This window comes from Oreochromis aureus, linkage group 19, assembly GCF_013358895.1.
Source record: "Oreochromis aureus strain Israel breed Guangdong linkage group 19, ZZ_aureus, whole genome shotgun sequence".
NCBI classification, from domain to species: domain Eukaryota; kingdom Metazoa; phylum Chordata; class Actinopteri; order Cichliformes; family Cichlidae; genus Oreochromis; species Oreochromis aureus.
In genome coordinates, this window is record NC_052960.1 from 17,268,174 (window position 1) to 17,411,365 (window position 143,192).

The 143,192-nt window shown below is 40.3% G+C and overlaps 8 protein-coding genes and 1 non-coding gene across 14 annotated transcripts in view; 5 read left to right on the forward strand and 4 right to left on the reverse strand.

Moving 5' to 3' along the window:
* Positions 1–526: 526 nt before the first annotated feature.
* Positions 527–8,662, forward strand: selenon (selenoprotein N). The gene is made up of 12 exons (XM_031758351.2): positions 527–939; positions 1,632–1,749; positions 3,065–3,195; positions 3,518–3,730; positions 3,831–3,955; positions 5,247–5,384; positions 5,486–5,567; positions 5,897–6,085; positions 6,159–6,264; positions 6,635–6,747; positions 6,877–6,978; positions 7,410–8,662. The coding sequence occupies exons 1-12, from the start codon at positions 751–753 to the stop codon at positions 7,575–7,577; spliced, it is 1,674 nt and encodes a 557-aa protein (XP_031614211.1). The 5' UTR covers positions 527–750; the 3' UTR covers positions 7,578–8,662.
* A 67-nt stretch (positions 8,663–8,729) lies between these two features.
* Positions 8,730–25,870, reverse strand: si:ch211-15d5.11 (nuclear receptor coactivator 7). 3 transcript variants are annotated; one of them, XM_031758337.2, is made up of 16 exons: positions 25,716–25,870; positions 24,287–24,509; positions 22,439–22,635; positions 22,090–22,169; positions 18,707–18,850; positions 18,059–18,229; positions 15,724–15,855; positions 15,449–15,633; positions 14,993–15,366; positions 14,742–14,901; positions 12,815–13,001; positions 12,480–12,596; positions 11,226–11,378; positions 10,163–10,258; positions 9,849–9,922; positions 8,730–9,703 (listed from the first exon to the last, which is right to left on the reverse strand). In XM_031758337.2, the coding sequence occupies exons 2-16, from the start codon at positions 24,385–24,387 to the stop codon at positions 9,568–9,570; spliced, it is 2,307 nt and encodes a 768-aa protein (XP_031614197.1). In that variant the 5' UTR covers positions 24,388–24,509; positions 25,716–25,870; the 3' UTR covers positions 8,730–9,567. The 3 variants fall into 3 exon arrangements, with proteins under 3 accessions (XP_031614197.1, XP_031614195.1, XP_039459288.1); XM_031758335.2 differs by having other exon boundaries at positions 18,059–18,232; XM_039603354.1 differs by lacking the exons at positions 8,730–9,703; positions 9,849–9,922; positions 10,163–10,258 and adding an exon at positions 10,306–10,912 and having other exon boundaries at positions 18,059–18,232.
* Positions 25,871–27,667: 1,797 nt separating this feature from the next.
* On the forward strand, positions 27,668–33,274 carry mtfr1l (mitochondrial fission regulator 1-like). The gene is made up of 8 exons (XM_031758331.2): positions 27,668–27,773; positions 28,587–28,669; positions 28,762–28,869; positions 28,959–29,068; positions 29,456–29,667; positions 30,798–31,173; positions 31,268–31,427; positions 31,564–33,274. The coding sequence occupies exons 2-7, from the start codon at positions 28,655–28,657 to the stop codon at positions 31,383–31,385; spliced, it is 939 nt and encodes a 312-aa protein (XP_031614191.1). The 5' UTR covers positions 27,668–27,773; positions 28,587–28,654; the 3' UTR covers positions 31,386–31,427; positions 31,564–33,274.
* A 5,653-nt stretch (positions 33,275–38,927) lies between these two features.
* On the reverse strand, positions 38,928–39,009 carry trnas-gcu. The gene has a single exon. It is a non-coding gene; the product is annotated as a tRNA-Ser (tRNA).
* Positions 39,010–49,328: 10,319 nt separating this feature from the next.
* On the forward strand, positions 49,329–79,626 carry stac (SH3 and cysteine rich domain). Of its 2 annotated transcripts, XM_039602966.1 has the most exons (13): positions 49,329–49,501; positions 49,653–49,782; positions 50,903–50,935; positions 52,341–52,674; positions 59,621–59,754; positions 66,497–66,578; positions 66,735–66,841; positions 67,605–67,686; positions 68,459–68,526; positions 71,651–71,748; positions 75,175–75,226; positions 75,749–75,886; positions 77,718–79,626. In XM_039602966.1, the coding sequence occupies exons 2-13, from the start codon at positions 49,669–49,671 to the stop codon at positions 77,814–77,816; spliced, it is 1,341 nt and encodes a 446-aa protein (XP_039458900.1). In that variant the 5' UTR covers positions 49,329–49,501; positions 49,653–49,668; the 3' UTR covers positions 77,817–79,626. The 2 variants fall into 2 exon arrangements, with proteins under 2 accessions (XP_039458900.1, XP_031614232.1); XM_031758372.2 differs by lacking the exon at positions 50,903–50,935 and having other exon boundaries at positions 49,329–49,782.
* A 21,244-nt stretch (positions 79,627–100,870) lies between these two features.
* LOC116334800 (antimicrobial peptide NK-lysin) lies at positions 100,871–103,727 on the forward strand. The gene is made up of 4 exons (XM_031758333.2): positions 100,871–100,923; positions 100,998–101,104; positions 101,202–101,294; positions 103,187–103,727. Exons 1-4 carry the CDS (start codon positions 100,881–100,883, stop codon positions 103,364–103,366), a joined length of 423 nt encoding a protein of 140 aa, XP_031614193.1. The 5' UTR covers positions 100,871–100,880; the 3' UTR covers positions 103,367–103,727.
* A 5,387-nt stretch (positions 103,728–109,114) lies between these two features.
* On the reverse strand, positions 109,115–111,397 carry LOC120434675 (tonsoku-like protein). The gene is made up of 6 exons (XM_039602918.1): positions 111,258–111,397; positions 111,038–111,183; positions 110,703–110,753; positions 110,411–110,567; positions 109,460–109,589; positions 109,115–109,251 (listed from the first exon to the last, which is right to left on the reverse strand). Exons 2-5 carry the CDS (start codon positions 111,091–111,093, stop codon positions 109,503–109,505), a joined length of 351 nt encoding a protein of 116 aa, XP_039458852.1. The 5' UTR covers positions 111,094–111,183; positions 111,258–111,397; the 3' UTR covers positions 109,115–109,251; positions 109,460–109,502.
* A 2,549-nt stretch (positions 111,398–113,946) lies between these two features.
* On the reverse strand, positions 113,947–124,665 carry tonsl (tonsoku-like, DNA repair protein). The gene is made up of 28 exons (XM_039603387.1): positions 124,297–124,665; positions 124,102–124,197; positions 123,159–123,301; positions 122,856–123,039; positions 122,643–122,772; positions 122,351–122,522; positions 122,143–122,257; positions 121,908–122,059; positions 121,634–121,786; positions 121,422–121,547; positions 121,111–121,309; positions 120,964–121,019; positions 120,783–120,872; positions 120,285–120,357; positions 120,046–120,209; positions 119,318–119,441; positions 118,981–119,219; positions 118,364–118,850; positions 118,078–118,283; positions 117,461–117,567; positions 117,177–117,333; positions 116,951–117,029; positions 116,555–116,862; positions 115,839–116,010; positions 115,561–115,736; positions 115,403–115,476; positions 115,167–115,300; positions 113,947–114,508 (listed from the first exon to the last, which is right to left on the reverse strand). Exons 1-28 carry the CDS (start codon positions 124,319–124,321, stop codon positions 114,312–114,314), a joined length of 4,338 nt encoding a protein of 1,445 aa, XP_039459321.1. The 5' UTR covers positions 124,322–124,665; the 3' UTR covers positions 113,947–114,311.
* Positions 123,273–143,192, forward strand: part of LOC116334755 (gamma-aminobutyric acid receptor subunit rho-1) — a 20,090-nt gene continuing 170 nt past the window's right edge. Inside the window, exons 1-11 of one of the 3 annotated variants that reach the window (XM_031758282.2) lie at positions 123,273–123,325; positions 128,515–128,724; positions 132,996–133,046; positions 133,134–133,240; positions 134,213–134,280; positions 135,552–135,775; positions 136,475–136,557; positions 137,189–137,329; positions 137,811–137,963; positions 140,213–140,409; positions 142,234–143,192. The exon at positions 142,234–143,192 is cut by the window's right edge and continues 170 nt beyond it. In XM_031758282.2, the coding sequence (XP_031614142.1) occupies positions 128,618–128,724; positions 132,996–133,046; positions 133,134–133,240; positions 134,213–134,280; positions 135,552–135,775; positions 136,475–136,557; positions 137,189–137,329; positions 137,811–137,963; positions 140,213–140,409; positions 142,234–142,536 (1,434 nt within the window). In that variant the 5' untranslated portion in view covers positions 123,273–123,325; positions 128,515–128,617 and the 3' untranslated portion in view covers positions 142,537–143,192. Of the gene's footprint in view, positions 123,326–124,903; positions 125,081–128,514; positions 128,725–132,995; positions 133,047–133,133; positions 133,241–134,212; positions 134,281–135,551; positions 135,776–136,474; positions 136,558–137,188; positions 137,330–137,810; positions 137,964–140,212; positions 140,410–142,233 lie in introns of those variants that run through there. The other 2 variants (XM_039603388.1, XM_039603389.1) reach the window with 2 other exon arrangements.

Here is a 143,192-nt window from a genome sequence, read left to right on the forward strand (position 1 = left end):
ACTGGTTTGATAGTTTTAATCGAGTGCAGACAAATCTAACCATTAAAGAGAAGATAAAAAGAAACAAATGTTAAACCTCTGCTCCTAGATTAACTTACATAAAATAAAGGTAAGTAAAATCAAAATTTTTGGACAGAGTCATTTGGCAGATAAATTTATAATTTAACTCATTATAAAACAGTTGCATTGTTCCTTGGATGAACAACGCAACCCTACGTCTTTAAATACAGCTACTACCAAGTGTACCCAGTAGAAAGATTGTAAAGTTATACTTCCGGTTATTACTTTCAAAATAAATCGTGGCGCTTAGCTTAGTTTAATTGAGTTTTTCTTTTTTGCCAGTAACCAACAACGAATTTGGCATTTTGCTAAAAAATATATTTGAATTCATAAGAAATTGATCATAATATCAACTTTTTTTTAAAAAACAATTGCAACATTACGACACTCTCGCGCTTTTATTTTGAACGCCAAAACACTATACATCCGCTTTACCGTGCCAATTACATGCTAGCTTGACACCTTAACTGCATCCATATGGCTCGAGATTGGATGTGGGAAATAAGAAATCTGTGCTGCTAGCTAACATTGCACAGCTGTTGCCAGCGGGGGTAACGGCCAGAGAAGAAGCGCGATCCTCTCCTGCGGGGCAGAAAAAGTGCCGCTAGACTCGTCACACTTTTTAAAAGAGCAAGTTTACACTGAAAGACGAACATGCCCTCGACTAAATAGCTGTGGTGGAGGTCGAGGATGGCCGCAGACGTAGATAAAAGAATCCCGGAGGAAGAGAAGAAGATTTCGCCGCAGAATGGGAAGCAGAGACCGGGCTCGAGATCCTGGATCTGCAGGGGGATGTGGACTCTGCTGGTCGTCTGTGCTGTTCCTCTGTTCGCTTTTGGGATAAAGTACTACCAAGATGCCCAGCTCCTCAAACGTCATGTGAGACCCAAATCTGTAATTATGTTATATCACAGTTTAACAGTGATCTCGACTTGGTGGGTCTAGCTGTGTTAATAGAAACTTTGCAGTGACCTTCTCGTCCTTTTGAGGACCCATGATTACATTAATATCAGTGCAGGGACATTCTGCTGTTATCTTGCAGTAGTTTTCTCTGTAACAGATGTGTTTCGATTATTTATTTAGCGGACACGCAGTCACCATAAAGCTCCACATCTGCAGTTTTTCCACCCCCATAGTGTTTTATTATAGGGGGGTGGGTCTTTGTCACAGCTGCTAAAACTCACCCTCTTGTCCAAATCCACACTTGTTTGGTCACTGAGGGTCTCCAAGTTGTTCTTGCACCTCCCTCCCCCTCTTCCCTCCATTGTAAGGTCGCTGGTAGGCACGCGTCTGCTTCAGAAAGGGTGGTCTGACTGAAATGCATGCTAGGAATCTGCCTCCTCAGGGATGATCTTTATCCAGGCAGGATGCTCAGTCATTTGGGACAATGTAGCACATTACTTTAAATGTGTCACACATCTGAGGGAAGGTTTTTATAGTTGTAATAATTTAAAATATTTGCATTTCATGTGATGGGGTCTTAATGTCCTAATATTTTTTTATGCTGCATTAAAAAAAAAGCATGTGAAATGACCGTGAAGATCAGTCTAATGGATGTGTCCCTCCAATAGGAAGAGAGTGTTCGGACCCTGGGTGCCGAGGGGCTTTTTCTCTTCTCCTCTTTAGACACCGACCACGACTTCTATCTCAGTCCGGAGGAGTTTAAACCTATTGCAGAGAAGCTCACAGGTGCATCATGTTACCTTTCTTTCTGCTTGTCACTTTTGTCCAATCATTTTCCTTCAGTCTCCTTTGTCACTTATCGTTGTGGTCACAAGCTTACATACACTCATGAGGCATGAATGTCAAAGTAATCTGAGGATTTTACTGATTTCTTTGAATAGTTCTTTTTTTTCAGGGTGGAATGATTGTACAGCATACATCTTTAATGACTTAAAACAAGAACTGGGTGCACAAGTTTGAATTTATTTTGGACTTTCTCTAATCTACAGGGTCGAAACTATACATATAGGCTCATATATATGTATACATTCCTACTAATATTTGGCTAAATGTCCCTTAGCAAGTTGCGCCTCAACCAGATGCTTTTGGTAGCCACTAACAAGCTTCTTTTATAATTCTGGCTGTACTTTTGACCACTCTTCTTAACAGAATTGCTAGAGTTTATTTAAACTGATTGGTTTCCTGGCACAGACACAGCTTTTAGCCACAGTCTTATTGTAAAAAGGATTGAGGTCGGGGCTTTGGGAAGTCCAATCCAGAAGCTTAATGTTAACCTGCTTTATTGATGCCAAAATAAGTTTTGATGTGTGTTTGGGATCATTGGGTTTGAACACACAGTTGTGTCCATTTTTTAACCATCTACCTATTCATGTTAGGTGAAGTTGAAGTATAATGAGGTAGTCCTCCTTCCTCATTATTCCATCCACTTTGTGCAATGTACCAGTACCATTGGCAGCAAAATGGCCCCAGAGCATGATGCTGCCACCACCATGCTTAACAGCCAGTACAGTGGTCTTAGGTTTGATGATATGTAACATACTTCACTGTGGACAGTGACACTGGTGTTCCAGCAGTCTTGTCAAAGTGGTGAGATAACAGAGTAGCTTGTACTTACATACAGTTATTTGAAATGATGATCTTGGAATCTGTAGTTGTTTAGAAATGATGCCAAAAGACCTTCTCAACTTGTGTACATTTACAAGTCTCCTTTGTAAAGCTCAACTTGGCTCCACCGTGTTGGTCAATCCAATGAGTGCTGTCACAAAAAATCTTTTTTCTGCTGTCAAAGAGAAACTACCAGCTGTAGTTAATCATGATCACTAAGGAGAAGTTAATTGGACTTGGCCTTCAAGGTTAAAGACATTACAGAACCTTCGGCACCACTTAGCTATAAAACATGTCTACTTGTTCCGTCCTCGAAAAAGAATAGTTCAAAGAAATAATTAAATGCCCCAAATCATCATGACATTCACGCACATGGGTGTATGTAAACTTGTGACCACAAATGTTTAGCCTCACACTGACTCTGGTTTACTTACAGGGATTACAAACCCAGCGGATTTTGAGGAGGAAGTGATCCATGATCCCAACGGGGAGACTTTAACCTTGGAAGCCAAAATGCAGCCTCTCCTGCTTGACTCCATGACGAAAAGCAAAGATGGTTTCCTTGGAGTAAGACAATACAAAACTCTGCGTGCTTCCTTTATACTGCTGGTTTATTGTTCTCTTTCTCATCGCTGCTCTACAGCGTCTGCAGAGGACTGCTTTAATCAAAATCACAGCACAGAAAATCCCAGAAGGGCCTAAATTATAGTGTGTTGATGCGGTTATTGTTGATAAATGTGCTTGTACATTGTCTGACTGTCTTACTCAGCTCTTTGTGAATGCAGCTCATTCAAAAGGTGCAAGCAGCCTTGAATTGAATCCAGAATGAAACTGCTGAGAATTTGTAATGCTTGTGCTTTCCAAAATTACCTTCCTCCATCTCTTTCAGGTTTCTCACAGCTCTCTGAGCGGGCTGCGGTCTTGGAAGAGCCCAGCAGTGCCTTCTTCGTCCTTCTCCGCAAGCCAGTTTAGGGTGTTCTTGCCCCCGAAGAACAAGATAGAAGTCGGTGACACGTGGTGGGTGATCCCCAGCGAGCTCAACATTTTCACTGGATACCTGCCCAATAACCGTTATCACCCTCCCACACCAAGAGGCAGAGAGGTAGCCTAAGAATCCATCTCTGTTTAGCCTATGGTTAGATTATAACTTGCGATTATTGCACTGTATATAGTGGCTTATGGTTCCTTGGCTCTTGGTGCAGGTCGTCATCCACTCCTTGTTGAGCATGTTCCACCCTCGGCCCTTCATCAAAACCCGCTTTGCTCCGCAGGGCACAGTCGCCTGCATCCGAGCCAGCAACGACTTCTATTATGACATTGTCTTCAGGTGAGGAGGGAGTAAGGAGGATGGCGGTGTTTTTTAATACGTTTGAACTATTAAACTGCAAAATATGTGTATTATGCATTAGTGCTGATTGATGTCTAAAGCACACAGTGAATTTTAATGTTATTATGAGTCACTGTGTTCACTTTATTATTCTGTCAAAAGTTTGGAATTCTGTGTGAATGAATTCCACTTTTAGTTAGTGAGGAAACAAAAGATAGAATTGTTTGTTTTTATGCTCATTCATTACTTTGTAGCTTCCAGCTTTAGTTCCATATGACAGCCACAAACCATCGACAGAGTGAGCCTGGTTCTGTCGGAGGTTTCTTCCTGTTAAAAAGGGATTTTTTCCCCCCTGCTATCGCCAAGTGCTTTCTCACAGGGAGTGGGCTGATTGTTGGGGTTTCCTCTTTATTATTGTAGGGTCTTTACCTTGCAATATAAAGCGCCTTGAGGTGACTGTTGTGGTGATTTGGTGCTATATAAATACAATTGAATTGAAAAAGCACTCTAATTGTAAAATATTTAAAGCAGAAGTTTCAAACTCACTTAAAGGCCATGTTGGGAAATGAGAAAAGCGTGTATGTTGACGTGCTTTAAATAAATATGTAGACTGCTCTACGATCAACTTAGTGGCAGCTTTTATAAGACGAAATTCATTCAGACAAAACAAAATAATGAAGATTTACTACTTGTGATCTTACACATATTTCTACAAATCTCAGAGCCTGTTTCAGGGGCCTGAAAGCAACAACTCAGTACTCATGTGGGAAATTTCAATTAAAAGAAAAACAATTAGTAGTTATAGTTCTTTGACAGTAGCCTTTATGTCATTGCAGATGGTTGTACATGGCATCCCTTACACTTGGTAAATAAAAAAATCAGTCTCCCGCCTCTTGCAAAATTGTCTGCCTCCAGCATCAACTGGCCTTTTCTGTTACTCTGAGCTAGGTGGCTTGCAGGTGCAGTGGAAGGGCACCCTTCTGTTTAACTTGCTGTCTGCGTGAGGTGCATGTTGCTATGGTGACCATTCCCAGAAATGGGCTGGCCAAAATGTACTGAAAACCCAAAGTGATATGTGGGTAGGATTCAGTTAATTCTTGAGTTTGACACCTGTGGTTTGAAGTCTTTGTGATGCTGCTGTAGTGAAATAAAGCCTCTGACAGCTTTGTGAACGTCGAAAATCAAACCACCGTGCAAATGTTATGACCTGACTCCCTGGTTAGTTCTTGTAGGGATTTCCAACAGAGACTTATGTGCTCTCAATTTTGACTCCTTCTGTTCACCCCTACAGGATTCATGCAGAATTCCAGCTCAATGATATTCCAGATTTTCCCTTCTGGTTCACACCAGGCCAGTTCACTGGCAACATTGTCCTCTCTAAAGACGCCTCTCATGTCCGCCTCTTCCATCTCTATGTCCCCAATAACAGGTAAATCCCTCTCACACACACACAGACGGTCACATGTGTTCATATACTCCCCTATCGATAGATTGTTGTGAAGTTTGGGTGCCACCTGTGCTGTGTTACAGGTCTCTGAATGTAGACATGGAGTGGCTCTACGGAGCCAGTGAGAGCAGCAATATGGAGGTGGACATTGGTTACCTGCCACAGGTATGGCTGTATATCTCAACACTAACTGTTCTCATCACCGTGTAGCCGCATTTATATTGTTTTTGTTTTTTTAAGTCTGATTGTCCTAACTTAGTCTTTAAGTTAAGTCACATCTATTTGATTTCCAGTCAAACTGTATTAATGTCACTGTAACTGCCTGTTTTGGGATTAATTTAAAATACATATGGATTAAATACTTATGAATCTGTTCATTTACTCAGATATGAGGGGAATTTCACAGAATGTAAAGGATGAGTCTCAGAAAAGAAACACAAGAGTGTCTGATGTAAAGGGTGTGTAATATTTCTAACGAGAACTTGCGTTTGCAGTTAGAGCTGCAGTCCGCAGGCCCGTCCACTCCCTCAATCATCACTGATGAGCAGGGTAATATCATCGATCGGCGTGACAGCAGCAGTGAGCCCATCCAGTTTGTCTTTGAGGAAATCCACTGGACCTCGGAGATCAGTCAGGAGGAAGCTGCTCGCCGTATGGAGGTCACCTTCTACCCCTTTAAGAAGGTAATTCACTACATTCGAATAAGTTGATGATTGTGTTATTACAGTGTTGGTGTAACACTGTGCTCCTTCCCAGGTGTCCTACCTGCCTTTTTCAGAGGCTTTCGAGCGAGCCGAAGCAGAGCAAAAGCTGGTGCACTCTATTCTGCTGTGGGGAGCTTTAGATGACCAGTCCTGCTGAGGTGAGATCATTACCCTGCTGCTGATCCCACAGAACCGAATGCTCCTCTTTTTAATGTGATGCTTCAAGAGTGCATCACAGTCATTAAATTCCAGCTACTGGGTTTTTAAAGGCATACCAATTAAATACTAGTGTAAAGTGCACTTAAGCCCATTTTTATGCAAAGGCAGGTAAATACAGGTGTTACTAATGATGTACTAATGATGTTAATTAAGGATCTGTGCCAGTTATTCATGTCATTAACAATACCTGTGCTGGTTTATTATAACTCATTGAGTCTGCTGATTTTGACGACCATTACACCTATTTGGAGTTCTACCTTTTTCCTAATATGTTCACCGTATCCTTGTCTCCTACCCACGCTTTTATAGGTTCGGGGCGAACTCTCCGGGAGACAGTCTTGGAAAGTTCGCCCGTCCTTGCCCTCCTCAACCAGAGCTTTATAAGCAGCTGGTCTCTGGTCAAAGAGCTGGAGAACCTGCAGGTGAGCAGCTATAGTGGTGAAAAATCCAGAAAGTTGTGCAATTACTGAAAAATGTGCTTATCCTCCTACTTTTACTTGAAGTACAGCTGTGTTTCCACTTAATAAATATCCTGCTTCCTATTTTCCCAGGCTGATGAGCAAAACCCTGCGTTGAGTGAAAAGGCTCGCTTACACCTTGAAAAGTACAGTTTTCCTGTGGAGATGATGGTGGCTCTGCCCAATGGAACCATTGTAAATATTATTTTTCATAGAATTAAATCGTAGGCACAAGCACACTATTGAGAATATTAGGATAATAAATGTTGGCTATCTGCATTCTCCATGCTGCATTAGCAGTGAAACAACACAGTCAACTGTGAGGCTGATGGCAATGAAATAATAAAAATGAAATACGGTAACATTAGCTTAAGTGGATGCATCATATCCCTATGAGTGCCCACTGACTAGCCGAGCATAATAAAACTGGCACAGATATGGAAGACCCTGCCAAAAATAAAAAGTACTACATTGAAAGTTATTTACAGTTTTATTAGCAGCTACTGCAGAAAGTGTTGTGAAAGTCTTACTTTGAAAATGCCATATTAACGCCTGGCTTGACCAAGTAGAGATGCAGAGAAGAAAGAAGCCTCTAAAGCCTTTTATCATCTTTTATGTGGTTTCAGGTTCACCACATCAATGCCAACTTCTTCTTAGATCAAACTGCCATGAAACCCGAGGAGGAAGAAGCAACTTTCAGCTTCTCCAGCGGCTTCGAAGATCCCTCCACATCCACTTATATCAGCTTCCTGAAAGAGGGCTTGGAGAAAGCCAAGGAGTACCTGGCACAGTAATGTGTTTGAGCTTAACCAGACTGGGCAAATGATCCAAGATTAGGAAAACCTACCAAGCATCTGGTGGCGTTCCTCTTCTGTGTGTGTTGGCAGCTGGAAACGTTTTTGCCTTCTGTACTCTTTGCTACTATTTATTTGGACGACTCTCACGGTTAAAAAAAAAAAAAGTTTTATATAGTATTTGTATTGTGACAAGTAGAAATCCAAAGGCCTTCCACACTGAGCAGGAACAAATACAGTATGTAACACATTTAGACTTGCTCTTTATCCTTGTAGCTGCTGAATAACATAGCTATAAGATATAGATGGAGGCCTACCAAGTCCCAGTTTAGTGTCAGTACCATTCTTTAGTGCATTAGAACCCAGTATAGTATTCAGTATTTCTTCTTTTATGTGGTGGTGTTGCATGTGCAGTATTTATTGACTGACTGAGCTTCTCTGCTGCTGAGCGTACCCAGAGACGGAGCTGCTGGTGTTGTTTCCTCCAGCTGTGTTTCTGCAGTTAGTGAAGGCTTTGCCTGAAAGCTCTCCCCGAGCTGGGTAACGCCTGATGTTCTTGTTGAGGCTGCTGGAGGGAAACACCCTTCTCTGACTCAGGGGACAAAGGCAGCAAGAGGAACTTAGAAACTGGACTGCAGAACGTAAAATGAATGAATCAGACGTTTTCCCATATGGCTTGTGTTTAAAACCAAATGTTACAATCTATTCACAGAACGATATGACCACACCAAAGAACTTCTCTTTTACTGTGTAAGCAGATAAATTTGTTAGGCTGCTTTCCTATTATGGCTCATATTTGTGTAAATCAGGGTGAAAAACAGTTGGATTCTTGAAGTGGAAGACACTTGATTTGTTTCTTTAGTGAGGAGCAAATCATTTCTCTGTCTCTCTTCCCATCGTATAAACAGAACAGTTGGCATCTTCAAGTCCTGATTTCAGAACAGAAGAGCCCAGTGATCTCACACACACACACACACACACACACACACCCATGTAATATCTTGCTGCTTGGAGCCTTTAGAGGGGAAACCCCCCCCCCCAATATTCTTCTGTAACTAGCAGTGCCATTTGATTTTCACTTGTATAACAAAAACATTTTTTAAACAAAAAGAATTGAGTTTTCTTTATAACACACAGACACACAGACACACGTTTAAATTCACATTGTGCTGATTTTTATTAACTCATCTACAGTACTGTAGAGTGTAGTTAACGTAGATTGGTCTATCAGAGTAAGATACAGCTGAATGACATAATTACATGAATCTGAAGTATTGATTTTTGCACGTTCAGAATCCACAAATGAGGCTGTTAAAGTCAGAAGAAGTACAGATGATCTTCTATCCAGAAGGCTTTCTAAAAGCAGAGCTCCAAGTGTTCGGCGTTCGTTTTAGCCGTCTGCGTCACCGATGAATGAAAAGCCATTAAAGTGATGATTAGTGGTTAAGAAAGGGAAGTGGTTGCGAGAGTTTGGGCTGTACACATGCAGTTCAGAAAGCATTAAAGTGGAGACATGCTTTAACTATGAAGGGAGACGTTTACACAATAAATAATGGGATATTGTGAAGTTACCGATTCATATTAACAGCAAAGTGCAGTCTGAGATTTGTAACTTACTCCATTTGTAACTTACTCCATCTAAAAATTAGGATTCAAAGAATCCAGTTTAGTTCTACAGTTCACTGTAGCACAACTTAGTTTGTCTGCCAAACCCACAGGAATGAGTCAGCCATTAAGCAGTCCACCCTCAGAGCCCACTCTGTGACAGTAGGCTGTTAAGGATCAGCTTTATTTCAGTTCACTTTGTTAAAATCCACAGCACTTAATCACATGGATTAATCCAGAAGTTTAAGGTTGATTGTTTTCGTTTATGGATGTTACCATGAAATGAAGGAGCTGCTGCACGTTTCCGCTCAGTGATAAATTCTGTCTCGATTAAAGCCGATCAGCAGCGACGACGTGAAAGAAGCTGAAACGTCGTCCAATCTCCTCAGCTGAATTTCCACACTTCTAACTCCATGACTCTGAAGTCATCTGTTTCTGAAAGGCAGCAGTTATTAAAAGTGTAGCAGGGACTGCTACGGCCCAGGTATAGGTTCTCATCCACCCACAGACCGAAGTGACCACTGTGGAAAAAGAGGGAGGACAGTGGTTAGCGAAAGGAAACCGACCCTTCTTGGCTTGGTTTGAAAATAAGAGCAATATTATTTTTTGTAAGCCACAGAACTATAAAGTATGGAAGAGTGGAAGTCGAGAAAGCTACTTAATTACCTGCCTCCACCAATAGCAAAGCAATCCAAGTCTCCCTTAATAAAAAAGGAATTCTCTCCAGTCCACTTGAAACACTGCAGAGACGTCAGATAATCATGATAAAACTGAATGACAGACTCATTTCTCACATTTATAAACACAGGGAGTATCTCTGTTTTACCTCCATCAATTCATTTTCCCAGGAAGCATCATTCATCACAACTCACATCCATACCTTAAGTCATACCATCCTGTTATTTTGCATTTTAACCGGTTTAGAATATATTTTCTACACTAAAGAAAAAAAAAATCTGGATGGCTCTTTAATTGCTTACCTTGAAGCGAGGATGCAACATGAAGAGAAACGTTTCTCCTGTACCGTAAAACATCTCACTAGGCCTCAAAGGGTGAGAGAGGAAGGCCCCAAATATCTGATTAGGAAAAGTCATAAGAGAAAATTAAAAAACTAAAGACTAAAGATACATATTGTTTATTTGAGACAGAATAGTTCATTTTTACCAGTCGATATATTGGTAAATCGCTAGTATCAGCCAATATTTGCAGATATATTGGTATATTCAATTCAATTCAATTTTATTTAAACAGTGCCAAATCACAACAGCAACGTAGACCCTACAATAATACATACATATATATTCATTTATAACAGCTGATGAATGATAAATTAAAAGATGAGTAAATACGAGAAGGGAGAAACACCATTCAACCATATTATAAGCGTTAATGTTTCAGAGGTGGGCACCCTGCAACCTCCGTACTGTAAATGTGTGTTTGGAACACCACAAACATGACAACCAGAATAACCAGCTGATCTGAGAGTTCGGCAGAGCGTGAAAAAGTAATTCAATTCAACAGTCACCTCAAGGCCTTTTATATTGTAAGGTAAAGACAGTACAATAATACAGAGCCAAGCCCGACAATCAAATATCCCCCATTAGCAAGCACATGGTGACAGTAGGAAGGAAAAACTTCCTTTTAACAGGAAGAAACCTTCAGCAGAACCAGGCTCAGGGAGGCGGGGCCATCTGCCACGACTGGTTGGGGGTGAAAGAAGGAAGACAGGACTGTGGAAGAGAGCGAGCGATTAATAATAACTAAAGATTAAATGCAGAGAGGTGTATAAACACATAGTAAGTGAAAAAAGGTGAGTGAAGAAGAAACAGTGCTTCATGGGAAGCCCTCAGCAGTAACCTATGACTTGTGGCAATAAAGCAAGCACGATCATATTATCTTAACAAGTACTTATAAATACTACACATAAAAAACATTAGGGAAATCTGCTGATAGTCTACTGATTTGTCAGATTTTAAAATCACCAAATATCGGTCATGAAAATCCTAGATTGGTTGGGCTCTAGAGCTGACAGTACATTTTTACCTCATCGAGCGCATCCTTGATGACAATAATAACAGGGGAGTCCGTGCCGCTGAGTTTTCTGTAAAGAGACTTGAGGCTGGCGCCGTGACGTGACGTGCTGTAAGCCAGCTGCCATGTGTAGCCAACTGTCCTGGGAGGAAGCTCCTTACACAGCTGGAAACAGATGAAAGGCGGGAAGTAAAATAAATGAAATGAACATTAAAAAGGGTGACATAGCAATTAAATACTGGAGATACCATCTGTGTGTGCATTCTAGAAAAGGTTAGAAAACTGGCATGTATTCATTTCTGAATACTGAACTACCTGTAATAATAATAGTAATAACAGGCATTGAAGAAGTTATGCTATCTCTTCCTTGTCAACCCCACAAGGTAATTTCCGCTCATGTGGATGTAGCGTTTTCAGTGGGAGAAACATTCTGTCACTCATCCCAGTCACTCCTTCAGCATCTGCTGACTACAGGTTCCCCAGCCTTATACTGTTGACTAACAAAGGTGGGTGAGGTCAGTACCCCCCTGCCCTCGTCAGACCAGTGTTAGTCCCTGGCCATTGATCAGTTTGCACATTAAGGATCATGAAACTGACTTCACGACCCATTGTTAGTCAGTTTCGGTCATTATGCACATGAACAAAAACATCTTTCTGGGAATTCCTTAACTGCATGATTGAGCTTGCATCAAGACATTTCTTGTTAACCTTTAATTAAGCAGAAACACCACAGAATGAGTGACACTACTCTAGGACATCTATATAAAAGCAGTGTGTGAGCCAACTCAGCTTTCTATAAATAGTCCGCTAAAGATACTCGGCCATAAAACACTAAGCAGTAAATCTAACTGTATTATACTGTCGTTTATGAGGTCAAACAGTTCTTTTCTTACATCATTTTAAATAAGATTAACTATTCCTCTTTCAAAGTAATGACACAAAAACCCAATTTATATATATCCTATAATCTGATGAAACCCTTTAAAACTTGGGAGTGCTAAAATGATTTTCAACTGCATATTTAGTTTCATCAGCACATACTTATATTAACTTAAAAAGTCTCAAAAATGTAAAAAAAGGACAGTAATTTCTGTTGTAAGACAAGCTGTTGTTTATCATAAGCCCGGTTTTAATTTCTTTATTATGTCTTTACTTAAAGAACTTTTAACTTCTTGTGTCCCCTTGAATTCTGAAGCTAAACCTAGATGCTCTTACATCATCAGATGATTAAAACTCACATATAAACGCTTGTTTGGTGTCACCAACCTCTCTGACGTGTGAAGCCTCCAAAATCTGGCTGTTCTCAACAATATTACTGAGTCCTTCGGGGTCTCTATCAACGACCAGGAACGGCTTGTCTCTACTCTCCTCCATCAACACCATCTGCAAAAAGACACTTGTATGTTTGAAAAAGCTGTTTTTCTTCTAGAATATTCTAATAAAAACAAGTTTTTCTTTATCAGGAAACAAATGTTTCAACCTGCAGTGCAGGTCACAAACTTACAAACATGTTATTCTCCATTATCGGCATAAAAGTCCGACTGACCTCATCTCTCATCGTCTGCTATCCTGTGAGACCCAAACAATAATAATCCACTCACTTCCCAGTCGTCCCCTGAGTGTCTCTGAAGCAGCTTGTCCTCATCCTCCTCCTCTTCCTCCTCCTCCTCGTCTTCAATGAGTACGAATTCCTCTTCATCACGGTCTCCCTCCCTGTCCTCCTTTCCTCCCTCAAGCATACACAGGTCTGGTCGGCAGTGTTTTAAGTAGGCGTACAGCTCGTCGGAGCTACAGCAGGGAGGAGAAGGCACTCGCTCAGAAATGTTGAATCGACAAACAACACGACAGCTGCACCAACACAGTGAGAGCGTGACACCCGGGTGTGGTTTTCTGCTCAGCTGCAGGCGGAGAGGTGGGGAACGCTGGTTCAGCAAGCGGTGCCGGCTTTTGCTCGTTTATGTGGCTTTCAATTATCCTTTTACTGCCGCAGATTTTCTGGTTGCATTGTTTTCCTGAGATTCAGCTTTCTCAGAACAGAGTCAGTGCTTCAGTGAAGATCGCTCAGTTAAAGAGTCACTGTTTGGACTGCATGGATGTTACATTTGAATAGCCGTGTGAGAAGTATTCACAATCATTTACTTGAAAGTAGTGATGCCACAGCATATAAGAATATTAGAAAGAAAAACAGCAGTAGGGTCGAATTTAGTGTTGTTACATTGTTTCTATTTTACTGCATCACTATTACTGATGCTGACTCATGCACAGCTAATTGGAACTACTCCATACTATAGATGAGAAGGGTAAATGTAGCCGTGAAACAAAAACACTAGAATTTATGAAATGTTATAGAGTAGAAATCTAGAGTTGACTAAAACCATTTTACAGATTCAGGTACTGGCACCGAGTCTGACCAACATCGTTTTATTATTGGATGCCACAGTGGCCCTTATTATGCACACACAATTGGCTGCTGACAGACTGACTCTATTTTTCTGAAGACAAAGTAATGTTTATGTGTCCATTGTTCGCTGAGTGGCAAAAGATAAGCGTACAAAGTAAGCATTTAACTGACCAAGGAGCATTTAACAAAGTAAGCACTGTACTCGTTAGCATGAGTACAGTGCTGTAAAAAAGTACTTTTTCCTGATTTCTTATTTTTTTGCAAATTTGTCACACTTGAATGTTTCATATTATCAAACAAATTTTAATATTAGGGGTTCTTCTGACCTCCTAAATAAGCCTCCAAGGTATGCTGGCCACTCCTGGGAAAGTTCACCACTGTTCCAAGATTTCTCAGTCTGTCCATAATGACTCTTGCTGGAGTCCCAATGCCTTGAAAAAGACCCTTTGCAGAGTAATAGATCTCAATGACTTGGTGTTTTTAGATTGCACCATAATCTGTTGCTTTTGAGGTCTATTAGCCCACTTCAACTTTGCCACACAGGTTCTATTTAAGTGATTTCTTTATTCAACAGGTCTATTAGTAATGAAGCCTGTGTGTGGCTATGAAATTGAACTCAGTTTTCCAAGAAGTCTGGTTGATCACAGTATTCATGACTTAATAAGTGGAGGGCTTTACTTTTCACACAGGGTGTTCACAGCACTGTAGATGGATGACAACATAGCCAGTGAAAATAGTTGGCATGTCCTCTCTAGCTCAGAAGATTTTATATTATGTTAATAAAAGTTGATCAGTGCTATATCAGTATCTGGAAATATGACATTGATACCTGTGGGGAAATTGATGGGCAAGACTGTGGGAGCTGGAGAATTTGCTAAAGCACAAAGACGAGGACTTGTGAAATAGAATGACGACAGGGTGGAATATTTAAACATTTTTTGTTCTCTGGCTGAAGGCGCTCCTCTGAATAACCTGGATTATCGAGCACAGCGGCGTGGGCTCGAGATTTAACTAAGAGCTTTCATTATAAAGTGCAGTTGTAAAGATTAGGAGTCTTGAAAAAAATCTCCTGATTTGCATGACAAGAAATGCAGTTTTTCTTTAAATCTTTGAAGCGCTTTGGTTACCTTTCCTGTGACAGTGCAAGCCAGGTATCCCTTTTAGGTAAGGTTTTGGCTGGTCCCAGGTGAAGACCTCCGACACCCTTTTTCTTTCCTGCCGATGGCTGAACCCGCAGCCTCACAAACATCAGACCCCCAGGGCTACTCGCTGATGACCTCTGAGGTGCTGTGAAGGAAACAAAGAGCAAAGATGGCCTCACGTCAAAGGAAAAACGCATCTAACACATCCGCCAGACAGACATAATTCACATTCAGACCTGCAGTTTGATTTTTTACAGAGGTCTTCTCCATTTCTTCAGATTGCAGTTGGTCCATGTTCACTTTGCTTGTCACCTCTTGACTTCCACAGCAGAAGGTGGCAGCACTGCTCAGGACAGCCACTCCCAGGCTGCCGACCGATGCTTCAGTCAGCACCTCCAGAGGGCTGCTATCCAGCTCCTGTTCAGCTTCAGCCATGTCCTTGCTCTCTGCCTCCTCATCTTCAGAAACCTCCTTGGTCAGGCTCAGAGCCAGTCTGGATACATCCGCTGGAGCAGCAGACACCAGAGGTGGGCATGACTCCCCCTTGTGATTCAAGTGACCTCGTTTTTTGGCTGTTTTCAGCTTCTGGAAAATTTTATTCCCCTTTCTCCTGAAAAAAGTGAAAAAAAGTGGTTATACTGGCATTTCATGTAATCTGATATCCACGTGCTTAACTATGCATCCCTGCTGACCTCTGCTGCGAGGTGTTGAAGTGAACATGTGAGATATCAGAGAAGAAGGAGACAGATGCCAGATTGTCAACAGAGTATGACAGAAGGTACTCCTCGCAGCCATGCTCCTTCACCAGAGGATGTGTCTTACACGGATCAAAGAAGATTTTATTAGAAGTCACCAGCAGGATGCCTGAAACACAACCCTGACAAAGAGAGACAGAAAATGCTAACGTTAACTGACAAACGTCCAAAAAAAAGTAAACCAACCTTCTCAACCTGTTCTTCAGACTCACCTTACGATCAGTGATGTAGCGGCAGATCAGTTTGAGATATGGCATGGGCTCTGGTCCCTCCCCCTCACAGCACTCTGGTGGCAGAGCCAATAAGCAGAGCTGCCCATCAGGCATCGGTACTGCCTCCACATCCTGTCGGGATCGCAGGTAACAACAAAATACAGTGTTTAATAGAGAGTAAAAGGACTTTTAGTCAATAAGCCCTTCTGGCTTTAGTCAATGTAAATGTTTGAGCTGTTTCTGTTTTTATGGTCTTAAACTGAAGATAACATCAAAAGCATTTTATATCCGTATCAGTGTGTCATTTGTCAGATGTTGCTGTTTGTTCACTGCCCACATCACTTTTCCAGCCTGTTCTCAGAGCTGTGATGTTTTGCTGCTCGTTTCCACAGTAACAGTCATTTGATTCATTTTACAGCCTTCTGGCCTCATGTTTTTCTTAGCCGTGGAAAAAGCCCCAAAATGAAATCTTGGTGTTTTGGGGGTTTTTTAAAATTCATTACAATCATAATCTTCTTCAGCTTCTTTATTATTAATCCATCGTTTTTCACGGTGACTTGGCTGTGGATCACCTCATCATATTCAGCTTCAGTCAGGTCTTAAGCAAAACACCAATATCTGAGTTTCTAAATATTTTTATTAATAAAAGATCTGCAATAAAAATCTGACCCACAAAAAAAGCTCAAAAGGTTGGCACGAAAATGCACCCTGGGTATCAAAATGTCACTTGGAAATGTCAAAATATTAAATATGAGTCAATATTTTTATGCATATAAATATAAAAAGGATGGGCATCACATTAATACACATTAATGCCATGAACAAAAATATATCTAACACATACTTTGGGTGCTGAGGATATTTACAATGAGTTTTTTTTTTTGTGATTCAGTTTTTATTTAGATTATTTTCACGTGTTTTTGATATATTGAAGTACAATTATAAGCATTTCATACGTTTTAAAGACTTATATTGCCAAATAAATCTAATTTATGAGAGACTCAGTATTTATAATGTTGACCCTTCTTCTTATTAACTTCTGCAATTCTCTGTGGCATGCAGAATATCAGCTTCTGGATGAAAACCTGATTGATGGGGATCCATTTAAGCATTATCAGCTCCAACATGCTAGAAAATGAACAGATTTAAACAGAATTGTCCCTGAATTGTTGGATGAGAATGTTTTTTTCAGTATGGTGCCACAGAAAAAAAACATTTGGGTGGTTTGTTAAAATAAAACTCCACAGGGAACGTTTCGACTTGGAGTTCAAGGGGTAATGTGATGTTATGACCAGACAATGATTAAATACAAATTACATCAAGAGAAGCTGTTATGGTTCAAAACAGCCACTTATTTTTTTGTAAGCATTTACTGCATTTCCCTTTGCAGCTACCCTGGCCTAATGTTTACACAATACAACATGTTCTGCTGCACTTATTGGCTGTTTATGAGGAGAAACCGAACCTTATAATCTCAATAAATGCACAATGTAAGAGTAAACGGCTGATTAAAAACTGTGATCTGGAGCCTTACAGATAAGTAAGGGTGCATATCACATGGCCTAAAATGCCTTCAGCAGCTGGTTTCTGGGTTTGACTCCCAGCCAGCTGGACCTTTGCTACAAGTCATTCTTCACCAGTGCTTTTCCCACTCTTCCCGTCTGTCTCCACTATGCTCTCTGAAAAAGGCAAAAGGTTCTTACGCTTTCTTAATATGGCACCAATTCCTTACATTAGTCATTTCATGATCCTTTCTTTACACTGTCACGTAAATACTTTTTATGATAAAAAGAAATCCAACAGTTCCCTTTGAGCAAACATGCCTTAATGACTGTTTTCTCTCATTAAACTGCAGGGGACAGTTAAATGGCTCACAAACCAACCAAATAAATTATACTTCATACAGAGTCCTATATTATGGTGCCATGATACTATCCCTGATTCAAACACTGATGCATCAGTTTTAAAATCGTAAATAGAAATGTTTATGAACACACTCATTTATTATGGCTTTGTAGCCTGATAACAGGCAGAAGTGGAAACTGAAGTGGATTCAAATGTCTAGACCCAGGCACATATGTTTCTGAACAATGCTACAAACTCTTTATTATAATCTTATATACAAAGTAACTATGATCTCCAGCTATGAAAATATCAAATAGCAAAATTTATCTGTATAAACCATAAAGAAGCATAAAAGTGGGCTTTTTTAACCACTTACTTTCACTTCAGTCACATGTTATAAAAAAAAAACAAAAAAACCCAACAAAACTGCAAAATCAGTACTCTCAGAATTGCTCCACATGCTATTATTATCAGTTGTATTTCTGCTTACCAGTAGTTTGTCGTATTCTGCTTCTGGTGACGGGGACTGAGGCTGAGCAGCGAGTGGATTCAAAAGGTCTTGATCTACTTCCGCTTCTGGTCTCTCCTTAGTATCGGAATCCAGTTCTGGATGCGACGATCCTTCTCCAGGAGAAGTGTTTTTTCCTTTTGGGACGACCAGCTGCTTAAGAGAAAATGCCATTGTAAGAATAGCTGTGACACTCACGTGGGCACTCCGTGTAACACTGGAAGAGAACAGAGCAGTTCCTCATTCTACAGCCCTGCATTTTCCTACTTCTTTGTTTGTAGTGACATCTAGGCTCCATATAGGGGTCTGGATGTGAGGTTGGGCACTTTGTTTTACAGCTACAATATACAAATTTAAAGCATTAATATGACAACACTTAAAGAAATTATGACTTTGAGCCTGTTCTTTCTCATAAAGATAAGTTCTGGTTGGGTAGTGATGCATACATGGGTTTAAGGTGGAGCAAAAAAAACAAAACACTTTCACAGGCGGGCAAGAGGGAGGCACTGCTTTGCATTTCAAATCAGCTGCAGCAGGTGTGTCATTCTGATGTGTGTACACGCTTAACAGTCGCACCAAATATGTGAGTCAAATGTCAGCAGCTGTCATGTGCTTACAGTTGACACTTACTTCTCTGGCGATGAGGGAAGCAGACGACAAGGACGGTTTAGTTCCTTTAAGGGTGGACCGGTGACCCATGTCGCTCTCCTCCGTTGAGGATGCATTACTGTTAAACTTAGATGAGACGCTGAACACACCATCCCCAGGGAGACCCTGTGTGGGGAGAAACACAAACACAAGAAAGTCTCTGTCAGTAAATTGAAATCTGATTACACAACACAAGGAGAGGTCATACTTTAATAATGAAAGACATAAATGGGCCTGTTTTGGATTTGCCCAGTACACTGCCAGGACCAAATAAAGACATAGAATCGTTCTGTATTTTGTTTTATTTGATTGTTTGTGTGTGTGTAGGAAAAGCAATTGGGTTCCTTATCAAAGAGTTGGTTTAATATAAATACAGCCTCCTTAAATGCACATGGGGACATCATTTGTTATGGAGCCCTCTGTGTGCTTCCAGTTTAAACGAGTTCAAACATCAGTGAATCGGATTGAATTTCCAATAAACCTGTGGACACTCACACACACACACACACACACACAAAAATCTATAATTGTTTGCAAGTAAGATCATCAATTTGAAACTGTGGGAGTCAAGCATAACGACTGTCATCGGCTGACAGATGGATCCATCGACCTAAATTTTATTAGTGGCGCCTGACATATTATGTAACCGTGGAAAATCACAGTGCTCTCGTGTGGGCGTGGGCTTTTAGCCGTGTCTTAGGACATGGACATGTACGCATTAGTGCCGGCTAACGCACAATAATTTGGTGAGTTGCAGCAAACATCTCATTAATACACAATACCTTAGTTTGACATCTAAGTGTACACATAAGTGCTGTGAGTGCAGTGCATATTAGATGCAGTGGAGAAAACAGCGGACGCACCCAGATTTCAATGTATATCAGTCGGTCTTTATTCCAGAAACTTGGCCCATGGAGACGAAAAACTCATAAAAACACAAGAAACCAAATAAAAACAAACAAAATACACCCCAAATCGCCCTCCCACAAACAGCCAACTACATCTGTGTCCCATCAGCGAAGATGGATAACGTATGTGGTTTCAAACCTCATATCCATCGAGCCCACAATCTCATTCTCAGAGGTGTTGAGCCTCCAAATAAACTTATACATGAGACTTCTAACTAAAGCTTCAATTGTACTCACTCCAGCTGTTACAAACATCTCACTTGCACTGAGCCACCTCAGTTTCTTCAATAATAACCTCAGAGTGTCATTATGAGCTACGTGAAGTTGAAGCGTGCTTTCCTGTAGTTCACTGCATGCTGTATACAGAGGTGAACATATGCTATAATTAAAGAGATCTTCGCAGTATCTTTACACGCATTTCATGCATATGTAATCTGGCATTGCCTATAAACATAATCGTCACCTGTCATTTGATCTGTAATAACATGTCCCACATCTTTTTCCTTATTATCTGAAATGCTAAACGCCTGTCCTCAACTTCTTTGACATACATCAACATACAGATTTAAAAGAGCTGGGGACTACATCTCTCCTTGTCTAACTCCATTGTTCACCGCTAATAAAGCTGAAACTCTCCTGACTTTACTCGAAGCCGCTGGTTGGCATGAGAATAAGCCACAACTCTCACCATGTATTTTGGTAACCTTTTTGAAAACAGAGAAGTCAGTCTAATACTGGCATATTTATGATGCTTGACAAAAATATGATCATAACCTTCATGCTTTATTACCTGGCAGCTCAGGTATAGTATGTGCCCTAATGACCATAAAGTCAGTGCTTTCAGTATTATCCACCTTCTACAGCTCACTAGGAAAACAATTGAATAAGGTGCTATAATGCTTCTGTCATTATGCAACAATGTTATTTGTTTCAGAAATCCCTTCGACTGTATTTTGGAGCAATATCCTGCAGTTACTACAAACTCTCACCTCTTTCCAGAAACCTGTCATATTGTTACATAGTAGCTTCTCCTCCAGCAGATCAGCTTTTTTTTTTACAAATAAAATGGACTGCATATTTATACGTAGCATTAGCAAGCCTCTTATCCTCAAACACGGACACCTGTCTGGGTACATCTGCTAAAACCCATTTATGAGCTTCAGCATGATACTCTGCTACATATTTATTCCAATCAGATGTTACATATGTCATTTTTATGTTTGCAGTTGGGCTTACTGTCTTCATGCAAAGCACTTGTATAAAGAAATGTCAGTGTTTAATGTGATCTTTAATGTAAAGTACACATTTCTTACCCATATCCTAACTGAGCTCGTTTCTATATATCTGTAAAAATGTATCATTAACAGAAAAAAGAATGGAGTACCCATAAATGCACACAGCTGGCTCCTTTGTGAAGCTATTTAATAAACTAAGCCAGCTTTTTAGAAAAGCCCAGATTTGGATAAAAGTTTCAAGGCTCCCTGTTAAAGGAATGTCTAATCACATGGACGCCTAGACACCGAACTGTCAAAGGTTTTATTGTGTGAGGGTAAAATATGTGTTGATATGGGATTATAGGCACAGGTAGGTGTGGCGTATGCTGAACTGAATCAGGTGACAAGTACACTACAGCGCTTTTCAATCTGTGTTAAAGATACACTTCTATGAAAAGGCCACTCCTAGAGTGACACCTATATGTGGAGAGCTTGTGTGTCCATTGTGAGTTTATGTAAGTTGTTAATAAGTGTTCAGAGGACTGGTCAGATCTTAGAACTAGCAGGTCTGAATTAGCTCCCTCATTTGGTTTATCACCCCTGATAATACATGTTTAGTCTTTTAGCCCTCTACACATTAAATAGAATACAATTCAACTCACTCTCAGTATGATTTAAATTACAAAAAGAAAAAAGAAAACTGCACTATATCAAAGCATAACAGCATTTAGAATAAATACAGAGCAAATTTAATTTCAATGAAAAAAAGGAAAGGATTAAAAGTGGGAGAAGGCAGAGGGAGGACAGACAAACAAATCTTCTCATCTTTTACCTCATTGCTACATGCTTAGTCATTCAATTTTAAAATCCAAGCCGACAAACCTTAGACTGAACGTCTGAGAATGCAATCCTCCTGTATTTGTTGCAGAAGCTCTTAAACAGACTCTCTTTGCCCATGGTGTCTGAGAACAGCTGAGCGATTTCTGATTCTCAATCAAAGAATCTGACTCTCAACTCATCCCTGAACCTTGGACAATCTTTATCAAATTCTCTGAAGACCATAAATTATGAAACCAATTACTACCCACAAGCTACTAACTCTGGGACACCCAATGATACAAAGTTACATAAATCAGCCAATAAATCCATAAATTCAAAATTTTCTCTTACATATTCCCACAGCTGTGTGCCTCACCACCCACAAGAAGTCAAATAAAGTTTAAAAGAAAACCATGTGACTCACCCTGCTGCTTGGGCCGTCACCTGACGATCCGCCCACTTGCTCCTTTGTCACTACAGTATTGTTCAGATCCCATGAAGTCCCTGTGTGGAAAAAAACACACATTTGTGCCATGCCATTCTGGTATGATAAAGCACTCCGAGCAGCAGCAGCAGAAGTATGAGGAAGCAGCTTAATATCACAGTTACTACAAGTCTGCTTGAATACTGGTTTAAGTAATGAATATGAACCAGCCAGCAGGCTCTACATGTCAGTTATAAAATGCTAATTCAAGCTGCAGTTCTTCCAGGAGTGCTTAGCTTCTACATGATGCAAACAGCTTGCCTACGGATATCGAACACTGCAGGAGTACCTGCCAGGTAGTACTGCCGCAGCTTAGGGTTTCTGATGTGTGGGATGTGGTTGAGGGGTCGATACACAATTGTCTGGTGCTGGAGCTGGCTGCTGGTTGTAGCCTCCTGCAACACTCGGCCCGATGGTTGTGTCTCCCAGGGCCGTTTTGCAAACTGTGGAGGCTGAGAGACACCAGCAGGCAGCTTGGATCCCAACCTGAGGCACAGAGAATCAAACACAGATTTAATGCCTTTATATTAAAGCTCAGCAATGTTTAACAAGGCTCTATACTAACACGCCAATAATCCAACTAATATTTGGTTAAATGTAACTTGACCAAACATTTTAGTAGCCGCCAAGAAGGTTCTTGCATAACTCTGGGTGGATCTTTGACCACTCTTTTTGGATGAATCGGTAGGATTAATTTAAATTTGTTGGTGTCCTGGCACAGATTCAGCTTTTAAGTATAGCGCACAAATTTTCAGTAGGATTGTGGTCTGAGTTTTGGGAAAGAAATCCCAGAAGTTTAATGTTAGCCTACTTTAGCTATTCCAAAACCAGTTATGATGTTTGGGATCATTGACCCAGTTGTGTCCAAGTTTCAACTGTCTACCTGTTGATTTGAGGAGAAGGTGAAGAATTTGGAAGTAGTCCTATCCTTCATTATTCCATCCACTTTGTACAGTGTACTCGTACCACTGGCACTGGCTACAGTGTTCTTAGCTTTGAAAGCCTCACCTTTACTCCTCCAAACATGCCTCTTGCCATTGTGGCCACAAAGCTTAATCTTTGTCTTGTCTGACCATAAAACTTTCCTCCACTGTGGACAATGACACTGATGTTCCAGCAGTTTCCAGTTCATGGCAGGCTTAAGCCTTATTGCTTCCTGTGTAGTTCCTGAACATCCTAACCAAAGTCAATTTAGGCAACAATTTAGGTCTTCTTCCAGACTTTGGAAAAAGTGGTGACATATCTCAATAACATCTACTTATGCACAATTGTTTGAAATGATGATCGTGAAATCTGCAATTGTTTAGAACTCTGCTTTCTAGATCTTCACTGAGTTCCTTGGACTTCCCACTGGTCCCACTGAGCTTGTCAAACAAATCTGTTTTTATTGCTAACAAAGATAAACTACCAGGATTAGTCATTCATGATCACCAAGGAGAAGTTAATAGGCCTTGGCCTTCAAGTTTAATAACACTGTAGAACTTTTAGCACCACTTATTGAAAAGTGTGTGTGTATAGTTGAATCTTTATGTTTACTTTTGACCCTGTCTGGATTAGAGAATCCAAAATAACTCCAACCTTGTGACCCGATTCTGGCTTTTTAAAGTAATTTAAGAAGTGTGATGTCCAATGATTCCATCCTGGAAAAAAGAACCGTTCTAGATATCGTTCAAGTCAAAAATTACCATGACACTAATGCCCATAATGGGTGGATCTAAACTTCTAACCACAAATGTATGGCCGAGAATGAATATTAACACTCAAATATAAATTATATTTTAAGGTGGACTTTCCCTTTAACAGCAGGGATTCAAAGATTGTGTTGTTTAGAGTATCTGAAGTGTGAATAACAGACTACAGCAGCGTTCACAGCCAGATCCCAGTTATTTATAGGGGAGTAGGAGTTGTCTTTGCAATGGCTAGAGAAGAGACTGAAAGAGTTCCTGGCAAGATGCTATGGCTCTCACCCACATGATGTGACTGAGCGTGGAGTTGTTGGAAATTTGCATTTTGGGATTCTGTTTAGTAGTCAGGCATCACACACAAGGACTAAACTGTAGATTACTCAAGCTAATATCAGTCAAACATATCACAGGCATGCTTTTTTTTCCAGTAATCCAAGTATTAAAGGCCTGACCTGGTCTTCACATTGCCGAAGTAGCTAGTCCTCGCCTTGTCTCTCTGGGGCTCACGGTCCATGGCTCCTAAAGTCCCAGCCCTCCTCACAGACTGAGCCATTTTCTGTTTTTCTTTAGTCTGTTGCTGGCAGCAGTGACAGATGCAGAGGGACGAGTGGCTCAGCTGGCATCCTTCCTCCTCCTTTTATTCCCCATGCCTACCTCCTGCCCCAGTTATGGCACCTACACAAGACAGCAATAAAGTCAGAAAATGTGGAGTGATTTTACAAGCATCCACCTTATTATGAAAGAGAGATGAGGGAAGCAAAAGCCTACACTTTACAACTGACCCTAGAAAGAAGTGAGATACACATTAACAGGGTTAATCCAAGCAGGAGAAATATTTGGCACACTCTTAAATAGGCTGCAGCCTGACCAAAATGATAAGACCTGGGAAGAAAAGAGCCATTTAAATCTTCAAATCAAACAAGCAGAGCACAAACTTATATGATGCCTCATCAACGGCCAGTCACATGCTACTATAGCCCTGTTATAGGACAACTATCACAGTCGATAGAACGCAACAACATAAGCATTGAATCATAAAAAGGTTCACTTTTTATGCAATCGGAACAGTGGGATACTGTAGGAAAACAATATTACAACATATTGCAACACTGAACTGTATTAATGTTTTCCTTCACCACCGTCTTTCTGCTCAGAGAGACCTATAAAGTAAGGTTACACACACTCTCTGACTTATTAACCCTCTATCCTCTCCCAGTGGCATACTATGAGATAATAAAGGGCAAGAATACTCAAGGGAATTAAGACAATATTGAATTTTTTATATTCAATAAAAAATATCCATCTAAATACGTGCTTACGGTCAATAGGAACTATAGTGGTCAAAGATTGCTGACCAGCTTACCATTTTGTTTTGCATTTCTGTAACTATGTAAAACAGGATATTATTATGCAGGAATGTCCTCATAGATGGATCAGATAATGTATGTGAAGGCTTTTTAGCTGCGGAAGGCGCCACTTAGACACTACTTAAAACTATGTTCACGTCGTAATATATGCACCATTGTAGCTACAGCCTAATTCCTGCATTTCATGTGGCATCCCAAAGCTCACATCCCTGAGCGATTAGTTATTATATCTGAATTAGCGGCAACAGCAGTGTTAGCTAGCTTAGCTTTGTACTGCACACTTTAGGAACATTACACAATCATAGTTTAAAAGAAACGACAATAACATGCTTCCTGTAAATGTTTAAGGTGTCATTATCAGCGTGGAGGAAGTAAGCACTTGAGACGACATCACAGAATCATCAAGACAACAGCTATGGCAAAAATATATATATTTATATACATTAGCGGCAGATTTAGGGGAGATGGGGGATTTATAGGAGCAGCAGGTTAACCGAGTGTTTTCTTCACTGACCTGTGTCTAGCCCAGGGATGGAGACGGGTGGCGGTCATATGAGCGCGTCTTCATATTGCAGTGTTATGATATCACTGCAGACAACAGTAACAAGTTCCGCCCTGTTCCCCGGCGTCGCGCCGATTCACAGCTACCTGTCAAGATTGTTCCTCCACCATCGGCAGGCAACGGCGAAGGCGGAAGTATGTAGCAGGGAAACATCTCGTCTTTTTACAGCATCTCTTCTCATCACTTCTGAGACCGAGGACTAGTTTGTCCAAAGAACCCTTACTATAAACGTCAGAGAATACAATACTACCTATGTATTTATATATAAATACAGGCATATGTATTTCTTAAACAATATTATAATCAAAGAGCAATCTTTTCTAAAAAAACAAATAATATAAAAGATTACTGTTTCCCTGAAATAAAGTAGGGAAATACAGTATGTGACAACAAAACAACAAGAAAAATGGTTAAGCTTCACAGCAAAAACAGAACAAACAAAACAAAAATCAATTTAATCAATTTATGAAAAATATAATGCAGGTAACCACTCACTGGTCACTTTATTAGGTATGCCTGCTAGTCCAGAACTGTCTTAAATCCTTCATGGTACAGATTCAACAAGGTACTAAAAACATTCCTCAGATTGACATGACAGCATCTTACAGTAGCTACAGATTTGTTAGCTGCACATCCATGATGCAAATTTTGTGTTCAACCACATTCCAAATGTACTGTCTGTGCGGTCGATTTAGTACAGTGAACTCAATGTCATGTTCAAGGAACCAGTGTGAGATTATTTTTGTTTTGTGACATGATGTGTTATCCTGCCAAAAGCAGACATTAGAAAATGGAAACACTCCAGTCATGGTCATCAACAATTACTTAAGTAGGGTGTTGTTGTGTTTAAATGAGGCTCAGCTGGCATTAAGTTACCCAAAGTGTGCTAAGAAGTGTGCTATCCCTCACATCATTACACCACCATTAGCAGCAACCTAAACTATTGATGCAAGGAACAATAGATCCATGATTTCATGTTGTTTGTGTTAAATTCTAAAACCGGAATGTTGTATCAAAAACTGAGAGTCATCAGATGTTGTATCCCAGTCTTCTATTGTCAAGTTGTGGTGAGTCAATATCAAATGTAGCCTCATTTTTTTGTTCTTAGCTCTCAGGAGTGGCCAGCTGTGGTCTTCTACTGCTTCAGCACATTTGCTTCAAGGTTTGGTGCTTTTGGAGATGTTATATATATATATATATATATATATATATATATATATATATATATATATATATATATATATATATATATATATATATATATATATATATATATATATATATATATATATATATATATATATATATATATATATATATATATATGTATATGTATATGGTTATGTAGGAACCCCACCCCACCGTCCAGATCAGCAGTCCAAAGTTTTGGCACAAACATCCATCCTATGTTCATGTCACTTAAAACATCTTTTTTTCTTCCCCATTCTGATGTTTGGCTTGAACATCAGCAGGTTATTTTAATCATGTCTAAATTCTTAATTGCACTGGGTTTTAAACATAAATGAATGGGGGATGTTGAAATACACTACCTTATACTGAGAAGTACTTTTTGGCCACTTATATCATTGCATTGTGCAATCCATAATCAACAACAAATAATCAGACTTTTGTAGTAAATAGCATTAAACACCTGCAAGACTTTAACCCCTCAAATTATAATTGTACTATTCTTAAAAGTAGGTCATGTGGTGTTGAGGGTTGGGCTCAAGACAACAATATCCTGAACATAGTTTGACAACAATAACAGCTCGTGGTTTTTGCTAAAAGATATTCGTGGGTTTATTTGTAAGCACTGCTCACTTCCACCTGTAGGAGGTGCTCTCGAGCCAATCCTGCAAGGAAAGGAAGATCGTGAAGCTGCAGCCAATCAGATCGCAGAACAGAGAGGCACAGGTTTCCGGCCTGCTGAACGACAACAATCTGAAAGACGAAGAGGAGAAGCTGCAGCTTCCACTTCATCGTCGGGATTGTAGTCATTTATAATCAGCGGTAAGTCACAGTTTTCAAGCTTGTGCTGAATTCTGTTAAGTTGTACGAAACATGCTGAGATATGTTGGTGAATTTTACATTTGAGGGGTCAAGCAGGGGGCCGTTTTTGGTGCTGCTAAAGCTAGGTGACGGTGCCTGTGTTTGGGACCATTTGTTAGGTTAGCTACCCGGCTAATGACAAACTCAGCAAAGCTGTTCACTAATCACAGGACTAAATGTTATCTTTCCACCGCTTTGCACCTGCTTTCATCCAGGCTAACGTCAGACAAAGTAGCATGCATCGTTTTCATTAATAAAATTACCGGTTTTAGCTACCTAGCTATTTTAGCATTCACGATTATTACTCCGTTATTGGTTTAATTTGTTGTTTACCAGATAGACGATGGAGTGTGATTAGCTGTACCAGCTCTGACTAGCTCCCGAGGCGTGACAGTTTATAACACCTGTTTACGACTCGCTTTTTAAAAAGAAATTTCTCAAAAAAGCCACAATCAAATGACTGCTGATAACTTAACCGTGTATTTGAGCCTTTTATGGAGATTTCTGATGTGTTTGGAAAGTATGGTAAGTTTGGTAAGTAACACGAATCGCCCAGCATTACTACTAAGTAACAAGTCATCGATATTCACAACTGCTTTATATCATATTTTACTAAAACAAGCAAAATCAAATTTATAGGAGAGTACTAGTTCTTGTGAAGTAACCACGTGTTCAGATTTTTCCTGTTGCTCTTAAATAATAAGTAATTTTCAGTCCCGAGAACTGGCAGTCTCTCTCACATGACATCTGTTTACTGAAATTCTTTGTCTTCAGACACTCCCAGCACCAAACTTTGGTGTGGAACTTCCTGACGAGACGAATGAGACTGATTCACAATTAACATGGAAGCAGAAACAGTGAGTTTTAAAGAGTCTTTTACACACACGGATTGTTCAGGAAAACAAATCCAGCAAGAAAAAAAAAACGTATGTATTTTTATTGTTTGCAGGAAGTTATACCCATCTGGCAAAATAAGCCTCACGGATCCACGCGCAGTGTTGTGAGAAGAATAGGTTCCACTCTTCCACTTAAACCTCCTCAAAGGGCATGTTTCCAGGTATACGAAAAATACCGTATTCTCCTAATTATTCTGTCCTTTTTATATAAAAAACCACTGCTGTATACATTAATGTCTTTGTGCATTAGGAGCTACCAGGTCTGCCCTCTCTTCGTCCAATGGACGGGCCTATGGTTCCTACCTTGGCAGACATAGCCTGGATTGTTGCAGATGAAGAGGAGACATATGCCAGAGTGAGGTGAGTCTAGACTGAAGCCCCAAATAGAAAGGCAAACATGAAGGTTATGGAGTAGTGCCGGGTTAATTCTTCTCAACAGCATTAAACCAGACACTTATTTTCCAACTTAGGAAACTGATATATTGTCCTATTTTCCTGTACTAGACAGGTGTTGCTTCATCTCTGTGGTTTTTTTTCTCCTTTTATTCATGAAATTTGAAAAAGGTTGGATTAATTACAGTGCCAATGTTTCACAATAGACACCTCTATCTGATGAGCTGTTGACAAAGATCTTTTCTCAGCAGCTGCTAAAAGGAAAGAGATATTTTTACCCTGGGGAGATAAACAGACTCAACACCTCAAATCTGTTTTTTTTGTGACAGTAAACACTTGCTCTTCTGTTTTCAGAAGTGACACACGTCCTCTGAAACACGAATGGCGACCCACACCGCTCCTGGTGCTTCACAGGAATTCATCTGTGCCCAATTTTCGCCGTGAGGGCAAAAGGATGGAGGGGCTGAAGAAGCCCGGCGTGACTGCACTGAACCGTACTACGGCACTGCAGGATGAGCTCAGCAGACTTCGAGCACAGATCGCTAAAATTGTGGCAAGTGATTCAGGTAACACAACCAGAGATTTGCTACCACACTGGTAAGGTGTTGTCAGCTGTTGCTATATCAACCATAGCGCTGTGGTGGGTGGAAACTGGCAGTCTGGTTAAATGAGGTCCGCAGAGGATTGCAGCTTTAAGATTGCTTTATTGAGCCTGCGACAGAGATACTCTTCCCATGACTGTGTTTCCTTTGTTGCCAAGTCAGCAGCCCTGATTTTGCATGGCTCTTTGGTACTAAGATATCTTGGCATCAGTTTGTAGGTCAGTGAGTAAAGATAATCTCTGAGAGTTATCCATTTAACAGGAACTCTGTTCATTTGTATTGTCTTCCTTTGTTGTATTATAATTCAAATAAATGGATTCTGACCTTGATTCTGATTTATGATTAAAAAAAAATGGAAGTCTTCATCTATCAGGCAAACAATTCCACTAGAGCAGGGATGGGCAACTCCAGGCCTCGAGGTCCGGTGTCCTGCAGGTTTTAGATATCACCCTGGGTCAACACTGAATCGCATCATTAATTCGTTACCAGGCCTCTGGAAAACTTCAGGACATATTGAGGAGGTCACTTAGCCATTTAAATCAGCTGTGTTGGTTCAAGCACACATCTAAAACCTGCAGGGCACCGGCCCTCAAGGGCTGGAGTTGCCCACCCCTGCACTAGAGTATGATCACACCTCCGCCTTAATGTCATTAATGGGGAAATGGGCTATAGAAACCAAAACTAAGAAGCTGTAGACATGTTTACCTTTGTTATTAAATAGGCCACTTGAACAAGTGATCTGTGGATCCAGCTTGAAGTGGCTCTTTGGAACGGATGTTTAAGTACTTAGGCACTGATTTAAAATTTCCAACTGCCTGATGAAGTGATTTTAGGCACAGCTGTGATGTGTGAGCACTGGAGGGAGCTCGCACATAAGGGATTTCGTGAACTATGAATAATTAGGACAATAAGGCATAGAAGCGGTGCTTAAAACGCTTTATGCTTGTTTATGTTTATACTTTGACTTTATATTTGATTCAAAGGAAATAATCAGACATGGCTCAGTTTGAAATGTGCAGTTGTTTATGTGGGACATTGCTGAGAGGAACAAACTAAACAACTGCTGAACAGACCATTTCTCTGCTTTCTTTCAGGCTCTAACCCCCTCACCCCTGATCTGCTCTCGCCCGATGACACAAGCATGAGCTTTTCCATGGCGCCTTTCGAGACGGCGTCCTACCAGCCGGCCCCCACGGCGGCTGCTTCCTTTGTCATCAGCGACGTCACAGAGGAGGAAGAACCGGAGGAAGAGGAAGATGAGAAAGATGCCGTCTCTGTGGTTTCAGAGCTGGTCCCTGACCCTCTGCCCCCGGTTTCTATGACAGCATCAGCTACCTTTGATTTGGACAGGCCTAGCATGGACTTCCGGGAGGCAGAGGAGGATACAGTGTCGCTATCAAAGTCCACCAGTTTTGCTGATGTTATGGACATCCTGAAGGACATGAACCGCATGAAGATGAGCAAAGACAGGTAGGAAATGTTGATGTGCAGAAAGCCTCGGAGTTCTCTTATTTTGTTTGCGGTTTGTAGTCATGAATTTAATGGTTTTGGTGTTGTGATGCAGGTACAACAGAGGCTGCACTTCCCTCAGGGAGGAGGACTCGGCCTCGCTGATTTCAGAAGCTCTGAGGAAAAAGTTTGTCCTGAAGGATGAAGATGCTGCCTCTGTGAAAAGAAAGTAGTGCGATCATGTTAATAAGAAATACCCAATCCTGCTGCTCCATGTAAGTCAGGGGAGAGACTCGGTTTTTGTAGTTCCTGTTTTAAAAAAAAAAAAAAAGAAATTGAACCTTTAACCACAAGTGTTAGGTAACTGTTTTTTCTTAGTTGCTTTTTTTCTCTTTTCCTCATGATTTTTAGGCCTTTGCCTGTGGAATATGTACCCGTGGATCCACAACCTCGCTCCTCAGACCCAAGGCAATAGCTGTCTGCCAGAGATAGAACAAAAACACTTTGTCCCAGACACTTAAAACCAGTGCGGGTGCATTGTGAAGGGGAACAGCCAACTCTTGGTAACAGTCAGTTTAAGCACTGCGTCACACAACACTTTCAGTGTGTTTCTCTCTAAAATTTCTTAGTTTTATTTTCGAACGGACTCAACAGACTTGATGCCAATGATGACCAATCACCCGGTCATATAAATCTGATTTGCTTTTGTTTTTATAATAGGTCACCGGGGGAGGCTGACATTAAACCATTATCATTTAGTTTTTGGACCTAAATTGTGGAATGCCCCTCGCTTTGAAGAGGGTACTGCCCGTCTTTCTTAGTTTTGTTTTCAGTTCTTTCACTAAAGAGATGCAAATAAACCTGTTTTAGCTATGTCAAGAAGTCCTCTCGCATACTTGAAAATGTGTATGTACAGATGAAACAGCTGTAGTGCATATGCAGGGAAGTACTGCAGGTGTATCATAAAAATCATTTAGGATGTTTGCTGTTGATGTGTGCATTTCAGTACTGAGTCTGTAGAAATGCACAGCATCATGTACTGTTGTATTGCTCGATCCACTACACTTCTGCCCTTTAGTTTCAGAGTAACATCCAGATCCATAGTCACTGATTTTACAACTGAAAGGGGAGAGATTACATTGATAATAAAGAGGACAAAGGAGGGAAATATGCCCCCATCCTGAGTTTGTTTCCAGTAAAGCCAACAACAGATGCAAGCTTGTACAACTAAGACTCTTAAAAAATTTGCCTGTGTGCAGCATGACTAATTGGTAGGGAAAACCATCTGTATAATGTTTATAATGTAATATTAAACAGGTGGTTTTACTTTAGGCAGAGACTAAGCTTATGTGTAAGAGAGCTTTTACATCGTGCAGAGTTTTTACAGAAAGTCTATTTAGATCTGTCTATGCCTTACCTGTTCAGATGCCTAATTTTATCCCCTTGTTTATTCAAAGTGCCATGGGTTTGTTTCATCCATCCTGCCCTCCATTTGTCCTGAATGTGCCCTTTGTTCTCAGCTTTTATATTAAGACTCCCAAGCATACAGTTAGCCTGTTAACCAGCTGTGTGTATGTGTGTGATATTCACAAGTGTTAGGTTTTTTATTTAAAAAAGAAGAAGAAGAAAGTTGTCGCAAGAAAAATACTTCCACACGTGTCCCTCCTCCTCTGTTGTTGCTGTCATGTCTTGGCTGACACGAGTGGGAATTTTCTTTGGCATGGTTTTGCTGTGTGAAAAGATACTGCTAGGATATGTGTGTTTGAACTGAACAAGAATGTGCCCATCCCTGTCCTCATACGTGTGGAGTTCAAGTTTGCTTTGACTTGCTGGAACTGGCTCCAAGCTGAGTCTCAGTAGATCATGTCACATGCTTGATGTGAACACTGAGGAAAATGCCACATGCAAGTTTAAATAGATTTACTAAGTCTCTGGACTTGAAATGATGACCCATACACCGCATTCACTACCTGCTGCGTCACCAGTCGTCAGACAGATTTGCTTTGAAATTCTAGTTTGAGCATTTGTCACCGTTGTACCTCCATGTAGTCTTGCCTGTCATCACCATTTTTTTTTTGTCATGTAAGGACTTGTAAATAAAGAATGTGCTGATGTTTTGAAACTGTCATTTTTTTTTAAAATTACCATGCAGTGACGGATGTTACCACAAGAGGGCAGTGCAGGTAAACCAAGGAGTTGATACTCTATTCAAAGGCATGATGTTCTTTGTTCAGAAACAGTTTGGCAGGTCTAACTTCAATTAAAAAGGAGGCAGCCTATTATTAGTTTTAGCACTGGTGCAAAGTAACTTACAAAGTAAAATACATTTACTCATGTACTGTGCCGAAGTGTAATTTGAAGTTTCTTGTTCTTTGGTTTAGAAGGTAATTTATACTTCAAAGGAAAATCATGGACTTAAAAAACTGTATGCAAAACACACATGTAGATGAAACTAAGCACACATTAACTAGATAAAGTAAATGACCTAAATCCACATTTCAACAATAAATTCATATCAGGTAGACAGTGGAATTCTCATAGACTGTATAGATTTATGAATGGTATCCACTTATTTTGCATTGTATGTTATAAATTATTCCACTGCAAGTCACAACTAAGTTTTGTGGGTTCAGCTGTTATTGTTGCCCAATACAGAATATTTTATTGATATATTATTAGTGATGCTTTCACATGCAAGTAGTATCGTGGTGTCAAAATAGAGCTAATTTTATCTTGTGCAAAAATGGGCCGTTTGGCCCTAACAATGAGAACTACTTTATAAAGAGATCAAATGTCAAAATGCCCACATTCAACCAAAACAGTGCTAACAGTTGTCAAATAAATACTGGAGTTACAAAGGTTCTCTGAAATGTAGTTGGATGGAAAAAATAGCATAACATCAAAATCCTCAGATTTAAGTGTCTTTAAAATTATTTCTGTAAATGATGTGAATAGCTGTATTTAGTTGCTTTCCTTTACTGATGCAGTCTAACAGTAACAGCCCTCATGTAGATAATGTTAGATAAAGTTTAAGTGCGTGCAATATCACATCATACCTACTAAATCTGACTAAATCTCTTCACTTGATTACTCCAGTGGAGTGTCTGTACTCATGTGATTTTCCACAATTATTGTTAACCCACATTCTTTCCCATTTCCTGTTCTTTCTCGGGATGATCCGGCCCCTCAGTGAGTCCCAGTCTATTTTCTGTGAGAGTCCTTGGCCTACTTTGTCCCTCTTCACCTCCACGATGGACTTCCTACCTATTTTAGATACAGGGAGATGTCTGTGGAGAGCTCAATTAATAGGTCTCAGTGTCAAAATGAGGCTCTTCTAAACCTATAAATAAAGGCCTTTAGTTCAAAGTGACATTGACACATTTTCATCACTACGACACTCGTTAGAAGAATTTCAAAGCGGGCTAATGCACTTTTGAATGAGCAGCTGCAAAAAGTTCCTTAGAAAAGTCAAAAGTGATTAAACGTGACAGAACAAACCCAAACTTGGAGTTTCACGCCAGAGACGTGAGTCTTTACTTAGAGGTTATTGTTCTTATAAATCCTGTCATACATGAATTCTATATTTCTGACATCAGACAGCACAATCAGCACCCTATCGGACTATAGACCACACCTCAAGTGTCCTATATTAGCAGACCAATCATTAGAATATGATTCCCAGTTGCTTGATTGTTATTATGTAAAGCAGACTAAGATACAGTTAATGGATATTTTATTTGGCACACCTGTTCAACTTGCTCAGGACGCATATATCCAATCAGCCAATCACATGGCATCAACTCAATGAATTAATATACATAGACATGGTCACGATGACCTGCTGAAGGTCAAACTGAGCATCAATAGAGAATCAATCAATTTCAGAAACTGCCGATCTACTGAGACTTTCCCACATAATCATCTGCAGGGTTTAATAGTGTAAAAAAGAGAAAAGCAGTTCTGCTGTGACATTCGGATGGTCGGTTAAGAAACTGACCTGAACGACATGAAAGCATGGCTCCATCCTGCCTTGTACCAACCGTTTTGGCTGTTTGTGATGTAATGGTGTGGAGGATATTTTCTTGGCACACTCTGGGCACCGAAGTACTATAAACTTATATGATCCTACTCCTTCCTGTGTAATGAATGATTAGACGTAAAGGAGGACATCCACATATATGTGCATTCACACCTATGCAAACAACCTGTACCTACTAAAAGTGACTCAATATTCACACAAAATGACTTATTTCCAGTTGCAGAAGTGAGCGCTGCAGCATATACTATGTAAAATATTGTTACTGGCAATTTTTTTGGTGATTTATTGCTTAATTGCTTTAACTAATACTTAAATGAATTAAATCCCCCCGTGTTAGTACACAGTACATTTACAGATGTAAGCACCACATTCTCTGGCACCTGCCTCTCAAAGCAGCCTCTAAAAATAGGTCACTATAAAGCCCCCGTCTCACATCAACAACACTTTGGCTTGCGCTGTGCACGAATGATTTGCTGCGAGCAAATTGCACAATGCAAGCGGCGCTTCCGGGAAGTACTTCCATGTGACTTTGACCACTATGACCTTAGCACAAACATATATAAACAAACTGACTTTAGAGATTAAAAGCACTTTTTATACCTACGAAATGTTTTTATTGCTACTTTAAAGTTAGTTGTTTTAACAGACTGACTCATCCTTCAGCCTCAAGTGGTCATTTGAGGAACTGCAGCTTTTGGGACTAGTGTGGCTTTGGAGTTTGGCCTATCGCCCCAAACTGGGAAGCAGCTCCAGCCGAGTTTCCGCTTTGCAAGAAGAATCGAAGCAGCAAGCATGCGAACAGTTAGAGCATCTGTCATTCTGACTGGTCAGCATGTCTTGTCCATGTCCCTAACCACTAAAGCTTTTTGTCACTGTCTCTTTACATGACTGGAAGCTCTACAGAAGTCTGTCTTCGGAAGAAGAAACATCCCTCACGTGTCCCAGATGTTTTTTCATGCTGCCCAGAGGCATCTGTTACTTTCAAGAACAATATGATCTGTGGGACTGCTTTTAGGTTGCTTTGTGGCTGTAGAATTGGATGGGAGTTTTACTTTGAGCAGAAGCGTTGTCAGGGCTTCTCGTTTTGATTAATCTGTCTGACAAATGTGCAAACAGCTATTGCAGAGAGGAGGGTGTGCCTGAGTTACAGCTGAACTGAAGCAAAACGGAGTGATGGGAAAGCAGCCTGCAGCCATCAGTCTCACAGCTCAGGTGTAACAGAGAACATGTCACAGGCGAAATAATTTATAATAGCACATTCATTGCATCTTTCCCAGGGAATGGCTTCATTCGTGGCTCACACCTCAAAATACACCATTAGCATTTGAGATCAAAATACACGCACTGAGGCTCCAGAGAAATGTGACATTAATATATCCATGCAAAGACTCTGACACTGAATATTAAAAAATGATACAGTAATTAATATAATAACATATAAATGACACATTTTCTATATCTATCCAAAAGAGACTTTCAGTTATTTAAATTGTTACATATATTTTGAATATGTTAGTTGAAATTTGCGCTTTGAGACAACATTGAGATTTGTATATTCTCTCTTTGCTCGAGTTGGTTCTCTCCAGGTACTCTGGCTTCATCCTACAGTCCAAAGACATGCTTGTTAGTTTAACTGATGACTCTAAATTTGCCATAGCCAAAGTGAGCATTGACGACCTATCCAGGGTTGAGTTTCAGCCCTAGAACAGCTGGGATAAAGCATTCTTTGTCAAAATATTGCAAAACTACTTGGTTTTCAGTTAGAAACCATGAAGCTGCTTTCACTTCTGCATAGAAATGTCACTTTTGTAGCTCAGCTGTGGAAATACCACAGGAAATACCAAAGGCAAAGTGCACTGGGCTTCATGATGATCAAAACAGCTCCCAAACTCTATGCTCCTCATTATCCACCCAAGAGAAAGAGCAACCTGTGGAAACATGAGTGTTCCAGCGTTTCATCCAAATAGCATCATCATGCTTTGCTTTTCACTGAATAGGTCAAGTGTTTGCTTTTTTTGTATGTGTGTGTGTGATTTATATTGACCACGGCAGCATTATGTAAAGTGCTAACGGCAAAGCAATCCCAGTATGGCTTCACACCACTCTGATGTGCGCAAGACTTTTCAATTGTGTCTACCATACAAAGAAAAAAACCACAGAATGTGTAAAAACGTAACAGCTTTTTTGTGTTTGCGTGTTCACTTCAAGTGTCATCTTCCACGTAGTATCGTAGCAACAACCGACTGAATGAAGCAGCAACTGAGTGGATGACAAGGGTCTGGGGTAACACAAGCACAGCATCTGCTACTTCTACCCGCCCACCCTCCCCAAGAGTCACCCACGCATCCGCCCGCGTCATCAAGACACAGAACCAACACTTATGACTCACAACAGCAAAAGCTCCACAAGAGCTGTTGCAGCTCAATTGAATTCACTCTGTTGCTTCTATTTTGGGGCCTTTGTAGTGCTTCTATCTTATTAGTGGGTTAGCCCTCTAAACATGATTGCTTTGTGATGCAAAGTAAATTGCGTCTGTAAGTGGTGCTGTTGATAGCACTCGAGTGCGGTGTTACCCTGCCTCTCACTTTAACAGCACGGCGAACCTGTTGCAGCTCTTTCCAGAACATCAGAGTAGAATACCTGTAAATTTACTCACTTCATCTGCCTTGTATTTGATGCTACATTTGCTGAATTTCTTTTCTAACTTCAATACGCAACAATTACTTGCTTTCTTAAAGAGCCAGGACTTAATAATTTCTGTCACTTTTTTTATGTCAAAAACAACATAGACCTTTAAATATGGATCTAAAAAGTGCAAGTGAATTGATAAATGACAAGAAAAGATGACATGAAAGGTGAGCGATGTAATGAAGATGAATTGCAGACAGGTCTAATGGGTTCTGTACGGGCAAAGCAGAGCACCTGATACCTGTCATTTGTTCAAATGCGTCATTTGACATCACAAATTGGAGAAAGTAATCTTCATGGCCTTAATTCAGCCTGCAAAATGATCACGCATGACATTTGTTTCATTAGATGGCTTTGTAGGTAAATATCTAGAAGCATTTTAACGATCGGCTCATCTCGAAATGTAGACTCCCAAATTTGGTAAATCTGGTAAACAAATAGGGCTATGATTGTTTTCACAAATGATAAGGAGATGGATGCATGAACTAACCCAGAAGCTCAGAGTTATGTTTTGATAAGAAATTGATAAGAGCCAGTTTGTGAGTCCCAGATGGTACCCAGTATTGTGGCCTACATGGCAGCCATTAATAAGTGATGCAATTTCTGTAGCTAATATGATATGCAGAAATATGTGTAGACTCAAAGGAATGACTAGATGTAAATAACAGTTTTCTTAAAGTGGGCTGTTACTGACATGAATGAAAATAAACTGATGAGCTTACTTTGTACAATTTATTCAGATGCATTTACTTGTCCCGTTTAGACCACTTTACATAAACATTACTAACAAACTGCGGGTATTAACGGACAACTTTTTTTTTTTTTGTATATTTTATTAATCCCCTGTAGAGAAATTACACTCTGCATTTAACCCATTCACCCAGTGAAGCAGTGGGCAGCCACCAATCTAGCGCCCAGGGAGCAGTGTGCAGGGACGGTACCTTGCTCAGACGTACCTCTGGGTAGCCGTTCGGTGGATTTGAACCCCCGACCTTTCATCCCGATCATTGGGCGAACCTAGTGAGGTATCTCCTCCCTAAAATGAGACCGACGAGGATGGGATTCGAACCCACGCGTGCAGAGCACAATGGATTAGCAGTCCATCGCCTTAACCACTCGGCCACCTCGTCATGCGCTGTTCAAGCACTCAGGGTATTTCAGAGATGCTTATTATTATGAAGGTGTTTTGAAAGCTCAAGGTCTTGTTGTTTGTGAACTACCACTAGAGTTAATGCATCCTCATTCATCAAGCATCTCCTGTTATAAAACGATGCCTTAATGGCTTCGAAAAAAGGTAAAACAATTAAAAAAATAAACTGTTAGCTACAAAGCCTGAATATATGGAAATAGAGTACATATATATAAAATATACAAGCAGTGACAGCACTTAAGCACCTCCTCACGCTTGCGTTATCTTCAGCAATCATATATATATATACTGTATATGAATTAAAGGCAGAAGCGAAGAAAAGAGAGAAAGCTAACCAGTTTCCTCGTGAATGCAACCAGTACAACATGGCTAGCCATGTCATAGAGGGATTAACAGCGCAGTTGGAATCCTCTCACTTTAAATAAAACATCATATTTTATGTCAAGTGTGCACTTCTAACTACATGGCTGATAAAGTATGTAACCAGTGATCAAATATGAATTTTATGGTCCAGTCCTGTTTATCTGTACTTGTTCAACTGTTCCACTTTGTCACTGTTATGAAGTCATAAAATATCACCAGTATTTGAGTCAAAGGCAATTTATTAACCAGTAAATATGGTCAAACGTCTCAAAGCATGAATTTTCTGTATGTGATTCTCTGTCTTTCAAAATGTTTGTGGAATTTATAAATAAAATATCTATAATTAAAGTTCTTGTTTATAATTAAAACAAAGAATATCATTTAACTCCTGGCTTTTTACCGGCTTCTTACTCTCTCTACTTCTATATATTGTATATAGGTAGGTATATAAGTAGGTATTTTAGTAAATATTATGTTTTGTTAGCTATTTAGAAAACTGCGCCTCCTGTGGGGAAAAAATGGACTTGAGATCTCAATACTAAGAGACAGACTAAAGCAGTGTTGATGGTAAAACTATAAAATGATGACCATTTTTGTCCTTGTCCTGGTGCTCTAAGTTAATGTTATTTGAAGTGAGGAGTGGTAAATGTTTTCAGTTCTCATTATGTGTGAAATATTTACTTGATGTATAATTCCTTTTAAAAACTGTGGTGTATTAAAAGTACAACCTCAGTTTCAAAGTTTTCATATCAGGACATCAGTCCATCCATTTACAACCATTTTCTTCCACTTATCCAGTTCAGGTTAGTGGTTTGGTTGGAGCCCATCCCAGCTATTAGGACATAATAAAAATACCCTCAGAAGAACAACAACACATGACAAATTACATCATGTCATTATTTATTTAACAAAAGCTAAGACTCAGCCACAAAACTTCACAAAAGTGTAGTTTAATTCACTTCTAAAGATGGATTGGTCTGACCATTGAATCAAGGGCTCGGAAAGTGGAGGGACTAGAGGAAGCTATTAGCTTAATTGTATATTTTTGAAAACAAGAGTGGTTTGAGAAATCATTAGTATTGTGGTCAGTGTGTTGCTTTGTGGGATTTTGTTGTTGGTAACTAAAATATATGAGGAAAAAAACATAGTAATAATCTTTATAATATAAATTCCACAAAAATATCAAAAGCTAGAGAAGCACTTACAGAAAAATGAAGCTCTGACATAATGATTGTCCGTTATTTACCGGTCAGTAAATCTGTCTGTGACTCAAACATTGGTGATTTCCCTCACATTTTCTTGCTTCATAACAGAGACAGAATGGAACGTCTGGACAACTACAGATAAAGAGTACTGGACCATAAACCATCCTTTTTGACAAAAACGTGATCACTGGTTGCGTACTTCATCAAATATGCAGTTCTTGTAGAAGTGCACACTTGGCATAAAGTGGGATGCTTTATCTATATTCTGGGATCAGTTCAGCCATGCAACCTGATTCATTAAAGAAGGATTCCAACTGTGCTGTTAATCCCTCTATAACACGGCCAGCCAAGATTTACTGGTTGCTTTAATGAGGGAACTGGTTAGCTTTCTCTCTTTTCCGCCTTTAATTATATGCGAGTATATGACTGCTGAAGATAACACAAGTGTGATGCTCACTTGTGAGTGCTTCAACATACATGCAATCAAAATATCCAGATATGCAAAACCTTAAAAAATCATGACTCTAACCTTAACTAAGTTACTGAAAATATTAAAATCAATTAGTTTAACTTAGTAAGGTTATCTAGATAATTCAGTCTTGATAAGTTAACATCCCTGAGGAAGAGATTATTGTTTTTTAAATACACTGTAACCATGAACAGCTGTTTGTCCTCTTACAGAGATGTGATCCTCTTAATGAAACAGGGGATCAGCTGTTCTGTGTTGCTTTTGGCCTCTTTTGTCTCATTAGTCCTGACTGGCACACAGTAGGCTAAGAAGTGACCAGCTGGAGACCAGCTACACTGTCAGGAAGTGCGTCACTGGATCAAATACAGTGATGCAAGAACGGTGTATCAGTTTGAAGAGCAGCATTCAGTTAAATGAACCAAATGTTCAATATCTCAATCAGCCGAGTTTTACACCTCTCGAGTGTGAGATCCTGTGAGGTGCTGAAGACTCATGAATCAGCAGAGACACATGAGGCAAAGTTGTTGTTTTAGAAACCTGCCATTAATATCCAACTGTGGTGTTCACAAAACATAAATGTGTGCACGTTTGAAGGGACATATGGACACGCCACAGGTGTTTTATGTCTTAATTTCTCCTGAGGGTTTGGTGGAAGAATTGATGTCACTTTTCTAAGGGGGACTCCAACATATGATTCTCCATAAAGCCATAGCTGTTTTATTTTTTATCTCTAAAAAGAGATCATTAGTGAACCTCAGAAGTGTTCATAGGTACATGTTTTTTCAACAGCAATTTCAACATAGTCAGACCAACTTTTCTGCATTTTTACTATTTATACTAAGCTAATATTTTATTTGTGCTACTCTTTCTACGGTGTGCACAGATACATAATAACTAGCAGGAGTAAGGAATATATCTTAATATGTCTTAAAGGTAGAGTGAGGACTTCATGAAAACAATGGCGTGGGGTAATGGTGTTCACCACCTTGTTTCTTATTCCCTAGTTATTGATCATCAAAACAGTGTTACCCTGGTTGCAAGTCAACCAGGGTAACACTGTTTTAATGATGCTGACGTGATTTAAAGCAACCTGATAACGGCGACTAAGGAATAAAAAACAAGCTAATGATTAACCATGTATGCTAAAAAACAAACATATGATTATTTTCAAGTTAATAAGATGAAAAATATTTTCATAACTTTGTTAGAGGTCAGAAACAAAGAGTATTACGTCACTGCAACCCCCCCTGGCTTTTGCTCCGCGGCTGCTGAGTGACCCCTCTCCTCAGCTCTTTCTGGGATAGTGGCGCGGCTGCCCCTCTGTTGGTCTTCCTTGGTCTCTTGTGTTCTGGGGGCCTCTGGATGTCTGGAGTTTTGATCTCCTCTATACCTGTTTCATGCCCTGGAGGACGGGGCTGTGGCTCCCCACACCCTCTAGCAGATCATTACATGAAGGAACCTTTTAAAAACAAGCGCATCCATGCTCTCAGGTGTACACACGGGTGCTCACACACACAAACGACACCCTTTTTGGCTCCTACCTTAAAGCACACTGTGCGCTGTCGATCTTTCGTGCTGCACAATAATGTTTAACATTTAGTATTTACTGTTATATTCACATAGATCATGATGTTGTTTATTCTATTGCTCTTGTTTTCTTCTGCTTGTTTTCTTTTTTCTTTCTCAACAGGTGATCCAGGTGATTGATATATGTATTTTTTGTCTGCTTATTTTGTTGGTTCTTGTTTTTTGCCCTTTATCCCCGTCCCTCTTCTCCGCTGTTTTTTTCCCCTCTTTCTTTCTCCCCTTTCTTTTCCTCATTCAAGTCTGTCCTGTATCTAGCAAGTGAAAATAAAAAATAAAATAAACAATAAAAGGTGAATCAAATAGACCATTGCGGCAAGGCTGGGATGGTCCATTTGGTAAAGTAAATCCGTTGGGCATCTTTCTTCGCCTTTAGACAATAATTCTGATGGCAAAAGAGCCAAACGGGACAAAAAAAAGAAAAAAAGAAGAAAAAAAGAAACAAAGAGTATTTTTTAATAACATAATGTAAACAAAAACTGTTTGTAAAAGCCGTAATAACTGACTGTTTTACTGATTTCAGTCCTGAAAATCCTCCTGCTAATGTTTTAAATGAACTTTGGGATATTTGTGTATATGTTGTGTAGATGACAGTGTAGCTCACGACAGAAATTCTATTAGGAAGTGGAGTTTATCATGTGACAAAGGTCCCTGTGTTGAATCAAAGTAGATACTGTGTGTAGAGATAAAGTTGGCTATATGTGTTCAATTGTGAAAAAGTGAAAGCTTTCTCTCTCTCGCTCTCTCTCTCTCTCTCTCTCTCTCACACACACACACACACACACACACACACACACACACACACACACACACACACACACACACACACACACACACACACACACACACACACACACACATTTACTCCTAGCTCTCATTACTTTATTGTACCCTGCAGAGACCAGTCTTGGGGTGGCTCATAATAAGATAGGCTAATTAGACTGGGTTCTTGGGGAATCCACTTGCCCATTACTGTAACACATGCTGGGACATATGTGTGTGTCTGCATATATATGTGTAGGTGTGTGTCTGTTCTATAATGTCAGGCTGGGTCATTGGTACTTGATCACATGACTTTTTGAAGACTTACATTTCTAATTTCATCAAATATGTTGGTTCTTTATTTCTCTGCTGTAAGAGTGCAGTGAATCCAATCCAGATAGAATTACAGTATTTGCAGGCTTTGAATTTGCTTGTTTGATATAAAAATATTCAATTCAACAGAAATGCTTTGTAGTGGCATATAATATCGCTTATACAAATCTACTGTACAGAAGCTTAAATACGATGATAGTAATCTTTTATCCAGGAAGTAATTTTCTTATCAATTTTCCACTGTGTTGTTAGAAAGTCACAGTTGGAATGAATCTTAAAATGAGTAATAATTACACAACAGATCTATCATTAGTTATGATAGCTAATGATCCAAACATTCACTCAGTCTATCAGCCCTTCAATTCATCCCTGAATGTGACAACACTGATCATGTCTTCTTGGCACAGAAACTGATGTGAACACCATGTGTGTGTGAGCAGGAGACTACACTCCAAGAATAGATGGTGACATGTTGAGCCTCCCAGAGGAGCTGCGAACCCAACAGAAAGAGGCAAAATGTGGAGTTTGGCACATGCAAGTGTGACAAAGTCTGAGAGGGGATTTCATAACCTCATGGTATTCAAGACACAATGAGCGGAACCAGTGGCACCAGTGGCACCAGTGGCACCAGTGGATCAGACTCTGAACTGTTCAGAGAGTAAAGCGAGCTTTTGATGCCATATGTTGTGATTTTTTTATAAAGACACATCATAAATAAACAACAAGTCAGCAGTGTTACTCATTCATGTTGTTATAGAAAGACATTCATGAAGATCTTTATGATTTAACATGATTCAGACTCCCTTCTTACCACTAATACTAGCATAAATACTTTTGCATCCTTTTTTTGTGCCACAAATGTCATGTTTTCAGTAACTTTGGTGAATATAAGGTGTTTACAGCCTGTTCCTGTTACTGAACCTTTGGTTCTGATGGAAATCTGGTAAAGAAATATTTCTCCAGTTCAATAATTATTAATATATTGCAATCATTGCAGACAAACAGATGTTAAATAAAGATATGTGAACAGCTAAAGGATTATTGATGAAAGCTCTTTTGCATGTAAATCACTGTTAAAACAGCCAACTAAGTATGCTGATAAAATGTAATTAAACCATTGTTGTGCTGCCACGATCAACAGGTTTGTGCATTAAAAGAATAGCATCAGAGACTTCATATACATGGATGTGGCCACCATGACATGAGCCTCATGGTAAAGCCTCTAGGTGAGCATTTTGACTGTTACCATTTTATGAAACCAAATGTGTTTTGAAACCAGATGTTGTGAGGGAAGGAGAAACACTGCACACTCATACCTCAATCGTGAGGTCGACCTGCTCTACAGCGTATCCTGTTTTATCCTTTTTTGACTCCAACATGGTCCATGAAATAGAAAAACCTCATGCTGTATCCAGAAATGCTTGAAACTACCTTGTTCCAAGTGTTGTTTTCAAATTGTCCCGTCTTGTCTTACCTGGTAGTGGCCGATGGCTGGTTCTGGATGCTTCTTCCTGTTAAAAGGGAGTTTTTCCTTCCCACTGTCACCCATTGCTTGCTGATGAGGTCATGTGATTGTTGGGGTTTCTCTCTATTATTATTGGGTCTTTACCTTAAAATATAAAGTGCCTTGCAGTGACTGTTATGGTGAATTAGTTCCTGTAAAGACTAAGCCTACGCTTGAAGCCACTGAGGTGCTCGATGGCAGAGGTGATGTGATGCCACTGTCATGAATGAACCTTGAGAGTCCAATAACTACAGCCGTACTTATCTTGTCCGTTTAACACATTTATTGCTTTCCATCAGTTGCATTTGTAGTTCAACAGTTCTCTTAGTATACAACAACAACAGGACAGAGATCACAAATTATTTGCTCCTTCCGACCAACAACACTTGACCTTAAATACTGTACCATAAAACATATTATACCCTAAAAACACAAAAAGTGACCCCTAGTGGCACACATAAGGTAACAACACAAAAAAGGCTCCTACAGTTCCTATATAAATACAATTAAACTGAGCTGAACTGAATTAAATGGAATTAACTTACTGACTATAAAACCAGATTTCCTTTGCCCACTTCTGGCCAGCTTAGAAACACTTAAGCTACATACACAGTGGAAGTTATTTGTAGCATTGTGGCGACTAGAGACCGTAGAAACTAAATGATAAACATTTCTCATCTTCCAGGCATCTTTCTGCCATTGAGAATGAAACATACCCCTGATTAATGTATGACCTGGTAGTAAATATGTTCGAAGGTCACCTAGGCAACTGGAGGCTGGAAAGTCTGCAAATGACAAGCCATCAGCTTCAAAACAATGTGCAGTGAACAAATCAGCTTTATGTATTCGCTTCACCTTTCAGACCTGGAAACTATGTCCAACCTTTATATACAGTCTGTTTCTAGCATGCACATGCTAGTGTTAAATATTTCAAAGCACCCAAGTACAGCCTCACTGGTGATGCTTTCATAACACTATGGAACCAAAGTTGATTTGAAATGTATATGTGAAATCATTATATATGCAGGGAGGTCTACTTAAGCAATATAAGACATCCCAAAATGCATTTCCTCATTAACATCCTATAACTCTTCATCATACGTGAGAGGCCAAGTGTGATCAGGTAATGGTTCAGCCTACTGGTAAAAAACCAAAAAGACGAATTCTGCATTTGTATGATGTATGTGGTGCATGTTTTTATTCCTACCCTGAACATCAGCTGTTGCATTAGTATGAAAAAAGAACACATGTTTAAAATATATGAATACATGAAAATTTAGTGTGCGTTTTTTTTTATCTTTGTGAAGAAATAAAATCAAACTACTCTGAATTTAGTTACGGTCAGACACACGTTTCAAACCAAGTCTTTCAAATATTAAATTTTTCCTGAGAAAGTAAATAGAATTTTGAGAAATTAATAAAAATGTGCTCTGTGGTTATAACAGTTGAAAGAGGTGGCTCATTGATGGGCATACCTCTTCTATTGTTCATTTGGCTGATCCCTTATTCACAAGATGTCAACACATTGATCTGTATATTTGATTTGGCATATTCTTATACCAGAAGCTCTTCCCGATACAACCCTCCCAAGGGATCCTTCATATATTAGGAGAATGTGATGCAAGAATGTGGCAAGAATGTGGTTGATGGTTCCCATACACAGGACTGATGCATTAATAACAAGAAAGAGAAATACTTAAAAACCAAAAAGCAACTGCGGACCTGAAACTGCACAACTCAGATCTTTGCATCTCCTTAATGAAACATTTCACTGGGAATAATTAACCCCTATTCCTCCAGCCTATCGTCCTTCATCGCTCAGTATTTCTCTCATTTTTTCACGCCTTCTTTGCACTCTTGACGGACCAGCAGCTGAGAGAGGAAATTACAATGTTCTTTCCCTGTCTCGCTTTCACACTTGGCTCTCTACGCTTGCTTCCTGGCACAATCGGTCAAGCATTTGGTTCTTTCTGTTGACATGAGTCACAATAACCACACACATACACCACATGGACTGAATGTATCGTTGACTCATGCTCGGATTGACTAACCCGGGGGATTGTCTTGTGTTCTCTCCAGGTGGTGGGTTATCGTGTCAAAGCGCAAGACATCAGCTCATTTGTGGTGTCAAATGAACTGATGTCATTTTTACACCACCCTTACTACTGTGAGAAAATACAGAAGTATACCCTTTGACAAATTAACAAGTCCAGGATGAGTCTAAGTGTTAAAACAAAGTCACACTCTTTATTAAGACTGATTGCTCTTTCTGAAAATAGGTGAAATCTGATGACCTTCTGCGGGCTAATATAGAAAAACTCTACACAAATAAGACCATCTTCACACCATCTAAACTACAGAAACACAACCTGCAACTTGTCTCAATCAGTCATTTACCTCAGCTGTATAGGTACTGTGTCATGACATATGTCAGTCAATCTTTGCACAATCAATATGTAGTCTCACTCCTTGGGACTGTGTTGGTGTTTGCATTCCTGTCAGAGTGAGGAGGCTGCAGTCTGGCACCTGCCTCCTTCATCCTGCAACATAACTTCAAGGACATCACATCACAAGGGAGCCCGGAGGGAGGCATCATGATGTATCACTACAGTGAGTATCACATCTATCCCATCTGAGGTGAGTAAAATGCTTTATATCTCACTGCGAAACCTAAAGAGTAATAACGCTGCCAGTTTCCTCATCAGTAGCTTACCAGTGTGTGAATATACTGGATTGTGTGAGTGTCGGTTTGGGGGTATTCTTTCTGAAAGTAATCCATGACAGATGGCCTTGAAGGATATTTACTTACTTAATACTGGTTTGACATTTTGGGAAATGGGGTATCCTTATTCATGTTATTGCTTGGTGTTAGATGAAGGTACTTAAAGATGCCTAGCAGTACTTCTGAAGCTCACAAACTAGTATTATTTCCTTTGTTCACACAATAACTGAATGAGACAAAGTGCGCTGTTTCTTACCTGAAACAATGAATTTCTTCATTTTTTCTTTGGTTTTATTGGTGGTTTTATTAATGAGATGGAGGCAGGTTAAGTGTTTTTTTCATGTCTTTAATCTAATCTAACTGGTCCATGATGTAGTTTAAAAGCTGATAGTCAAACATGAAAGGGTTATCAATCGTTTCATCTAAAGTCAGCGAGGGTTGTTGCATCAACACCTTAATAATTTAGTATTTTGCTGGTAAAAACAAAGCTCCTATCGATTTTTCAGTACACACATGCTTATATTTGGCTGTCTATCTTTGTGAGGATATTTGGTGACATAATGTAATACCTAGCCCATTATCCCAACAATACAACTACAAGACTTAGCATAAACCTAATTCTAACGTGGACCCCCAAAAAACCTGCAACCCTCAAACAGGCCTTTGAAGAGAGTGTGAAAAAGTGAGGACCAACTCACTCAAAATGGTCTAGAACCTCAACCTGGTCCTCACTATAATAGCTAAACAAGTAAACACACACAAATGTGTTTGACCTTGACTAAAGTTCATGAGGTGAAAGGTTTTTCTGACCTAAAAGAAAGTCTGATAACTCTAAAAAGAAACTGCATGTATATCTGTAATCATGCATTTTTCTCCATTGCTGTGGAAAAAACATCTCAGGCGTATTTTATTTCAAAACATCTTGTTTTTGTGTCAAAAAAAAAAAAAATCAGTTGTGAGAATTCTTTAGTTTGCGTTAGGTTGGTGTTCAAGCCTTACTTGAGTGAAGTTTTGCTGCCTAAAACATTTCTGGAAAATTCTCTCAGTCTTTGTCAACTGAATAAGCAGCTGGACCAATCTGAAGTACAATTTCTTGGAATTCATCTGAACAAGTGCGCTATACATAACATTTGGTTTGAAAGAAACGTATGCACTCGTGCAAACAGCGTACGTCCTTGACTTTTTCTTTTAAGAAGAGCAATGATCCATTTGAGAATGAGCTTTTTCCCTTTGAGTGCATCTTGCATGTGAATTATGGCAAGACAGACTCGTTGTGTCGCGTTTCTCCTCCTTCTCCATCCTTCTCAGCCCTACCCTCCCTTGATCGCTTACAGCTCTCCGCCCTCAAAGTATTGACAACGCGAGGCGCACGGCGCACAGCGTGGACTTGGAGATGTCTTGGCAGTTACGCACGACGCCACGATAAACACGAAAGCCTCTTTCAGACGGACAGGGCACTTTGAAGCCGATCTGGAATTACTTGCAACTTTTGATTCGGAAACCACTTTTTTCCACCCTCGTGTCTTTTCAGTACGTTTTCCTCCTCGTTTCTTCCCTCTTTACAATATATCAGCAACGGATCTAAATGACTTATCTTTTTTATTATTTCCATTAGAAGAACAGAAACGATGTAAACCGCTTAGGGGGGAAACGAACTCAGTTGAGCAGTATCTTTTTACAGAGTACAGACAGAGAGGATGATTCCGCCGGCCAGCACAATTCAGGACGAAAGTGGGGGCAAAGAGGACGAACGGGACCAGAATGAGACACCCAAATCCCCGACGGCGAACGCCAGCCAGCAAGAAAGCAAGGTAGGACTATCCTGTTGTTGTTGTTGTTTTCTTCTTTACCACGAAAATGTTTTTCACTGCACGCCAGTACAACTCTGAATAAGAAATTAAGCAGGCTAAAAAAACTTCTATTAATACGAGATTTAAATGGGCTCAATCGGGATGAGCTCCCAGAAAGAAGACCGCACATTTCCTCCTCCTTTAAATGACTGATAACACACTGATAAAACATCCTAAAACAACCTGATCTGATTAGATTTAAGGAAGCCATAACAAATAATACGAGCTGTAGCTTACAACTGGAAGACAAACCACGAAGATAACGAGGTTAAACAGAAGATAACGCTGAGATCAGTTTAAACTCACAGCACAGCAGCTCACATGCTCTCTGTGGTTTTATATGAGAAGTATACTGTGGTCTTTTTCTTTAGAGGAGATAATAGAAAATAACCTGTATAAGTCCAGCTGATGTTGGTACTGGTTTTTAAATATACATCAAGCAAGGAAAGGTAATTTAAATTAAAACTGAATTAAAAACAGGAAACAATATGGTCTTAAAAATATGTGTATTTTCATAAATAAATAAAAGGCACATGGCTTGGACTTTCTACTTGGAAATGAGGCTGTGTGATAGAGCTCGCAGCTGCCTCTGGCGTTATACCATCTATGTGGGTCACATGTTGACCCCCAGACTACTACATTTAGCAGTACAATATTGGACTAGTGATCATGGCAGTGGATAGCTGTGACAGCTCTTCCCACCACAATTCCCTTGCTGGGCAGATGAATCTCATGCTCTGTCTCCTCCTGACAGCGAGGTTGTGGTTTTTGTATGATCAAGCTGTTGTTCAGTTTTCTTAGTTTCAGCTGAAACATTTCAGCATGGGAACTTGTACTTTGGCACGTTTTGCTGGATATTTCAGCAGACTCCTGGCTGACTTTATGCAATTTCCAAGCTTCTGCCAAACAACCAGACTCACTTCCAGCATCATAGGTGATTTGTCATAGAGCAAAAAAGGCATTTAAAGAAAGTGTTTTATTTTTCTTACAGTCATGATAAGTAGAATAAGTTCCTCAGAAGGCTGAACAAGTTTACAACCATTAAGTAAAGCTGTGTTTGTGTTTTTATCCCTCCTTTAAGAATACTGTGAGGCCTGAACATCACAAGCGCAAGGTGAGCCTCCACTCTTGTGCAAACTGTGGCGCATACTGCTGATATCAGTCCGTCAGAAGAGTCATGATTGCATGTGAATAAAAGTTGTTCACTCCACAACTTTTACTCCACTTAACGAAGTCAGTGCCAAACCAGGTTAAGTCCATCTTCACCCATATTTTTAGAGGGCACTCTTTGTTTAAGCTGCATCGTATTTAAAGTCATTTGAGTTATAATCCCATGTGATAACTGGCTTTGGCGGATTGTGTTGCAGTGCTCCACCCAGCCCCCATTAACCCTCCCTGCTAACAGAGCAGAACTCTTAGAGATTTGGCGCCATCGAAATACAGCATGAGCTCCTCGATGCATGCACACATGCCTTCACTGTGCTTTATTTTATATACATTAAAGCCACAGTAGAACAAAAAAAAAAGAGGGCAGTGCCCTTTATCATCACACATTTACTGGTAGAAATAGCTTTTCCATCTACTTTTACTACTGTTTTTCTTTTCATGGATCAGCAGGAAAACAGCTGTAACAGGTTGCAGGAGGATGTATTGGTTCTGTAGGTTCATGCTTCTGTGTGTATGCGTTCATGTGTGGGTGATGATGACAGAGAAAGGGTCTAAAATTGATTGTTTCCAGATTGACTTGCAGGACTGATTGATCTTCACCATAACAAAGCCGCAACGATAAGCACTCTAAGCACTCTAAGCAATTTGTGCAGGCATGTTCACAAAAATGACAAGCGCAGAAACAATGCACCACGTATGACTGCGTCTGCGTGCTTTGCAACAAACAGGACGAATAAATCCTCAGAGGTGTTTACAAAAGGCGGATGTAAAGACAAGTCGGTGCTGTGTGAGAGAATCATTAGGAGTCTTTCCCGACCTATCAGAAAACATAATCTATTTTTTCAATCGGGGATTTATAGCCACACACCAGCCTGGAAGCTGAACCATAAAATCACATTAGAGTGGCTTAGCAATTCTTTATTATGTGTCTGAGCCCAGATTTGAGTGGGTTTCGGGGGTACACACACTGGTTAAATTAAATGATTTGTCAGCGTGGAGCATTATGAATAGCGTTACTGTAAAGGAGAAGCATAATGAGATTGATAGGGGCTGCTGCCAGAAATGACAGCACAGTGTGTGAGGAATGGTGTTAATGTGATACACTGGCCTAACCAGAAAATCACATTACCCTCCCAGGTAGGCAACCTGGAAAGTTTTCTACTGAAAGGTGATAAGTTGAGACCACGGTAATAGTCATGTTATCGGGCATCAGTGAATGAGATTTGCCTGAAGGTTACTCCACAAATGGACTTGGTCGCTCAAAATTTTTCTGTCTCCTCATTTTCTCTCAAGCAGTCTGTCTTTTCTCTTCTTTGCTCCACTTTTCTTGAACTCATCCTCTCCTGTTTCAGCTGCAAAGACTCAAACGTTCCCTGTCCTTCAAGACCAAGAGCATCCGCAGCAAGAGCGCCGACAACTTCTTCCGGAACAGCAGCGAAAACAAGACGGAGCTCCTCTCTGACGTGAGCAGCAGCACGGGCCATCTTTGCAACATTGGGATGGCCCCGCCGCACAGCACCAACCTCCCCATTCCTCCAGTTCCTCCGGCTATTCCCTGCGCACCTCCTCCCACGTCGCGCTCCCAACCACGCAACCCGATGCAGTTAGACTCGGCGGGACACTGCTTCATGGAGCACATCTTTAAGAAGCCCACGTTCTGCGACGTCTGCAACCACATGATTGTAGGTAGGGGTAACAGCACTGCTCTCCTTCATCAGAACATCAAACACAGCTGAGAAGGCAAATGCCTGATCATCCAATGAGCCCTGCAATCATATCGTGAGGAAATACCTTTCAATAATGAGCTCTCCACCAGGTGTTCTTCCACCAGAGAAACATGCATTAAAGTGCGCAAAGGGTTAAACGCAACGTGACATGTGGATTTATGCTCCATTATTCAGTATGAATAGTTGGCAAAGCTCTAAAACACACACTATGAGTATCTAAACAACAAAAAAACAGACAATTGCACACCTGACACTGAGCCTCTGACTTAATCTGTTGACACGTGACCAAAGTAGCTCCATCCTTCTGATTCACACACTGAGCCCAGTCCCTCCATCTGTCTGCTGGGGTGTCAGATAGCCAGCAACATCTGTGCCAGCACAGCTACCTGTTTTCCCCTTGCCAGATGTTCTGGTTCCTTTCGCTTAACCATCATTGCTAAGGCTCTGCATCTCAGGGAGTCTGCAGTTTGATAATTACAATCTGCTCAACTAGCCCCTGGCATCACGTTTGGTAGCAGATAAGTGAGATCAGACTTCGTACTGGGAAGGTAGACATGTAAACGAGCACCTACGTTTATAAGTGTAGTTATACCATCAGTTTAATATCTTGCAAGAGTTTATGCTTCTATTTGTGCAATTAGAAGTTGCAGTTCAAGTGCAAAAATTACTTCATGGTTATGAGGCAGGTGGATAAATGGTGACACTGCTTCTGTGTCAAGCAGTGGTCCATTCAGGGTTTTCTTACAAACCAGCCGATATTTATCATATCACTGCAGTGAAAAAGAAACACGTGCACGTCTTTGATTGGTTATAAAATAGTTGTGATCAGATCAGGTACACAACCGTCACTCCTTATACACAGACTATTATTCCCAGACACCCAGGTTTTTAAATATAACAAAACACATTCATGCCATTTATAAATGTCTTCACGTAAATTATATCCTTGTCTCACAAGTTTTTGGATGAAGGCTTCTGGACTGTCACAGTGCATAACAATTATCTGTTTGGCTGAACAGTGTAAGCATACTGCTTTTACTGTGGTTGGGATAAGATGTTGTGGTGTGGCTGATTTATAAAATGAATACCTTGTAAACGGGCAGCCTCTTGCTAGAAAGTCCAGGGAGGATATCCACTTATTTTACAATAAAGTTAAAGTCAGTACTTGATAATGAGTTTTATGAAGTTCTTACCACAGTTAAATGAATTTATATTGGAAAGTAGAGTTGAGTTCTACAGATTCATTTTATGATTTAACCCGATTTTCGCTCACATTAAAGGAAATTTAGAGGCTTTTCTTGGAGTAACACAGAATTTATCATCACCCAAGGATAGAATCCGAACAAGAGTGAAACTTTTTCTAATGCGAGGCCACAGAAAAAAAACTTTTTCACAGCTTCAGCAACATACTGCTACACATTTATGAACATTGTAACATACGCTGGTCTGTTATCTGACGTGGTCAGTGAGGCGCATCCAGTGGCTTTGAATGAGACTCAGCTGGTCTGTTGGTGGTGAGGATGTGATGCTGAGCTGCCCTCTGGTCCGCACATGAAAAAAAGATGCTGCCCTGGTCTTCAGTTGTCCCACCTTAATGAGAACACTATCGCTCTCTGTCTCTCCCTCCCTGTGTGTGTTTGTGTGTAATGATATGCGATGGTGTTATCAAATTCTGACTCAGTGTCCCAGAGTCAAAGAGCAGCACACAGGAGACAGAAGGAGAGATAATAGAGGAGGAGAAGGGTGGACTCAACTGATTGGACAAGCTTACAGTAATGTCTCCAGGTTTATGGAGTTACATAATCATGCAACAAGTTTTTATAACATTTTTCAAATAAAGTTCATATTTTTTTGCACAAAAAAATCCAGTCTTGCACCTCTAAAGGTACACAAATAGTGTTGCGAGTAGATATTTGACTTTCTAACAAAATAATTGAATAAGCTGTCATAAAAATATCCCATACACTCAAAATGCAAAAATATAAGGATGTGCTGTTTTTCTTTTAGTCACCAGGGTCAATCTAATATGAATTGTTCTTATTTCAGAAAAAAAAGCCGTATAAATCTATGTGTAGTGTATTTATGATGCACCTTTCACTCTTAAATAGTCTAATACATGTATGCTATTATTGTATAAGGCAGACATAAAAGAAATAAACACCCACCTTCTTCCTACTGGAGTCTTTTATTACCTCAATGCGTCAATTTCGGTGTGTCATTTAGAATAAAAATAGGTTTAATTATAGTATAGTGCTCACTGACTCATTCATTAGGTCTACTAGATGAAGGTAAGGTAGTAGAACAAAGAGATTAATTTCTGTTTGAGCAATAAAGATATTAGTTTTTAATTCGTTTTTCAAAATGACCTGCATGTAAGATAGATGCCCGTTTACTTTCACGTACTGAATTTTGGATATGCATAACATTAGATGTTCTCACAGAATAACCAAGGACTGTTTCATTCTTCATGCTGGGATTTTCTGCACTGGCGAAGCATCAATACAAACAAAAGAGCTGTATTCAGTTTTCAAACCACACTTTGCTGCCACTTTACCCTTCTTCTCATTCTGTTCCATGCTTGTGTTTTCTGTCATTTATTACATAGTCTCTATGGTATGTATGGCATTTGCACATAAAGCATCCATCCTCACAGTTCGCTCATTTCCCTGGTAATTTTTGCCTTTTTTAGGCAAGAAAAAAAAGCTTAAAAATGTATGATTAGTCTTGCTCCTGATTTTCTGCGATGACAGAATATGCAGGATATGTGCAGAAGAAGTCATGAAATCTCTGTCAGCTTATAAGAGTTAAACAGTTATTTACTTTCAAAATCCCCTAAAAGACCCAAAGGATCCATGCTCACTCCTGGGATTAACAAAACTCGATAATCTGGCAAAATTAACACGCACTAATCTGCGCAATTAAACTCCTTAAATGTACATGACAGGTTTTGTTGACCCCGGAAAGAAATGAATCTTGTGCTAGGAGGTCAAGGTTTTCCCAGTAGAGATGCTTGGCTGTGGTATTAAATGACACTTCATTGCATCTCCCTCTAATACACATACACTACTCGTGCACTTACTATGTGAGAGTTTTGTTCATGCTGGTGTCAGTGGCGTTTTCCGGTATTTTGTTACATTTCAGTGACACACTGCACTTCACGCACACATCTCACATGTACCATATATCTCTTTCTGTCACCCTGGATGCAAGCGGTACGTGCTGCGACATCTCTGAACATCTCTGATTCTTGATTTATCTATTTTAGTGTTAAATCCAGCAGCTGACGTTGTCTGTCCTGCCTTGAAAGTGTCTCACGCACCAGTGCGCCACTAACAAAAAGCCATTACCAAATGTTAAACTGCATGGGTGCCATTGGGGAAAATGTCATCTGGAGAAAGTCGGATCATGAAAAGTTTAAAGACAGTTAAATGTGAACAAAAACTGATGTATTGAAGTTTGAGCATTGGCTCAAAGCGGTAATTTCAGCATCTGTCAGTTGACAGGAAGGTCATTTTTTTCCCGGACCATAGACTGTATACAAAAGATGGACATAAAGTGTGACAATTTGTCTTGTCCATGAGAGGGTAAGAGGGTGGAGCTGCGTCATTACCAGCTATTAATTAAAGCTCTTCCATAATTAATTGTGATGCTATTTTTATGCTTTTATTACGGGATGCTGGTGAAAACCCTAAAACGTCACATCACTTCATGACTTAATACAATAAAATCAGATTAGCTGTGCATAAACTTTTTTGAATGAAAACTTGCTATAGATGCCAGTTGAGTAAAAGTTTTTCTGCACCTCTGTACTGGCTTAATTTTCAGTCCCAGAGGTTTCCAGGTGCTCCAGACTCTTATATCTCAGCAGTTACTGTGGCTGTTGAGATATAACAGCAACAATGCTATCTGACATTGATCAGATATGTGAATAAATAAATAAACAATACTAACAGATACACTGAAAGGCTGCTTGATGACCGATGCTGTGGAAGAAACTAACTGCAAGTCTTTAAGTAAATGTAAAGAAAGCTTTTGTGGTCAGAGTTTAAGAAGAAGACGAGGTGGAGGGGTTATTGTCTCAGTGAGGGTTATTTGCACGGGAAATCAGGAGGTGTGAAGTAAAAATGACGGCTTAATGGATCAATGTATGGCTGAGAGAAGGGCTGTAGGGAGGAGAGAGGAGGAAATGGAAGGAGAGAGGTTATGAGGTGAGATGATGACGGTACAGAAAAGCTGGCAGGAGTCTCGTCCTTTACTGTACTGTAAATGAATAATAAGCTTTAATGGCAGAGTATCCACAAAAAAAAAGAAAAAGCAAATGCCAGAGAGATCAGCACTGTCACTCAGATTCCCCGCAGCTATAATGCCTTCAGGCCCTGAACCAAAAAAGCACCTATACACACACACACACACACATCCAGACTAACATCATTATCCTTCCATTACCTCAGGAGGATGACAGTGTCACCTTCCTATATGTGCCTGCTGAAACACAGCGGTTTGTTCCCTTATTAGTTAACATGGAGGCGTCTCATTATTCCCCCATGTTGGAATGAGTCAGCTCAAACAAGCCGATCAACAACAGCTTGACAAGCGCTTAATTTGCTCCCTGTCCCAGTGCATCCGCGGAGACGGACAAGAGCTTGAATCCGGATGTCTCAGAGATACCGCAGGGAGATCGTTTGTTGACCTGAAGGGAAATGAAACTTGAGGTGCTCGTTAAGCAACACAATCAGTTGACCCGATTTAGAGCGACCTAGAAATCGGCGCAGGTTGCTTCTCATTGCCTCCGCGTCTGTCATTGTTGTTCTGTTGTTCTGTGGCGAGGGTTCAGGGCCGGGATCGCGTTTCTCTCAGTTTCCGTCTCAGCATCACTAACTCCACCGGAGCAGCTCAGCCCAGCCAAGCGACACAACAGCTTTAAATGGGAAATACAGATACTGTTTTCCACCCATTACTGAGTTTCAAGTTCCTGTCACTGCTGTCCAGATCCAAATAGCTGTGACGCCAGTTTACATTACAGCACATGAAGAGCAGGCAGAGATTTTTTCCCCCTTGTTGGCTAAGTAAACTACACACGAAGAGCTTTGTTTCTTAAGCACACAGTATCTCGTGTTAACAGTCCTGCTGTGGGGGGTCAGGTTTCCCCTGATCACCTCTGCTCGGTGACCCCCCTCGACCCGCTCGTGAAACCGAACGTGCATTTCTGAGGATGATCTGGACTGAAATCACGACATTGTTTCCTTGCCACTGTGGCGGGTCCACAGTAAACAGAAACGACACATACTGACAACACTTCTGTGATGAAACTTGGAGCAGACAGATCATCTTATGTTGTGTCTGTTCCCTTTGATGCTCACAGAAGTAGATCAATGTTTCCTTTCGCATGTCCACACTTTCACACGCACATATGAAGAGCGTGGGCCTAAGCAGGGCACGTGCTTATTGATTAATCAATGAAGAGCCAGAGCTGCATAGCTGCCAGATTCCAACTAATAGCAGCTCTGGGACTTGGAAACATTGTACTCTTTTGTTAATATGAACGAGCTCTCATAGGATATACAGTGGCTGGTTGTAAGTGATGTTTGTTTTTTTTAGCGTGGTATGTACTGTATGTCTCATACCAGTTTATTGATTTTATCTTGCCATGTTAGATTTATTACTCCACAGACTCCCCACTTATTTCATAAGAAGATAAATTAGTCTTTTTTTTTTCATATCTTGCCTCATGTCGCTTGATGCACAGCAGTCATAATAGCTGTCCATTAGCTTAAGCACTAAAGTTATTAGCTTACCAGCTTTGATTTGGACTGATTTATCATTTTTATTGGAAAATAGGTCAAGGCTTTGGCCAGCTTACTCGTCTCTCATTTGTATCTGACTGGATCAGAGGGTAGGGGATGATAACTCTGAGCCTACAGGTAAATATGTCATATAGCTAGCTTCTTTTGGCCTTGGGTAAGAACATGGTCTGTGATTGACAGTGATATCACGGTTGTTTACATTTTTTAGGTTAGGAAGTTGACACCCTGAACTTCTTGCCATTAGGTGCATAAAGCAAGGTCTTCTTCCTTCAAATGTGAAAGAGAAACATTGTTTTTTATAATGAACCAATGAACTAAGCTGTAAGTTGGGCTACGTTTGCAGAAAGCTTCACTGAAGATTGGCTGCTGCAAACTTCTGAGAGGATGGCAAACAGAGGAGAGGGCAGGAAGGTGTGTGGGGCACGTAGGGATTTATAGACATACGTGATCCTCAACTCCTAAAAATACCAATATTCCCTACTTAATGCACATCTACTGCTGGTATCTTTCTTTGTGAGGTTCATTCTGTTGCACCTTTAAGACTCCGCCCTGTCCTTCTCATTTTCGTTTCTCCATCCTTCGCTCCATTTCCCGTTATTTTTCTTTTATTAATCTACACACCTGCATGCACAAATACACACAAACACTTGCAAAATGATTGCACCTGCATCATTGCATAACTTTTGGATCTCAAATTAATCTTCAATTATCTCATCAGCTGTGAGTCAGGCATTAATAAGTGACAGCGAACCGGCACACAGGTAGCAGTTTGACGAGCGATATTAACACGGTGGAGACACGCCTGGCTCAGTCACAGTCGGACTGATTTTTGCAGAAGTGCACGCTGTGAGTTGCATTTTGTAAATTTTTCTCCCTGTTAAAATGTTCCACATGTCATTTCACAGGTTTTTCTCAGTGCATGCTGGGAAGGGCTCCAGAAACTAGGAATAAGAGTGTAAAAACAATGAATAAATAAATGAGACGCCGTTCTGGACAATATTTTCATCTCCTCTGCTTTTTTTCTCTGTAACTTGCTGTTTAGTTGTAAGAACACAATTTGATTCCAGCTCCCGACATTGCCTCTTTGTCTGTATGTATCAGGCACAACAGCCAAGCATGTGGTGTTCCTGGCGGGAAACACGGCGAAGCACGGCCTCCGCTGCAAAGCCTGCAAGATGAGCCTCCACCACAAGTGTGAGAACGGTGTTGGGCAGCAGCGTTGCATGGGAAAACTGGTAAGATGCATGATATAAAATAAGAGCAGCCGTCAAGACTCTTTTGGGAGACTGCGCCTCAGGAATATAGTTATTGATGTCAGTACTGCGATAGCAGATCAGAACTGGCTGTCTGACCGCTTCCCAGCAGAATGTGCTTATTCAGAAATCACACTCTATGTGTGAGTGTGCAAGTACATCTGTGACCACCATCCATCCTCGTCATCCTCCTCATCATCGTTATATCATCGCTGTCTCTGTGTTAGATAATGCAGCTCATCGTTTACAAAAACACTGACCTCCTCCCCTCCTCTCTCAAGTTCTGCCACGCTTCTGGACAAACGTGGTCACCGAGAGGCAGCTTCTTAAACCCACTATTGATGAAGTCACATGGGCAGGCTTTATGATGTGTTTGACATTTCAGAGTAGCAGCGTTACTTTAACACTCAGGGAACTGTGGAATTACAGGGTGGAGTGGTTTTTAAGGACCTTATCTGATATTTTATGTGCTCATTTAAGTCTGTAAAATGCAAATGCACTGCATCTATGCAGCACTTTTCTAGTCTTATCAACAACTGAAGTGCTTCACACTACAAGCCACATTTACATGCATGTATAGGATGTTTTTTATGGTACGCAGCATTGACATGTGGTGAGTTTCTGGGGTCCAATGCGATACTGAACATCTTTCCTCATACAGACACGAGGAACTGGGGATCAGATTAAGTGAATGAATAAACCTCATGATCCACAACCGCCTTTTTTAGGGGCTTTCAGTAAAAAATCTGCAATGTGCTTTAAATCCAGAACCTGTGTTGTTTCATTTAGGAAGTTTCCCTACTAACGAGCTGATGCTCAGGAACCACAACATTCAGTGAGAGAGGTTTCAAATGTGTTCACGTGATGAAAAACTTGGAGAAAATAATAATTATTGTGTCATTTTGCCCCAAATGTGGTTTCTCCCCAAGAAACACATCACAGCCTCATTATAGAGTGATAACAACTGAAATTAGAGTTCTGCAATATGATTCGCAATCTTTAATGGCTCGCATCATCTGTGAATGAAATAAAAATGAAACCCTGGTTGTGGAATGGGTTCACCGGGGTGGTCTGGGTGTTTTTAGCTGGGGAGTTTTCGGCCTGACTTGTAAAAGCAACTGCCAATAAGCGTTTTCACTTCCATAGCGGTCTAAAAGCTGGAAGACTGGATCGAACTGGGACCTTTTAATCATTTGTGCTCATCCTGCACTGAAGAAAGAGACTTTAGAGCCACATGTTTGGTTGGATACTTGGTGTCCACACCTCAACTTAGCAAATTTGTCTGAAGTTACTAAAGGAAATGGAATAAGTTGAGTCGGATAAAGTGAATCAATGCGTGTAAATAACTTGGCAGTACAGGCAGTGTTTCTCCTTTTTCTTTGTGTCGTCTTTCCACCAGATGCCTTAGAGATGAGGCCTGTAGATATGATCGGCTCTCAGGAGTGGAAAATGAGGTCGAGAGGTCGAGCATAAAAAGGGAAGTTTCCCCAGTGGAGTACAGCTCTAAATTCAACTAACTCTAAACTTGGACTCTTCTGCTGCCATGCTTGTTTCTCTTGGCCTGAGAGCCACTCAGAAAGAAACCAAGTTAGCTCATCCTTTGAATCTTTGCTAACATGAAACCAGTGTGTTTCTGTACCCACTCGTACATTTGTAGAGACTCTGTATCGAGTGCTGCTGATAATTACTGCTATTCAACATGTAGTTCAGCTTTGCTGGTTACATAACATTACTTCAGTTAAATGTTTTACTACAGCTAAGCTGGACACAACATTTTCAGGGGTGACAATAATCAGTTAACAACAAGTTTTTCTTATTCTACAGGAATGTGTTTTCTTTGTTCCACATAACTGCTACACTGTGTTTGCAGTATAGTATGGGGGTCACTTAAAAAGAGAAGTTGACGCCTTTTTTCTGACGCACTCGGTTTATGTTAACATTCAGCCCCGACAGCTCCAGTACAAATAACGTTTCTGGGAGACTTGCCAGTTTGGATCAAACGTGATTATTAATCAATATGTGTCAGTTCATTGTGAGTCACTCCGTGAAACGCAGCTAAAACAGTGCATGTTTTACATATCGGACTTAAAAACCTGCTTCGACAACGTGATCCGAAAAGTAGTTTAATTAATTTAGCTCATTACTCATGATGAACGCGTCAGCTTTTGATGAGCAGTGTTTATCACAAATATCAACAATAACAGGGGTTCTGCACAATGCCGCAACACCTCCAAGACTGCCACAGCTTCATCCAGATGTTTTATCGCTTTGTGTTTCCTTTGTACTCGGCGCAAATGATGGTTCAAAGTCTCAGTGCTACAGTCGCTGAGGTCAGAAGGGACACGCACTAGATCTCTGAGATGCGGGTACTTTGCCAAATTTGGTTTAGCTTCTCAAAAAGGGCTAAGTCACTGAAGTGATTTGCCATATGTTGTCAAGGAAGTAGCGTGTAGACAGCGACCCAAATGCAAGACAAGAAGGTAGATGATGTGAGATTGGTCTAAAAACAGGTAGGGGATAATAAAAAACATGAGGAGCAGACAGGGATCCTAGACAAATGAAGCAGGACTTCATCTTATCTGGGTACCATTAGGATTAATCCTGGTTTTTCTGTACTACGAAAGTGGTTAACGTAACTAATGCTGAAGACCTAACAGGTGGTTATGATCAAGATATGAAATTACCGCTTACTGACAAACCAATTCTCCGGAAAATAACTTCCCACATCCCTCTGTGCAAGAATAGCAAGATGGTCTGAAGTCTTTGTCTGCTCCTGATGACCATTTAGTATTAAATAGAGATTCTTAGACACATATTTATTCTTCAGTTTTTTCCCCCGACACCTATTTGCACATAGATAAAACCTATGTTTGAATTCTATTTACATTTCATCTTTAATCTCAGATCATTAAACACCACCAAATGTACATGTAAAATGTAATTATAACACATCAGTTTCTCCTGTGTCATAGTGACAGAGCAGTGATGTTCGTAAGTCTGTTAATTCCACAGTCGGCATTTTTTCCAGCTGTCTTTGCTGCCTTCAGATATACCAGACTTCATTAATTTAATAGTTATTTCCCAGTCTAACTGACCAAAGAGCTTAGAGTACTCACACATTTATACAGTGCTTTTAGTGCTACTGCTTTTCCTCTCGCGCAAACTCAAGCTGCTGATTTGTCTGCAGCAGCTACGTTGCTTTTAGCCTGTATTATTCATTTAACCTCTTCATATTTTTCCCATAGTACAGTTTTATCTTCTTTTACGCAACCAGCCGCTCTGCTGCCAGTACACTTATCAGTAATTGCGATTAGTCAGATGCCACCCCTTTTATCTGAACACCAGAGGAAACCGATTAAGTTAACTTATGCGGCGTTCCAGACAACTCGGACCTCGGATGTCTGAACCGGGGAGTTCGTTGAGTGCGTAGCAGAAAAAGTGAAGAAAAACAGGTTTTGGTTTGATTCTAAGCTAGGTAGAGCTATCACTAGCAAAGCATATTACTTTTTTTTGCACTTAAAACCCCGCCGCGGCACATTCACGGATAGAGCTGGGTCAGTGCTCTGCGTATGGTTTATTTAGTGAGGCACAAATACACAACGGTGGCAGCACGGATTAAAAGTTTTACAGTTTTACTACTGTTTATGTTCAATGCCGCCAGCTTGGATTGTTGACTCTGAGTTGCTGGGGCTGAGTTGAGGGGGCATTCCAGATTTAACTTCTGACTGGGAACTCAGAAACTCTGACTTCTGACTTATTCAGGAACACAGCATTAGTGAGCTGATAACCAGCTTGAACTCGCGTCAAGCTTCATACTCTGAGGACAAAGAGAGAGAGATTGGACTATTTATACAAGGACCGAGACACAGGTGAAGGGGATTACACGGGTGAAAACAATCAGGACAGTTACAAAGTGGGAAGTAAAACAAACACGAGGCATGAAGGAAACCAAGCCTCGAAGTAAAGCGGGAACCGTCCAAAAGACAAATGCTAAACATGGAGACAAGAAGACTCACACTAAACATAAAGACTGAGATGGGGAAGACTTGAGAACAGATGGCTAAGCATTGGAAGATGAGCCGGATGATGTAACAAAGAGAGAAACTCAAAGTAGGAACTGAAGCTAAAATAGCTAAAGCTAAAATAAAGCAAGACGGCTCAAATGCTAAAATAAAAGCTTATCATACTACAGTATCAATGGAAACATGAACCAAAACACAGGTTTGCAAAACTATGAAGCAAAAACAAAAATCAAAGACTCAATAGTAACAAAAGTATACAACAGGAGTCCAAAACTTTAAAAAATAGTGTAATACAAGGCAAAGTCAGAACCCAGAAACAAAAATCTCTTGGACCCAACCAAGAGCCACAGTGCAAAAGTCTTGAGCCACCATTCATTTCTGCATTTTTTGCTTCCAAGGAGTCAGACTTTCTGGTATTGAACAGATAAGATTTGAATGTCCTTCAAGAAGCCTGAAGAATTATTCCCAAAAACTACTTAATGAAATTAAAAGAAAGTTCATATGAATGTGCTCATACCAAATATTGACATTCAAGGTTTTCAAGCCAAGGTTTTGCCTTTTATACTAAATTTTCAAGAACTGGGTTTCTTTCAATAATCACTACATGTTTTCCCTGTTTTTGTAAAAAAACGATTTAAAGAATCTTTCAAAGAAGACTTTGACATTGTACTTTTTATGTGTTATGTGTTGACCTTTTACACGTGATGCAGATTACTTGAAAACCTGTTAGGATATAGCTATAATAATATTGTACTGATCCCTTCTAATTAATATGTTTTCTGGATACTTCTAGAAACAAAAAAGACATTTTCCCTGGACTATTTTCCCAATAAACAGGAAGTTGACAGATGAGTGTCTTTTTCCAGTTTTCTAAAGAAGTTTAGAAACTGCAAAGAAACTATAATTGTTATATACTGGATGGTTTGTAAAAGAAAATTAAGCTGTCTGTGACTTCTGGCATTGAGCAGCGAGTGGTATCTTTTTGTTTGTTGCCACGTGAACCAGATGGGCTCCAACGAGCACGCTCTTTTAACCTTTTCCTTAATGAGTTTGGCCCTGGAAGTCTGACGCCTCGTTTCTTGAGATGTGCCCGAAGCGCTTAGGGGTTGCTTATTTTAGCCGCCTCATCACGAGAAGTGTCAAACGAAGAATTAATCAGGACTGATTAGCGACGCCGATTTCACCACCCGCGACTTGAGTACTCGAAATGTAAACAAACGGAAGAAAAGGCAACTCTATGAGCAAGAAACGCGCACTGAGCCGCACATCCAGTTGGGAATTTAAGCTGCTTTAATCAAGCAAGACTGAAAACAGTACAGTATCGATGAATTGCTGCAGTGTGTGAAAATAAACTGCAAATATATACATTAATCATTACTGGGTGTGCTGTAGCTGACACCGTCGGAACTAGGCATCATTTCAATCTTCTGTATGCTTACCAAGGATTCAGACCTGATGGGGTGGTATTGATTAGATGGAACGCAGGCAGGTAATAGATATATAAGTGATAAATGTTTGAAGGCCTGGGAGATCGGGGGAAAACTTGACAGGCAGATAAATTACGATAAAAACTTTAGAAGTTTACCTTCTTGGTTTCATAGCAGTGAACTCCATGAACCAAAGTATCATATTTGATCATGTTTTCTACTGCTGCACATTCAGATTTTAACTCTGTGTAACAAATCCGCTGCTCTGCTATCATGGTCGTGCACAGTTTTAAAATTATACATCATTAGCATGGAAAAAAGTAAAGCTGAATAGGACTAATGTTGCTTCTCAGCCTCAGCTTAATGCAGTATTGAGTGTGGACCGAGTCTGACGTCATTTTGTGAACAGAAACAGCCCCTTCAGCATCTGTGCTCCGCTCCGCCCTTCATCTGTCTCTCCAACTATCCTCAATATGTTCGTTTCGTCATTTGCTTTGCAGAGTAAGCCATAAAAGCACAGACCATTGACCATGCCTACACGCTTTTTGGTGCTGCTGTAGTTATTATGTCATTATGGTGTGATGAATATTGTCAACATTACAGAGCGTTATCTGTGTATGAAAACTCGTGATTAGTACTGGAATTGCTTTGTAGCGTTTGCCTGCTTTTCCCCTCTTTACCTTATGCACAGGTTACAAAACGCAACACATGATCGATCTTAGGAAATGATATTCTGTGTCCTCCTCACATTCCCACGAAAAGATGAAAAAAGCCGTTTAGCTGAGCAAGCTTCCAGTGTTGCTGTTAGATGCTGTAACTTTATTTAACAAGCTGAATTAGGACAGAAGAGCACAGTGCTATTCAGTATCAGGTATGTTTTTTCAGTTTTGATAGGCTCACAATAGGCTTGTGAAAAATTCTAATTTGAATGATGAGTAATGTAAAAATGATACTACTGATTTGCAGAGTAGTTAGTTTTAAATGTTTGGCTAATTCTTTTGGCAGGTGTAGGATTATCAGGATGAAATTGATGGGAAATGAGGCTTTAAAGGTTTTGTTTTTCATATTAATATTATGCTCTGCATTCATTCACAATGTTTGACTTCCATCCTTTGTAGCAGAACCTTTTCCCTATGAAGTGAGAGCCACATTCAGAAACTCCAAATGAACAGAGTTATGTGCAGTATTTAATGGTCGGAGCACTTTACTGCCTGCGGTGCTGTATATCGATTTGTCTCTAACGCCTGTCACCGCTCTGTGTCTTTCTCGCTTCAGCCAAAAGGCTTTCGGCGGTACTACAGCTCTCCATTACTGATCCAGGAACAGTATGGCTGCATCAAAGAAGTCATGCCTATTGGTGAGCAGCTTATCTATAGGATACTTTTGGTTCATTTCAACTTCATTCTCCCAAAACTGGGTTTCGAATTGAGCAGTTTAATAAAATGGATTCACAAGGTTTTACAGTCTGGTAATTTGCCACATGGTTTTGTGTCTGTAACTTGCTTTTCTAAAGCCTGTGGCAATAAGGTGGACCCCGTGTATGAAGCCCTGAGGTTTGGCACATCACTGGCACAAAGGACAAAGAGAGCCAGCGGTTCTGAATCTCCACACAGAAACTCTGTAAGAGCAAAATACCTCTCTCTACTTTTATTTAAAGATTAATTCAATTTATTTATTTTTTTGCCAGCTTCTTTTTGTCCATATCATAAAGTATCCTCTTTATTGAGGCATATACAGACTTTCTATCAGGAAATGGACTACACTTTATATTTTGTCTCACTGTAGCAGACACTGTGTAGCTGATGATCTAAATAGATATTGCTACTGCAGGGCTGTAAACACTACCAATAAAGGCAGTCTGGTCCAGACCTATGACAGGAACTCTCACGTTACAGCTCTGAAGATGAATTAAAATGATTGTTTAGCCAAAGTCCCTTCCGGCCTTCTTCCATCTGCACGTTTAATGCACAGGGAAATCTGTTCTTCATATTGTATCACTGCTAATGTAAGCTAAACCGCACGAGCAGTCTGGATACGCACCTCTGTATGATGACATTTGAAAGCTGTTGGGTTAGGGCCATTCTGTCCTGTCCTCTGCAGCTGTTAGTGAATGGGTGTATGTGTGTGTCAGCTGAGGCTTACAGAGACAATGTGATCTCAACGGGGGTTCTCATAATAGTTTCCAAATGTAGACTATGAAACAGCATGTTTACCGCTCTCCAGACTCCCAGATAGCTGGTTATTCTGTAAAAAAGAATGAATTTGAACTAATCCTGTGCTCAAACCTTTAACTATCTATCTAACTAATTAGTAGTACATCATTCCCTCTCTATTTCTGCACTTATCTAATTGAATTTTGCCCGTTCGATTTTTGTTTTTGCAGACCAGTGATTTGGATAAGGTTCCAGAGGAAGTTGTGGCTCACAGCAGCAGGCAGGAGCTGTCGAGAAAACACAGCGATGATGGTGAGTATTCACTGCAGCACACAGTGTGCATCTGGATTAATGCCACGTAGTGACAGGAAAAAATGCACCGCTGTTGCTCTTCCCATAAAAGAGAGAATTAAAGAAGGTTGCAACATCAAATTCTCCATCTATGAACCATCAACAAAATTTTCTCCTTATTCTCCTTTAAAGTCAGTCTTTAAAATAAGATGTTCTGTGAACTTTTCTGTGTTCCTTACTGTGCTTAGCTCTTGATTCAGCAGTGGGTGGTGTTTTCCAGCTGCACAATAGCATCTGTAGTAAAGGGCAATGCAGTGACCCTTTATACTCCAGAGTATTAAGCCTAAGACGATTGAATTAAAGACTACAAAAAGAAGACATTGTTTTGGAAAATGCTGTTTGAAGCGTGGTAATAATACTGCTGAACTAGCCCAACAAAAGAAGAAATTGCTTCACTTTTAGCTTGTGTCATGTGCTCGCCTTCCAACTGCTCTTGTTTTATGATTAGCTCAAGCTATCGGGGAAAAAATCTAATTATGTTAACTGAAAACTATATGTGGATTTCTATGATCACAGTGATGACACTTAGATTTGAAGTGCCACTTTCAGGCCAATGGTTTCCGCTGCAGACACGTTTATGCTCTTGATTTAGTCTTGATTTTCTTCCACATGTGACAACATTAGATCCATTTTTTGCCTTCTGATACAGTTATATCCTGCTACTTTTAAACTAAGTACAACTTTATTAAGACTGTTTAGTTGGGCAAAGTTCATTTTGTGTTTGTTTTCTCAGTTTTTACGGTCATTGAGAACGGGACAGAGCAGTACCACCACCCAGAAAGAAAACCCGACAGTTTGCAGGTGAGAAACCATTATTTTACATTTTATAATAGATTGGTTTTCTGTGCATGTGCACGAGTATACTACAACACTGAGAAGTACTGTTCTTGTAATACGAGTTGATGTGGATTGATGTTGTCGTTTTATATGCAGGAAAGAATGTGAGTTTTTTTCTTGCCCTGTTCTTTTTTTCCTTCTTAAATCTATGTAAATGTCAGATGGACAGACAGACAGTCCTTATTTATAAGTAACACGTGTTCCTCAAAGCCAAAAAGCACAACAGTTGTCGGTTGTTCCAGGCCAGTTTGTTCTTCGGAAGCCACATGAGCTTCCAGTTTAGTTTAAAAACAGACATCTGAGGTACAAATTGATTTTTCACATGCAGATATAATTTGTTGTCCTTTCATGAATTACAAAAAAGCCTTTTAGAGAAGCACTAAACTGGTAATTATATAGGTAAGAGCGAAAGAAAGTAAAGTGACTGCATCCTATAACTGTCTTTTCAGCAGTTTCACAAGTCAGCAACTCGTACTGTGTAGTGAACTTTTTCACATTTTCCCTCTTAGCTTTCACAGCGTTAGTTGTTTTGGAGCTCAGTCTTTCTGTGCATAGTCTAAAGACCTTAGACAACCATTGACCAGTTCCTGAACTTTCTGGCTCACCTGAGAACTGATACCCTGCCAGCCCGTTCTTCATCCCCGGCTCCATCGTCGCTGCTAAATTTCCCAGGACTTCGGGGGAGCACTCTCTTTTCTCTCCCTGCCGTAACAAATCAAACCCGGTCTGACACGACCACTGGCCAGCGCTGATACAGACAACTCTTGACCTTGGTGTTTGGATTCGGTCTGTTTATTCTCCACAGTGTAGATGCAGTGCTGATGGTGCAAAATTCATGCCAGAGAAAGAAAAAGGTTAAACCTCTGTGAATGTCTTATCACCCCCTGTGGAGCAGCCATGAATATTTCATTGGCATATTTCAACTCTTCTCCTCCTCTCTGCCTTTTCCTTCCAGGCTGGAATTTGTGGGAGAGGTGTTCTTAGTATTGATGCTCTTTGTAGATATTTTCTATGTGCCGCCATCTATTCTGTTTACTTTTATAGCTTAACATGTTTATCTCCGTTGTCAACAATGGAAAAAGACCACAGATACTCAGACAAACACAAAAATGAGCAAATATCCGTACAAGGGAACACACACGCACAGATGCACGTATACACACCTCGACTCTGCAATATAATCTAGCAGTCCAGTCGTCCATTTCAGAGCTTGAAATGCATTGTGCAGTGTTATCAGGCTGGACCGAGCACAGCTGGCAGCAGGCTGTTTGTCTGTCAGCCGACAGCTCCATTAGCTCAGGCTGGCGGACAGACAGATGGAGGCACTGCAGGGTAATGAGCAGAGGAAGGAAAAAGAGGTTGAAAACGGCTTCTTCCCTTGAGAAGGAGCCGTTTTCAAATTGAGATGAGGGACTCGCGGTCTCAAATGGGAACACATGACAGGATGGCCATCTGTTCACACTTTTCAGGTTTAGTGTTAAATTCTCAGAGATCAATAGCCAGTAAAATGGTCTGATTCTTTTTTTCTTGGTGCCGTCTCTGTTTTCTTTTAAACTGTTGTAGCCTCTGCTCATTCACTGCTGCTGGACACATAAAATGTATCATCATTTGGAAGCAACTCATAAAAATACTGATAAATATCATTCAGGCCCCAAACCTGGAGCCTTTAAGTATCTTTCAGCTGTTTTTATCTTGATTTTTTGCAGCTTTGCTGTTTTGAATCAGCCTTAGCTCTAAGCAGCAGGCAGCTGATTTAATGAAGATTTTCTGATAGCCCACTTTATTTGCCCACTCAGCAACAAGTGGCATACCTAGTTAGAGCTGGATTGTTTTAACAGGAGTTGTAGCCACCAGAGCTGAAGATAGCACTCGACTTATACTCGTTAGATGGCCAGCATAACACGAACATGACACATAACACAGTGATTCCTAAACAGGAGATGCTTATTCAGTTGCCAGAAGTTTTGCTAAAAGATGAACTATTCCAGTTAAACTACTAACTGAGTGTGCATGAACAGACCTGACAATTTGAGTAACTGAGGTTACAGTTTATAGAGATTCACCGATTCACAGATCCAGATTTAATTTAAAACAAGGTCAAATTTCCAGCACCCTGTTTTTCGCCCTAAGACTGTTCAATCAAGCTCCAACCTCCCACGACCCTGATGTAGGGCTAAAAAAACTGATGTATGAATGAAAGTATAAACAGTAAGTATACAAGTGGTATCTATAATTTGCTTTTTTTACATTTGTCCCTGCGTCTTATTTTGATAGCTCTCTCGCAAAGGAGGTTGTTATCTCACCCAAACCGACCTCACATCCACTGATCCTGACTGCCACAACACTGGGACCCTCACAAGGCCTGTGAGCTGCTCCTAGTTAGTTGTAATGGATCGCCACTGTCTGATGCAGTTTTCACCCAGAGGTCACAGAGGCACTTTTCCTCGTGGCCGCAGATAACTAAGCTCATCCATCACCCACATTTCCAGTCCACATGGCTGGTGCTGGGGGAGCCACAAAAGACCAAAACCCACTTTTGTCATTACTGTAAGGTGCCACAATTATAGAAAAGTCTCCTGCTGTCCTAAAACAGCTATTATCTTTTCCTTTTTTTGCATTTTCCTTGCTGTTACCATGCAAAAAGAGGGCAAGTTATTGTTTGGATGGATTTCATGGGCACAGCAGGCACGATTCAGATTCAAGGTGATGAAACGGGAAAACACACCCACCAGGTTTTATGAGCAGGTGTGAATAGCGCCAGAATGGCGGCATATCTCCCTGCTAATTGTGCTAACACCTCTCTGAGAACTTCCTCTCCACCCACAACCATGTCCTGTTTAAACTTCCCAAGTGTTTGTTAAAAAAAAAGAAAAAAGAAAACCCCCGATCTTTCTCCCACTCATGTTGATGGAGGATTAAAGGGAACAGATTGTATAGCAACTTAAGCAGCTCCTCAGTCTATCAGTGTGCTGTAAATACACTAATGGGAATGCCAAAAGACTATTTTAAGATATGACTGGAAAATAAAGAGACAACAAAGAAAGTAGGGTTAGACTGCATTGGTTAAAGGCTTTGTTTTGTCTTGTAGATGGAGCAGAGCATGCTACAGAAAGACGTCCTCAAGCTCAACACGTATGTGGCCTTGTACAGCTTCACCGCCCAGGAGAGCCACGACCTGGAGATGAGGTTAGCGCACGTACACACACACGCACACGTGCTCTAATAATAAGAACACCTGCACAGGAACTTAGACTGTGAATTAAATGACTTTGACATATAGTGATTTCTTTAGATAGATTTCTCTTTTCTTTAAAATAAGAAATAAAAACAAAGACGAGGCTCACGCACTGCAACCCAAACATGATTTATCTTCACTGAAATTAAGTTAAACTCTCCGAACAAAACAGATGGAATTCAGCTCTTACTCATATCCTCAAAGGTCACCTGCAAGGAAAAATTTAAAACACAAGAAGTCATGTTGCTCAATTCCACTTTGTTCTCTCTTTATCTCGTGTCATTTTTATCTTATATAGACTAATTACTGTCTTCAGAGACAAGAATGGATTCACAAAAGGAACTAATTAGTGTCCTCTTTTTATGTAACACTCCTCAAAGATTTATTTCTCTGGTGTGGCCTCATTAATGTTACCTGGGTGTGTGCCAGCATTATTTATTAATATCAAATCTGTTACATGTCTTCTTAGATTTATCTTCAGAGAGTATGACGGTCTTTGAAAGTCCATTTATAGATCCTTTAAAGGGTCCCTTCAGTGTACCAGGCACACATGCTGTTTCTGAAGGATAACACTGAGTTTATTGTAGTTAAAATGATGAGACGTTCATGCTTTTCAGGTCAGCGCAGAAGCAGATACCTGCATAATTTGGGCACAGATGCCAGAAGCCTCACTTGTTCGTGTATTGTTCACAGTTTCATACCGATTAGACATTTTAGTAATTAGTAATTACTAAATGTAATTACTAATTAGTAACATTTAGTAATTAGCAGTTAGTGGTGGAAGAAGTCCTAAAATAGGTTGCTTTGAATAGTAATAAGAATGTAAACAAATATTTTGAAATTTCATCAATGAAAGCAAAATACTAATTTCAAAAACTGCATTTAAAGTGTCAAAAAAAATGCATGATATCTAAAGGCATTACACTGTGGAGCTTGTCTGTCATTTTCCCATTTTCACAATGACCACCACCCCATCTAGACTATTGTTTTGGTAGTTTTTAATTAAACCTCGAGACAGCGATCACCTAACGGGTCACCCACGGTGTCCAAATTGGACTCAAAGTCAAAGTCTCATTTGTTATTTTCAATGGATTTCCCCTCAGTCATTACTTTGTGCAGTACCAAAACCAGTGACACTTAAACTTTAGTGCTTCATGCTTTAAAATAACCTTTGAATTATAATGGATTATGAGCTCAATAACATCATTGATGTTTATGTTGCTCATAGTACAAATAAGTTTGTAAGCTCAGCCATGGCATCAACACAATCTTAAGTATCACCTCAGACATTACTCACATATGCATTATTCTAATTTTGAACACTTAGTCAGACAATATTGTGTTATGATAGTATAGAAAAGCAAATTTCTGACTTTTAGACTAAGCAGACTTATTTTGAGCTTTTTAGCCTTTATTTTTGACCGGACAGTAGAGTAGAGAGGAAAGCGTGGAAACAGAGGAGAGCGAGGAGAATGAAATACATGCAGGAAGACTGTCACTCCTGAGGTTTCTTCCTGTCAAAAGGGAGTTTTTCCTTCCCACTGTCACCAAGTGCTTATTCAGAGGGTGTCATCTGATTGTTGGGGGTTTCTCTCTGTTATTGTAGGGTTTTTACCTTACAAGAATACATGCCTTGAGGTGACTGTTGTTGTGATTTGGTGCTCTACACTATCCCTCTGAACTGAACTGAACTGGTCGCCAGCTCAGCCCAGTGAGCAGTGAGTCTCCCCTCGCTCTCTCCCTGCTTTCCTGTCGGCTCTCTACACTTTCCTATCGATAGAGCCAAAAAATAACACAGTATTTCCTAAAATGTTGGCGCAGGCTGATTTTAAGCAGTACAGGTCAGTAAACACAAGGCAACAAGTTGACAGTCTGAGTCAACTTGTTCTTGTTGCTGAGACTCGGGGGGAAAAGCTGGTGTTTAATTTCCAACACAGCCTGTGAGTTCACTGTCTGTGCATTTACAGACATGCCTGATTCATGATGTCAGCAGTTGTTTTTGGTTTTAACAAACAACTAATTAAAATCACCTGATGTAGCACCGGTTGGTCTGTGGTCAGAACTAAAAGAAAGGGCTGCATTTCTGACCCAGAGCTACACAGCTTAGGTTTCCTCAAAATCATATTTAAAAATTGTATCCAAAGATTTATTAACATTGACAGCAGACAGTGATTTTTACGCACACATACTTGAAGAGTAATTTAAAGTAGGCAGAGCTTCACATGTCTGGCCTGCCTTTTTATCAGTCTGAAACGAAGGGTCTAGGTTTTACTCCCCGCCTTAACCATGACTGATTGGGCGTCATACTTTGAAATAGGCCCTCGGGAAAGAACAGTCCTTCAGCCTAAGTGCCCATTTGTTCTTGCTCTCGCAGAAATCTTCTGAGGATTTAAGGACAAGCGAGCAGGAGTGCACTTGTTCTTTTCATCTCTTTCCTACATACACACAGTCGTGGGTCGCTCCCCTCCCTCGTCGAGAAAAAAACTCCAGTCGTTACACTTCATTTGAAATTCATTCATCTCAAGTATTCCAACTCCTCCAATGCCTTTATTTCAAATCTATTTTCTTCTTCTGAAAGCCTGCATGAGGGTTTTTTTCTTCCTCAGCTGAGCTTATTTCAGGCTGTAATCAATACCTCAAACAAAAACACATAAAACAAAGATGATTGAACTGATTCCTTATTCAGAAAGTTCACATTTCATTTTAATTTTAAAGTGGGGTGGAAAAAAAACAGGTTTGTGATTAGTTTCACTTTCCACCACACGCTCTGATTACTTGATTACCTTTGGCCGCAGTGATTGTAATGATGACGAATCTTTTTGCTGTTTAGCAGCACAGCAACCCTCTTCTCACTTTCACAGCTCATTTTTTTCATAATTAAATTATTTGAAGGTAACATTTCCCGTGCTTCTAATTGAAACATTAATCTGCATTGTTTCCATCACCTCTCAAGATTTTACAGTGTTGGACACTTTGTGTTTCTCACCTTCCATGAAAGGTGTTTTTTTGTGAATCTTTTCCTTTTTGAATCACAAAAGGAAGTAAAAGGAAGAAAATTACATAAACCAACACTTGGCACCGCTGCGTTGTTCCTTTTGATTTTTATTAGTCAAATTTAGCCCGTAGCTTTGAACAGATGTTCGTAATTATGGCACACAGGGCAGTGGGATAGACTGATTCATGCATTTCCTGGATGGATGAAGGAAAATTACTCGGAGCAAACAGAATTTAGGGGCATTACATGCCCTTTAAATGTGAAAATACCCTCTCTATCGAAGTCTAAATGTCGAAGGGATCATTATATTTCAGATCAGTGATGGGTTTGAGTATTTTTCCTATGTTTTCAAATAATTCATGGATGTTTTCATGTATTGCAGAGCAGGAGACAGGATCTTGGTGGCCGATGACTCCAATGATGACTGGTGGAAGGTAGGTATGACATCACTGTGTTACAGCAAAGTTTCAGTAAGTTTTTTTTTTTTTTTACACAAAGCCAAGCAAAAGCCTTAAAAGAAACACACCGATAAATGATATAAGTCTGGTTGTGAATTATAGGAGCAAGAAAACAAGGTAACTCAGGACACAAATGCATGACAGATAAATTAGGGAGACGAAAGGGCCGATTGCATGACGGCACAGAGACAGCCTGTCGCCACTAGACCATGAAGAAAATCATCACGCATTTTAACACCATTGTGCTCTGTAGGCTGTAGATAAACAGAGACATCTGGCCAGTTTGGTCTTTAAACAAGAGATACCAAGGAAAGAGGCAAACATTAGCACCTGATGAAGCACCTGCATGCAATGTGAAAACATCATAGTGAACCTAACACATGATTTAGAACAGCACTTACAGTAAACGTGTGTGGACGGTTTTTATCAAGGCTTCGATGTAATCATGCCAAGTTTGAACCCTCTCATTTCCCGCCGTTTTCTGACTCCTTTTTTCAGGGTGTAATTGAGGACAGGATCGGATTCTTCCCAGCAGCCTTTGCCCATCAACTGCGGGCTGGTGACCAAGTCTTCAGGTGTAACAGGACGTTCATCGGCTGCAAGGAACAAGGCCAGACCACCCTGAAGGAGGGACAGGTACTGCAGGCTTGAGCAGATGTGTCCTCTTGGGGGATGAGTAAAAGCTGTTTTAATCTCGAGACATTATAGTGAAGTGTCCAACGGCAAGACGTGTAATAGACATGCCGGTCCACAGTGTCCATTTCACGCTTTGCCTCTCCAAAACGTGAGGAAAAAGCGTATTAAGTATATTCCAGGGTCCTTAATGGTCAGAATTGATTAAGATAGGGGGCTGATATGTATTTACATGTAAATGTGTTAATAATGTTTGTTTAAACACGTTCCCGTGATTATTTTCATGTTGGCTTGAATTAAAATAAAAAATGACCTTCATTGACCCAGACCAGTCAAACTCTCTTTCTGTCATCATGAAGCAATATCTAGAAAATCAAGTCACATGACATCGTTTGTTGTTGCACTTTCCCACACAGTTGGGATTTAGTTACAGTACCTGACGGGTTTAGGAAAGCATGTGAGAGGTATGACACGACAGCCATTGGCTTGTTGTAGATTCACCAGATAATTACCTACTGTATGCTCACATAAAAGCGACTGGACACTAAAAATTTTTCTTCTTTTCACGTGAGAAGCTTAGAAAAGTTGAGCTGCAGTGATTATGATAAAGTGTTCTAGGAGGGAACACAGGGCTTACGTCAGCCAAGCTAGTCTGTAATCAGGTCAGGTATGGGAGATGTTTTGCTGTAACACATCTCAGGTCTGTGTGTATGTTTAATATCAGGGTGGATTCAAGTACACTCTCTTCATCAAGGCGTATAACACAGTCATACATTTTCAGCTACAGCTGCGTAAAGGATAGACGATAGAGCTGCATGCTTTGGTGGCAGTGTTTGTTTGGGTCAGCTGCAATTTATGTAAGTCAGATTTGGATTATGTCCAGTATTCTGATTTTTTTAATGCAATGCTAAAAAAAACTGCAAACAGTCGTTCTTATGTTTAAAAGTAAGGATATGGGTCCTTTTCATGGCACTTGTGGAAGCCTTTAGTAGTCTTCGGGCTTAACATTAGCAGGATTCATATAGAGTGCAACATCTTCATTTTGGGTTGGGGAAGGAATGACCTTATTATGGACATTAACATTTCCACATTAGGCCTGTATCTAATTCATGAGCACACCCCAGCTACTACATTGCATCTGATTCATAATATCCAGCAGCTCTTCAGACATCATATTACCTTCCTGCAGCTCCCGCATTGCCTCTTACCTCCAGTGACTCTTCAATTGTAGACAATTATTCACTGAAGAGCTCAAGTGGATTTGGCAGACAAAGGAGCATAATGGCTGCGCTTAAATCAGGGCCCCTTTTTCCCACAATGCTGTCCAGGGCATGTTGGGACTCTGAGGAGACTTAAAGTAAGCAACCCCCAGTGGAGATTTAACCACCAAACACAAAATGATCCTATGACCCACTCACTCTCCTTCCAGCCTCTCAATCCCAAGGGAAGCTGTTAGGGAGTACTGAGATCAGGCATGCAAACACAGTGGCTCTGACCTATTGTGAGTGTCAATGAGTGAATAAGCTTGATCATGTTATGATCTTTATTCCTTAAAACACACTTCTGCTGTCTATAATTGATTATTAGTTTGATAACCATTATATATTTTTAAAAAGAGGTAATTTATAACTCTTTGTAATCATAAACAACTCAATAATATACATTCTGGATTTTTCTTATTATGGCTTTGGTTTTCCAGCATCTTACCTTCCAGTAACTCAGAATGGATCCATAGTAAGACCTGTTTGTGCTTTACTAGGTACTTTTTTCTGATTTATCTGCTTTCTGCATGTCCTGTTTGCCGGTAAAGTAAAATTTTTCTTCTGGCTTTCAGATCTGTGTGAGCAGCGAGGGCGAGCGCAGCGGCTTCATCAGAGTGGAGAGTGGAAAGAAGAGGGGCTTCGTGCCCTGCGATGTCCTGGAGATCATCTGAGACAAACTTTCATAGAAATGAAGACCGAGACGGAGAGAGTCAGAGACAGGAGAGAGAGATCAGGACGAGCCACCTGGAGGGAGTTCACCCCATCAGAAACTGGAGTTCGAACTCGTAAAAGCGGCGCTTGTTTTATCAGCGCACCTTCCTCTTTGTTCCCTCTCAATCAAATAGAGAGATGAGATGAGAAACTGCTTTTTGTTTGCAAGGAGACGGGAGATCACTGTGTCACTGGATTTTATTTAAATTTATCCTAGATGGGGTTTGTTTTTTTAAATTTCCCCTTAGTTTTATCCAGCCTGTTTACTTTTTGAAAGCAGGGCTAACATTTTAAGCCTAAAACACAAACACATGCTTGAATGATTATTTTTCAGTATATAAATGGAAGTCCTTCAAATAATTTAGTTTCTCATGCTTTTATATTATGCTCCAAGCAAAAATAGAGTAAATGCAACATAGTTTAAGCTGTAAGATGGCTATTTTGAATGGCAGAGTGCACAGCACGGGAGGGCAATGGAAAATAAACTGAAATGAACACGTACGAGGAACTTGTATAAACTGTTTACTGCAAAATTCGATTATTTAAGCCTCCAGTTTGTCCTTTGTCTCTCTACAGATTCCTCCAAGAAAAGTAACATGTGTTTCTCTTATAACAGGTACGAAACAGCAAAGCGCAGGAAGTAAAAAAAAGTGCATAAGGGAGTAATTTCAAAAGAGTTTGAAATTCTCTGTGGTCTTCCAAAATAATCGCCCGCACACTCCCAAGCTTCACTGTCCTTTCACCGTCTTTACTTTCAAGACTTGTCTCGAAATTATTATTTTATCCATTGATTTATTATTTTCTTTCATTTTTCATCAAAGATTTACAGTATGGCAGTATAATAGGAACAGAATAGTGTTTTTCAAACCATTTAATGATCACAATGTGTTTGATCTGCTGGGAAAGGCCTGTGGAGAAAACGTGTAACTAAATGACACATTTCTAGTTAGCGTGTTAACTTCAAATGTGCTAACTGGTGTGCTTTTCCTCCTCCTCAGCACAGACTCTCATGGCGGGACTTCATATTCAGTTTATAGCCAAGTGCATTTACAGCAAGCTGTTGCATCAGAGTAGATATAGTATATCTGTTAAAGGCTGTTCTGCACTGAAACTTGGCTTTATTGAATGTCCAAGGAAGCTTTACTGTACATAATATATGTACAAAAATAAAATTCTTTATTAAAGTATTCTGCAGAGAGTTATTGCCTGAAAAGCTTCACGGTCGGACTTCTCGTCTCGCAGCAAAAAGGTTATGGGTTCAAGCCCATCGGCCTGTTCAGGATGTACCCTTCCACTCACCTTATGATAGCTGACATAGGCCCCAGTTATAGGCACAGTTTATTCTGGCTGTCAGTGGAAGTGAATGGTTGTGACTCATTTTATTTGGCGTGCGAAACAAATTCATCTTCGCAGCAGTATCAGAAAATGGCTTAGGAGGATATGTTTCATTTATCTCACACTTACTTTTTCTCACTCTTCACATCAGTTTCCAAACTGTCAGCTCAAAGGTTGCAATCAAACATCAGAGAAAAAAATCTATGTTGCGTTTTAGCTTAATGCATTCTCGGTTATTTAATGCTAAAAATTAGGCTAAATGAGCAATTCTTTTAACACCAAAGTCTTGTTTTGTAGTGCCTAAAGCGCCTTGAGGTGACTGTGGTTATGATTTGGCGCCACTGGACCCATTCTCACTTTAGAAAGAATGAGCTTTGATTGTGTACAAATACCTTTTATGCATTTGTACACAAATACAAATAAAAGGTAAAAAGTAAACGCTGATACTGGGTTTGTGAGGTGTCTGCTTTGTGTAGACCATGTCTTTGCTTTTAATGGATAATCACATAATGTCTAAATGTACTAACACTTTAGACAAAAAGTAAAATAAGGAAGAGAGGGGGCTAAAAGTTTGGCAATGCGAAAACATTGTGATGCATGGATGTTAAACGATCTTTAAATGGAGTCTGTTAACAAAATGCAACCTGTACACTCTTTTAAAGTCTGTAGGCAGTCCAAGTTTATTCCTATCTGATCTCTAAGCAGAGTAAATGCACCTCCTGCATTCTGAGAATCTTATTGCACATTCAGAGGCTTCAGCAGCTCCATTAAGCATCTGCTCACATGTTTAAATAGTTGCCTAACTATAGAGGTTGAGACAACCACAAACAATTTGCTATTTTGGTGTTTCCTAATCTTCCTGTTCTTTGTCTCTGAAATTGCTAACACCCACCAGGTCATCACTGCAGGGCGCCATAGGTCTCATATATTTGACTGCAACGCCCCCTGGTGGCTGATTAGAGTAGAAACAACCGTTTGAGGTGAGGTGAGGGATACACGATGAAGGACAGGATGTAGAAGAGAACCAGAGATCAACGAGAAAAAACTGCATTTCGTGCGAAAATGATAAACTGCAGTTCTGCTGTCTGCTGAAAAGAGGTGAAGAAGCTGTGCTGAAAAGATCAATGTAAATAGTACAGATTTGGTCCTAGCACAGAACCCCACGGAACTCCATAGATAACCTTTGTGTGTGAAGAAGACTTAGAACTCTTTTTTTTTATCCTAATCACTGCAGCTCTGAACTTTTCTCAGCTTTTTACGTGAAAAGAATACATATTTTAGTGTCCAACCTCTTTTATGTGAGAATATAGTAGGTAATTATCTGGTGAATCTGCAACGAGCCAGTGGCTGACAAAAACTGGAGTCTGTTCGGAAAATATGATTTATTCCACTGCAGTGCAGCACCTTAGATTCTGATTGCGTATTCTGTTAACCCCAATTAAAACCTTAATATCTTCAACACAGCCACCTCCTCCATCTGCCCTTTGGCTGGAGCTACTCCCAAATGTTTAATGCTGTCAACAAAACAAAATATGAACTCACAGACAATCCAAAACTTAAATGTCATAACTGACGATGTCTGTTTTGAGTTGATGTTTTCTCAATTGAATAGGGCTTACTGATATTTTCATGTGCATATGGTCACATTGTTTAGGTCACTGTCCCACAGCTTGACTGCTTGCTTTTCACCTCATTGTTTGCAGAGGATCTGGAATACCTGCTCAGCACTAAGCAACACACAGTGTGCATACTGTATTTGTCACATATTTCTATATTTATGCACTTTTAAAAGAATTTGAAGGGCGTTCATGCTTTTTTAAATTTGGTTTAGCTTTTCAATTCTTTCACATCGTGTCATTTCGCACATACACTCCATCTCTGACTCACAAATGCATATGCGGATGTACATAATGACAGCACTAACTGTCAGCAGCAACAAGACTTCTTGTAAACTTTTTTTTCTTTTCATAAATTTGCCAAGTGTGCGTTTGAAAGAGGCCATGCATATCATGTGCTTGAATAGGTGTGAAGCAGGAAGGTGGTGGTCTGTGTTTCCTTTTCAACTGTTAACCCATAAAACCCTCATGGGTACATAAACCTTTACAATCAAAATACATAGAATGGTATTTAAATTATACATGTGGGCAAATATGAAAAGTAGTATGTGGTGTGAGAGGTCCAACATGCCCCCTAGTAGTGATTGATGGTGGTTGTGTGGAGACCGAGACCTCAAAAGCTTTGACGTTGAAAAGAAAAACCTGACAACACTACCCAGGGAATTTTTACTTTAAAACTATGAATTTTAGTTTTAGAAAGAATTAACAGCTGGATGTGGTTCAGATCATTAAGAAGCTGAATGTTATTAAAAATGTTGATCTGAAGGGGCAAACAGAGTGCAAACATGCTGGGCGGCAAAGATGGGTTTATGAGATTTGCAAATAATTGCATTATGTGTTTATTCACCTCTCACCTCTTAGAAAGTTGTTGATAATGGGGTTGATTTTTACTGACAGTTAAGTTGACGTAAAAAATGCTGTTTAAGAGTCACATATGTAGTAAAATAAGCCCTAATATAGTTGAGAAACAATCTCCATAACCTGCAAAGAGTATAAAAGGAAAACAGCTCTGATGAAACAACGTGGACAACTATGAGTCCTGCCATCACCAGCGGCCTTCTCTTGCTCTCCACAAGTTAGAAAGCACCAATATTTACTACACTTTAATGATAATTCAGCTACTTTTCTAAAGCATGTTTTATTTCTTAGCTTTTGTTGGGTCATGGAAGTCTCTGAAGGTCCAAACTGAGGAGAAGCATTTTCCACAGCAGTTACAGCAACATGAAAACAAGAAAGGTGACCACAACAAAGAACACAAAGAGGAGGTGAGAAAGCTAAAACTTCCTCTGCAGAGATAGTGACTCACTGACATGTGAGCACTTTACATTTATAATATTCATTCAAACAAGGGAGTACTGTTTTTTATATTGAAAGCTTTTTATCTGAGACCTTTAGCTCAGATTATGCAAGTAAAGCAGGCTAAAAGATCTCATGCCTTTCTTTAGATCATCATGCCGTGATCTAAAGAAATAACTAAAAAACAACAAATTCATCGATATCTATAAGTATGGGACAAGTTACTATTTCTAAGGCCTTGGGACTCAGGTCAACCACAGAGAGAACTGTTATCCACAAATGGGGAAAGAGTTGAGAAAACTTCCCAGGAGTGGCTGGCCTACCAAAATTACTCCAAGAATGTACCAATGACTCATCCGGGAGGTCAATGAAGAACCCAGAACAACACCTTAAGAACTGCAGGCCTCACTTGACTTTATGATTCAACAAAAAGAAATAGTGACAAGACTAAGGCTGAATTTTCTGGAAGGTTTAAGTTTGGTTACATCCTGCATAAAACTAACACACTATTTCATAAAAAGAACATCATACATGGTGGTCGTAGTGTGATAGTCTGGGGCTGCTTTGTTGGTTCTGCACCTGGACAATCATCAGTTCATCTCCTGAGGCTCAGGTATGCCTACCTCGTCTGATGTGAAAAAGTAATTGCCCCCTAAACCTAATAATCAATTCTTCAACAAGACCTGCAATCAAGTATTTGTGATAACTGGCCCACTCACCTTTGCAGAATTCCTTTAATTCAGACCCTTTGGAGGGTTTCAGAGGGTTTAATCACCAAATTAATATTAATATTAGACAAAGAAAACCCCAGTAACTACAAAATACAGTTTTTAAATGATAATTTGATTTATTTTACTGTATCTTGTTTCTCTAAATAAAATTATTTTGGAGAAATCCATCACTCATAATTCCTGTAAATCTCACTAAATATGTCACAAGTCAGTAGTGCTTAAAAACTTTCTGCTTTATTAGTGCTATAGCTTTACAAGAGCTTATACCCATGCAAATAAATAAATAAGTTACTTTGGCGTAACCTTGAAGAAAGGTTACCATAGTAGATCTGCTAATTTACTATTTTAAATGTATTTACTTGAAGAACAAAATGAGGAGGCCGTTAATCCAGTGAGTGACAGACTTCTGAAGCTGGCCGACCAAAGGATCTTCAAAACGGTAAAAAAAATCAAGCTGATCAATGTCTTAACAAACAACCACTCTGCCCGGACCATATGCCCTAATCTGAAACTCTGTAACCAATTCATCGTTGCACAGTTCAATTGGCCATCTGCATATTGAGCATCTCCACCCCTCAAAAATCTACTAGTACTTATGTTACTCTCATGGGGCCCAAGCTCCTTGCTGACATCTTTGACTGATGAAAGTTGACCATCTTTGAGTCATTTATTCATTCTGCAGTGCTGTGGGATGCTGTTGTGGTAGTGGGGAATTACAGATGCATGGTGTAAGCTGCATGCAGCAGTTGTTCATTTTAGGTATTCCTTTCCCCTCCTTTGTGTTTCTGATATGGAAGCTGTAGTCAATGGTGAGCTATGTGTACGTATTGTGTTTTGCACATCACATTTTAAACTGAAGCTGGAACTTGATTCACAGGGAGTCAATCTTATGCAACCTACCAGAGACAAACAAATGTTTGCAGGTGCATCACTACTTACCCAGCAGCCACAGCACTCTCTGTGGGTATGCAAGATACATTCTTCATTAACTCAGTCTAACAGCCAGTTCAAATAGACAGAAACATCCGAGGTAATGACACTAAATCTGCCTTTTGCTTCCATCAGAAACAGGACAGTATAGTTACTTTTATATATCGTCGCAAAATAATTTTTTATTTCTCAGTTTCATCCCTGACTGTTCATCAGGTCTCAGACTTGTAAATAAAAAAATCTAAACCTCTGCAAGCAAAGCAAACCTCTTTATCGACAGTGTGGTCACACAGCAGACAGAAACTTCAACTGATTGTTTTAATTATAGAAGCCTGTGTTAATATTTTCTTGCTTTAGTCCTCCCAATAAAAAACATATTAAGCTTTTGCATTTTTACTGCCATCTCATTAATTTTCCTACGCGTATACTTATCATGAGACTGATACTGACATTCACCGTTAAATAGTTGCTTTTTAGCGTGCGCACTGTAAGGAATTACAATCTTCTATAACTACTAAGCCATTAACTAGGCAATTGCCAGCGATTTATAAGAACAATAAGGAAGTCTTATAAATTATTTCTAAATTTTACACAGAATGTTAGCTGTGTTAACAAGGGATTATTAACATTGAAACTAAGTATGGAACTGTGGCCTATTCGGGTGTGATAAAAAAAAAGGCTAAAAGTGTAAGTAGTGTCAAAAAAACTTTTAATAAACTCTGACAAATAATATGTTCCCCAGTCTAAAACGAGCACTCAGCCATAACTTTGAATAAAGGTCATTAACCCACACATGTTCCATCTGGAAGTTGACTCCTCTTCTTCTTGCTAAGAAATTGAGGTGTGCATGCTTTTTTCATAGAGACTTCCTTTCTTACTATCAATGAGCTGCTAATGAACCGTTCTCACCTTTGATCACTGATAGAAATTTAGAAAGTCCACTTGGCCAGCTTTGAGTCACCACACCGGACACAAATACCTTTATAACGTCAAACATTACGTTGCAGGAAGTTATTCGTTTAGAGGCAAGATGAGAAAATGTATGCACACAGTTATGATTACCCCTGTACACATCAGTGTTGATTTTATTTTTATTTTATATGACAGCAAAACTGGCAAATATCTAAACCCACATTCATGGATAAGTTATGGGTAAAATTACATATATATAATATATACCATTAATCAGTGGCTACATAGGTGAAATACAAGTCAAAAAGCAATAACAATGCCACATCTATATATTATATTACAGTCAATTTATAATCAGTTTTCTCTAAAATTCTACAGTTACCCAGTCACAAAAACCTCTAAAGTGATGTGCATAAAAGCATCGCCCACCTCTAAATGTGGACAGCACACTAACTGTTCATTAGATTTTGCAAAACTTAACTAAATAAACTAAATAAAGATGGTCATATAAACGTTAATCTTCAAATAAGAGATAAAAATATTGCCCCAAGATGCCTTTTATGGTAATGAGAAAGTGCACTGACTGACTAAAAAGGACAAATCCAAATATGTAGGGAGTTGCGGTGGTGTGTGAATTTTCTGCTCCGTGGTAACTGTGGTTTGAAGTTCGGAAATATACATGTGCAACCCATGCACCTTTTTCTATATAAAAGCATCTATAACCACAGATACTCAGGCATCATCTCTCACTGGCTACAATGGAAACATCTTCACTCCTCCTTCTGTGCCTTGTGGCAGCATTTTCAGGTGTGTACCTTAACACTTGTTTGCATGAGAATGGATATGAAACTGCAGAATCACCGACATGTCTTTAAGATTTAAAGTGTAATTAGGCATATCTACTTGTTTGAATCGCAGTCCGTGCTGTCCATGGACGGACCATAGAGGTCAGCATCGATGATGAAGAGGACGTGGACATGGAAGTCTCGATGGGGGCAAGTGGGGTTAATGTTACCGCTTTAAAGAATTGAGGTTACACTTTAAATATCAGGGGTGGCACTTTGCAGTCTATGTGAAAAATCTGAACTTGTTCATTTCAACTTAATTTCTAAGTCAACCTGACTAAACAAAAAATACAACTTATGATCAGTAATGGTAGAAGTATTCAGAGTTTACCTAAGTAAAAAAAGGCCCTGGCACAAGTGAATATATTGTATAATAGTATATATATAGTATATATATATTATATATTAATAATAGTATCACCAAGTAGGAGCCATTGTCTCAAACTACTTTTGCACTTGGGATGAAGATGCAGGGTACACTGTGGTCAGGCAGCCAATCATCATCATCACGTGAATGCCACAGAGACACACACATTCACTCTCACATCCATGCCTTTTTTAAAACTTAGTTTTAATTATTATTATTAATAAACAGCACTAAACATACAACATATCACAAATATACAGATACAGTTGTGGTCAGAGGTTTGAATACACTCATCTTGGGCATGAATGTCCTGGAAATTTGTTTTTTTAAGGATTCCTTTGAACTGTTCTTTTTTTCACCATGGTGGAATAATTGAAAGATATATGTTGTTTAATGATTCCAAGCTGGAAAAAGTCCTGCTAAAATTAACGTCTTATTTAGAGTCACCAATAACCCTAACATGCATGGTCGCCTCTTATACTTGTAGCTTCCAGGAAAGTGCTGGGCTTGCAAGTGGATTTTAAACAAGATGAAGAAATTTGCAGGACCAAACGCCACTGCAGAGGTAAAATGTCTGATAGAGTACCTGCAGCTGTTAACGGCATCATTCAGTCAGAACAGTAATGCAAGTTTTACTTTCACAGAGCCTGAAGTCAAAGTTGCTCTCTGTCTGCGATGAAATTGGACTCTTAAAACCTTTGTGCCGCAAATTTGTGAAGGTCCACCTTGATGAATTGATCGAGGAACTCACGACCACTGATGATGTGAGGACCATCTGTGTCAACACGGGAGCATGCAAGTAAGTTCCCACTATTTTGTCTTGTTGATCTGAAACCACATGGTTTAAATCGGGGTTGATCTTAATAGTTTCTGCAGCACTGTAGAATTTTAGAGATAGCTATAGGACCACAGTAGCAGTTTATAAGTAGAAGCCCTAAAAAACAGACCAGCGTGAATTTTGAAGTGCTGGCTTGTTTATGGGAAATAGAAGACACAGGAATATGCATGCAAAATAATTTATGCATCTAAATCCCAGAATAAATAAATATCTCTCCCTGTCCAGTTCAGGGTTATCTGTTATGTTAACAGCTCCTTTGCGTTAATCTAGATTACTTCTATCTGCTATTCAGATTCTCCGATCAATATGAGTGGGACTCACTTCTGACATCTGAACTTAATTAATTCAAATTTACACAACCCCCTCACTCACTACACTTGCAGAATGACTGGTTGGGAACGTTCAGTATCACTTCAGTGGGTTACCAGTACAATTAGCATTACTGTCGATACTTTCAAAGAGAGCGCAGTGACAAGATTGCCTGTAACAGGTGTAAACTTGTTAGAGAAAAAGACTTTTGCAGCTGACCCTGTTGCATATGCATTTCAGAGAGCTTAGGGAGGAGAATATTTAAATTAAGCGCACAACCAGATTTAATAACGTTTGCGACATGCAATCTACTAATCGTTGCGCTGATATTTCACGCCGGGAAAAAGAGGCTAAGATATTTTGCTCTTAAATTTGAAGGCGTCTGGATGAAAAAAAAAAAAAAATAGCACAACTTTTGTAAATAACCCGGAAAACTAACCACTCTTGTGCGCGCTATTTGGGGATCACATGTTAACCCTGGCCCCCGGTGTAAAATCAAATCTTGGATTTGAACAGAGATTAAAGTGAAGAGTTCAGAAGTGTGAATCATTTCCTTATCTCTGTGAGTTGATCCAACAGTCTCAGGTTAACAGCGTCGGGTTTTCAATGCCAGGGTCTCCACGCGGCACAACAACTTGGCCAAATCCTTATTCAGACTCGGTCAAAGTAGATGTTATCCACAAGAACTGAAGCTGTACACAATCACATTAAAATAAAAGTTAAAAAAGGCATCTGTTCCAACGTGCTCGGTAGTCTCTCTTCACTCACAGGCTCGTACAAGTTCTTTTTCCCCTCTACTTCCACCAGCGAGTGGCGCAGTGGTGCAGCGAGTGGCTGTCTCTGGTAAATTTGATAAACGGACAATACACCAAATAGAAGAGTACAAAATAACAACAGCAATGTTATTTATGAGTGCAAAATACAATTCACATTAGATTATATTAAAGTGGGTTACAGTTCATTTTCAGAAAATGTCTCTGGAGTGTTCATTATTCACTATGTAGCAACTTTGGATTCAGGTGATAACTGCTAAATACATAGGCTAGCTTCAACATGCAAACATACCTTAATATTATCTGTAATCAGTAGCGGTTTTTGATACGGGCGACACGGGCGCCTGCTGCTTGCGGCAAAGGGAGGAGAGGAAGGGGGCTGCATGGGATTCTCTGGCTGGCTGGAGCAGCATCTAATAACCAACTCGCAAAATAAAACAAAATAAACACAAACCAACAAACACGAAAACACCAGACATCATGATACAGACTTATAATTTGCACCGATGTTTTTTCGAAATTCTATGTGCGAAAAGTGAGCGCGAGAGCCCTCGGTGCGCCTGCTCGCTGCTGAAGTCAAAGTAAACTTTATTGTCATCTCCGCTACATACAGTCCAGTTTATAGAGAAACGAGACGACGAGGCTCCAGTTACAGCAGTGCAAGTAAACAAACAATATATATAAGAAGAGTAAGAAAATAAATCTACACTTTAGGACTCGGGGTAAAGGGATCAATAACAATTTAAAATTTACAGTTTGATTATTTAAAGTCTCACACACAACCCGTCGAAAGGGGAGGAGCCCTGGCTGCTTCCAAATAGAGCACATTTCATTTATAATGTTGTAAATCCAAGCCCATTATGTATTCATGATTCATGAATCCTGGGTTGTGCGAAATCCCAGAAATAAACCATAGACAAAGCGAATCTGTGAACTAAGGTGTAGGTCTATTAGGTTATGTTGTGGTGATCCTCGGGTTGAGGGATGGGTGTTCATACTGGAGTGCAAAATTAAAACCAATGGAAGATGGACAAGAAAAGTTCAAAACCATCAGGGGCTCAGTTTAGGAAAAAGAGAAAAGAAGAAGAGGAGAAACGAGCAAAAATTACAGGTAAGCAGATGCGTCATTGGATAATGGCAGGTCATCCTGAAACAATCAGAATCAGAATCAGAATACTTTATTAATCCCTAAGGAAATTATGTGGGTTACAGTTGCTCCAAGAAGAAATGGTAAAAAATAGCAGGAGTAACAGACTAAACTCCAAACAATACATTATGTTACAGATTTTAATATTAATTAGTCATTGTCAATTGTTGATTTGTCCTGTTCTCATTGTATGACGAATTATGATGGCTGTTTGGTAGCTGTTTGCATACTATGCATACTCTCTCTCTCTTCATATGTGTGTGTGTATGTTTCTCTGGTGAAATTCAGTATGGTTCCGACAACAGTTTTATGTTAATGTACAATCCTTAATATGTTTTGTGTGTGTTTGTGTGTGTGTGGGGGGGCGGAGGGAGTGTTCGCCCATGGCGCCAAACAGGCTAGGACCGCCACTGTCTGTAATAGCTCATTACATGTTTTTAATGTTTCTGTTTGTTTTGATTTGCTCTCTTTAGCCCAAAGGAGGCGGAATTGTTCTTTTATCCAGAGAAGGGAGCTCCGCGCATTGAAGTTAGGGAGTTTCACTAACTTCACATGCGTGAATACAATCTACAACGGCTTTGGAAAGAAGAATCATAACAATGCATCCCAGTAGCATTTGCCAATAATAATCTAATTAGTTTCTTCTTCTGCTTTCTTTTCAAACTGCATCAATTTACCTTTATTTCCTTTGCAATGCCTGTAATGGTAGGTTCCATATCTGTATCTATGCACTGATATCATAAATAAACCGCTGAAATCATCACATTGATTCTGTTTTGTAGTTGTTGTTGTTGTTTTTCAAACCAAACTTCAGAGTAACCCTTCAGATCAGAGGTATGAATGCCAGCACTGTCGCTATGAAGCAGCAGCACTTCAATAAAGTCATGCACATAAATTTTTACGATTCTTCAGGGGCCACTTTGTTGAAACCTTTAGTCCTGTAAAGAAATCCATGTAATGATCATTTAAATATTAAGAGCAAAAGAAGAAAAGCATTCATTAATTCAGCCCGTCAGGCTTTACCATAACAGGATGCTGGTGTGCTGCTAATATCCTCAGGCAAAGACCATTATTTCTTCTTGGTGTGGCATGTGTCAGTGAAAATGATGACTTAGTGAGCTGTCTTGAACATTTCGGCAGCAAACATGCTACTGCATTAACTTTGCATGAAAAAAATTAAAAGAAATAAGTGATCATGGGTCAAGTGTCTAACCAGAGGAAAAAAAAGAATGAACCCACATTCTATGCAAAGTCTCAATCTTAGATAAGCTTTGTGGCCCACAGCTGTAGCTCAAACTAAAGATTCTCACGCTGTGCTCATCAGCAGCAGCAGCATCATTTTACTTTGCTTAGAGCTAATTAGCTTTAAAAAAATAACATCAGGTTAATAAATGATCAGTGTGTAAGAACAAGTAAAGAACTCGCTGGTCAGTTCAGCTCATTAAAGTTAGTTATAATGCTGTAGTAAAAGGTTGGAGCATACTTGCTTTCAGAACTGTCTTCACGCTTCGTGACAAAGATTCAACAAGGTGCTGGAAACATTCCTCTGAGATTTTGGTCCATATTGGGGGTGACTGCTGCAGATATATTAGCAGCATATCTATCTCTCTGTCTGAGTGAGATCTGATGACTGTGACTTCCAATACAATGAACTCATTGTCATGTTTAAGAAACCAGTTTAAGATCATTTGAGATTCATGACATGACGCGTTATCCCACATCATCATAAGATGAATTACAATTTGGTCATAATCAGCTACAGCAGTTAGGTATGCTATGGATTTTCAGTGATGCTGAGTTGATATTATCCAGCAGCTCTTTAGCTATCATACTACTCTCCTGCAGCTCCTGTGTTGCCTCTTACCCCCAGTGACTCTTCAATTGCAGACAGGTATTCACTGAAAAGCTCAAGTGGATTTGGCAGACAGAGGAGCATAATGGCTGCACTTCCCACAATGCTGTCCAGGGCATGTTAGGACTACGAGGAGAATTAAAGTAAGCAACCCCAGTGGAGATTTAACCACCAAACACTAAGTGATCCTATGGCCCTCTCACTCTCCTTCCAGCTTTCAGTCCCAAGGGAAGATGTTTGGGAATCTTCAGAGCAGGAATGCAAATACATTATGCTAATTTTCCTATTGACAAAAAGGTATTTATTCCTTAAAAAACACCCACATTCCCTGTCATTAATGATCAGTTTTATAATCATTTAGAAAAAGATGCACTGTATAACTGATCAGCAGCAGCTTCATCAGAGTGGCAAGTAGAAAGAAGAGATGCTTCGTGCCCTGTAACACTCTGCAGATGATCAGAGGCAAATGTTCAGAAGAATGAGGACAGACATGAGAGAGGGGGAGGCAGCATCAGCCAGGTCAGAAGAAATGACTACAAGTGAGGGAGTTCACCATGTGAGGAACCTTTTGTTGATATTTGGCCTGTAAATGGCCTGTATTTGTATAGCGCTTTACACATTCAGTCATCCACCCATTCACACACTGGTGATGGCAAGCTACATTGTAGCCACAGCTGCCCTGGGGCGCACTGACAGAGGTGAGGTTGCTGGACACTGGCGCCACCGGGCCCTCTGACCACCACCAGTAGGCAACGGGTGAAGTGTCTTGCCCAAGGACACAACGACCGAGACTGTCAGAGCTGGGGCTCGAACCGGCAACCTTCCGATTACAAGATGAAATGCTAACTCTTGAGCCACGATTGCCACGATCACTCCAGATTATTAATCTACCATGGACCCAGACAGAGTTTTAATTCATTTGGAGATCTGACTCTTAGCCTCGTCCACCCTAATTGGAAAACTGCAAAAACCAGCTTTAGTTTTTGTTATCTATCGCCCACCTGGGCCTTACTCTTACTTTTCATTTGATGATTTATTTGATTAATGCAATAGAGCACTTTGCTCTCAGGCTGCTGAGTTATTTGTGGTTCCTAGGAATCTACTTGGAAACTTGTTAAGATCCAACCATGCAAAATATGATTTTTTGCCATTTTTCAAGTGGTCTTAAACTTTTTATCGGGACTATGTATATATATATATATATATATATATATATATATATATATATATATATATATATATATATATATATATATATATATATATATATATAAATGAACCTATATCAGATATATAGCATTTCATTATTAACAAAATGTCAGGGACAATAATGCCAATTTATAGTCAGCTTACACTACAATTGTTATTGACATGTGTAACTCTGAGTGAGTGCACCTACTTACTAGAAATGATAAAGATCCAGATAAAGGGTGGGTTCGTGGTGTGCAACTTATCTGAGACTGCGGTCCCCAATGCACATGTGATGTTCATCCCCACATGTGGTCTGCAATGCAATAAAATGAGTGTGCAGCCCATGCACATTTTCTGTATAAAAGCCTCTCTAACTACAGATACCAGCATCATCTCTACAGATACCAGCATCATCTCTCACTTGCTGCAATGGAAATGCCTTCACTCCTCTTTCTGTGCCTTGTGGCAGCATTTTCTGGTGTGCACCTTAACATTTGTTTGCATAAGAATGTATATGAAACTGCAGAATCACTGACTTGTCTTTATGATTTCTGTTTGTTTGAATCGCAGTCTGTGCTGTCCATGGACGAACCTTAGAGCTCAGCATGGACGATGAGGATGCAGATGACGTGGACATGGAAGTCTCGATGGAGGAAAGTGGGGTAATGTTACCATTTTAAAGAATTGAGGTGACACTTTTAAACATCAGGGGTCACACATTGCAGGCTATGTGAAATATCTGAACTTTTTCATTTCAACTTATTTTCTAAGTCAACCTGACTAAACAAAAAATACGACTTATGATCAGTAATGGGAAACTTAATTTCTAAGTCAATGACAATCATCGGATAAGAAACGTGAAAATCAAAAATCTGCAACACAAATTTGCTGTGTTCGTTTTTAACACAATATCTGTACAAATTAGGGCCATGTTGAAAAAGATAAAGTTACAGCCAAAATTCTGTTTTGAGAGAATACAAAGAAAAGTTGCCTTTTCAAGGCAAACTGAATTAGCTGCTATACCCTCTCCAAAATGCCTTATGCAGATGAGTTAGTGAAACAAATTGATCAGCTGTCTTATAGTGCCTGTTGATACAGCATATATTCTCTTTATTCCACGAGTGCGTAGCTATCGGTATCCTTGCATCTGTCAGACAGTTTTACTGGCCAACTCTCCCAAGTTTCTGTTTTTTTTCTTTTGAGCAGAAGCAGCTTTCTTCACCGTCTTTTCAGCGCCCTTAAACTCATCACCACACTGTATTTATGTGCTAAAAGAAAAACAGTTTCCTTGTAACTAAAACCATTAATAAAGTACGATTTCACAAACTCATCTAGATGAGGCATATTTGTCTCGACACAACTGTTATCTGCAGATTTCAACAGTTTTAAATCAAAATAGAATTAGGACTTTAATCTCAAAACTTAGACTTTATTCTCAAAATGATCAAGAATATATTTTTTTCTTAATGTGCTCCTAATACTCCATAATTGTGAGGAGAAATCTTTCTTTTGTGGAAGTCATAACAGCTTTCGAACTATATTCCAACTACACTGATCTTTTAACTGATCAAGACCCCTCAAGCTTCTTAATTCAGATAAAACTGAGGTTATTGTACTCGGCCCTGAAAATCTTAGAAATATGGTATCTAACCAGATTCTTACTCTGGATGGCATTACCTTGGCCTCCAGTAACACTGTGAGGAACCTTGGAGTCATTTTTGACCAGGACATGTCCTTCAACGCACATATATATCGAATCATATCTGTTATTAATTTCTGTCTCTCTTCCACAGCATGTCTTTCATCCTGTTTTCCTTCTCTCACCCCAACCGGTCGCAGCAGATGGCCGCCCCTCCCTGAGCCTGGTTCTGCCGGAGGTTTCTTCCTGTTAAAAGGGAGTTTTTCCTTCCCACTGTTGCCAAAGTGCTTGCTCATAGGGGGTCATATGATTGTTGGGTTTTTCTCTGTACCTATGAAGCGCCTTGAGGCGACTTTTGTTGTGATTTGGCGCTATATAAATAAAATTGAATTGAATTGAATTGAATTGAATTAAGCAAAATCATAACATCACCTGGTATTCAACGGGCCTATCAAAGAAACCAGTAACTATAGTATATCGTCCAAGCATGTAGTTAAATAGGATATATTGTTATCAAATGAGTTTTGAGGGGTACGCTCCAGTCAGGTAGCCAACTTATCACAAGTATGGCACAGAGACACACACAGTCATTCACTGTCATAGCCAAAGCTACGGCTAAGTTAAAGTAATCAATAAATATGCAAAATCCATTGCTTTTTGCATCTTATATTTGCAGTTTCCGGGAAAGTGTTGGGCTTGTGAGTGGATTGTTAAGAAGATGAAGAAATTTGCAGGACCAAACGCCACTGTAGAGGTAAAATGTCTCATAGAGTATCAGCTGCAACTGGATTATTCAGTCAGAGCAGTAATGCAAGTTTTACTTTCACAGAGCCTGACGGCAAAGTTTCACGCTATCTGTGATGAAATTGGACTCTTAAAATCACTGTGCCGCAAATTTGTGAAGGTCCACCTTGGAGTCTTAATTGAGGAAGTCACAACTACTGATGATGTGAAGACCATCTGTGTCAACACGGGAGCATGCAAGTAAGTTCCCATTATTTTGTCTTACTGACCTGAAACCATATGGTTTAAATCAGGGTTCACACACTTAATACCTTAATGATGATTAGAATAAGACAATGAAATATAGTTTTTATCATAACTCATTATATTTAAACGTATGTGTTTCTGTTTTTCCGATTTTCCCTCTTTAGGGCAGAGGAAGTGGACCTGTTCTTTTATCCAAAGGAGGGAGGTCCAGACACTGAAATTAAGGAGTTTCAATGACCTCACATGCATGAAAAAAAAAATCATCAAACTTTATTCCAAAAATAATTGACAAGAGCTAGCTCCCACACTTTAAAGTATCATCACTTTTCTCCTTCAAAACAGCTTACCTTTATTTCCTTTACAATGCCTGCAATTGTACTTTCCATTCTTCTATCTCTGCAGAGCTTACAAAATAAACAGATTAAATCATTACGCTGACTCTGTTTTTTGCATTTTCCAAAGCTAAATAAAACTTCAAGTTCAGAGTAGCCATTCTTATCAAAGATATGAATGTTCGAACTGTCACTATGAAGCAGGAGCACCACAGCTTTTGCTGAGTCAAGTCATGCACATACATTTTTAGTGATTCTTCTGGTGGCACTTCTTAGAAATCTTTAATGGTGTAAAGAAAGTCAAATAATGATCATTTTCGGTTTTCAGCGGGGAATATTAAAAGCAAATAAACCAAAACATCCTTATTCTATCTGGGGTAAGGGTAACGCAATAAAAGCCTCTTACTGGTTGCACATGTATGTAGAGTAGGATGGGTTGCCTGTCTCTGTTTTAGCCCTACGACAGAGTCCACACCACACACTACACTGAGCACTGGAGCCCCTCAGGGCTGTGTGCTCAACCCACTGCTGTTCACTCTGCTGACTCACAACTGTGCAGCAATGCACAGTTCAAACCACATTATCAAGATCGCCGATGACACAACTGTGGTGGGTCTCATCAACAAGAACGATGAGTCAGCATACAGAGAGGAGGTGCAACAGCTAACGGACCTGTGCAGAGTCAACAACCTGTCTCTGAATGTGGACAAAACAAAAGAGATGATTGTTGACTTCAGGAGAGCACTGATGGATCCTCTGTGGAAGTCGTCAAGAGCACCAAATTCCTTGGTGTTCACCTGGCCGAGAACCTCCCCCGGTCCCTCAACACCAGCTCCATAACTAAGAAGGCCCAAAAGCATCTCTACTTCCTGCTGAAGCTGAGAAAAGCCATTTTCACCACCTTCTACAAAGCGACTACTGAGAGCGTCCTGAAAAGCTGCATCACTGTCTGATATGGTAACTGCACCATACTGGATTGCAGCACCCTACACCAGATAGTGTGAACAGCTGAGAAGATCATTGGAGCATATCTTCATTCCATCGCAGTCACCTATCGCACCCGCTGCATTCACAAAGCCACCAGCGGTGTGGGGGGCCCCACGCACCCCTCATACACACTCGTCACTCTGCTGCCTTCTGGGAAGAGGCACACACACACAAACACACACATGCTTTCATACACGTCACTACCAAGCACTTATCTGCAGAATCTCATACACATACATGCACACCTTCATACATCATATTACTTTTTGCACAATTGCTCAGTCTTTCGCACAACCCACTGTCATTGTTGCACTTTTGTTTTGCACTGTTTCTGCACTGTCTTGGGTCTGTATTGCTCTGTTCTGTCTGGCGTTGCACTGTCTTTATTTTGGGAATTGATTGAAATTGATTGAAATGACAGTAAAGCTACTTGACTTGACTTTAGTTTAAGGAAGAGATTCTTCCACGGTTATCTTCAGCATCACTGGTGGGGACGAGGCGGCTTAAAGGAGAGAGGCGGCTGGTCTGGTGTCATGGTGTGAGGACAAGAACCTTACTGTCAACACTGATAAAACGAAGGAGATGATAGTGGACACGAGTAAGAAGAAGGGGCCTCACCAGCCGCTGTTTATCCAGGAGAGTGAAGTGGAGAGGGTGAGCAGCTTTAGGTATCTGGGCGTCCAGATCAGGGCAGCTGTGGCTACAATGTAGCTTGCCATCACCAGTGTGTGAATGTGTGTGTGTGAATGACTGAATGAAGTGTAAAGTGTTTTGGGGTCCATAGGGACTAAGTAAAGCGCTATACAAATACAGGCCATTTACCATTTTTACCATTTACATCAGTGAGGACCTTACCTGGACACTGAACACCACACAGCTGGTCAGAAGGCTCAGCAGCGGCTGTATTTCCTGAAGGGGCTGAGGAAATTTGATATGTCGGCCAAGATCCTCAGCAGGTTGTACAGCTGCACTGTGGAGAGCACATTTACCAGCGGCATCACTGCATGTCACGGCAGCACTACTGCTATGGACCGCAAACGCCTGCAGAGAGTGATAACAACTGCGGAGAAGATCATCAGGACTCCACTGCCCTCTCTGCAGACCATCTACCATCGCTGAGTCCAGAGGAGAGCTGCCTCCATCCTCAAAGACCCCACACCCTCAACACGGACTGTTCCAAACCAGAAATTCCCAGCTCAACAACTCCTTCTTCCCCACTGCTATCAGACTCCTGAACAGCTGACCTACCTCAGCTGCAATTTGCACATCAGGACACTTTGCACACTAAGTTCATTTTGCACATTAAGCTCCTTTGTACATCCATCTACATCGACATCTGCATACCTCACTTGTCTTCACTTACTTATTTTTGTACTTGTTTATTTATCTTTCATTATTTTCTATCCTTATTTTTATCTTTATTGATCTTATTATCTTGTCTTATTTTTATCCTTATTTATCTTGTTCCTTTAACCCTTACCTAACTTGGCATTTGTGTATGGACAGCAAAGGAAGAATTTCATTGCACAGAGAAATGCTATTCCTTCTGTACACATGACAATAAACACTTCGAATCTCGAATCTTGAAATCAAAGCTTCACAGTAAATCTATGAGTGTTTTATAGTAGGTGTCCATTGAGTAAATTAGCCCTTATAAATGCAGTGTTTCATATCCACTTTAAGAAAACTGTTTCTGCACTCCCTTTGTTTCAAGAAGAGCATCTGCATTGCATGAGAAATTTGTTCAAAGCTATCTGCCACCCAGAACAACTTGGCTTTAAAAACCCACAGGAAATTTCCCCAGTGGTAAGCGGTGCCTTTGTGGCAGCATGTGTGAAACTGACTTTTTCACGGATGTGTTCTCCAACAGGACGTTGGAAATGAAGCACTGTTCAATTGCTAATACTTTTATTTTAGTGAATCATCTTGAATGCCCTTTTGGACATTTTTATGACAGGCTTGGGAAACATAAGACTGTTATTTATACAAAATGATTTAAGTTAACAAACGGTGGATCACTATAACAAAACTACAAGTTAACTCCATATCTTTGAAAGCAATGGCTTAAGAGTACCAAGCCATATTAGAGGGTGTGAGTGACTGGACTGCTGTGTAGAACCAAAACTAAATACAACACATTTTTTCTATTAGATAATCAGTGACTGTTGAATAAACCAAATATTAGTTACTTCACATTTAAAACTGGTAAAAGTTGGTATTGGATTTGTTGGGTGTCTGCTTTGTGTAGATCATGTCTTTTTTTTTTATCAATCCATTTTCGTCTACTTATGTGTGACAGACTGGTGACCTAACTGGGTGTACCTTGTTCTATTTCAGTTGAAATAGATTCATAATAGCACCTACAAGAGGGGAGTACCTTAAGCAGCCTTGGTTTATTCCCACCTGACCTACCTAATGTCTTTACTGATATTTTCATGCACAGCACCACAACTTGACTGCTTAATTTTCCCCTCACTGCTTGTACAGGCTCTGCACTACCTGCTCAGCACTGAGTGTAAACGCTAAAGAGTCATTAACCTTGCATTTTCAGTGTTTGCCACACATTCCCATATTCTCTTGCCAGTTTTAAATAGAACATGATGGGATTTCATGCAGGTATGTCCATTTTTATGTTGTTTTTCAGTTTTGCAATTCTGTCAGATTGTGAACTTTCACACATACTCTCTATACTCCATGACACATGTCAGCAACTGTCAGCGGCATTTTTTTCTTTTTATAATGTTGCTGACTGTGCTCTTGAAAGTGAGAATGTACAACACGTAAGTGTTCGAAGCAAGAAGGTGTTGGTCTGCGTTTCCTTTTCAGCTGTTAAAACTATAGAAAGCTCACTAGTAAATATATCTTCAAAATTGAAATACACAATGGAAGACTCAGATGATACATTTGGGCGAAATATCAAAAGTGGCATGTGGTTTGAGAGGCCCAACAGCCCTGTAGTGTGGGGACTGAGAGTGCCATTATAATGTCAGGACGTTATTAACTTACAGGTAAAATGAGAAAAGGTGCCTGCACAATTCTTTCACATTGCACCATTTTGCACATATTATCACACAAAAACACATATAGATACGAATATTGGCGGAAGCTCAAATTATACATGTGGTCAAATGTGCAAACTTGTGGTGTGAGAGCCAGGAAAAGCATAGTGGTGGTGGTGAAATACGTCTTTAAAACATAGATGTTAAAAAGTAAAATTTGATAACACCGCTCTTGCAATATTTACTTCAACAATATACCAGTTGCCAAGAGCAAGTTAACAGACAGCGATGCCGTTCACATCATTAAAAAGCTGTTTTTCCTTCTTTCTTTTTTTTTTACATTGATTAAAAACATAAACTAAAAGAGCTGCTAGTCCATGCACTTATATACTTTTGACATCAGCTCAGAGCTGCAGCTTACCAGTGAGAGAATGGGCTGCCAAGAAAAGAAATGTCAGAAGAACTATCAAATTTTTGCATGCTTTCACCTCTTCGTGCACACCCACAATAAGGTGCAAGTCAAACCAGGGGAGCATAAAGCATAAATAACCACAACACAATCAGCAAGGCGCACAGTGACATATTAGGCAATATTATTTTGTTCACGGTTTGCCTTCTTCCTGGTGCTCATGTTCCCCAGGAAGCTAAGCGCATACGCCGAGCCATCCATGTGATGTAAATGAAAGGATTCAGCAGACCAGGCGACCCTCTTCCATTGCTACAGCAAGCACTGACTTTTTGGCAATTTGAGCCACAGTAGGGCCTCCTATGACTCTGTCGCTGGTTCACCGCTGTTCCTTTCTTGGACCCATTTTAATAGATGCTGACCACTGCAAACACCCCACAAGAGCAGCAGTTTAGGAGACGCTTTGACCCAGGGTCTACCCTTCACAAATTGGTAAATAGCACAACTTGTACATTCACACAAGCACTTTCTTCTACACTGTTTCTAAGCACTTCCTATCTAACATTCACACTTCAGTGGATAAATTAGAAATCAACATGTAGTTAGCATCTTGCCCAAGGATACTTGGGACCGAACCACCAACCTTCCAGTTAGTAGGTGACCAGCTCTACCACCTGAGCTACAGCCACCCCGAGTATCACGATTTGACCCTTGTCATACTTGCTTAAAACCTTATGCTTGCTCTTAGGCTTTTTATGCTACTAACATCAACTTTAAGGGCAAAAACTTTCCCCCTAAAATAATTATAAAAGTGTTTTTTTTGTCAGTGGTCATAAAGTTGTGCCTGATCAGTGATGATATTCCTCTCTCTTATTAGTCGCTGCCAGTATTCTCACTGCAGGATTTTGAATCAACTGAAGGTTTTCAGGAAGCTTTCAAGACAACCTCGGGAATATTATTTGTAAATTATTCCATATTTCGCAGGGTTTTTCTGCAGAACCTTGGCCCGTCTTTACTTGTAAAGCTTCTGCCTCTCCATGACACTCTTTTTATACTAAATTAAGCCAGCTGGTTTAATTATTTGTAAAATGTTCTTCCAGCTGTTTCCTTTTAGAACCACTTACTTTTCCAGCTTTTTGTTGCCCCTGTCCTAACTTTTTTTGAGACAAATCAAATTCAAAATGAACCAATATTTTACTCGAAAGGTTACAATGTATCATTTTAAACATTTGGTATGTTTTTTATGTTTTACAGTGCAAATTCTTTTATTTACTAGATGTGCAAATCAATGAACTCTCTTTTTATTTCCTTTTTTCACAGAATCCCAACCTTGTTAGAGTTGGGGTTGTATTTCATCTGACAGTTAATGCTGTTTTAAAAACACTTTATACTGCAAATTTTAAAAATGCTGTTTAAGGGTCACTATGTGGTAAAATAAGTGCTGATTTTTTTTGAGAAGTAAACTGCATAAGCCGCAGAGAAGTATAAAAGGCCCAGAAAACAGCACAAATGAGACAGCGTGGACAACCATGAGTGCTGCCATCACCATCGCCCTTCTCCTGCTCTCCACAAGTAAAAAAGTAGCAATATTTACTCCACCTTTATGATAACTGAACTACTTTTCTAAAGCATGCTTTATTTCTTAGCTTTTGTTGAGTCGTTGAAGTCTCGGAAGGACCAAACTGAGGAGAAGCATTTTCCACAGAAGTTACAGAAACATGAAAACAAGAAAGGCAACCACAACAAAGAGGAGGTGAGAAAGCTCAAACTTGACAAAGTTTCCTGCATAAAGAAGCTTATTTTGTTATTTTGTGCAAATTGAAAGCTTTTTACCGAAACTTTCATCTCAGATTCTGTCGGATGAAGTTTTTCCAGGCTCCTGCCCTACATGCAAGATTATTGTGTCCAAAGTGCAGAAGGAGATTGGAAATGATAAATCAAAGGTAATGAGTATAATATATGGTTGACAGCACTGCTGCAATAACCTCTCAGAATTTCTTGTAATTTTTCAGAAATTCCACATAAAGAACCCGACACAGCTGCCAATAAAATACCAACAACTCAAACTGTTATTGGATTGAAGTGGTAGGGTATAGGAAATGATTGAAATGTGTAGAAAGGTCTTCTTTAGCACATAAATGTGATACTGATACAAAAACAGCCCTCTGGGGTTTGACATTTGGGAGGGGATTTTTGGATAATAGGAAGTTATATACAGTGCAGTCAGGGGCAGCACAAATGTGATCCCCTTAAACTGATTTTTAGTTTTATTGTCTTTATTTTCCTCCTATAGTTATTGATTCTGTCACTAGTTAGCTAACATAAACTAATGTAAGTCTATTAGCCGCAACCAACCAACCAACCACATGTCATCACATTCTGTACTGACAGAAGGCGGCACTAAACATGTTTTTAAAACTTTAAGCACTTAAAGTTAAATCCAGCTTCACAGACAGTGTTATCTATGTCTGTTTTTGAAAGCAGGGCATAATGGTGTAAATTAGCTTTTATGTGTTAGCATTTCTCTTTAAGGTCCTGCTAAAGCATTTGATGGGGTTTGGACTTTGACTAGACCACTTCAAAACCTTCACTTTGCTTTTTGACAGGGGGGGTTTGAGTCATTCAGAGATGGACTTTGTGTTGTGTTTTGCATCATCATCCTGCCACATAACCCACATGCACTTGAGCTTCAGTGCATGAACTAAAACATTCACCTTTAGGATTTTTTAATAGAGAGAATAATTTATGGCTCTATTGGTTACAACAAGTTGTCCAGGTCCTGAAGCAGCAAAGCAGCCCCAGACCGCCATACCACCGCCACCGTGTTTGACCATGATGATCTTTTAATGAAATAGTGTGTTAGTTTCATGCCAGATGTAACAGGACTCTGACTTCTCAAAAGTTCCGCTTTTATCTTTCCACTGATCATAAAGATGTTTTTTGGAAGATGTGAGGTGAGCTTTTGTAATCTTTTTGGTCAGCAGTGATTTTCACCTTGGAACTCGCGCATGGGTCTCAGTTTTGCCCTGTGTCTTTCTTATTATTGAATAATGAACTCTAACCTTAACTACGGTAAGTGAGTCCTACACTTCCTTTGATGTTTTCTGGGCTCCTTAGTGACCTCCTGGATGAGTCAGTGATGTGCTTTTGGAGGAATTTTGGTAGGCTGGGAAGGTTCGCCGCTGTTCCAGGTTTTCTCCTTTTGTGGATAATGGCTTTCCCCGTAGTTCATTGGAATCCCAAAACCTTAGAAACCCTTTTCAGACTGATAGAGGTCAATGAGCTGATTCTTTTACATCGTGGCATGATGTGTTGCTTTTGACACCTTTTTAGCTTACTGTAAGGATTTCTGGCAGTAAATGGCCTGGGTGGGGCTAATGAAATTGAAGTCAGCTTTCCAAAAATGTGGTTAATCAATTAAATCATGACTTAACAAGAGTGGAAGGTGGTAGGTTTGGACAGCTTTTTCCCCTTAATGAATGAAATCATAGTTTAAAAACTGCATTTTGTATTTACTCTTGTTATCGTTGTCTAATGTAAAACTTTGTTTGATGATCTGAAACATGTAAGTGTGACAAATATGCAGAAATCTAGAAAAGGGAAGGTGGCAAATACTTTTTCACGGATCTGTAACTTTGTTTAAATATGCCACAAGACAGCAGAGACATTATTGTCAAGTTTTATTAATGCTGTGCATTTGTTGTTTTTGTCATATTTTTTTTTTTCGTCCATAATCTCAGTGTTGGACATATAATTTAAAGCTATTTGAATTTAATCTTGAAGAAACCTATACTGAAGCTGCTTGTTTACTGTTTTCACATATTTTTACTTGAAGGAAAAAATCAGGAGGCTGTTGGACGGTGCCTGCAATAAACTGAAATTCAGTCTCCTAAGGTCGGCCTGCAGAAAGATCTTGAAAACAGTAAAAAACAAGTTGATTAACGCCTTGACCAACGGCAAGTCTGCCAGGACCATCTGTACTAATCTGAAACTCTGCAAGGCCACCTTTTTATAGCTACAGCGGTCTGAAGAACCTGTGATACTTCAACTTTTTGTGTTAATAACATAAGCCTGTGTTCATATTTTCTTTTTTTTGCCGTCCCAATAAAAAAACATATTTTTACTTTGATGTCCTTAGTTTTCTTATACATATACGTATTATGCGACTCTTATTCTGTCAGCTATAGACTAGATGAAAATTAAAATAGTTGCTTTTGAGTGTGCATACTGGAAGCATATTGCCTAATTAGTCATCACCATAAAGCATGACTGTCTTCTGTAACTACTAAGCTATTAACAAAGCAATTGACTCTACTGATTAGAATTATTTTACCATCTTATTTTACCCATAATGTGTCCTGTTTACTTGCAACAAATAAAACTACATATGTAAATAATGTCAAGTCTGACACATAATTAACCCACACAGGTTCCATTGGGAAGTTGCCTCGTCTTCTCCAAAACCTCTGTTGCACAGACGTAATGAGGTGTGCGGGTTTAATTCTTATTACTATCAGTAAGCAGCTAGTGAGCTTGAATTAGCTGCTAGTAAACGTGTGTACTGCAAATGCTGCAATTCTTTGAGCTTCTGACTTTAAGAGTTCTCTCTCACCTCTGATCTCTGACAGAAATTTGAAAGTCTACTTTCAAAACTGTGAGTCACCTCACTGGACCCTTAGAAAGTCACACGTTGCCTTCCAGGAAGTTATTAACTTACAGGCAGGTTGAGAAAATTTGCCTGCACAGTTACAATTACCTCTGTCCAAAGTCAGTGTTGGTTTTTGTTTATATATGACCATAAAACTCAAATCCACTTCATGGATCAGTACACTGCATATTAAAGGTTTAGAGTGAGATTGATGGAAACATAAATTCATAGCATGATGCAATCATTGATTTTCAGGGGTTTTAACAATAAGGCAGGGACACTGTGACAGCCTTAAGCCATAAAAGGATCACTGTGTTCTAAATGTGCACAACACACTAATTGTTCTTTAGTGGGTGGGCGAGGTGGTGTGTGACCTTCTCACAATGTGGTACCCAAACCACATAAAATTTGTTCTCACATGTGGTTTGAATTTTGCGCCTTGCAATGAGGTGTGTGTGCAGCCCATGCACCTTTAAATGTATAAAAGCAGCCATAACTACAGATGCTGCCATGATCTCTCAGTGGCTGCGATGGAGACGTCTTCACTCATCTTTCTGTGCCTTGTGGCAACATTTTCAGGTGTGTACCGTAACATTTGTTTGCATGAGAACGCATACAAAACTGTCAAATCACTGACTTGTTTTTATGATTTAAAGTGTGATTAAGTATTTCTGTTTGTTTGAATCGCAGTCCGTGCTGTCCATGGACGGACCTTAGAGGTCAGCATCGATGATGAAGAGGACGTGGACATGGAAGTCTCGATGGGGGCAAGTGGGGTTAATGTTAATATTAAAGAACTGAGGTTACACTTTATCAGTCCACCTGTAGATATCAGGAGTCACACTTTGCAGTCTTTGTGAAAAGCTTTTTCATGTCAAATTCAATTCTAAGCCAACAACAATCATTGGATTAGAAATGAGAAAAACAAATGAATTTTGTTCATTTGTAACACAATGTGGGGAGATATCTGACTTCTGAAACCCCAACTATGCTGATATTTTCAGGTTAACCACACACTAAGTTCAACAAAACCATAACATTGCATGGTATTTAACGAGCTTGCCAAAGAAATGAGTATACCAGTGTATCCACCGGATATACTGAAACATGTCTCTAAGTAGGATAAATTCCCTGAATGTCTTATCAAACAAGTTTTGCACTGGGGCTGGAGAATATCCCAGCTAATACTGGGTAAGATTTAGAGGGTACGCTGTGATCGGGTAGCCACTCACAGTGATGGCACAGAGACACACACAACCACTCACTCGCACATCTACAGTTTATTGATAGAGTCACCAATAAACCTAACATGCATCGGTGTGTCTTATATTTGCAGCTTCCAGGAAAGTGCTGGGCTTGCGAGTGGATTTTAAAGAAGGTGAAGAAACTTGCAGGACCAAACCCCACTGCAGAGGTAAAATGTCTCATAGAGTACCAGCTGCAACTGAATTATTCAGTCAGAGCAGTGATACAAGTTTCTCTTTCACAGAGCCTGAAGTCAAAGTTGCTCTCTGTCTGCGATGGTATTGGACTCTTAAAATCACTGTGCCGCAAATTTGTGAAGGTCCACCTTGGAGAATTAATTGAGGAACTCACAACAACTGATGATGTGAAGACCATCTGTGTCAACATGGGAGCATGCAAGTAAGTTCCCAGCGGTTCATCTAAATGCTTTCATTTTTCAGATGATTGGGATTAGTCACTTTGTAGCAATTTAACTTTAGATGTTAAGTGTAAAACATAGAGACCAACTTCAGCATGCAAACATGCCTTAATATCATAGTGACACTGATGATACTGCAACCCTGATTTTACGCCACTATTATGTTTTCTCTCTTTAGGTCAAAGGAGTTGGAGCTGCTCTTTTATGCAGAGAATGGAGGTCCAATTATTAACGTTAAGGAGCTTGACTGACTTTAGATGTATGAATAAACATTGCAAAAAAATCGCAGTAATAACTGAGAAGAATTAGCTCCAGTAAATATTACGTTTACCTTAAAGCTTTGTTTCCAATCTGCATTAACTTACCTTTATTTCCTTTGCAATGCAATGTTTTTTTAAATTCTTCTGTCTGTATTTGTGCACAGCTAACACAAATAAACAGCTGAAATGATTACACTCATTCTGTTTTACTGTTGCATTTTACCAAACCTGAATAAAATTTCAAAGTAGACGCTTGGATCAGGGATATGAATGTCAGCATTGTCACTACAAAGCAGAAGCACCCCCAGCTTTTTCAAGTCAACTCATACATGTAAGCGTCTTGTGGTTCTTGTGGTGACACTTCTTGGAATCGTTTAATGACTTCAACCAGGCTTTTTCCTGTTCTCAGAGGGAAATATTAAAAGCAACAACATTAAAGCAGCTTTTTCTATGTGGGGTAAGGTCTTAAAATACATCGGACTGGTGGCATGTGTGGGTGGAGGGTTTCACGAAACATAATGTTTGGTGTTTATGCCTCACATTTGAAAGTCACACATTTGCCAAAGAAAATCAAAGAAGTTCTCATGTAAGTAATTAAAATGAGCACTTTTCAAAATCCACCCCCCTCAAAAAAAACACAAACAAACAAACCAACAAACCAAAGAAACAACATTAACCAAACGCAAGTCTAAAAAGATGAGCTTTAAGCTGTTTTTTCAAAGACACTGCCGAGGCCACAGATCTCAAGCACAAGTCTGGCGGCCAGTTTTACTAAAGCTCTGTGGATCGAGCTGGTTAGATATGAGGACAAAGTGAGTACTCTGAGAGAAGAGGGGTTTATTTATCCCAAAACTCGACAAAATATACAAAATGAGCTCACAATACAGGCCAAAAGAGAGCAAATGAACAGAACTAAACTCAAACCAATTTAGCAACTTAGCATAACTGCAAGCTAACTGCTAAACAAACCACCTGTCCTGATTACATATCCCCTCCTTTCAGGGAGAGGCCAAAGAAGACTTACTGACTGGTTACACTAGACTGGCACATAGGGGGAACAAAAATACTAACAAATGATCTAACAACAAAGAAACAAAACCAACTGTCACAAGTTAAATCAAATAAATAATACTCAACACAACAAACAGGCAACTCATAAGTCAAAGAAAATATACAACATTTAAGATAAATTACTTAATTCTACCACCTGTGAGCTGCACTTGGTATGGCCCAATCAGCACTTCCTGTATATTACAGTGATGCGTGGTTCTCTCTTCCTGATGCCAGCATCCCTCAGCAGCTGAAGGCTCCTGATCGAAGATTCAGCAAATGAGGTGAGGGGATCGTACAAATCTGTCAGAGGCGCAGAGAAGGACTTCAATTTTTTCTTCATTAAGTTTAATCACTCTTGTACTACTGTGATTAAAACTGTATTTGAACGGCATTAACTCATCTGTAACGATTTGTAGTATGCCAAGCATACTGCTGAGGAGTACACTTCCCAAACAATGTGCATTTTTCAGAACCTTTGAAAGGTTAGTAGTAACATCTGTGTCATGAACACTTATCAAAGCAGTAGTACTGGGAGTATTGACGCTAATCATAAATGCTTATGATTCAGTCTGTAAGACAGAAACAAAGAATGGAGAACCACCATCATCATCATCATTGACGCACATCTCCCACCCCCCTGCATTTAAGTCACCAAAGCCACAACAGACAAGCAACTAAAAAGGAAAATGCCTTACCCTCTGTTTATTGGGTGAACAAACAAATGAATGAATAAACATCATATAATGTTATTTTATGGTGGATTTTGTAGAATTATGCCTCTGTAGTTCAATTCAATTCAACATTATTTATACAGCACCAAATCACAAGAACAGTCACCTCAAGGTGCTTTATATTGTAAGGTAGACCCTACAATAATGCATACAGAGAAAAACCCAACAATCATATGACCCCCTATGAGCAACACTTTGGGAAGGAAACACTCACTTTTAACAGGAAGTAACCTCTGCCATAACAAGGCTCTATAGTGATTTCTCACTCCTGCTTAATTAGTAAGAGTGGATTCAAAGACTTATAATAAGCCGTTTTGCATGTCCTCCTTTCACATATCAGCACACTCCAGAGCACATGATTTACTACAGTGACTCATCATGCAACTCAGACTTAGATCGATACCTGAAGTTCTTATTGTGCAGACGATCCCACAACAGTGAGGCTCCCGTTATTATCAACACCATGGGCTGGGTCAAAGGTCAGTGCAAGTTGTGACATCAATGAAACAATGTAGGGGATTTTAAATGCGATAATGAAAGCAGAGACATTTATCTCTGCTAGCCTGAGTCAGCTGCAGTCTCCTGACCCTGGCCCAGTCAGACCTCTGCAAACCCTCACACCATACCAGGTACACAAGAAGCGATTCCTTCCATTCTTGATGAGTCTTTTTTTCCTTTTAGATACACTTTTTTCAGGTTTCAAAATTCACTTTGAAGAACACACCAGCTGCACAGTTGTTCGCTTTCCTCCACGGTGAAAAGATTCCTTTAATGATGTCTTGAATACAATTCATGACACCTAAATTAGGCAAAAATTGCTGTCTATCAAATTTGCAAATCATTGCATTCTGTTCTCATTTATATTTTACAGAGTCCCAAGGTTTTCAGAACTGGAGTTGTGTATATCTAAAGATGACGTTACAGCTTATTATGTGGTGCATCAGTGATGGTCAAAAGCTTTATTCTATTCTATTTTGTCTCCGTTTCAGCCGGGCATTGGGGGTGAGATGTCCTATAACACCACAGACTACAATGTGGATCTCAATGGAGCGGAAAGTCTTTTTATTTCTTCTTTTTTTTGTAGTTTGCATTCAAAATTAAATGAGAAGCAACAACGTTTTCAAACTTTGTGGTTTTTACCTTCACCAGCCTTTTAGAGCATTGTCAGTGGTGGTTGTTACAGCTGCTTTGATATTTAAATACTATAATCATATATCCATGTAGAGTTCAAACCTGTAGGTCTTAATTGGAAGTTTCACTTGAGCTGTGTCGTGCAATTTTCTGTTAAAAAAAGTCTGCAACAAGGTCAGCTGAGCTCAAGCTATTTTATTACTGCATGCAGGAGAGCAAACACAAACATCATAACATCACAGTTCTACAGTCATGAGAGCTCTAACCTTTGGGCGTCGCAGCGTCCATTGTATAACATCGCACAAACTCTGTATCTTTTCAGCTACAACGGTCTTTTGTCCCACCCGGGCTGTTGCTGGGCAGGGAAGACTTCAGGAGGCACCTGGGCTGGACGCTTGGGAGTCCTTCTACACCCTAACAGTTAGCAGATAACATAGTGAAACATCATTAGGCCTAGCTGAGCAGTTCTCACCAGGTCATGTTGACACTTACACACACTTCATCTAAGAAAAAAATGGTTACACAAAAATCCTACAGTGAAGTTCTAAACACCTCAATCTAAATGTGAGGATTAACTAGAATCTTCTCATTACATCTGTCCTGGCATCTTTGTTTGACTCACCAGTTTTGCCCTGAGCTGAACCGCTGCCTCCTTCTCTGTTGCACTACTCAGCGGTGACCAAGATGCTGTAATGTGTATCTAGCTGCAATGACTCCAGCATCACCTGCTTCTCTCCACCAGTGACCAGCACCTGCGCACAGCAAACCACACTACCACTTCAATAACTGTAACAAAAAATGTTACCCAACTATCAAAGCTTTCATTACATTATTGTATGGTCCACGTGCAAGCACCCACAGTGACCTGCACTGCCAGCAGTGCCTCGCCTGAATCTTTGGCATCAATGGTGAACTCCACTGGCAGAGAGGCGGGCTCTCCAGTGGTGTTGAGGTCGGGTCTGTTCTTCTTTTTATGGATCACAAGGTTTAAAACGACTTAAAAACACACACAAACACAAAAAAGTAACTCCACCATGTCCCTATTTTGGGTAACTTTTGACAGTCCCAAGCCCAGATAAAGGAGGATGGTTGGAAGTGTGATATTAAAAAAAAACAAAATTGCTAAGAGAAGTGTAATTTGTAGTTCTAAATATATTCTAAATGCATTTAGGGTGTTTTTTACTCAGTTTATGTCTCTTCCACGATGCTATTTCTCTCTCCTACGTTGGTTACAATTACATAAGCATGACCAATTACATATATATATATATATATATGTGAGGCGATGATGTCATTTAGCGACTTTTAGACCTAGAACCTCCATTCCTTCTATCTGTGCCTAAGAAAAGGAGTATGCTCACTGGCTGACATGCAAGTTGTTTCATAGTCAGAGCCGTCCTCTTGTCACTGTTTCTTTCTTTTTTTTTTTAAACCCAAGATAGCAATGGTGACAACATTTGTCTTAAAGACTCGAGATCAGACTTCATAAACCAATCATGGTAGTCTTCAGCATCTTTTAAATTGTCTGTGGTCCAAGTTTGGTCACTTCTGGCTGTCCTCAGTGTCACCTCACCTCTTCATTTGTGTGCAGGACGGCCAGCAGCTGGTCCTGCGGGGAGAGCAGGGCGCCTTCTTTCTGCAGAGAGAGACGAGGCAGGAGGCCACATTTCTGGTAGTAACGCTGAGCTGCCTGCTCACACAGCCACGACACAGTGCAGGAGTTGGCCTCACTGGGATGCAGAGCAATGGGAGGTGATTACACAGAAATAAAAAATGATGCCCAAAAATACCCAAAACAAAACACTATGCCAATCAGATTGAGTAGTACATGAAAATAAACCCCAAACTTAAAACTATTCACTGACCTTTGTGGATATTTAATGTTGTCAACTCTCAGTAGAAAGACAAAGCAGAGTCTGTGGAGGGATCAGAAAGTCTCATTTACTTCCACATTCATCACTGTTCAAAATGAATCATAAATGAAGACACATCATCTTCAAGTTATATCTCCTAGTGACACTGAATTATAGTTATTCTCTCACTGAGTGTGCATTTCCTGAATAATTCATGTGTAGTCTCACTCTGACTATCACCTTTTCACACTTTGAGTGACTCATTCACAATCACTGTGTTGTGTGTATTTCCTTAGGGTTACTCCATCCGTAACTAACAAACAGCAAAAGAGCATTCCACTTCTGACCTGAGTGTGGATAAGGAGAGGTGGTGGCGGTGTGTCTGATCTCGAATCGTCATCATCTGTAACGGTGGGACTGTGTGACCGGTTGACGTCTCTTCTCCCCAATCTGGGGGAAAGACCTCTACTGGACAGGGAGGAAACTGCAGATCCTGAAAGAAAAAGGGCACAACAAGGTAGAAAACTGGCAAAAGAAAGAAAAACCAAACAAACCCACACTAATTACCTCTGCAGGCTGTGTCCGAGTTCAAATGCTTATTTTGAATTCCAGCTGCAGAAGATAAAGCAGTTTCCTCTACTTTTGGCCCAGATGAGTGGTAAAAAGCAAACTTAGAAATCAGATGTCCTTGAAGAGCCTTAACTCCATCCTGTACATCCGATATGGACTGAAGCTGTCTGGTGAGGCTTGCTATGAACACCAGCTGCCTGACAATGTTGATGACCCACTCTTTCTGTGAGCCAGCACAGCCTGTGTGTGTGGAGGGATATCTGAAAAAAACAAAAGAAAATTTAAAAAAAACAATTAGCCTGAATTAGGACCAGTTGTCATCATTTTTTCCATATTGCCACTGGTTTTTCTATGCTCTCTTTTTGGGCCATTAATGTAGTTTGGTGACAACATTATGCCCAAAAATGTTCTTCTTTTACTGTTACCTTTTGTGGATCACAAGGTTTAAAACTACTTAAAAACACACACAAACACAACAAAGTAACTCCACCGTGTGTCTATCCGGTCTTTAAGTGATGACGTGATGAATCCTGCTTCTGGGCCCAAACTACTCTGTGTTTAATAAGGCTGTTGTGTTTTTAACATGTTTTAATGCTTTGTAACTTGTTCTAATTAATCTCAACAAGCCCCTAACAAAAAGTCAGTGGTTTTCATGGATGCCTGAATGTTAAACTTCATTGTTACACCTGGTAGAGCAGCCACACTCTTTGGGAGCTGCAGTGTAGTTTGGGTCCAGACACGGCTAATGACCAGACTTAAAGACCAACTTTAGGGTCACTTTTGCCGTCCAAGCCCAGATAAAGGAGCTGGCTTGAAGTGTGATATTAAAAAAAACAATAATTGCTCAGAAAAGTGTAATTTGTAGTTCTAAATATATTCTAAATGCATTTAGGTTGTTTTTACTCACTTTATGTCTCTTCCACCATGCTGTCTCTCTCCTACATTGGTTATAATTACATAAGCATGACCAATTATGCACATTAGGCAATGGCTAGCATAGTGATTTTCCTTACTGAGGAGTTGGCAATGCTGGTTGTATTCAGTGGTTGAGAGGAGGTGGCAGAAACACTTAGCAGGACAGTGAAAAACCCAGGACCACAGTGATACTGGGAATTCCACAGTGCTCACTCTCTTCAGCAACCTTACAAGGGCCGGTTGAACGGCTGCAGTCTTATCATACATGTGCAGTGTTCCTACAACCCATAAGGTTACGTTGAGTGAGGAAGATGATGATTGAAAGTCCGTCTGAGTCCATAGGTTGAGGTGCAAGCACGTTTCTCCCGTTCTCCACAGAGGGCAGTGGCGCATAGGTGTGACGTCACTAACACTTAAGTTGTGTTACAGTGATGGCACATAATTGTGAGCGTTACACTGTGTATGCCGCTTGAAGTAGGCACACATTGGCAGGGTTGTGGTTGGAAGGGCTGACTAGATAAGGCCTGGTGTCCAGCTAATGAAAAAAGCCGAAATTCGGTGTGCACTTTAAATATAACAAATTTGCCGCACGATTCCAGGGCCGGCCAAGTGGCTCATGAGAAAGTGACAGGCCCTATGGCAGAGATTGAGGACAGAGGGCAGTGGTTCGAATCCCATGCGGACCATCTGTTGGGGATGAGGCCGCGTAACATCCCTGGCTCTGAAATTCACCTGATACGCTTGCTTAGGAGCCTACAGGCGAGCCTATAGATGGGCTCTCTCTGCCTTTTTACCGCTCTCTCTCAAAATACCTCAACTTTTCCCTCAATATTGCTTGTTATTGTTGCTACGACCGCCAAACACACCACGCATTGTCGCTTTCTCAATCTCTTCTTCACGTCTGAACAAACGCTCAATTTTGCCTTAATTAACACAAATTATAGATCAAAACGTAGATATTTTTCTTGCCTTTCACAAAATGCCACTGTCATTATTGTAGGAGTTGCCGTTTTCTCGCAAATGGCCTCCAACCAACACAAAGTCAGAAAACTCCACATTCAAAGTCTATGGAGACTTGAGTGAAAATGACAGCTGAAATTCTGTAATGGGAGGACTTTTCAACTCCTCATATCTCCTAGACCTATTTTTCTTTAAAGACCTGAAAATCGCCTTGATTGTTTTTACCAAAGCCTGCTGATTGTTACAGTGAAAGAATGATGTCGACAGCCCGTGTACTTTTGGAGTCACAGAACATTTTGCAACACGAAGAAATGGCAGTTTTCACCTCTCAGCCATTCAGTTGTGGTAAACTCTTGAAATATATTATAGGGCAGGCGCGGTGTAGAGAACCTGCTTTGGGAGCGGGAGACCCAGGTTGAAATCTAGCCAGTGGCAGTATCTAATATCTTTCCGTAATTCACTTTTTAATTACAAATGATCAACACTTGAACATTCCCACGTGTGTTCTGATCAAAACACTGCAAGAATGAGCGCTTTAGCTTTTGATTTACAACTTATCCACATTTCTTCGCGGACACTTCTGCATGTCACAAATACATTGCACAAAGCGCATCTGTGGCTGTGTACCATTCGTGGTGCGTTGGCTCCCTCTACTGGTACGCGCCTCATTCAAATATCGCCTCACATTTAAAATTGCAGGGTGTCTTTACACTGCCATATCTCCTAGATAGATTTCTTCAGAGACCTGAAAATCGCTGTGATTATTCACCACAGCCTGCTGATTCTTACAGTGAAAGAACAATGTCAACGTATAGCATCGTTGGTTACTTTAATTGTGTTTGTGTTTTTTTAAATCAAATCCTACAAAACAGGACCACTGTGACACAAAAACCTCACACACACTAACACAAACTCTTTATACAGATACAGTTTTACATGTATAAATAAGGCAGACAAAAATGCATAAAACACAAGCTATCGACAGATTGTTGGTGGACACCATGTCACTTTATTTTGTTTTTATTTTCTTTTTTGGTGCAGTCTCATTAAACAAAATGTTTATAAAAATGACCATTTTTATAATGAACACTGGCTCAAAATCCATCGTCAGTGATAAAGAGCAGACATCAGAAGAGAAGTTCTGCCAACATCATCACTGAAGAACACCTCCCACCCTCAAGTGGAGGTGGCAGAGAGGAGGCACTTGGAGTTTCGGTCGAGAAAGTGTCCGTGTGACTGAGTCCTGTCCCAGCTCTGCTTCAAGGCCTGTCGATCCAGCTTGTTGAGGGCCTGAGAGCAAAGACGGATATCCTGGACCAGCTCTGACAAACTGTCCAGGTCTTCACTCTCCCAGGGGCCAGAGACCTGACAACCTGCAGGTTAAGCAACAAAGAGACATTTTATTTCATATCCATAATTTCCATTTTTCCCCCTATAAATATTTGACATCCAAATGTAGCCTATTAGCTAGCATCCAGTAATGTTTTCTGCTCCACCTTTACATTAGTCTTCATATCAATAGGCTGTCAATAATGGCACTATGAGGATATTTTGACCACTAGCAGGGTAAGGAGAAAGTATTTTATGAGCAGGGAGGCAGAGCCTTCAGTTTTCAGGCCCCTCTTCTGTTGATCCAGCTCCTCCTCCGTTCTATTCATTTTAACTCTGGAGCTTCAACTTATCTGAGTGTTTGTAGCAAATCATGTTAAGTAAAATGGAAATTTAATACACCACTAATCAGATTTTTTTTAATCTTAAAACCACATGTCTATATTGTAACGTCTGTGTGTGTACTCATCAAGCAACATCTCTGTGCATACATACTAAATCTTCACACTTAGAAATGTGTCAAAAGGAAACAGACTCATAGCAAGAAACAAACTGTTGCCAAGTACAACTTTGCACAGGCGATAAAAAAAAAAAAAATCAAAGAAATCCAAAATGTGGTTTAGTGTGAAACAGTGAATCTAAGAATAGCTTCAGAAAAAAAGGAACTCCATGGAGTATCTCCAAGTTCAGACACATGCATACCTTCGAGGTTTAGAAGTGTCAGTGGTCGACGGGTCACTCTGACAGACGCCAGGATGTTGTGAAGTCCCGCTGATGTAAGAGACGGATTTCCAGACAGATTCAGACTCACCAGTGTGGGACACGACAAGAGGCACCTGTGAAATAATAATAAAAAGTCCAACAGGCCAGTAAAGAGTGACAATTTAAACAACATGAGTAATAACTGAGCCATAGAAATGACGCCCTCACACACAAACCTCGCCAAGGTAGCTACGCTGCTGTCTGTCAGCCCATTTGCAGCCAGGCTCAGGTGGGTCAGAGCACACTCGTCCTGCAAAAACACAAAAGTCTTAACCTGATTGCACAGTTATATCTTCAGACAATAAATGCCACTGCATGATTTTTGCGTGCACACCTGTGACAGGACTTTGGCGAGGTGTTCCAGTGCCGGGTAATCAGCAGGCCCTCTGCAGACAGCCGATAGGTCCACGTGTGTGAGGCAGTGGAGGGGCAGAGTCTTTAACACCAGCTCAAAGCCGGTGGAGCCCAGGGCATTGTGAGACAGGCACACTGATTTCAAATGGCCTGTGCCTGAAAGTTCAGAAGATATAAATCAGTGTAGTTGCAGTTTTGCTTATGGGTAAGAGTTCAGTGAAGCTTAAGGCTTCAGTCAGCTGCTTGTTAGAGAGTCACCTGTGAGCGCGCTGGCTAGCAGCAGTCGATGCTGCTGAAGGAAACGAGCAGTGAGGCCGCAGGCCTGCAGAGACAGCTTGGCTAGCACAGGGCAGCAGGACAGCAGACAGGACAGAGACTCAGACACGCCGTCCCCCAGTGGGTTCATACTGAGGTCCAGTTCCTCCAGGCACTTTGAGTGGAAACGAGCAGAAAAAGCAAATGATCACGAGAGCCAATCCTCTTTGACAGATATCATTGATACGAATCAGGTTAGCTTGTCTTTAAGATCTAACGGAGACAAGTTTGAAGGAGAGATTACACTTCAGCACTTTTCTCAAGGTTATACATAGAGACTAACCTAAGTGTCAAGGCTAAAACTACAGTTGGTAACCAAAGCTAAATATAATGCATCACAGTGAAGAAACTATAGCAAAACAGAAAAAAGTGTTACCGGGCTTTTCACTGCTTGTGTTTGTTAAAAGTGGTTTTAGTTTGACAGCACAAAATGTCATGAAATAAAGCTGAACAGAATTTAGTTTATGGCAGCAGGATTTATTGGAAACCATGTCCAGATTACTTTCTATAATTCACACATTAGTAAGGAACTTTATATCTGCTTCTTTTAATGGCAATACGGTTTCCTGCATTTTGCATGGGATTTTAGGCAGAGGTAGTTTAAGACAGGCTAGAAGGTAAACCTGGGGCTGCCAATATTTGCGAGCTGAGGCCCTTACCGGGAATGCAGGTGCACTCTGTCCCTTTAAAGCATTAACAGCCTTCTCCAGCCCGTCCCCTGTAATGCAGTTGGCGGAAATGTCCAGCAGCTGCAGACGAGGCATGGTGAGCGTTGTGGCAATCAGCTCAGGGAGAAGGTCGTCAGACATACGGTTGCCAGAAATTCGCAGCTCGGTGAGGCTGGCCTGAAGTTTTAGGGCACGGAGGAGCGGGCCAAGGGAAGAGGCGGCCAAACCGAGTCCACACACTGACACGGAGGAACCCTGGTCCTGAACCTCACATAGCCGGGAGACACGCTTGTTCTCATCTACAGGTAGAAAGAGACGGTATTTCATAACAGAATACAAAAATGCACATGTGTGCGTTTTATAATGCGTTTGCTCTGTATTGCTCACCCACTGCCAGACTTTGACAGGCCTTCTTGTATCGCTCAGGGAGAGGAGGGAGATCCCACGAGCAAACTTCAGCCAGAACCTGCAACACAAACCCATCAGTTATCCTGTATTTGTCTTAAAGACTCGAGATCAGACTTCATAAACCAATCATGGTAGTCTTCAGCATCTTTTAAATTGTCTGTGGTCCAAGTTTGGTCACTTCTGGCTGTCCTCAGTGTCACCTCACCTCTTCATTTGTGTGCAGGACGGCCAGCAGCTGGTCCTGCGGGGAGAGCAGGGCGCCTTCTTTCTGCAGAGAGAGACGAGGCAGGAGGCCACATTTCTGGTAGTAACGCTGAGCTGCCTGCTCACACAGCCACGACACAGTGCAGGAGTTGGCCTCACTGGGATGCAGAGCAATGGGAGGTGATTACACAGAAATAAAAAACAAAACAAAAAAAAAAAACACTATACCAATCAGATTGGAATTTATTTTTATAAAACTGCTCAAACTTAAAACTTTTCACCGACCTTTGTGGAACTGGGATCAGGAAGACGTCTTCCTGAACCCGGACCCTCATTCTGATTGGTGGAGGAAGTGAGGTGGGCATAGGAGCAACCAAAGTTTGAGTTGGAGGCTAGATTAAACAAAATAAAACATTCAAGCACTGTTAAAACATCCGTATTTAATGTCGTCAACTCTTAGTAGAAAGACAAAGCAGAGTCTATGGAGGGATCAGAAAGTCTATTTAAACATCAGGAAAGTAAGTTTGTCAGGTGATGCCACAATACACCAAAGTATAACTATATATAAGATCCGACATGAGCGATGTCATCTTTTACTCCTGGCAAAGCCCACGGCATCCAGGAAGCAGAAATATCTAAAAATAGCTCCACTTTTTGATCAGCTCGCTCTCATTTACTTCCACATTCATCACTGTTCAAAATGAATCATAAATGAAGACACATCATCTTCAAGTTATATCTCCTAGTGACACTGAATTATAGTTATTCTCTCACTGAGTCTGCGTTTCCCTGAATGATTCATGTGGAGTCTCACTCTGACTATCACCTTTTCACACTTGGAGTGACTCATTCACAATCACTGTGTTGTGTGTATTTCCTTAGGAGAGCATTCCACTTCTGACCTGAGTGTGGATAAAGAGAGGTGGTGGCGGTGTGCCTGATCTCGAATCGTCATCTTCTGTAACGGTGGGACCGTGTGACCGGTTGACTTCTCTTCTCCCCAATCTGGCCACCCCTGGTATCTGAGTCATTTTGACCTGGTGAGGCTTCCTCGAGGTGTTCGTTCTCTGAGAGAGACCTCTACTGGACAGGGAGGAAGCTGCAGATCCTGAAAGAAAAAGGGCACAACAAGCTAGAAAACTGGCAAAAGAAAGAAAAAGAAAAACCAAACAAACCCACACTAATTACCTCTGCAGGCTGTGTCCGAGTTCAAATGCTTGTTTTGACTTCGAGCTGCAGAAGACGAAGCAGTTTCCTCTACTCTTGGCCCATCCTGCTCCATCCGAAGCCTCCGCTTTTTCTTCGGCTGGGTCTCCACCAAATCATCTTCCAACCAGTCATCAGCCAGATACTCATCCTCGGGAACAAGAGCCGATTTGTTGCTGGAAGAAACGGCAGGTGTGCTGGAGAGCTGAGGCTGCGAGAGACCCTGAAGAAGTGTTTTGGCGCTGCCCAAGCCTCTGATGGCACTGTGGTACTCTTCTCGCGCAAACACAGACGGCGTAGAGGCCTGCCTGATGCCTTCCTGTCCTGAGGTGGGAACTGAGGCAGCTTCTTTGTTCGCAGGAGGTTCTTTCTGACTCTGAGCTGCTGGGAAACCTTGTCTAGGACGGACAGGACGGAGAGGACTAACCGGGGTTTCAGGCTCGCTGTCATCCGAGCTGCTGCTGTTAATCTAAAAAAATATATATTACACATCAAAAATCTGAAGAATTCTGCTTGTACAATATAGATGACTCTACTACACTTGTGAAAAGACATTATGTATTCTGTCTGTCCACATTGAAAGCATCATCAGACATTACCCCATACAGTACAGCAGCTTCTGTTCCCCTGGCTCTGTGCCGCTGTGTTGAGCCATTGGTCTGCCGCCGTTTGGGGCTGGCGGCTGACGCTTTCACCTCCGGGCTCCTGCTTCGCGGCCAGTCTTGGCTGGAGAAAGAGCCCCCTCCAGTGGACGAGAGTGGCTCAGAACTCTCGGCATCAAACAGCTGGCTGTCCTGCAGGGCATCAAAAGGCTTGGCCGGGGCCGGAGCTGCAGGCACTGTGGTCGGCAGAGATAAGTGAGAAACACGAGCGTTTGAAAGCAGGTTTAAAAAGGCAGACCGAGGCTAACGCAGTGTGATGATGCAAGAGCTTCACCTCCTCCTGCTAGCGCCTTCCTCAGAAGTCTCTCTGTAGCAATACACTTCTGCCTGGTCTCATGATCCAGCTCCCTGCTGTAGGTCCTCTGCCACTGACGCAAGGTGTCCAAAGCAGTTTCACCCTGGCGGAGATGAAAATGTGAGATTAAGGCGCGCAAGTTCAGCAGACCGGCCTTTCTCCAAAGGAGGTGGGGGTGACTTCGATATTGCCAGCAGAAAGCATGGTCCAGGATTTCATTCCCAACCAGAGGGTGCGTGCACGAATTTTCAATCATTCCTCAGTAACAGAAACTAAAACTTTTATCAGAGAGATTCATAACTTTAAAAATAGTTTTATAATCAGCCTCAGCACCGAGAACCAGGAAAAATGAACACATTACTCTGATTTTAATGACCCTACAATTACAACCACTTTTTAAATAGAGTTTTTCCTCATCCAAGTATTAAAAACAGTCTTTATATTTAAAATTCTGTTTGTCCAATAGCTTTTGAACCTATGAAAAAACTGTGCACACTAACTGTATGTAAATCTCGTCAATGTGGGCAGTGTGACCCTTAAATTTGTAACATTGTTTGGAAAGTCATCCATTAAAGTGCGGAATACATGGTTTTTTTTGGGGGGGGGGGGTTTTAAACAAAGAAGATATTTTACTGCCCACGTCTGCCAGTAAAGAAAATCCTGCTGAAATGGACTTTCAGGTTGAACACATAGCCAAACACACAAACCTTGGAGTTGCGCAGTGTGACAGAGGCCCCTCGTTCCACCAAGAGTCCTGCGACTTCTAAATTGCCACATGCAACGGCGTCATGGAGAGGAGTCACACCCTCGCAATAAGGGCCACCGGGGTCGTTAACGTTAGCGCCGTGCTCCAAGAGCAGAGCCACGATATCTGCACGAAGAGCAGAGAAAGAACACGTGAGCGAGGGAGCGGGTACAGTTTTCCCAAGACTCTGACAGGACTTACCATAGTGACCATGGTTGCAGGCTTCATGGAGGGGAGTCCAGCCACAGTAGTCCCTGGGGTTCACTGGGTGACCCTGATATGCAAATAAACAAAAGCTTTCATCAGATCATCCAGGCTCTTTGACGTTACAGATTCTGTCTGTAGATTTTTTTCCCCTCCATGCAATCTTAATGAACACTCCTAATAAATCATTTATATTTGAGCCAATCGATGTTCTCATCAAACTGCATGATGCAGGGTTGTTGTTTTTTTAAGGTGGTAAATATTTTAAAAACTCAGACACGAAATTAAAGTCCAAGAAGTTTGTTACTGCACTTGTTCTGTTGAGTTAAGAAGAAAGCCTCAAGTCTGGACTGTTTATTATAGTGGCCAACCATCAGCTTCACATCAACCAGTGAATCAGTTTATATGTTGATAGTGCTCAACTTGATGTTTTCCCTCCTGATTCCAAGAGTTAAAAACTTATTGAATTAAAATAATGAATCATCTTCTTTATACCTGTTCTACCAGGTACTGGACCTGCTTCAGATTCCCATCTATGCATGCTCTGTGAAGAGACGTCTCTCCCTTCTCGTTCCGCTTGTTCCACTAAAGCAGAAAGAGAGACACAAAAAAGGCCAAGAATGAAGATCTAAACCACAGTCTACAAAGAAGAAATGACAACTCGCACATCGCTCACCCGTCCTGTTTTCCTCCTCCCTGACACCATCTTGTCATAACCCTCCAGATCGTCATCTACAAACCACATGGAAAGTCACATGAATCAAAGCATCCCTCTGTACAGAGATGTCAGTGCTTTCCGGATAGTTACCCGCGCACATTTTACCTGAGTCTGAGAGGATGACATCACTGTCATCCAGCGGTTCGCTGTTGTCCATTTCCTCCTCCTCTTCCTCCTCACCATCACTCCCATCTGGATTCCAGCCCTCTGAAGCACACAGCTCCTGCAGCCTCGCCTCGGTGTCGTCAGCATCCGATGAGCCGCTTCGTCTCTGGGACGCCAGCCAGAGCCTCAACACGCGCTTCTGTGGGAGTCAATGTGCGCTTTGGTCGTGCATGATATTCATCACCGCGCCTTTCCAAGATATCTTGAATTTCTGCTTAGTTTTCAACACAGCTGACTAATTTATCTCTCACCTGCAGTCTGGCCTGTCCAGACTCCTGAGCGCAGCGTAAAGCCGTATTGTAGCTCCTCTCCACATCCTCCAAAGCACAGCCACTCTCCTCCTGAGCTGCTGCGATGTTTACCCACGTGCTACACTCCTGACGCGCACAAATTTAAGTAATAAGTCACACATTCATGTCTACCACAGGGCAGACGGGTGAATTTGCAGGCTACTCGCGATCACCTCTGTAGAGCTGCCCTGTCGTAACGCCAGCTCCTTTCTGTAGTGCTCCACAGCCTTGCTGTGTTGTTTCAGGTCTGCATAGGTGGCAGCCAGGGACACGTGGATGACAGCCAGCTCCCTGGCAGGCTTTCCCAACGCCTCAGCACCCTTTAGCTACACAACAAAACCAACACCGCTTTAGACAAGTCACATTTAGACTCTACGTTGTAACTATTTTTTAAAAAAAGTGAAAAAATGTGAGAATTAGCCATGTGACTCTTTTGATGCTTCTCACCTGAGCTTGATAAGCTTCCAGAGCTTTGCTGTAGCAGCCAACTTTACAGCAGAGATCCCCGAGCTGCTCTGCCAACCCGACAGCCTGATGGGAGCTGGGTTTTTTACCCTGATCTTCCCCCAGCTCTTCCTCCAATTTACAGCCTTGGTCAGCTATGTGATAGGAAACAAATACACTGTACCATCCATGCAGCTACCCACGTGAAAAACAACAACATATCTAACCGTTCACTCACCATATTTGAAAGCCTTCTTCACTGTCTGTCTGTCCAGCGGCTGCTGAGAACCCAGGAAGACCGCTTTCTTCAGAGATCGTCGCGCTGCTACAAAGTCACCCAGAGACAGCTGCACCTGTTAGCATCGCATGTTAACAATTAAACACACATGCACTTCAAAACCTGCATGATCGCAACAGAAGAAAAGAGGATATGGTGGAGCTCGTACCTTGCCGATGCAGTGAAAGCACTCGCTCTCACTAAATTTGTCTTTAATCTTCCGGGCGCACTCTTTGGCCTGCTCTAAGCAGCGGACCGAATTAGAGTGTTGACCGTTACGGAAGTAGATGTTGCCCAGGTTAAAGTTTGCACGGTAGAGATCCTCCAGCAGTTGGCTCTTCCTTTACAGGAGAATAACGGAGATATCTCAGTTGACAGTTATTCAAATTAAGCATTTTAAAAGCTGCCGATGAAAAAGATTGGCATCCTTAGACGTGGAGCAAAGTTTAGGATGTTCTTACTCAGCAATAAATACACTTCGCCGGATGAACTCGCTGCAGCTTTTGTGCTCGCCCAGATGATCACAGACTAGACCCAGATTGAGGAAGAGACGCGCCTTCATCTCATTGATCTCTCGCTGTGGCACAGTCCCTGCAGCCAGGTAGAGGATTAGGAATAACGAAACAAAGAAATCGCCCATTAAAAACCACTGGGACGATACAAACAGTACTCACCCTCCAGGCGGTCATCCACAATGCCCAAGCTCTTCCTGAAGGCCTCCTCTGCTTGCTCCAAGCTCTTCCTGGATTGGTCCGATTCATAACGGAAGAGGTAGGTCCGACCGATAGTGGCCAGCGCCCTTTGCTCTTCAGCATGATCTCTGACAGATCGAGCCAGTTCCAGGTGAAGACGCTGGTGCTGAAGAAGAGACACACATCCACTTATGCAGGTCCTAAACACCACTTCAATTAGAAGTTTATCACTTTGATAAAGACAAAGTTAAGCTTTAATAAACTTGGACGTGTCTATTTACTTACTTTCAAAGCTGCCTCAATGTTGCCCAACTCTGCATAGCACTCTCCTATCTTACGATTGGCCACAGCTCGTCCAATCACATCATTTAGCACTTCAGAGAGACCCAACTCCTGCTGGTGCTCCCTAATGGCAGCCTGATAGTCACCTGAGACACACGCGAAGCAGAAAGGTAAATGTTACACTTTAAATGAGGAAGGCAAATTTTAGATTTAATTATTATTGTATGGCGGGCACATGTCAGAGGCAGGATCCATACTGGTATCATAATGAAAGCAGAACTTCTTAAAAGCAGTTGGCTCACAGTGTTGTTGACATCCAGAATCTTAATAAACATGTACATCAAAGCCTCATCAGGCAAGCTGTGATAAAAAAATTTTTACCAAATAAATGCTAAAGCATCCACTATTTATCTTTTATCGATTTAGTTTTTCCAAGTTCACAAAAATCATTTAATTTTTTCTATATTCTAGTTTTATTTTAGTTAATTGAAATGCTTTTCACATCTAGTTTTGGCTTTTAGTTAATAACCTTGATTGGCACCAGATGAAAACAAAAACATAAGAAAGCATATGAATGTAAAGCGTAAAGCCTCTGAAATGTTTCCCGTGATTAAAACTCTGCAGTGACACAGCCGTGTACTAAGAAGCAGCGATGGTCAAACTGGAAAATACTGAAATCCTCAACATTCAAGTGGCTCCAGGTGGGAGTAAATATGCAAGTAATGGCACTTTTATCCACCTTTTAAAGATTGTTTTAGGATCACCTGCACAGTTATAAAGTAAAGAGACAAAAACTATTAGAAAAATCAAGATTATTTGAGTGTTGGTGATCTATAAAACATTGTGACGCTGTGACAGGAAAAGCTGAGGATCAAAAACAATCCATAACTGCAGTACTCGCAGTGCTAAAATAACACAGTGCTGATATTGGGCAAACTATACACACCGCTCCTGGACAGCAGCTCTCCTAGCTGATTGCAGATGTTGGCTTCCTCCTTTAAGTTGTTGCTGCTCTGGGCTTTGCTCTTTGCTTTCTGCAGCTCTGCAAACAATCGAAATTTAACAGTTACTTTATTTTAATAGTCACATAACAATAGCCGTTAAACGTGCCCAAAAAACGTAAACTGAAAGCGGTACTTACGTTTAATTTCCCGTGAAACACTCATCTCGATTCAGCTCTCGGTGCTGCTAGCACTTTCTTCCAGCTGGTAGTAAACGACAACTCAGCGCGCCTCCCTTTAGCTTAGCTTCAACTCGAAACCGACCAAAACAAACCTTCAGTTCATTTTCACCGGAGCACGTCTGTGGCTGTGTAGCAGTGTTTACGCTAACCTTTATGCAACCGATCGTGGTTGATGTCACAGAAACAGCGTTACATATTCAAGACTTCAGTATCCATGTAGCTGTTTTAGCTTTGAGCTCTCAGTAAACTTTACAATACCGCGCCAGGACTGCGTCAGCCAATGACTAGGCTACGATATCAGCACGATTTCACCCTCATCATTGCCTCTCAGGCACAAATCCAGCCCATCGTACTCTAAAGGAAGGCATTAACAGGTGGGCAATGCAGTCCAGATCACCTTTAAGATTTTAACAGAGGACACATTATTTGACATTTTGCATAAAGTGTGAGAAAACGAGCAAGCTGTCAGTCTGACAGACAAAATTCAGGGCAAAATTGAGTAATAATTGGAACGGCGATTATTCATTGGTTAAGGATAGAGTGTGACAGAGCTGCAGCGCAGGGAAAAAAAGAAAAAGGGCTCAAACCCAGCACTCATAGGCACAACGTAAACACGTGGGAGTGTTTTAAGAGCTTGTGGCTACATTAAGGCAGATGTTGCAGCCAGCACAGGAGCTTAATGTTGTGTGTGACCGGTGCACAGCGACCTCTTGTATGTGGGTCGAGCAGAGGGGTGGAAGAGGTAAGATACCCTGTAATCCCCTGTGCCAGTTTGGAAGAAAATCACTTATTGTGAAAGTCTGTGCAACAAGGGGCTTTAAAATAGCAATTTGACCCATATTTCACTGATATTTTTAGTTTGATAGTTTTGCTTTTGGTGTTATTACTCTGTTTGTGCCATGGGAACGAAGACGATTTCCATAATAAATAAAAAAATAAATAACAGTTTAAAAATATGTCAGCCCCTCATGACGCAAAATAGATGTCATACTACAGATTAACATATTCCAGTCTTTCAATATAAGTCTTAACAGGGACTGACACTCATGGATGCTATATTAATGCAACAGTAAAAATTGTTATCTAGACCCCTATTGCACAGTGGTGCGTGAATTTATTGTGGGAAAACCTTTTTACTGTAGAGAAGGAAATTATAAATATTGATGGATTTAGTCACAGAGCTCGTTTTTTGGGGTTGTTTAATTAATGCAGAAAGCTCACATTAGGTTGCCCATTTCTACAGGGACCTATGAGATAGAAATAATTAAAAACAAACGATAATAAATTATTCCTTTATTGAGAATGTGGAAGACAAATTTGTATGTGCCAAGGGCAATTCCAAGACAGTTTCTTTAATGAATGAATGAGAAGATACTTTTTGGAAAAGATTTTGTTACAGAAGTTGAAATGATGATGCATTCTTATTGTTGTTTGGAGAATGTGCTCCACTCCTGTCTGGCGGTGTGTATTGTTCAGGATCCATCATCTTGCTGCACACATCAAAGAATCTCAGCTTCCTTAGGAAACAGAGCCTTCTCATCCTACCCTTTTTTTTGTTGTTGTTGTCAATGTGGATGCCCGGGTTCTTGTACTCCCCCACAACATCAACATCCTGTCCCAGGATAGACACGAGTCGTGTAGCCGTCCTCTTCATACTGAAGTCGATCACTATTTTGATGTTATTCTCATTGAGAAGCAGATGATTCATCCGTAAAACCTTCCCCTAGTGCTCTGTACTCCTCCTCCTCCTGCCCATCACTAACATTTCCAACCACTGCTGAATTGTCGGAGTATTTCTGTAGATGGAATGACCTAGAGTTGTGCTAAAAGTTTGAGGTGCACAACGTGAGTAGCAATGGAGACGCCGCAGGCCCCTGCGTAGCTCCTGTACTGCTCAGTCTCACATACCGCAGCCTGTCTGTCAGGTAATCAGTAATCGATGAGATGATGGACATGTCTGCTTATGTTTTATGTATTTCCTCTCTCACTAGCAGCAGCTTAAATCATATTAAATGCACCTGAGAAATCAAAAATTGGCAATCCTCACAATGCAGTTACTCTCTCGATGGGAGTAAGCTTTCAGCAGCATGTAGATGATTGCATCACCCACTCCTGGATTTGGTCTGAATTTGAACTGCAGAGGGTCGTGTGTGTGTATGTTTGTGTGTTTTGTTTTTACTCCCCCTTCCCTTGTGCTAAAAAACCATCTTTTTGACACATAAGAAACATTTTAATGGCCTTAGCTCTTTATGGCACCATGTTTTAAAGTGCAAAAATGATTCTATATGGCAGATATGCAGCTTTTTACAAATGTCATCATATTTGCAGATAGTTGACATCACTCATTAACTAATAACTATGTCATGCCTATTATTGGGTTATCAGATGCGTAATCACAGATATATTAGTACTGCTATACATGTTGGCTAATAAATGAAAAGAAGTAGTAAAGATGTACAAGTGATATACACAGAAAACATCCCACTGAGCCTTGTAATTGAATTTTAAGGAAAAATCAGAGCTTTGATAATGAACTGAAAGATTCATCTTTAGTGCAGTGCCATGCTGTGCTAAAACTTCAGAACCACTAAGAAAAACTTTCACAAAAAGTCTTAAGTGTGTCTTCCGGGACTAAAGAATAATTTCTCCAGCGCTGGCAGACTTTATTATTCAGCTTCTAACATGGCTCTGTTAAAATACAAATATAAACCAAAGAGTCACAGCAGTTAGCCCAATAATCTGATTTTCTCCACCGACGAGCGGTGATGTTTTTCATCTTTCCAAAATTTGGTGTGAACTCACTCTTTAAAAACCTCGCAGAATATAATAACAGCGATTTAAAAAGAAATCAAAATTCTGATCGTGGTATTAAGCTGTAATTTGATTCAAGCTTAACTAGAAGGATGGATTTTATTGTTTTTTAGTGTTGTATGCCTGGGTGTTGGTTGTCTGTGTCTGTTTTTGCAGCAGGTTGCTGTTGCATTTGCTCAGTCAGCACTACTACTGTAAAAAAAATAAAATAAATCTGCAAATCTCAAACAAACCATGCTTAACATTACTTACACCAATTTTTAGATTGACGTAGATGGAGCTAACCCAAATTCGTGATCTTATAATCCAACTGTTCAGAGTGCCAAAAGGGGGGAAAAAAAGAAAAGGGGACACATGTCCGGGCGGATGGTGACGTCAGCGGCGAGGCCTTTTTTGACTGGCTCACTCGGACAGCACGTTTTGACAGATAAATAGCGAAGCAGCCGCACGTGTGTTGCTAAACTGAATAAACACAAGCACTGAACTTTCAGCTGGCTTCATTTTTTTGAAGGCGATTGATGCTTAGACTTAATGTTGTATGCTGTCATTACCAGATATGTATAGCGTTTATATTTATTATCATTAAGACAACACATAGGACCAAATCATTGATTGTAAACATGGTAAATAATAAAAATATAATTAGCTTTACTGATATAATATATTCTGTATTATATATAACCTGAAGGATGTGGATTTAAAGTTTCCTTGTTGAGGAACTCTGTTGGCATTGTTACTGCTGGATCTGCCAACATATCTACCTGTGTAATTATTTTTGGGGGGACATCCAAAAATATTCCCATATCTGTGTCTCTTGAGAAAAAAAAAAAAAATATATATATATATATATATATATATGTAAAAAGAAGACACCACAGCAGGATGGAAGAAAATCACTCACCCGTCATGAAACCTCATAAAATCCTGCAAAAAGCATCAAGCAGAAATGCATTTTTGGAAAAGTGTCAAAATCAGACTCCAGCACCAGAAGGAGCTGGTAAGCCTCAGAGCTTCTTCATTCTCAGCTTCTATGCCTCTGTATCTCTGAAGCTTGACCTTACAAATGAGCACACTGCATCACTGTGAGAATTGGTGTTTCTGGGCGGTGCAAAGTGGAGTAGAGCACATCAGAGTGCAGGGTATCTGAGAGCAGCAGAGCACAGAGAGGCAGGCACATCCGCCGCTGGAGGGATCAAATCTGTACCATCTGACGCTCAAGGATTTATGGGTTTAGTCAAAATTGCTTTTCCCACTGTGCAGATTAAGCACCGTAGGATGTTTTCCACTCAGGCCGTAGAATAGCCCAGTGTGCTGCTGTCGCCGCCGCTGCTTCTCTTGCTGTTTTTCTCCTTCTTATCGGCTCAGGCGCTGGAGAAGGGAATGTATCAGGAAGGCAGAGTGCTCCGAACCCTGGAGGGGAGTGGATTTTGATTGACAGGAGAGGTCCGTCCTCTGGGGAATGTGAACCATGCAGGTGGATGCGGCGTTTGTGCTCTTCTGTGTTTGGCTGGCGGGCGCAGCTGGGAAGATGGTTCAGTCGAGAGGTCACAAGCTGGAAACCTACAAACAAAGCAGGTAACAGCAACAAGGTGTTGAATATATAGGGCTTTTTTTAAAAACTGATTGCATTGCCTCAGCAGGATTCAACTGAATCATTTATTGGAAGATGTGCACAGAAACTGATCTGCAGAAGTTTTTAGTTTTCCATTAAGAACTTCATTTTATTCTCGTTCATTTTTCTTTTGTTTTAGGTGCACACAGTGTTGTCCACTGTTTCCTGTGTCACCTGTGCCGCTCCCTCCCCCCTCCGAAAATAGACTTTTTTTTCAGACAGCAGATTGGAGAGAGGATAGAGTGGGAGACCTAAATCCCCACATCTATTTATGTATTGTTGGTGAATGCTGTGTTCTCTTGCCCCGCAAATGCTGCAGATCAGTTAATGACCGTTTTTCCCTACCGGCAGCAGTTGTAGTCAATTTCATTTTCAGGTGATTATTTAGGCTAATTGCTGCCTTGTCAATGCACCCATTGGATTAGACTTTTACCCCCCACTCCCTACCACACAACCACCTTTGTTTTTTTAGGACTGAACTAGATGTGGGAATCAATAAAGTCGCTTCATTTCTGCACCGTATTGATCAAACTGGCTCTGACATCAGTGATTTAAACAGCAGGCATTGTTTTTTTGTTTTTTGCAGTTTGGCTGTGTAGCGTAGCTGAAGAAAGGTGACCTTCACACTACAAAACGTAAACACTAAAATCAAAATTGAGCCACAGGAGGTTGATCTTTTAATCTTTGAATGTAGTTTCCAAGCCGATGTCAGGTATTTAGAAAGCAGAATATCTAAGTGTTATCAAAAAGAATATAATTTTAAATATTTTTTACAGACAAAGTAAGGCTCTAAGTAACAATTAAAGAATGACCTGAAAAAAAAAGTAATTAAATCTGGCAATACTTGCAGATTATAAACCTGTCGGTGAAGTACCTGATTAGTTCACATGTTGGTTTAGCTCCACAGAGAATATTTCATGTTTTTATCAGTATGCAAATATAGAGGTACAGGTGTTTATTCCACTTCAGATACACTTAAACTGGAATGAATCGGGTTGGTAGGAAATAAACAAAGTATCATACACTTTGACAAAATGTTACAATCTTTTTTTTCTCTCATTAATTTCAAATGAAAGCAAAAAAAAAAAGATTGTATCAACATTCTGAAATATGTTCATCATGTATTTGAAAAGCAACAGTTTAAATTTCCGGCAAAAGTGTTTCAAATGAGCAGAGTGTGATTATATCTTCAAATGGCTTTTTTGGTGAAGTATGCCATCCAAGAGCCCACTCAGTAACAGAAAAAATACTCAGTTTGCTATTTGTAAGATTTCGTAACACATTTTGAAGCTGAATATGTTAAAGATCTTTTGTAAATAATGGCTAGGAAATTAATAATTATTGAAATTATGATATCGGTTGATTAAGTCATCTTTCAGCTCTACTACAAGATTATTTGAGCACTTTCAGATGGCGTTAAAACCCTAAGAAAGCAAGACTCTGATCAGCGCACACCCCTGACATTTTTGCTGCTTCTAATGCAAATAAATGCAGTTTTCCCCATAAATGACCAGTGCAGATTGACCTGTTTTCCAGTGTAGCTTTTACAAATAAATGCTTTTCTTGTAGAATATAAGTAACTTTAGCCTAGAGCTTCCCCAGCTGAGAAACTGTATTTGCTTTAATCTCTGGTAAAGATAAGATTTAACCAAGCGGCAAAGTGCAAAACTGTACGCTATCAGCATTGAATGATTTGCATCCACTTAATATTTTCAACAAAGCCTGTCAAACCATAATCCCCCAGCCTTTAGATACAGTATCAATTTTTCATGCTATAACTGGTGATATTTATAGATCAGAGCCGACGCCAAACAGCAATCGGCTCTCCATTAAAACTGAGTGAAATAAACAAGCTTGACGTGATGTATCTGCTGGTCTTTGATACACCTAGTGGTCCTTAGGTTTAAAGGATAGTAAGCGAGCGTGTGTGACGCTATTGGAGGCAGTGTCTGCTGCCTCTTTAGATGTAAACAAGCCACGATGAAATTCCAGTCATTTAAAGTGATCCTCTGAGCCCCGAGATGATTAAGAAGATCATTAAGCACAAGAGGAGCACAATCGTAATCGTCTGTGGAAAATCTGGAAAAGACAGGAAGCACAACTGGCTCAAAGCCGCTGCATAATCTTTAAATGCCAGTGTCGTCTTCTTTATCACATCTGTGTTTCGCTGTTTGTTGTTTTCTTCCCGAACTTGTTAAAAGTCCTCTCGCATCAGTCCTCTCTCTGCTCTGACATGCACAGCCTGTGAATACAAATCAAATGTAAATCTCCCATTTCTCTTCTAGCACGGGGGGGTGCGGGGAGGGGGATCACATATGCGTATTTAGAAATCAAACCCCTTTCTCTCTGTGTTTCTCATCACTCCACTCCTCTTCTCTTGACTGTGAAATCGCAGAAGCGTCTGTGCGCTGCTGGCGTGGGCTGTGGGGGAGTGTTAACTGTTTTACTTTCTTCACTCGCCGCCTTGAGGAGGATGAGCTGCGGGGTGGGGAGAGGGGGGAGGATTTGTGTAGGACAGCAGAGTCCCAACATAAGAAAAGATCTGAGAAAAAACCTTCATGAGGTTTAAAGGATCAATTTTAATGGTCGCTCTGATGATTCCTTGGAAAGAAAAAAAGTGCTTTAATGAGAAAAAAGAATCACTCCTTGCCGCACAAAGACAAAATTTAGTAGCTACATGCTTGGTTAAAGCTGACTGGTTGGGCTTTTTTAAAAATGTGTAATATCCTAGAAGTTCAGCTTATATATTAGTAAACTAGCCTATTAGCCAAGAGTAAAGCGGTTCATTTCTGAGACGTTAGCAGCAAATGTTCAGTAGTTGTTGTGAAGCTTTTTTCAAATGTAAATGAACGAATTGTTCTTTAAACTTTGAACGCCCTCTTCTTTACTTTAATGTTTCGTTCTGCTTTCTGCCCTCGTCGACCGGCATACATAAATGTGTCCAGAACGACCGCCACAGAAATGTGGCCCATTAACCCTGATGCAAACCCTGCAGTGATGTGCGTACGCGAGCCCGCGGCAGCAGAAAACATAAAAAGAAAAACATTAAAAAAAGCAAACAATGTGGGGCCATAGAGCAGAGCAGTGTGCAGACAGGCTGTGTGGCGTAGGCAGGCAGAGAAAGGATTGGAGAGGCAGTTCTGCCAAGAGGATTAGGAACCAGCTGCTGGATAGAAGCACACGAGGAGGGCCCAGCACCCGTTGCCCATGAAAGCGCTGGAGCCAGCAGCGATGGAAACCCTCTTCTCACTGTTTCATTTTGCTCGTGTGCTCTCTCTCACTCTGTTTTGTGCTTCTCCTCCATCTCTCTCTCTTCCTCTGTGGTATTTCCTTAATGCACGTCTGTAGTTGTCACAGGGATTTGGCTCTGTCTGTCACAGCATGCTCTACTCTATTAATCCATTTTATGGTTTTTTGGAGTTCATCATTCCCTCGCTCTGTGCGTGTGTGTTTGTGCAGACTGAATATGCTGCCTGAAAGACATCTATACAGAGGCAGCCCTCTTGAAAAGTGACACCAGAAAAGAGCTGGCTTGCTCTAAATTGGATGTGATGGGCAAATGCTCTTTTGCCCTCATGTGATTTGCGGATGAAATGTGCATGACGTAACCGGATGTACTACATCTCCTTAGGAATGGAGAAGATTCAAAACAACACGTGAAAGCAGCATAGATTTAGGCTGGGGGTGGGGTGGAGGGACATGGATAGTGGCGACAGATGGTTTTCATTATTGGCTCGTTATTATTATTTTTTTTAATCTGTAAAAAAAAAAAAAAAAAAGGAGGCGAAGAATGCTTAAATTAATTTTTACAGACACCAAGGCAAAATGTTTTGCTTTTCTTTGTCGCCCATATTTAAAAGTGTTATTTACGACAGACAAACCTTAAAAAAGCTCCACACAATTAAAAAGCAAATCAAAGACCAAATCTGGAAAAATATACCCAGGGTGCTTTTCTGCTTGTCTGCCTCTTGGTATTCAATATTCAAACACACTTTCTGCTGTATTTGGCCTTTGATCATCCCAGACACTGAATAAAAAATAGAATTCGAAAGTAACACACAGAAATGCCACGAAGCATTCCTCAGTGTATTTAAATAAATATGTGATTTTACAACCACAAATGGAAAAGGTTGAATTTCTAAGGTAAAACAAAAGCAAGCAACACAATATCTTTGATTTAAGCTCTGCTGCGCCGTAAGCTGGTCTCATTTGCGTATCTATTTTAATGGAACAGGTTGCGAAGAGACACCAGGATGGATGGCGGAGGAGGTCACAAAACTGGAAGGTAAGTTGTACAAGTCTTTTCTGGGTTATATTCAGCATTCAAATCTGTGTAACCACATGTTTATTGTGTATCTATTGTTTTTTCCAGCCCAATTTACAAGCGAAGCCCAGACATGACAAAATCTCTGATGACAAAATCTGAGCAGCTCCTGAGAATAGACGATCACGATTTCACCATGAGACCAGCGTTTGGAGGTCAGAAGCTCTTAATTAATTAGGAAAGAAAAAGAGATAACATTAGTATCCTTGTGCATCAAGTGCAGCTGAATAAGATCTGTGCGGCTGCCTTGTGAGCGTTAAGCTCTTGACTGACAACCTCCTTTCAAGTTGTGCGAGTTTCCTTTTCCAGTTCAGTGCTTCACATCACCAGAGTGTTAACACATTTCCTTTTGCTTCGCTGCATGTTAGAGGGATTTGATGTCAGCTTTCTTTAGGATTATGTTGAAATAAAGGCACACAGGCTTTTGTTTCAGAAAATACACTAAGTAGTAATGTTTTTATGTCTTTTTTAGCTCTCTTTATGCATCTGTCTGTCGAGATAATATGAGAGTGCCCTATTTAACCAAAAAAGTAAATAAATTAAAAAAAGAAGAAGAAGGAAGCCACGCGCTGTTTTTTGTCAGACCGCTTTTAATCACACAACAATCTGCTGCTGCTGAAAATAACACCAGATGACCCCTCGCTGAATCCTTTTTGGCAGTGTCCGAGTTTAACCAGCAGGTACATCTAGAAGGGAAAGCTCGCGCTGTATTTTACTCACCGCCGGATCCGCTTTGAGCCGTTGTTATGACCTGATTGTATCTGTGCGCTGGTGGAGGATGATCGTGGTGATGCAGAGCACAAAGGCTGAAATAGGTCAAAAGAAGAAATCGGAGCCAAACTGTAACCATCATGTCATGAGCGGCTGCTCTGTGTGTGTGAGATCCACGGTTCCTGTTAGAAGCTGCGTTTCTGCAAGAAAAAAATGGTTGTGGGCATGTTAACTGCTCTACCTGCTGTCACATCCATAAGCAGGCAGAAAAAACAAACCATGTCCTTGCCTATTTCAATTAGTGCATTCATGTTTCTTTAGGATTTCTTGCTCGTAGTAAGTAATCTTCACTTTTTGCTTGCTGAAACATGATGTCAGCACTAATGCATTTCTTATATGATGCCATTTTCCTTCAGGTCCCCCAATTCCTGTTGGTGTAGATGTTCAGGTTGAAAGTCTGGATACCATCTCAGAGGTGGACATGGTAAGCGTGATGCTGCACAATGCAGTACATTTACTCAGGTGTTATACCGAGTGCAGTTTTAAGGTAGGTGCACTTTGGCCCCTGTCTTTGCAGAGGAAAACTACCACTGTCTGTCTTCCATAAGAGCAGACTTATTTTTATTGGTGGTTCAGGGGGTTGGGAAGCTCATCTTGTAACCGGAAGGTTGCCGGTTCGATCCCTAGCTTTGTCTGTCTTGGTCGTTGTGTCCTTGAGCAAGACACTTCACCTACAGCCTACTGGTGATGGCCAGAGGGGCCGATGGCGCGATACGGCAGCCTCGCTTCTGTGGCTACAACTGTGGCTTGCCTCCACCAGTGTGTGAATGTGAGCGTGAATGAATAGTGGAATTGTAAAGCGCTTTGAGGGCCTCGAAAAGCGCTATATAAATGCAATCCATTATTATTATTATTATTTTTGCTGCTTTCTTGGCAGCGTAATTTCAAAGAGAAATATTGCCGTGGTGTTATTTAAAACTTTTAATCTTGTTAACACGTCCTATTTTTCACACGCTAGTCTCGTCAGGAGTTTAAAAAAGAATAGCAGTCTATGCCACGGCTGAGTATTTCCTGAGTGAAGTGAGCATTAATGACATGCCATTCTCAAAACCTCTCATCACAACCACTGAACCAGTGTTTGAGCAGCTTTAGCACTTCTCTGTTGTCATAGATGGCGACGAGGAACACTAGCAACACCTCATCAACCTCATCAGTATGAATGTTGCTGTTCCTTTAGAATAACATTAAAAGCATACCATTACATTGTACCATTCTCATATCTAGACCCTCTAAAATTCGCTCTTCTTCTTTAGAATTGTTTTCTACTCAAACATATGAACATATGCCTTAATTACTCCTTAATTACGGCGATATTATCACTTGCCACGTCTTAAATCAGTTTAAGGAAGTTTTACCGAGTTTGATGAAGGTAGGTGAGAGCAGGAAGATGATAAAAGTAGGCACAAATTAAACAAATACTCACTTTTTTATTTTAACTCAAGAGTCCAATGGATTTATTTTGTGACCTTTATGTTGGGAAACATCGAACTAAACCATGTAAACTGTCCATAAAGTAGTGACCAACACACTGATCATCATTATTATCAGTCAAACAGCATCATAACTTACTTTTTCGCAGGCGACACAAGATTGACTGCGAATGCTAGACTTTTCTTTGCAAAGCACGACATATAGTTTATAATAAAGTGAAGATCTGAATACTTTATAACACTCTAGTTTCTTTTTCCCTTGCAGGACTTTACCATGACGCTGTACCTGCGTCATTACTGGAAGGACGAGCGGCTTTCCTTTCCAAGCACCAACAACCAGAGCATGACCTTCGACAGTCGCCTGGTGAAGAAAATTTGGGTTCCTGACATGTTCTTTGTTCACTCTAAGCGCTCTTTCATCCACGACACCACCACCGACAACGTCATGCTGAGGGTTTATCCTGACGGCAATGTGCTCTACAGTCTCAGGTAAACTGCACGGCGTGTCTTAACATGACAAAGAAAGACTCGCTCGCTCTGAGAGCCTTTTAACCCTGAAAGTGCTTTTTGCAAGCACTTTATATTTTAATAGGCACAGTGAAAGGAAGGTTTAATGAAAATAATGAAAACCACCACAATAAAAAAAAGGTTTCATTCCAAAAAGACAGAAACAAAACAACCTTAAAACACAACCAGATATAAGAAGGTCATACAAAAATCTCTAAAAAGGTCACCTTTGATTTCCTGTGTGGAACATCACAGCAGGTCCATCAGCATTCGTGGAACAGCATTTGATTATTCTAATCAGCGTGGCAGAGTGGAGAGGAGAAGTCAAATCATTTTTTTAACCTCTATTCAATCAGGAAAGTCATTTCTAAACCCGTTTGTGTTCCAGTGACCCTGTGGCATAAGGACACTTGATTAAAATTGGAGAAAACAAGTGTGAGAGTGGATAGAACTCAAACAACACTCCAGTGGGAGACCGTATAAGAAGGAACCTGGAAAAAAACCCCATCTTTAATAATGCTCTTTCAAAAACGGCTTTATAAAAGGGACACGTCAAGTCAAGAGTCTCATTATGATGCACAAAAGAACCAGCCTGAGTTTGAACTTTAGAAACCTGTATATGGAGATTTTTGAAGCTGACATTCCTGCTCCTCTGATGTGTCCTGCCTGTTTTCCCTGCAGAGTCACAGTCACTGCTATGTGCAACATGGATCTCAGCCGCTTTCCCCTGGACACCCAAACCTGCTCACTGGAGATTGAGAGCTGTGAGTGAATTCAGCAGAATCTAGCCAAACATGTTTGTCACACACACCTTTTATTTTCTCTGGGAATCTTTTCTCTACATTTTCTGAGTTTTCTAATAGGTTAGCAGCTCAATTGGCTTCTGGTTAAAGTCTTGTTCTTGTATCTTCATGTATTTATTTTTAAGATTCAACCCCTTAATGCCTAGTGTGGGATATTTTATACATGAGTTTTTTCTGCATATTCAGTGCAATGTTTTTGGGGGGGGGGGGGGTTTGCACCCCTAAAAACCTAAATAAATTGCTCTATAAATTACAAGATGTAGCAGATATAATCAAATTAAATAAACATTCAATTTTCATGGAAAACCGTGTCTGTAACACTGGCTCTCTCTACTTTCATATCTCGTCTCAAATCATAACTCTTTAAATCTCACCGTAGTTCATGAAATTTCAGCCTTGAAAGTCTTTGAGTGTTCCCATAACTTCAACAGTGCTAAGTCTGGGAAAGTCCTAGGATTGTAATTGAAACTCTCAGCATCTCCGAGCAGCTACTGGGGCTTTGGATTTGGCACCTTTGTCGTGTTTCTTTTGTTTTTTTTCTTCGGCCCTACGTCATCTGTCCTGATTTGGTTTGTTCACATTTCCTCTGCAGATGCGTACACAGATGACGACCTGATGCTATACTGGAAGAAAGGAAACGAATCCCTGAACACAGACGACAGAATATCTCTGTCCCAGTTCCTCATCCAGAAATTTCACACCACCACCAAGCTGGCTTTCTACAGCAGCACAGGTACGTAATCCACAACCCGCCTACTTCTAAGTCAGACCGAAATCAAACCGATTATGTAAATGCAACAAACGCGCGCGTAATGCATGCAAAACTAAATCACAATTGAATTAAAACTTCAATAATTCTAATTTCCCTTTGTAAGCCTTTTTCAGCTAAAGGATCAAATCTTCCTTACAAGAAAACGGTGTCCGTTGAATTATACACCAAAACGACTACACTAATATTTAATCCTTACTGCGAAACAAAATGAATCAGACTCCTGCCAACCACTTGTATGCTGCTAGAAAGCCACACTGAGAGCCTGGCAGCCTTTTGATTATCATACGTCACTTTCCAGAGTAACCTGAAGCATAAAAGGGATTTGGTGTCCTATCATTCTTTGCCAGAATAGCTGAGAACCTCTGCTTAAAGTGCTGATATGGTATATATGCCAGCCAGCGTATGACAATGTGTGAATAATGGTGATATTTCTTCTTCCTAGGCTGGTACAATCGTTTGTACATCCACTTCACCCTGCGGCGCCACATATTCTTCTTCCTGCTGCAGACTTACTTCCCTGCTACTCTCATGGTTATGCTCTCCTGGGTGTCGTTCTGGATTGACCGAAGGGCTGTCCCCGCCAGGGTACCACTAGGTACGCCGCGCTACTTAAATCAACTATTATTATACCTTACTTTTATTTTAATTAGACATGAAAAATACTGAGATCTATCCCACATTTATAACACTGATTATTTAAAAAGACATAAAATAAAGAACAATGAACAACACCTAAGCTGCAAAATACAAATGAACACACTAGATTATATATTAATACAGTAATTTAGATAATTCCAGAAATCCAATGAAATGACCTTCATTTCTTGCCATATTAAAACCATGTGAGATAAAGTGCAAAATGAATGATGAAGTAAATCAGTATGTTGGGTTGGGTTTTTTTTTCATGTTTATAGTGCTGTGCAAAAGACTTGAGCCACCCTTCCTTTCTTTATTTTTTGCTTCAAAGGAGTCAGACTTTCTCGTAACTCTTTTGGTCTTCAGCACTTAGGACATTTTTAAAAATTCCTTGAGCTTGAACATTTTCAGAGGAATGTTTTGTAGTTTGTTGAGCCATTTAACAATGACCAGTTTTATATCTTCAGGCACGTTGTTACTAGCAGCAAAAACACATCATTTGTTCCCATTTATTTAACTGAGTCTTTGAAAAATCTCCATAAGATAAGACAGCTTGACATGCATTGAATAGTATCTTTTGCACCAACCAAGTCTTTCCCAAGGAGCCAAGTGGTGGAAACTTGGCTAACCTTGGCATTATGTGCAGTGTGTCCTTAAAAAATGTGAGGAGAGAAAAGAAGACGTGAAAGGCCTAAAAAGCTATCTACAGCAGATGAACAGTACCTGAAAGTCAACGGAAAAGAAATATGGAAATACAGAAGAAATATCCTGCAAAGACGTGACACGTGAATTATTGCTAAAGCTCAATGAGAAATAATCTCAGTGGAAGAGTCGCTGTCAAAAATTCTTAAGAAAGGTAAACAATGAGAAAATGCTGAGGTATGGCAAATTACACAACGGACTAAAGTGGATTCAAAGTGGACTAAAAATCAGTGGCAACAGGTCTTATGTAGTGATGAATCTAAATTTACATTTTTTGGATCAAATCTTTGTCAGTGTACAGAGGAGATCAGGAAAGAGGTAGAACGATAAGTGTCTACAGCCATCTTTCCATGTATGTTTGCATATTTCAATAAATTACTATATCTATTTCTCATTTTCCTAGCAAAATAATCAATGAGCCAAACTTTTGCATAGTACTGTATATGCTGTGGTTGGCACTGTTAAATAATAGAAGAAGCTTCTTTGTTTGAACCTCTTGGTTGGCTGGGGATTGTGAAGCTCGCGTGTTCCCCATGCTCCCCGTCTCCTAGTGGGTTTTCTACTGGTGCTTTCCAGTTTCTTCCCACAATCCAAAGACATGCATGTTAGGATCTTTCCTCTTCTTTCAGCTGTTCTCATTAGGGCTTGCCACAGCAGGTCATCTGCCTCCATCTCGCTCCATCATCTACATCTGCATGTTAGGTTCTAAACTGTACGTGGGTACTTCTTTCTATGTAAGCACAGTGAGAGTGGCAAATGTACCATATAAGTACAATTTCCATTTCATTCTCGAAGCAAAGAGTTATCAGCTATGCTAGAAAACACTAGGCTAAACGCTGCGTATCATTTTTACTATGCGTGTTAGCATGGTAAGGCTAGCTAACCAGCCACCAACACGAGAAGAATTTATTAAGAAACTAAAGACTCTGAATCTTTAGCTGATAGTGAAGTTATACAGGGAGTTTAGCGCTGACTTGGCAATCCATCCGACAGACGTTTGATTCAAAACCCCCAATTTAAGCCAGGTGGTGCTAGCAGAAAAGACTGACTTGAGCCGGGTTATTAGAATTCAGCCTAGGAAAAGCATGAATCATTGTACGTTTCACAGTATTATGTAATAATTATCTGAGCTGGGACAAATTTTACTAGTGGAAAATTTTTATGGAAGATATTTAGTGCATATTTCATCCTCGTCACTAATCATCTCAAATCCTTTCAGGGGGTCCAGACCCCCAGTTTCCCATCAGCTTTCACAATGAGTAGGTAAGTTCTAGGTTGAATTTAAATTGGTCAGTTTGATTTGTTTTTTAATGTTGGCCTTGCTGTGAAAGTGGAAGCTATTAGTGGACTATCTCACCAAATTTGAAAAAAAAAAAAAAGAAGTCTATAGTGAACATAGAAATTCAGATTTATTACACCCCAAATGTAGCCATTTCTGAGCTATTTAGTCTGTGGGAGACTAAATAGCAACACAGCTGTGCCTAAACTTTGTTCGATTCCCTTCAGGCATCACCACCGTGCTGACCATGTCCACCATCATCACCGGGGTCAATGCTTCGATGCCTCGGGTCTCCTACATCAAAGCTGTGGACATTTACCTCTGGGTCAGTTTTGTCTTTGTCTTCCTATCGGTGATAGAGTACGCAGCGGTGAACTACCTCTCCACCGTACAGGAGAGGAAAGAGAGGAAGCTGAGGGAGAGAGTAAGTGTTCCTTTCATGTTTTTTTCCTCCTGTGACTTCGCCTCTGGTTAAGAACAGACTTAACTTTTGATTTTTTTTTAATGGCTCACACTGACAAATTTTACACAGATACTTTATCTTCACCACATCTGTGTAATGACTTATGCAGCAGCATGTTTTATTCTGACACATTTTTTTAGTTTTAGAAGTAGTGTAAGGATGCAAATTTCTTTTCTTTTTTGGGATAAGCTGTGAAAGCTACAACCTAAAACAGTACTTAACAAATTTGTTTGTCCACTGCCCGATGTAAGGTTTATTTTTTATGTATTTAGGGGTTAATATTAAAATATAATTATTGTTGTTATCCATTCATTTTCAAATTTAGAGTAATAAAGCACACTATTATTTTTTAATTACAGTCTCAAATTACTTATTTTGCTTGCATTCCTGAACAGAACTATTAGTTTTTAAAAATATTATACTTGATTAAAGTCTGGTGTGCTGGCTCAGATTTGGGTATAAAACATTTGTTATTTACCTGAGAAATAATAATACAATTTTTAGTTTTAAACAAGTTTTTTACAGAATTCTAAAATATGTGTTTTCTTGTTTTATGACAGGTTAGGCACTGTAACTGCTTACCTGTTTGATATTCATTCTAATTACTTTATTAACTGACCATTTCAAAACATTACCCTCATGACCATAAATAAGGGAATCTAATATGTCATTGCTTACAAGAAGTGATCGAAATGCTCTGCTCAGACAAGAAAATTATTTAAATTTGGCCAGTCATACCTTAAAGAGTAAAGCTGTTTCCAGCATGGTTGTTTTTAGATCACTCGCAAAATCTGTTCTGACAAATTATACAGACACAAGTTTGCAATTTCACCACGAACCTTAAACTGGCACGAAATGTGAACATCAGTGTCAAAATGAACAGACTTTCACTTAGGATCATGGTGATGAGAGCTGGGTCTGAAAGACCAAGCAGCTGTTTTCAGAGGAAGAGTCTATAATGTTAAAGCCCAAAGATAAGTGTGCTCAACTTTTCAATTGACATTGCTGGAGAAAGTGCTCCTTGAGACTTCCTCCTCTTCCCCAAATTGCAAATTGAAATTCAAGATGAAGGGTTTCTGTTTTGACACACTGATGGACATTGAACGTGCACTGCAGACTAGTAGTTAGTGTCAAAAGTAGCAGCTGGAAATGTTACAGAGCCGCACAACTAACAACCTTGAAGAGATGCACTTTGTGTATATGTTTATACACCTAATATATCTCAATTTTAATTGTACTACCAATCTGTAAAATTATGTTCTACTTTTCTTAATTTAAATCTTGTTATTGGTACATGGTTATTGCCAATAAGACAGTTAATAAAACCAAGAATGGAGACATTTACGAGACGTATTAATAGTTTCGTCTAAGTCGACGCTCATAAGGCTGACCTGAATTTTATACTGAAATATTTTCCATATTAAAATAATTATAAACTGATGAAAACATGATTTAATAATTTATATGCATTTCCAATAAACAGATATATTTTCATAACTGGCTTACTTTAAGCTGCTCTCAAGGCTATGGCAAATTATTTCTGGGACTACAGCTCTTTAACTATATTGGTATTCTTCATCTGCCAACTGCTGCGGCATATGGAGCCAAATTGCCCACGTACCCCGAGGAAGATTTCCAGCACAAACATCCTTCCATAAATGTTTCCTACCAAAGTTATTTAAAGGCCATGAGTGTGCAGACAATCATACATATAGGAGGAATTCACTTATTTATAATGATAGAAAGTCTACTGTAATTCATAACTCTTCGTGTGTTTTTCGCTAGCTTCCATGTACATGCGGCATTGGCAACCCTGATGAAATGATGATCGACCCCCAGATCACTGGATATGGGTCCACAGATGTCAACATCACAGGAAATTATGGGTTGCCAGAAAACGGGGGCCGCCAGGAACGAATTTTGGCCCAAGTGGCACTGAACGACCCACAGATCACAGGCCAGGTGAAGGCATCTAGAGGCTACGTGAACATCTGGATAGACACCCATGCCATAGACAAGTACTCAAGGGTCGTCTTTCCTGGAGCCTACATCCTCTTTAACATCATCTACTGGTCCATCTACTTGTAACCTGTGATGCATGAAATGCTGTTTCGTGCATGCTGGGACAGCAGGAGCTCAGCTCAGGAAAGATGATGCTGCACTTGAAGTGTTTGGGACAGAGAAACTGCGCATGAGATGCATGGGGACCACTAACAGATTGGTGACCATTGCCTTCTTGACCCAGCCACTTAACACCGATGATTAAAAAAGAAATATGAGCGACCAACAAACAGGACAGTCATCGATATTGTCACTTCATCAGTTCTCTGGTTTCATGCTGTATCTATAGTTCTGGTGACAGAAAGATGTCTGGATGCTGTTGTCGCCTGAGGGACGCAGAGATGCACGTACATGGACTTGTGTCACTCTTCAGGCTAACTACTTCTTTTCAGTTCTAGATGCAGTGACTCCAAGCACATTTTCAACACCGAAAGTGTGAACTGAAAACATACTGACATTGGCTAGCATTGCCAGCAAATAGACTGATCCTTTTTCCTCTTCTTATGAGCTACACCTGACAATCAATAAGAGACTAAAAATATTTAAAGGTATAATTTAACATGTTGAGAAATATGTTTGTTTGTTATCTAGCGGTGAGAAAGTTGATACCACTCTCATACTTGTAATTAAATATATGGCTAAATCCAGTAATAGCCAGTTAGCTTAGCATAAAAACCCTAACC

Bases quoted from the DNA above. Each gene is read 5' to 3' on its own strand.
- tonsl (XM_039603387.1), bottom strand. From the start codon at position 124,321: ATGAGTGTTTCACGGGAAATTAAAC. The intron at 117,568-118,077 runs GTCAGAAGTGGA...TGTTTAATCTAG, and splicing joins CTCTCTTTATCCACACTCAG to CCTCCAACTCAAACTTTGGT. The intron at 116,863-116,950 runs GTGAGCAATACA...TTCTACCTGTAG, and splicing joins CTGTCAAAGTCTGGCAGTGG to ATGAGAACAAGCGTGTCTCC.
- LOC120434675 (XM_039602918.1), bottom strand. From the start codon at position 111,093: ATGATGACGATTCGAGATCAGACACACCGCCACCACCTCTCCTTATCC. The intron at 110,754-111,037 runs GTCAGAAGTGGA...ATCCCTCCACAG, and splicing joins CTCTCCTTATCCACACTCAG to ACTCTGCTTTGTCTTTCTAC. The intron at 109,590-110,410 runs GTGAGGTGACAC...TGCTGTGCGCAG, and splicing joins TCCTGCACACAAATGAAGAG to GTGCTGGTCACTGGTGGAGA.
- LOC116334800 (XM_031758333.2), top strand. From the start codon at position 100,881: ATGAGTGCTGCCATCACCATCGCCCTTCTCCTGCTCTCCACAA. The intron at 100,924-100,997 runs GTAAAAAAGTAG...TTTATTTCTTAG, and splicing joins CCTTCTCCTGCTCTCCACAA to CTTTTGTTGAGTCGTTGAAG. The intron at 101,105-101,201 runs GTGAGAAAGCTC...CTTTCATCTCAG, and splicing joins GCAACCACAACAAAGAGGAG to ATTCTGTCGGATGAAGTTTT.
- stac (XM_039602966.1), top strand. From the start codon at position 49,669: ATGATTCCGCCGGCCAGCACAATTCAGGACGAAAGTGGGGGCAAAGAG. The intron at 66,842-67,604 runs GTAAGAGCAAAA...TTGTTTTTGCAG, and splicing joins AATCTCCACACAGAAACTCT to ACCAGTGATTTGGATAAGGT. The intron at 71,749-75,174 runs GTTAGCGCACGT...CATGTATTGCAG, and splicing joins AGCCACGACCTGGAGATGAG to AGCAGGAGACAGGATCTTGG.
- mtfr1l (XM_031758331.2), top strand. The intron at 28,870-28,958 runs GTATACGAAAAA...TTTGTGCATTAG, and splicing joins CTCAAAGGGCATGTTTCCAG to GAGCTACCAGGTCTGCCCTC. The intron at 29,069-29,455 runs GTGAGTCTAGAC...TTCTGTTTTCAG, and splicing joins GAGACATATGCCAGAGTGAG to AAGTGACACACGTCCTCTGA.
- si:ch211-15d5.11 (XM_031758335.2), bottom strand. From the start codon at position 24,387: ATGGCTCAGTCTGTGAGGAGGGCTGGGACTTTAGGAGCCATGGACCGT. The intron at 18,233-18,706 runs GTAAGTGTCAAC...TTTTCTCTTAAG, and splicing joins CTTCCCTCATCGCCAGAGAA to CAGCTGGTCGTCCCAAAAGG. The intron at 15,367-15,448 runs GTCAGCAGGGAT...CACTTTTTTCAG, and splicing joins TTCAACACCTCGCAGCAGAG to GAGAAAGGGGAATAAAATTT.